At 39.5% G+C, this 128,682-nt stretch overlaps 1 protein-coding gene across 2 annotated transcripts; it reads left to right on the forward strand.

The window, feature by feature from the left end:
* Positions 1–45,154: 45,154 nt before the first annotated feature.
* On the forward strand, positions 45,155–116,363 carry MFAP3L (microfibril associated protein 3 like). 2 transcript variants are annotated; one of them, XM_069097026.1, is made up of 3 exons: positions 45,155–45,475; positions 79,570–80,006; positions 109,274–116,363. In XM_069097026.1, the coding sequence occupies exons 2-3, from the start codon at positions 79,706–79,708 to the stop codon at positions 110,221–110,223; spliced, it is 1,251 nt and encodes a 416-aa protein (XP_068953127.1). In that variant the 5' UTR covers positions 45,155–45,475; positions 79,570–79,705; the 3' UTR covers positions 110,224–116,363. The 2 variants fall into 2 exon arrangements, with proteins under 2 accessions (XP_068953127.1, XP_068953137.1); XM_069097036.1 differs by having other exon boundaries at positions 45,155–45,347.
* The last annotated feature ends 12,319 nt before the right edge of the window (positions 116,364–128,682 follow it).

The raw sequence follows: 128,682 nt of genomic DNA on the forward strand, positions 1-128,682 counted from the left end.
CTCCCCCCCCCCCGGGTGAAACACACGCCACGCTCCAAGCTGCATCCAATCAGAGCTGCAGCAGTGAGCGCGTCATCCTGTTCTTCCCCAGTGATTTGCTTGCTGGCGCCATTGAGAGCAGTGCCGCGGAGGAGAGCTGAGGCAGGACAACATAAAAACCCGGTATGTAAGCAGGAGTGAGGGGGCATGATGGAGGATAAAAAGGGCATGATGGAGGAAAAAAGAAGAACTCAGGGGGCATGATGGAGTGAAAAGAAGGACTGATGGTCATAATTTTATTATTCTGTCTGTTTTGACCCCCAGACATGAGTACAAAAAGGAAGAGCTATACTGTTGAGTATAAGAAAGCAATTGTAGAGGAGTCACATGGCAAGAATCTTGCAGTTTTCTGTAAATAAAAACTTTTGGATCTTTGAATGGTCAGAAAATGGAGGGCAGATTATAATAACCTCGATCAACAGGTGGATGAGGGAAAAGGGAAAAAGCACAGGTCTGGATCAGGTCGGCAGCCCTTATATCCTGATTTGGAGATCCTCATTGGTGAATGGATTGCTGACAGGAGAGCAAAGGCCTTGGTTGTGTGCAGGGCTGATATTCAAGCATTTGCCCTTTCAATGGCACCAGAGTTTGAAATGGTCTCAGAAGGATTCAAAGCATCACAACACTGGTTGGACGGTTTCCTTCAACGGTATGAACTGTCCCTAAGAAGATCAACAACACTGTTTAAGCTGGAAGATGCTGAAGTTAAAATGTGCACGTGTATTCAAGTCCTTTATTGATAGGATCAACATTTCCAAGTACCAAACCTGCAATATGATTGCTATGGATGAATCTGCAGTGTTTATGGGACAAGGATGTCAAACAACAATTCCTCACAGGAGTGCAACGTCAATCTACATTCCCACCACTGGCTATGAAAGTGCACGGGTCACCTGTGTTTTGGCAATTCGTTTAGATGGAAAGAAAGCCACACCTCTAATCATCAGTAAGGGCAAGAAAGATAAGATTGAACGTGTATCTGGCATTTACGTTCTTGAAACCGAAAAAGCCTGGTGTACACAAGCCATTATAAGAAAGTGGGTTGATTTAATGCTGCCATTTGTTATGCGAGGTAACCAAAGAGGTCTGATAGTCTGGGATTCAGCCAGCACTCACCGCGCTAAAGAAATGAAGAACTTCCTTGCAGAGAGAAGAATAGATCAAGTAATGATTACTGCAGGAATGACTGCCTATCTCCAGACCCTTGATATTGCAATAAACAAGCCATTCAAGGACACTTTGCGCATGGAAGTCAATGACTACATTGAAAATAGAATGGAAAGAAATCAGCGTGGAAACTTTGTGAAGCCCTGTCTGCAAGAAGTCGTGACTTGGGTGAAGAAGTCATGGGATAAAATTACTGACAGCTGTGTCGCCAAGGCACTATGAGCAGGTTACCTGGACAAGACATATTCATTTAAAGAGAGCTATATTGCTGGACATGACAGATTGGATCCACTTCTTCTGAAGGAAATGGAGGCGCAAGACATCCAGGATGGAATTCAGGGTATGGACACCTATGACGATGTTGTTGAAGAAGATGACATGATCATTATTGAATAAAGGTACATTTTTTTGTTCACATTTACCTGTTTATTAAAATTGCTGTCAATGTTCATTAAAATAAGCCCTCCCCTGAAAATAAGCCCTCTGGTGTTTTTCTGTCCAAAAAAATAATAAGACAGTGTCTTATTATCGGGGAAACACGGTAGGTAAACGATATATGTTTGACTGATTAAAGTAAGCTTGTTAGCCCATTTTGAGTTGCTTTCCTTTAACAAAGCAGATCCAAGAACCTGTGTTGGCAGACACCCTGGGGACGCTGGGGTGCTTGCTGCTACATGGACCCATTTTGCTAGTACCGGATCATCAGCTGGTGTCAGAGTAGGGAAAATATGTTGAACAGCAATCTTTACTAGTCAATTAGCATGTGCTTTGTACTCAAGTTCTGGCATAGTGAGGGCCATGTGAGCATCTACATGAAAAACTGACAAATCAAGTAACCAAAGACATGTCTCATATATCTTCCCATAATTTTTTTCCCCAGACTTGTTTACCATGAATTTCCCAATTTTTATTTTTCCATATGGGGATCTATGTAGCTAACCCATTACCTACTGCCCATGAATCAGTGAATATATGACACTTTCTACTTTTGTCTGTTTTAGCTCTATTTTGACTATACCATTTCCATTTAATTATGCTGGCCTCTTGAGCCTGTCTAATTCTGTGAGAAGCTGGGGTACTCATTACCCAGGTCATAATCAGGATTCCAGGCCTTAGTGTCACTTCATGACCCACAGTCAGTTGTTCAGTCTCTACCAAAGCCCAATATGCAGCTAACAACTGCTTTTCTAAAGGTGTATATTGAACTCCAGATGAAGGAAGTTTCCTAGACCAAAATACTAAAGGTACATTTCAGCTTTGTTGTTTCTGCCATAAACTCCAGTTTGCAATAATTGTCCTGTGCAATCACTTGTAATTCCACCGGGCTATTTTGCATAGGCAAATCTAGAGCCAATTGTATAGCAACCTTGGCTTCTTCAAAAGCTTTACTCTGCTCAAGTCCCCAGTCAAATTCATATTTCTTCCTAGTAACTTTATATAAGGGTTTCAAAATCTGTCCCAGATGCAAAATATGATGTCTCCAATATCCAAATAATCCTATAAACTTTGGGGCCTCTTTTTTATTGGTAGGGACAGGAAAATCCTGAATCTTTTATTGGGCTTGTGGAAGAATCTCTTGCAGCTTCTTATTCCATTGTATTCCAGAAAATTTTACATTTTTAGCTGGTGCTTGAATCTTTGCAGGGTTAATTTCCCACCCTTTGATTTTCATATGTTCAATCAAAAGTGTCAAACTCTTCTTCACTTCTTTTACATTTTTTCCCTGTATCATAATATTATCAATGTAGTGGGTAAGCTGTACACCAGGTAGCTTTAATTCATCCATATGTTCTGCCATAGTCCTATGACAAACAGTGGGGCTATGCAGATATCCTTGTGGCAAGCAGGTGAAAGTATATTGTCTACCCTGCCAAGTGAAAGCAAACTGGTCCCATTGTTTAGAGTCTATTGGGATGGTGAAGAAAGCACTGGCTAAATCAAAAACTGTGTACCATGTTCCTTCATATTTCTGGATCCTTTCTATTAATGTAACAGTGTCTGGAATAGCAGCATACAAGGGAGGAGTCACCTTATTCAATTATCTCATAATCCACTATCATTCTCCATATCCCATCTGACTTTCATACAGGCCACACAGGATTATTCCATCATGTGATTGTAGGGACTAATACTCCTTCTTCAAGATATTCCTTTATAGTATTGGTAATTTCATCTTGCCCACCTGGTACACGATACTGCTTTAAAGTAATTACTTCAGAAGGTTCAGGTAAAGTGATTGGGTCCATTTTTATTTTTCCCACTAAAACTGTATTAATTCCTATCTTCCTTACTGCAAATTGGTATCTTCCTCCAAGTAAATTCAGGGTCATACCTCTCAATATATCTATTCCAATGATATATTCAGGAATGGGTACAATAACCACAATATATTCTTTCTTAGGTAATTGTCCAATTTTCATTGTTAGTTTGACTTATCTGGCTGATATTTCAGTCCCTCCCAGTCCTGTGATGGTAATAGGAATTACATGCTTGAACTTGTTGGGGTTCCCATGAATGAGGGAGGTCTCCATCCCAGTATTGATCAATGCCCTGGTTACAGTATTTGATCCATTTTCCCAATATATAGATGGATTAATATAAATATGTCTGTGTATTTCTCTAATCTGGGTTGGGGCTTGGTCAATTTCCTATTCTCCCTGAAAGTGTGATGAACTTGGATACAGTGGTTCAGGAGTATCTGTAGGGGCAGCTTTCACTTGCCTACTCCATCTGACATTAAGCCCCTTATCTCAGTACATTTTATATAGTTCATTAGTTGGAATACCATCAATTTTTCTAAAATCAACCCCTGCTCTCAATAGAGCAGTAAACAATTCTTTTCTTGTCAATCTATTACAACTTTGAATACACTGGCTATTTACTCTTCTCTCTCAAGGAAATTTATCATTTTCCCATTCTCCCAAGTCTCTTTGCTGTGAAATCTTATCCAACACTTCTGAAAGAGGGTACCCTATTTCACCATTTAGTAGAGTCAGAAGTAGGTGCTTATAAGCAAAAGGAACTATCTTCATCATGATATTTCTATGAGGAACTACTAAGGGGATATCATGATACATATCTGCATCTGCAACCATGATAGCACTTTTCCTTACTTCTTTCAACTTTCTCATGCAGTCTCTAAGCAAATGCCAGAGTCTGTCTCTACTAAGCCACATAGAATCAGTGGGATGCATTCTATTGCATCCAGTGGTAGCTAAAGCTAACACTGGTCCTATTGTTACCTCCTGCCATATGAAAATCTCTAAAAGTTTGCTGGACAAAAGGATTCTGACAAATACCTATAAATTTCAAGTAGTCCACACTATCTACCAATACTCCTCTGACTCCTTCATCAGAGATTCTCACCATCCAAGGCATTAAGAATTCTCCCATCCTTTGAGTGAATCTACTTAAAATATCAGTAATCTCTTGCTGACTGAAATCCTCAATTATCTCCCTAAACTGTGTTTGACCTCCCTGATTCTCCTGCTTTCTTCTCAATATGGCTTAAGCTTCTGCCCTTGTAAAAGCTGGATCATGAAATATTGTATCACTTAACATTGTATCATTTGCTTCCAATGCACCCTCCTGGAGTCACTGTCATAGCTACTAGGCTCAGCCTCTACCAAAACTGAACTTTCCTCCTGTTATTTTCTGTTTCTTTTTCTGAGCCAAATTCACAACAGCCCTCTCTCCTACCATCTGAGATCCTCCAGGTTGCTCTTCTATTATAGTAGAGAGAAAGAAGGGAGGGAAAGAAGAATTGTTTGAGATTTACTTTCATCAGATTTGGTTCAAGGAGGGAATAACATACTTTGTTAAGTATAAACATCTATTGTGCCCTACAGGTAGTAGGAGGGGAAAGGGGGAAGAAAAGAGCAGGGGATAGAAGGGAGGGAAGAAGTAGTAAGGGGGAAGGAAAAGGGAGGGGACTGATATGGAGGGAATAGTGAGGGAGGCAGTGGTCAAAAGGAAAACTCTTAAGGAGGGGAAAGGAGAAGGGAGAAAAAAAGCATAAACAGGAGAGGGAATAGGATGGAGAGAAAAACACGAATAGAAATCATAACTATGAACGTGAATCAGACTCTCTCATAAAACGGAGGCAGATAGCAGAATGGATTAAAAACCATAATCCTACAATATGTTGTCTACAGGAAACACTTTTGAAACAAGGTGATACACACAGGTAAAAGGCTGGAGTAGAATACATTATGCTTCAGCTAAAGTAAAAAAAAGCAGGGGTAGCAATTCTTAACTCAGAGAAAACAAAAGCAAAAATAGATATAATTAAATGAGATAAGGAAGGAAACTACATCCTCCTAAACAGTACCATGAACAATGAAGTAATATTATTACTAAACATACATGTACCAAGTGGTAGTATAGCATCCAGATTCTTAGAGGAGAAGTTAAGTTAGGAGGAAATAGACAACAAAACTATACTAGTGGGGAACCTCAGCTTCCCCCTCTCAGAATTAGATAAATGTAGCCAAAATAAATAAGAAAGAAGTTAAGGAGGTCAATATAATTTTGGAAAACCTAGATAAGGTTGACCTCTGGAGAAAACTGAATGGGGATAGAAAGGAATAAACCTTTTTCTTGGTGGTACATGGCACCTACACAAATATTTACCAGATATTAGGGCATAACAACCTCACAATCCAGTGCAGAAAGGCAGAAACAGTAACTGCATCCTTTTCAGATCATGATACAATAAAAATTACATGTAAGAAAGGGCCATGGAAAGATAGACTAAAAATTAAATGGAAACTAAATAATCTAATCCTAAAGAATGAGTCAAACAACAGAAATCATAGAAACAATCAATCACTTCATCCAAGAGAATGACAATAATGTGACAACATACCAAAATTTATGGGATGCAACAAAAGTGGGTCTTGGGGAAAGTTTTATATCTCCAAATGCTTACACAAATAAAATAGAGAAAGAAGAAATCAATTAATTGGACATGCAACTAAAAAAGCTAGAAAAAGAATAAATTAAAAATCCCCAATTAAATACCAAATTAAAGATGCTGCAAACCAAATGGAAGATTAATATAATTAAAATTAAGAAAACTATTGAACTAATAAATAAAACTAAGAGCTGGTTTTATGAAAAAAATAAAATAAAATAAATAAATCTTCAGTTAATTTAATTTTTTAAAAAAGAGAAGAAAATCAAATTACCATCAAAAATGAAAAGGATGAATTCACCACCAATGAAAAGGAAATTAAAACAATCATTTGGAGGTATTTTGCCTAACTGTATGTCAATAAATTTGACAATCTTATTGAAATGGATGAATATTTACAAAAACATAAAGAAAATACTTAAGTAACCCTATCTCAGGAAAAGAAATTGGATAAGCCATCAATAGACTCCCTAAGAAAAAATCTCCAGGGTGAGATGAATTCACAAGTGAATTCTATCAAACATTTAAAGAACAATTTATTCCAATACTATATAAACTATTTGGGAAAATAGGTGAAGGGGTTTTCTACCAAATTCTTTTTTTTTTTTTTTTGCCTTTTGGAGGGCAATTGGGGTTAAGTAACTTGCCCAAGGTTACACGGCTAGTATTTCTGTGTGGATGTTAAGTGTCTCAGACTGGAACCAAACTCGGGTCCTCCCATCTCCAGGGCCAGTACTTTTACTCACTGCGCCACCCAGCCGCCCCTACCAAATTCTTTTTATGATATGGTGCTGACACATAAACAAGGAAAAGCCAAAACTGACCAATTTCCCTAATGAATATAGATGCAAAAATTATAAATAAAATATTAACAAATAAATTATAGTTACTTATCTCAAGGATAATATACTATGACCAGGCAGAATTTATACTAGAAATACAGGGTTGTTCAATATTACAAAAACTATCAGCATAACTGACCACATCAACAACAAAACTAACAGAAATCATATGATTTTCTCAATAGATGCAGAAAAAGCATTTGACAAAATACAACATTCATTCCTATTAAAAACACTAGAGAGTAAAGGAATAAATGGAATCTTCCTTAAAACGACAACTAGCATCTATCTAAAACAATCAGCAAGCATTATATGTAATGGTAATAAGCTAAAAGCATTTCCAAGAAGATTGGGGAAGAAGCAAGGATGTCCAGTATCACCACTGTTATTCAATATTGTACTGGAAACGTTAGCTTTAGCAATAAGACAAAGAAACTGAAGTAATTAGAATAGGAAAAGAAGAAAAAAGTTATCACTCCTTGGAGACAATATGATGGTATACTTAGAGAATCCTAGAGTATCTGTAGCAGCAAGCACCCCAGCATCCCCAGGGTCACTACCAACACAGGTTCTTAGATCTGCTTTGCTAAAGGAAAGCAACTCAAAATGGGTTAACAAGCTTACTTTAATCAATCAAACATATATCATTTACCTAGTTCAGGGAGAAAAGGTCAGCACCCCGAACTTCAGAGTACACAGACAGAACTTACAAGACAGAGAAACAGATCTAGCAGACAAGCTTCCAAACTGTCCAACCATTACATCCATACCAAATCACAGTTACCAGAGAGGGAAGCATCAGCATCTGGATTTTCAAAGCTGGGGGGCTCTCAACGGCTGCCCAGAGTCTCATCTGGTCAAATCACACAACACTTCTCAAAGTGAGCCCCAAAACAAAGCCTCAAATCAGGGATTATATAGCCTTCTTCTGGGTCAGAGAACATAACCACCCTCTTGATCCACTGCCCAATCACACAGCATCAAGGTGTGAGCATTCCTGAAAAACAAGCCTCCCACCATGGGCTCCATGTGACCACATTTAGCCTATTAGGGGGCAGAGTATATTTTCAAATCAAGGAAGGTTCTCAGAGTCTCTTAAGCCTATCAAAGGGCCTAGAGGCAGGGAAGATCTTTAAATTTGCGTTTCCATTACAACATCAACTAAAAAACTACTTGAAATAATAAACAACTTTAGCAAAGTTGGAGGATATAAAACAAATCCATAAATTATCGACATTTCTATATATAACTAAGAAAACCCAAAAACGAGATAGAAAGAGAAATTCTATTTAAAGTTACTGTAGACATTATGAAACATTTGGGAGTCTACCTGCCCCCACCTCAAAAAAAAAAAAAACAGGAAATATATGAAGACAATTACAAAACACTTTTTCACACAAATATAGTCAGATCTAAATAATTAGAAAAATATCAATTGTTCATGGGTAGGCCAAGCGAATATAATAAAAATGATAATTCTACCTAAATTAAATTACTTATTCAGTGCCATACCAATCAAACTACCAGAAAAGTATTTTATAGAGCTAGAAGAAAATAACAAAATTCATCTGGATGAAAAAGATAAAGAAGAAAAGGTACAGATTATCAAGGGAATTAATGAAAACAAATTCAAGGGAAGGTGCCTTAGCAGTACCACATTTTAAATTGTATTATAAAACAGCAATTATCAGAGTTATTTGCTACTGGCTAAGAAATACAGTGGTGGATCAGTGGAATAGATTAGGTATATAAGACACAATAGTTAACGACCATAGTATTCTACTATTTGATAAATCCAAAGACTCCAGTTTCTGAGATAAGAACTCACTACTTGGGAGTCAAGATGGAGGAGCAGAAACAGGACCTATGTGGCTCTGGCTCCCACCACCTCCAATTCATGTAAAGAGAGACTCTAAACAAACTTTGGAGCTACAGAACCCACAAAATGACACATAGAAGCTAACCTCCCACTGAGGACAACCTGGCAGGCCAGCAGGAATCGACCAGCACAGCACTCTGGGAACTGAGCCTAGCTCCATGACAAGGTTTTAGTTGCAGGGTGGGCCCGATCAACCACTGGCTGGAGGGACTCCAGATCACCAGCAGCTGTTGCAATCCAGAATTATCAACACATAGATGCTAAGGACAAAGTAAGAGGTCAGTGCAGTGTGGACTTTGGGACCCAGTAGTTGGGAGTGCTTTGGCTTTTGCCCCTGGGGTGAGAAGCTGCTGAGGGCTACCACACAGCCACTGCCACATGGCAGCTTCAGCTCCTGGCCTACAGAGTGTAGGGGGACCAAGCACCAGTCTGAGGGGTAATCACTCTTGCTTTAACCTGCTTGGATTTGGATTGTGGTCTAGGGTGAAGGTCCTAGGGTGTGTGTCCAGCTTGCCAGAGCATGTGGAGTCTTCAGAGAGGGCACCCAACTAATACTTCTGGCAGCTGAGAACACCAGCATTTGGAACAAAGCTCCCCCATCTAGTGGCAAAGTTCTACTATGGCAAAAAGCCCAAAAGTCAAGTAATTGAGTGGCAAAATGACCAGGCAAAGGAAGCAAACCAAGCAAAGCAATCTAACATTAGACTCCTATTTTGGGAACAAAAAAGGATCAAAGCATGGAACAGAAGGAAGACAGGGAAGTCAGAACTCCTGCACCAAAAGCTTCCAAGAAAAATACAAGCTGGTTACAGGCCATAGAGGACCTTAAGAAGATAAGAGAAGTGGAGGAAAAATTGGGAAGAGAAATGAGAAAAATGCAAGAAAATTATGAAATGAGAGTCAACAGCCTGACTGAGGAAAATAACACCTTAAAAAACAGACTAACTCAAATGGCAAAAGAGGCTCAAAAAGGCAATGAGGAGAAGAATGCCTTAAAAAGCCGAATTTGCGAGATAGAAAAAGAATCTCAAAAGCTCACTGAGGAGAATCATTCCTTCAGAATAAGACTGGAGCAAATGGAAGTTAATGACTTTATGAGAAATCAAGATGCTGTTAAACAGATCCAAACAAATTAAAGAATAGAAGGCAATGTGAAATATCTCATGGGAAAAACCACTGACCTGGAAAATAGATCCAGGAGAGATAATTTAAAAGTTATAGGACTACCTGAAAGCCATGATCAAAGGAAGAATCTAGAAATGATCCTCCAAGAAATTCTCAAGGAAAACTGCCCTTATGTTTTGGAACCAGAGGGCAAAACAGAGGTTGAAAGAATCTACAGATCACCCCCTGAAAAAGATCCCAAAAAGAAAAATCCTAGGAATATTATAGCCAGGTTCAGAAATTCCCAGATCAAGGAGAGACTATTACAAGCAGCCAAGAAGAAACAATTTAAATATTGTGGAAACACAATCAGTATAAGTCAGGATCTGGCAGCTTCTACACTGAGGGATCAAAGGGAATATGATATTCCAGAGGTCAAACGAGCTGGGATTAAAACCAAGAATCACCTACACAGCAAAACTGAGTATCATATTTCAGGGGAAAATATTGTCATTCAGTGGAATAGAGGACTTTCAAGCATTCTTGATGAAAAAACCAGAGTTGAATAGAAAATTTGACATTCAGATACAAGAAGCAAGAGGATGAGAAGGTAAACAGGGAAAAGAAATCATACGGAACTTACCAAAGTTGAAGTATTAACATTCCTACATGGAAAAATGATAATTGTAACTGATGAAATCTTTCTCAGTATGAAAATAGTTGAAGGGAATAGAAATATATTATATGTGTGTGTTTGTGTATATATGTCTATATTGGAGGGTATACAGGTGTAAGAACACATATGTGAATTTGTGTATATATGTTTAAAGGTATACATAGATAGAGGGCACAGGACCAATTTAATAGGAAGGGATGATACTTAAAAGGTGAAATTAGGAGGTGAGAGAGGAATATAATGAGAGGAGATGGGGAGAGACAGAATGGGGTAAACTATCTCATATAGAAGAGACAATGGAAAATGACTACAATGGAGGGGAAGAATAGGAAGGCAAAAGGGAATAGGTCAATCTTATTCTCATTGAATTTGGCTCGGGGAGGGAATGACATACACACTAAATAGGGTATCTCACCCTACAAGAGACTAGAGGGGAAGGGGATGAGAGGGGGATTAATGGAAGGGAGGGCAGGCTGGGGGGGAGGGAAGTTGGAAGCACTCACTTTTGAAAAGGGACGGGATCCAAGTAGAGAATAGAACAAGTGGGAGATGGGATAGGAGGGAGGGAAATATAGTCTGTCTTTTACAATATATCTACTATGGTAATGTTTTGCATAGCTACACATGTACAACCTATACTGAATTGCTTATCTTCCCAATAAGGCTGGGTGACAAGGGAGAAGGGGAATGAATCTGGAATTCAAAGTTTTAAAATCAAATGTTTTAAAAAGATATATATATATAGTTAATACTATTTTACATGTAATGGGGAAATAAGTTATGCAGGCACTGGGACATAGAGATCCACCATGCCCTACTGGAAAAGTTGAAGGGGCTATGGCAGAAGATATGGGAAAGAGCAGACTGGAGGAGGGGATATCCTGTGGGACTGCTATTTTGGGGCAATGGTTAGGGGAAAAACAGGGAGAAAATTTGTAACTCAAAATCTGGCAGAAATGAATGATGTAAATCAGAAGTTAATAAAGCATTTGAAAAATGAAAAGAAAGAACTCACTATTTAACAAAGACTGCTGGGAAAACTGGAAAATAGTATGGCAGAAACTAGGCACAGATCAACTTCTTACACTGTATACCAAGACAAAGTCAGAATGAGTACATGATTTAGATATAAACACTGATACTATAAGCAAAGCTATGAGAAAAGGGAAGAATTTGTGACCAAACAAGAGATAGAAAACATTATGAAATGGCAGATGGATAATTTTGGTTACATTAAATTGAAAAGGTTTTGCACAAACAGAGCCAATGCAACCAAGAGTAGGAGGGAACCAGAAAGCTGGGAAACAATTTTTATAGCCAGAATTTCTGATAAAGCCCTCATTTCTAAAATATATAGAGAATTGAGTTGAATTGATAAGAATACAAGTCATTCCTCAGTTGATAAATAGTCAAAGGACAGGCAGTCTTCAGAGGAATAAATTAACACTATCTATAGTCATATGAAAAAAAATACTCTAAATTACTATTGATTAGAGAAATGCAAATCAAAACAACTCTGAGTTACCACATCTCACCTATCAGATTTGCTAACATGTCAAAACAGAAAAATTATAAATGTTAGAGAAGATTTGGGAAAATTGGAACACTAATGCATTGTTCGTGGAGTTGTGAACTGATTCAGTCACTCTGGAGAGCAATTTGGAACCATGCCCAAAGGGCTATAAATTTGTGCATACCCTTTAACCCAGCTATACCACTTCTAGGTCTGTATTCCAAAGAGATTGTCCAAATGGGACAAGGACCCATATTTTAATTGTGGTGGCAATGAGGGGGAAAAAAATAAAACATTTGATTTTAAAACTTTGAATTCCAGATTCATTCCCCTTCTCCCTTGTCACCCAGCCTTACTGGGAAGATAAGCAATTCAGTATAGGTTGTACATGTGTAGCTATGCAAAACATTACCATAGTAGATATATTGTAAAGGACTGACTATATTTCCCTCCCTCCTATCCCATCTCCCACTTGTTCTATTCTCTACTTGGATCCCATCCCTTTTCAAAAGTGGGTGCTTCCAACTTCCCTCCCCCCCAAGCCTGCCCTCCCTTCCATTAATCCCCCTCTCATCCCGTTCCATATTTATTGACCACCTTTTATTGTGGTGGTAAAGAACTGGATTGAGGGGACACCCACCAATTGGGGAATGGCTGTACAAGTTGTGGTACATGAATGTAAGAAGTGATGAGTAGGTACACTTCAGAAAAACCTGGAAAGACTTATATGAACTGATGCTAGGGAAGTGAGCAGAACTAGAAGAATATTGTACATAGTAACAGCCCCATTGTGCGATGACTGACTTTGATAGATTTAGCTATTATCAGCAAAGAAAAGATTTAAGACTCATACTGGAAAATGCTATCCACATCCAGATAAAGAACTTTGGAGTCTGAATGCATATGGGAGCATACTATTTGCTCTCTTTTTCTTTTGTTTTGTTTCTTCTTGCTCATGATTCCTCCCATTAGTTCAAATTCTTTTTTACATCATGACTAATGTGAAAATATGTTTAATATGAATGTATAAGTAGAGCTTATATCAGCTTGCACACCATCTTGGGGAGGGGGGAGGGGAGAGGAGAAAATTTAAAACTCAAAATCTTATGGAAGTCAATGTTGAAAATTAAGAATAATTTAAAAAAAAAGAAAAGGAAAAAAGCTTTATTACAGCTTTATTACCCTATGTGATTCTTTTGTATGTTCTCCCATAAATCCTCTATAGATGGCACAGGTTGCTTTCACTAGATCTTTTTAATATTCTAGTGCAGCTTTGGGGCTTATCTTCTTGTTATCTCTTGCTTTTCCTATATGACCAGCTCACCAACTTTTCATACCATTTGTTTCCTTTGTATCACATCTCATGTGCAACTCATCCTTGGAAACAAACCATGGCTGACTTATATCAAACATTTTGTTCTTTGAACCACCTGCAATCTCTTTAAACAGAACATAGTTCCTTGAGGGCAAGGACTGTTGCATTTTCATCTTTGTATCTCCAGTGCCCAGATCGGTGTCAAGTACATGGTAAGTGCTTAATGAATTATGATTGATTGGCTGATCCTTTAAAGAGTCTCAGTTGAGAAGCATTTATTTAGTATCTCCTCTGTGCCAAGTACTGTACTAAGTGCTGAGGATATATAAAGAAAGGCAGAAGACAGTCCCGGATCTCAAAGAGCTCACAGCCAAATAGGGAAAAGATTATAGGAAAAGATTACACATTATTTTTACCCAGATAGTATTATTTCTACCTATATAACATTACTAGGAGAACATGGATTTTTTTGAAAGTTGAGTTTTTATGTCAGGGATCAAGCTAGGATTGTAAAAAGTACTGAACAGCTTTCCAAATGTAGTTATAATCTGCCCTCTTCCTCCAATTAATTTATGTGTTACTTGGCATTTGTAATTAGAAGACCTTTGATCAAAGTTATCTTAGTTGTTGTATCTAATCAGGGATTCTAGTATGTCTTAATATATGCATAGAACCAGCCTCGTTGGAGGAGAATCTTTAAGGTAAAGATGTTTAACCTGGGTTACATGAACGTGTTTTCTTAAAATATTTCAGTGACTACATTTCCATGTAATTGGTTTCCTTTGTAATGTGATGTGCTTTATTTTATTAATTTTAAAACGTTATTCCAGGGTGGCTAGGTGGTGCAGTGAATAGAGCACTGGCCCTGGAGTCAGAAGGATCTGAGTTCAAATCCAGCCTCAGACACTTAACACTCACTAGCATGTGGCCTTGGGCAAGTCACTTACCCCAATTTCCCTGTCCCTTCCAAAAAGCAAAAAACAGAAAACAAACAAAAAGAAAAAACCCGTTATTCTAAGAAAGGGTCCACAGGCTTCTCCAGACTGTCTAAGGGGTCTAGAACACAAATAGAGGTTAGAAGCCCCTGATTTAAGAGCATATTTTGTGGCACTAAATCAGATTTGTTTAAAATCAACCAAGAGTCACCATGGTAGAATTTTGTATTCCCTATAACTTTCAGTACATTTTGTTAAAAGATGCTGAGTGTACAAACATGGCGGGTTTGGGGGTGGGGAGAGAAAATTCACATTAAGAGAGTAGCATCAAAAAATACTGCTAAGGCTTTTATAGTCAATTGTTTTTAACCATTCTACTATGGGGACAAGAATGAAGGTAAAAAACATTGCCTAGCTATCTTTTATTGATAGAAACAGAGTCATGTAGATTTTATCTCTCCTACAAACCAGAGGGAGTGAAAAATTAGCCTTAGTGACAGGCTGGGTGACAGGCAGCTAAGCTTAGAGCTGCTGCAACAGCTGACATAATTGCCCTACTGTAGCTTTTGCTGAGTGGCCGAGCTTGCAGTTGTTTTTTTTCTCCCTCAACCCTCTGGGCCTGTGAGGTCTGAGTGTAAATGAATTAATATGCTATTTATAGCTTTCTTTGCCATATCTTTGTATATAGCTTTGCAAACATTTGTTTGCCTGTTGTCTCTCCTATTAGACTGTGAGCTCCCTGAAGGCAGGGGCTGTCTTTCGCCTCTTTTTGTATCCACATTGGTTAGCAGTGCCAGGCAATAAGGTGCTTGACAAATGGCTATTGATTGACTGATTAGGTACCAAGGAGTGCCAACGCATGGTAGCTCAGGAGGCTCTGGGGGTAAAAGAGAGGATAAGTATAAGAGGGTGTGTGATTTGGGAGGGGTTGTGCTTGAGAGGAAAATGAATTAGGATAAACTATGTTTTGGTATATATCTCTGACAGAAAATCAAATGAGATAATTATGTAAAGCACTTTGTTGTTCAGTCATATCTGATGGACTTTATCTATGGGGTTTTCTTGGCAAAAATACTGGAGTGGTTTGTGTCCCCATTTTACAGATGAAGCACTGAGGCAAATTGGGATTAAGTGACTTATCCAGGGTCACATCACTAGTAAGTACCTGAAACTAGATTTGAATTCGAAACTTTTTGACTCCAAGACCAGCACTCTTTATCTACTGTTCCACCAAACTTCCCTTATGTTGTTTAGTCATATCTGATTCTTTGTGACCCTGTAGACCTCTGTCCATGGGGTTTTCTTGGTAAAGATACTGGAGTGGTTTGCCATTCCTTCTCTAGTGGTAGAGGTTAAATTACTTGGCCAAGGTCACACAGGTAAGAAGGTTTTGAGGCTGGATTTGAACTCAGATCTTCCTGACTCTAAACCCAGTGCTCTATCTGTTGGGTCATCTAGCTGCCCTCTATGTAAAACACTAGGCAAACTCTAAAGCATTACATAAATGCTAATTGGTGTTATTATTAGCATGTGGGTAGAAGTGGGCAGAATTGTCTCAGAAAGGGCAAGAAGCAAGGATTGGGTGGAAGATATGACTCATAAGAATTTTGTCATAAACTAAATACTGGCAGAAAGAGAGAGAGGCAGGTCAAGGGACACAGCCATCCAGGGGATTGGTAAAACCTCAGATTGGGTTCCCAGAAGACCTAAGTGTTATTGGTATTAAATGATGGCTAAATTGATGTGAATTAGGAAACAGAATCTTACCAGACCTCAAGGAAAAATCTGGGTACAGTCTTGCCTAGGGGCTTTAAAAATGTAAAAATGTGCCTATTGGTATCCCCACCCAAATCGCTGAGTAAAATGAAAGCAGGTTTAAAAGACTCTAGCTCTTTCCATGGCCTGGGGAATACCTAACTGCAGATTTAATCTGAACTCAAATTAAGAGGGGTACAGTGGGAGAAGTGTTAAGGTTAGAAGTAAAATTGGTTGGATAAGAAATAGACACTAACTTGACTGTGATTTCATTGGTACAATGCAGTGGTGTCAAATTCAAATAGAAAGAAGGGTCACTAAGCCATCCCATACATAAGGATCCCTATAGGGGCACACTGACTTAGAAAACTACATATTAACATTATCTACATACTATTGTATTTTTACCTATTTTTGTAAAATATTTCCCAGTTACATTTTAATCTAGGCACACTCAGGAGTGTTACAGTCCACCCATAGGCTGCTGGTTCAACACCATTAGATAGGGAACTCCTAGGTGAGGAAAATCCCTTTACCAATATAAGTAGGCACCTTCTCTGCAACTTAAATGATTAGGGAGTCCTACAGGGTACTGAGAGATGGTAACATGCCTTGATAATTTATAGGTGAGTTTAAAAACTTGGCCCAAGAAAAGTGTGTCAAAAATATACATGCATACATATAAAAATGTATGTGTAAGAGTGTTTTTAAATGTGTTAAATAACTGATTAAAAATTTTTTTCGACTAGCTCTGTGATTTCATTGTCCGTAAGGACCCTTTGTGTTAGAATCCCTGCAGCTGCCTTGGGGTGCACTAAGACCAGCTTACTGTATGAATTCTCAGAAAGATATGAAAGGGAGATGGGAGTCCATATGGGGGAATCATATAGCTCAAGTTTATTCAGAAAGAAGTGTGATCATATATTTTCTCAACCTTTTGGTGTACGTGCAGGCTTTGGAGTATATACGATTGATCATGAACAGGGGAAAACAAAAGAAACCATCGGCTTTCCAGGGAGGGCCGAACCAGAGTATGCACCTGTCATTCAAACAAGCGAGAGGCAAATAGGCGTCCTTGATGGACTGCAGGCAGCTGTGACCTTCGAGACCTTATGATGAAGATCTGTGCATTCAACCTAGTAGAGCACCTTCTTTGACACAGGTCTTCAACCTGGATCATTGTTGAAAAGGTTACCTGGTGGTCACCAGCCATTATAAGTTTTATACGGGGACATCAGTCCCATCACAATTCCCCCTTATTGTTTTAAGACAGGCCAAATTTATGTCTGCACGTATATCCTTCCAAGCTGATCGAATACATTTAAGTATACATAAAGTTATTATGGGAAATAAACAGAACAGGATTACAATAGCACATGCAATGCCTATCCAAGCCTCAAAGGAGGTCCACCAATGGGAACCGGACCAAAACCAGGATGTAATCTGTTTGACACGATCTATTTCTCTGGCCAGATGATGGAGACCAGCAATGTCGTTTTTTAATGAAGTGTTCAGGAAAAGTCCATTTAAACGATTTTTTATGCATTGCCAATCATATGAAGAAACATTAGAGTAAGTGATAGGCATAACACAAACATGTTTAAATCTATAATCACAGCGAAGAGAGGTTTCAAAATGAAGCAAATCAACTTCATCCCCCACTGCCACTACCGCGTCAGCGACTTCTTTTATCATAGACATCAATGTTCTGTCTATATTTGCTTGTTTCATAAATCCAGTGGTTACATTGTGAGCTAAAGACTCCATAAAGTGAGCCTGTACCATTTGATTTCTCACTTCTGAAACTGACATGGCAATAGAAGTAGAAGAAGCAATTAAAGCAATCAGCATAGATATTCCAATAATAATACAGCTAACACAACGCTTTCTCCCAGGTCTGCTATTATACGTGAGAGTTTTAAAAGTATATTCCCCCCAAGATCCATACCAATTTTCTGTATGTACAGGAACCATAGCATAGCGGGTGCAGGTTAAAATAAAAACTGTGACATTTCCAATTGAGGGATCAGTGCAATCTGACACACAACAATTTGTGCATGTTACATTAAAGTGACCTTCAGATGTTAGGGTAATATCAGTTTCTTGTCTCCACAAGGAGGCATATTGTCCTCCCAAGCATGTACATGGCTCAACAGAACATTCAGCAAAGCCTCCTTGGTTCACAGCCCAAGAAACAGGGCCAGGGAATTCCTGCCATAGGGTGACAAAAAAAATAGGCAACACTTTGTTCAATATGGATGGGTTTGAAGGCTGCAAAAGCTTTCCAGAGATCAATGGGGGCGCTGCCTTCCGGGGGAATCCAGACAGGGAGAGGGAAATAATTGTACATATTGTCATCCCTATTGTTACTTTGATGCCAAGAATGAATGTTAGTACCAATTTTATTAACACATAATCTTGCATTTGTACAGCATGGTCTAGTTTGAGGTATGTAGTCATCAATATAAAATGGGGGGCAAACAGTTTTTTGGGGGGGTTTGGTAAGTCTTTTGAGCAGGAGGTGGAAACAGCACCCATCATGAATAATTTCTGATAACCCCTGGGGAAATGATGATAAGAGCGATTATCTATTCTAATACAATAAGGGTTCAGGGACATAGACCAACATATAGGGGTCTTCAAGGATAAACTAGAAAATGAGAAAGCGATAGGAGGGGAGTGTGATCTATTGGGCATATTTTCTATATGTTTCAAATTAGGGACTGACACCTGCAAGGACATAGGTGGCACTGGGTCTCCCCACGCAACAATTCTTGGCCATGGCGGGTCATATATGAAGGCCCAGTGAGTTGAGGCAGATGTCATCTGAAGGGCTGACAGCAGTGCAAGTAGTAGAGATTGCTGTCGAAGTTGTTCAATCACCAAGGTTTTTCCCTTCTTTCTCCTTCGAGATGGGCATCTCTTTGGTCGTCTCTGGTCCTTCTTTTTCAGAGACAATTTGGACAACTTTCTTTGGCACCCATCAATCTCCTTGTCCTGTGGAAATACAAGCATATCCCGGACCCCAGATTATTACTTCGTACGGTCCTTCCCATTTATCCACATTTTTGTACATGACTGTTTTTTTATTTTTGTCAGGCAGCCACGTGGGCTTCTTCAGCTGATGTTTTTTAATCCCCATTCCTGCCATAAACTACACGGCAGGGGAAAGATTGTTTGAATCAAAAGTCAAAAAATTAATGATGTAAAGAGCTAAATCTATATCAGCTTGTGTAAGAGTTCGGGGCACTCCCCCTTTTTGTTTTTGAAGCACCTGCTTCAGGGAGTGATGAGAGCGCTCAATGAAGGCTTGTCCAGTGGGATTGTAAGGGATATCTGTTACACGAGTTATAGAAAAGGAACGTAAAAAGGAAGAAAAAGCAGATGAGGTATAGGAAGGACATTATCTGTTTTAATAACAGACGGTACCCCAAGTACAATGGAGCAAATGGTTGCAGACATGAGATGTCTTTTCTCCACGCTGTACAGTGACCACTAGAAAACCAGAAAAGGTATCAATAGTGGAATGAAGACAAGAACGATGAAAGTGAGTAACATCCATTTGCCAGAGATCATAGGGAGTTTGACCGCAGGGATTAACCCCTGTTGAGTGAAAGCGAGGCTGAAAAGGAACACAGTTAGTACAAGACTTGACAGTCTCCCTTGCAATATTTTTTGGGATACCATGTAAGAGTCTAAGGGACTTCATAGGAAGATGTAAGCGAGCATGAGCCATTGAAGCCCTGCTCTGAGGGTCAATAGTGGAGTATCCTATGAGTAATGAATTGGCTATGGAATTTCCATGGAAAATAGGACCAGGGCCATTGGTGTGGGAACATATGTGAAGAATATAAGAGGGATAAGAACGTGCTCTAATAGCAGTTTGAGCTTCTAAAAACAGAGCACCTACTGAAGGGTTGTTTTGATAGAGGCAGTTTCTAATTGAGACAACACCGAGAGCATAGTGACTTTCAGAAATAATATTGATGGGATGATCAATTTTTAAAGCTTGAATTATGGCATATATCTCATTTTTCTGTGTTGAATTATATGGAGTCTGAAATTTATCCATTCTACCTAATGCAGGACAATATAAGGAAGCTAGATGCACAAATTATGTGTCAGATTGCATTGATCCCTCAATTGGAAATGTCACAGTTTTTATTGTAACCCTCACCCGCTATGCTATGGTTCCTGTACATACCGAAAATTGGTATGGATCTTGGGGGGAATATACTTTTAAAAATCTCACGTATAATAGCAGACCTGGGAGAAAACGTTGTGTTAGCTGTATTATTATTGGAATATCTATGCTGATTGCTTTAATTGCTTCTTCTACTTCTATTGCCATGTCAGTTTCAGAAGTGAGGAATCAAATGGTAAGGCTCACTTTATGGAGTCTTTAGCTCACAATGTAACCACTGGATTTATGAAACAAGCAAATATAGACAGAACATTGATGTCTATGATAAAAGAAGTCGCTGACGTGGTAGTGGCAATAGGGGATGAAGTTGATTTGCTTCACAGGCACAGAGACATAAGGGACTTGTTTAGAGACACACAGCCAGAGAAGTAAGTGGAATCCAATCTTCCTGACTCTGAGGCCCACTATATGCACCACTGCAAGGCTGTCTCTCAGATAGCTGAAGCCTGGGTTCAAATGTAAGGTCTGATGCTCACTACCTATAGGACTTTGTGCTTAACCTCTTTAGGTCTCAGTTTTCTCATCTATAAGTAACTTTGGTTTAGATGATCTCCTTCAATTCTAGAGTTATAACCCTATGATTCCAAAATCTTTGTTGAAACCCTGACAAAGAAAAGGCAAGGGCTATAAAATGAAAAGATGGTAGGGACAAACCTCACCAGGAGGTGGCAGGGTTCCTTTGGGACAAAAACAAAATCCAGTTAATTCAGATTTCCTGAAACAAGCTTCAGAGACAGAAATAATATGACAGTAAATGTTCCAGTATGAATGATATCATCAAGAAATCCAAATATAGTTCACATTTAGGGGAAATGATGGCGGGGGGGGAACCAATGATTAACCTTGTGGCATGGACCAATATTTTATAACAGAAATTTACCAAATCCAATCACTATAATCTGGTGATTCATTTAAGTGAAAGAATGCAACATTAGTATCCACAGGTATCTACAGAAGGCATTGTTGTCAAGAATAATAAAAAGTGATTGAGTATCTCCTGTGGAGGAGGCATCCAATTTGCCTCTGGAATTGGCCCCACCCTCCTTGAATTTCCTCATGCTATTCTATTTGAGCTTTCATCTACATTTACCATATTCTATCTGTAGTTTATTGTCTTATCCCCTTATGAGATTATAAACTCCTTTAAGGTAGAGACTCATTTTTATTTTACCCACAAGGCATAGTTTAGTGTCCTTCTTAGAGGAGACATGCAATTATTTCTGTGAATCATAGATATAAAGACACAGTCCTTGAAATGATCATGGAAAAAGCAAGTTCCTATGTTCTACTACAGTTTTCCATTCTGATACAATATTCCTATCATGGAAGGCAATGGAGTATATTTGAAAGTGTCCAGGCTTGGAAGAAAGGGGGAAAAAACCCCACAAGCATTTATCAAGTAACTATTATGTACCAGGCACTATGCTTAGCACTCCACAAATATTATCTCATCTAACAACCCTTTGAGGTAGGTGCCAACGATAAGCCCCACTTTACAGTTGAGGAAACCGAGACCCAGAGAGAGTAAATAATCTGCCCAATGTCACAAAGCTATCCTAAGTAGCAGGGTTAGGATTCAAATCCACATCTGACTCCAAATCCATTACTCTGCCATGCCTGGGTTTCAACCCTGGCTCTACTACTAACAATATATATCAGGCAAATCACTTCTGTGGGCCTCAGTTTTCTCATTTGCTTAATGAAGAGAGAGTAACAGATGTTCTCTAAGGTGCCTTCCAACTTGAAATCCAACATGAGATTTATTTTACTCTTTGAAGCTGGATCCTGTTTAGAAATTGGTTCTGGTAAATTGATGAAAATGCAAATTTATTTTCACTAAAAATAATATACAGATACTCATTTATAGGTTAAAATGTACATTCTAAGTTATACGTCTTTTCAAAAAATTTTTAATTGATATCTTGTTTTTATATCACTTATGTATCTTTACCCCCTCAGCCATTCCTTATATAACTACAATATTTATAATAATAAATAGCTAGCATTTATATAGCATTTAAGGCCTGCAAAGCACTTTACACATGTGACTTCATTTGATCCTTACAACTTGTAAAACAGGTGCTATTATTGTCCCCAGTTTACAGATAAGGAAACAGAGGGTAGAAGAGGAAGTAGTTTGCCCAAGGTCATACAGATATTAAAGGTCTGAAGTAGGATTTGAGCTCAGCTCTTCCTAAATCCAAGTCCCAAACTCTTTCTACTGAGTCACTTACCTGACTCTAAAAAGAAAACCCCCAAAAGCTGAGCAAAACTAGCCTGCAATAAAAGTGAGGAGGTGCATTATTCTGTCTTTGCGGGGGGCGGGTGGGAGGGAGAAATAAGGTTGTTCATTATCACTTATAGCATTCCATTTCAATTTCTTTGCTTGTTGTTTGTTCCACCTGCATTATTGTAGTCATGGCATATATTGCTTTCTTTTTATTTCTGCTTATTTCATTTTGTACCATATTATTCGAATAAGTCATCTTATGGGTTCTCTGTGTTCTTTATATTCATTATTTCTTTTTTTTTTTTTGAGGGGGCAAGGCAAGGCAATTGGGGTTAAGTGACTCACCCAACATCAGACAACTAGTGTGTGTCAAGTGTCTGAGGTCAAATTTGAACTCAGGTCCTCCTGACTCCAGGACCAATGCTCTATTCACTGTGCCACCTAGCTGCACCTCCCCCACCCCCGCATTGTTTCTTAAAGCACATACATAATGCCACACTTCATTTAACCATTCCCTCAATCAGTAGGCATCTACTTTGTTTCCAATTCTTTGCTACTACAAAAAGTGCTGCTAGAAATATTTTGACATTTATGGGGCCTCTCTTTTTGTCATTGACCTCATATGCCAAGCAATGGGACCTGTTGATCAAAAAATATGGACATTTTCATTGATTTCTTTGTATAATTCCAAATTGCTTTCCAGAGTAGTTGGACCATTTCATAGCTCCAGCAGCATGCTAGTGTGCCTGTCTTTCTACAACTCCTCTATGCATTAGGAAGGCTAGGTTCTATTACTTGACCTGAATTACTTGAGAGAAGTCATTTTCCTATTCAATTTCCTCTTCTTTAAAAGGAGTGAGTTGGACAAAAAAGAGGGGGGGGCTCCCATTTATCAAAGAGATATGGGAAATATTTAGTGAATAACTACATCATCCTATGGAAATAGTTTAGAAACTTTGAATTGATTTCCAATAAATGGAGTTAAAAATGTTGGCTATATCCTTAGAGAAGAAAAATGAATCTATTTTAATTATATGCACATGGTAAACTCTGGACTTTATTTCCTTTCATACTGAATAGAAGTTAGAGGAAAATTTGCCAAAAAGTCAAGGAGTACAGGGACCAAAAAAAGCTGACTTTGAGCTAGGGGCCAAATCTAGCCCCTGTCTATTTTTGTACATCTGGTAAGTTAAGTTTTACACTTTAAAATACAATTTTATTTAAATACAACTTTATTTACAAGTATACAACTTTTTTTTAAAATGTAAAATCATTCTTAACTCTCAGGCCACATGAAAACAAGCAGCACACAATATTTGCCTGCTCTTGGCCTAGACTAGATGATTTACAAAGTCTCATTAAGCCCTAATCTTCTATTACTAAAAATAGAACAAGATGTCTAAGAGAGGAGAAATCACAAGGATAGTAGGACTATTTAGGAAAGATTCAGGAAAGAAGCAGCATTTGAATTGAGTCTTAAAGAGTGCAAAGTATTATAGGTTTAGGTAGAAACAAGAGGGTAGGAAATGAAGCACAGATGAAGGTCAATCTTTCCAATTTCTCATCTTAAAAATTGTTTTTTTCAGTGGGCTCACAACTGTCCCAAACCTTGCTAATCATACACAAATCCATTAACCACATGATCTCTCCTTACCACCATATATTGGATGTGCTGTGCAGTTAAAGAAGAAGGAAAAGTAAATAAACACTTGACTACTCATTCATTCTCCACCTGTATCCAGTTATTTGGAACTTTATAGCAAGAAGCATGATTTCATTCAGGTAGACTGACTGCATTCCAAAACATCACTGGTTTTTTTTGCCATTTAATCACTTTTGCCATTTAATATTAAGCATGGCTCATGACTGGAGCTATTGAAATTGCCCAAGAAGCTTATTAGTGCAACATATCTAGGTTCTACAACCACAAAGGTTAGACATTAACATTTCTCTGTAAATCTTCACATGGGCCTGGAGTTAAATTCACACTTCTTTGAGGGCCAGTTTTCCAAAGAGATATATGGCCCTTTTCAATTCACTTTTCATCTTCCTGAGTCATACAACTACATGTAATGTGTTAGGTAGCAGATTTCAGTGATGCCCTGAAGTATTCCTATGAAAAATCTAGTGAATGGGATTGGTTTCTCTGGTGGAGCAGGGTTATGGCCTCCATCTTTTTCAGACATACCAATCTAGACATACAGATTCTACAAAATGATCCATACAGAACCACAATGAGAGAATCTTAGATATGGGTGGGACATCAGAGGATATCTAGTCCAAACCAACACCCAAATCAAAATCCTGCTGCAGCTCCAAAAAGTGATCACCCAACTTCTATCAGAAGACCTCCAGAGAAAAGAAACTTACTGCCTCCTAACGTGGTCTAGTCCACCTTTGGACAGCATTAGTCATTAGGAAATTTTTCTTATACAACACAGATCTGGTCAAATAGTTGGTATGTTGTCTACAGCATTCTTCTTCTGTAGTGCCTGTCTTTACAACAACTTAGTTATCACAAATTGTGCTTCATCTCTCCTGGGTAGCTCTCCTATTTTGCATCAGGATAATCAGAAATTAATATAATGGATGAGTTCTTTCCTTGTAACTAGTCAAATCAACAGAGCAAAGAAGAACACTGGAAGGTTCTTGTTTCCAGCTCCTTATTCTTCTGGCAGTATTTCATTAAGATATTCTCAGTCACACAATACAACCTTATGTAGAATAAAACAGAATTTTATGAAAAATATTCCCAATAGATGGTTTCCTGTTGTGTCCTCTATCCTGTCCTTTGTACAATTTCTGGAAACATTGGAACTTTACTGGAAATAAAAGGGAACATTTTCAGAGTCCAGTGCATAGTGGGAAAAACAGGAATGAAGGGATACAGAAGCAAAGAGGAATAAAAAATGAATAATGCCAAGTGAATATATATTAGTTTGCTTGTCTTTAGAAAGATAAACAGCTCTGAAGAAAGCCACAACTCTGCAAAGTGGCTCTGCCATATAAGAAACCTCTGTAATGGAGGCTGTAGAAGGAGGAGGAGGAAGGGGAGAATGTGGATGGAATGGAGCACAGAAGAGAAAAACATAAATAAAGGAAGAACAAAATCAAATTTGCCCAAGGGAGGGAAGAATGGTTGTTACCCAACATCCCCTTTTTCATGAGGCAGCTATATAAAGGAACCAGAGCTCTTATTTCATAGAAGACAGTAGCTTCTCTGTGAGAGATTTCCTGAATTTAACCCATGTTAACAAAACTTCAACAAATCTCTCTAAAAGAAATATGATTTATTATATTTTATAAGATTATATTTGTGCAGTAATTCTATATGTACCACTTAAAACTTATAGGGATGTAAACAACAAAAGCACATCCTATACTAGAGTGTGCCTTCACTTAAAAAACAAACAAAATAGGGTGGTCCTTTATCTTCATATATTTCATCAATTCAGTGCTCATGTTAGCCCCTTCATAAATCTTCATTCCCTACTAAAGCGATGGTGAATATACAGGAAGATATAGGAGACAGGTGAAAGATGAACTGTGAAGAATGATGCTGAATGAATGAAGGATGGTTCTGGGGTGATATTTTATGCCAGCAAGCCCAAATTTTGATGTTTCACCTCTCCCACTTAATGTTCTAATAACATCTACAATAGGGATTATCACAAACGTATATGCATATGTGCCTGCACACACACACACACACACACACACACACACACACACCATTCATACCAGACAGTGTCCTCACATTTGCAATGATACTTTGTTCCTCCCTTTATTTCATTGCAGTTGTTCTAATTATCTCTAAGAATTTAGGTTTCTCTCAGAGTCCCAATCCCTTGCAATCATCTACAGCTTCCTCCAGCTCTTTCTACTGGACGCCATTGGCAGTCTAGTAAAACCTATGAAATCCTTCTCAGAAAACTGTTTTTAAATGCATAAAACAAAATGTGTAGGATTGCAAAGCAAACCAATTATATTGAAATAAAGATGTAACTTTTTTTTTCCATCCAAGTGCACAGATGTCCACACTAAGAACTCTAGCCTTTGGATGCTGATTTCAGCAGCAGGTTTTCACATACCATTTCATCTTCTGGACATTTCCTCCAATGAGTACAGCCCCATGCACCCAGAACTAAGCTTAAGTCCTCATTGAACAAACCTTTGGGATACCTAGGGATACTCAATTAAAAGTTTATTCTGTTGTAATGAAAGCCAAGCTTTTGATGCATGACAGAAATCAGCATTTTGTGGTATGGACCCAGAAGTAAAGAGTTTGTCTTTGTCAATTTCTTACCTCTTGCCACACGTCCTTAGTTTCCCCCTCTCTTTTCATCCTTACTTTAATTTGAAATTCCTTATTTTTCAAAGCTCCAAGTATAGTCACTGTCCTAATTTTTTTATGCAATACAACAAACATTTCTTGACCAGTTATAGCCCATAGTCCAGCTCCACCTTCCAACACACAAATGCCTCTCAGCTCACAGACTCAGTTCATACCTAAGGACTGATTCCCAGAAGGGCCATTATCTTACTTTGGCCTTTTGCTTCCATGTGGAGTTTCTCCAGGAAAATCTCTAAATATAACTTAGTTTTGGCACATATCTAGGTTTTCCCAAATGTTGATAACAAGGTCTAAGCTCACAGGCATTCAAGACAGTAATGCACAGGGGTAAGACAGACTATTATCCCATAGAAGATACAGAAAGTGTGAAGGACTCACAAGGGTCCACATTCAGAGAAACATATAAAGCACTGAATAGCCCATTGGCTCCCCTCATCATTTTGACATTTTAAGGGATCTTTAGTCCTCTCGTGGGGTCCTACATATTTTCTGCCACAATTGCACTGTCCCTCTATGGTTTTATTTCACACAGAAGGCAAACACATTTTAGGGTTATTGAATAAGCAGTCCTTTTCCTATCAAATTTATACCATCCAAATAATTCAGTAGCTTTTTCCTCTAAGGAGGATGCTATTCATTTTTTTTAATTTTTATTTATTTATTTATTTTTGTTTTTTGGAGGGCAATTGGGGTTATGACTTGCCCAAGGTCACATGGCTAGTTTTTGTGTTAGGTGTCTGAGGTCACATTTGAACTCAGGTCCTCCTGACTCCAGGGCCAGAGCTCTATTCATTGCTCCACCTAGCTGCCCCCTTGGAGGATACTATTCAAAAACTCTGGAAACCAGCTTTCTTATTTCTCCAAGAAGCATACATACAGAAGCAGGCAATTTCCTTCTCCTTGTAAAAGGAGTGATGCCCAAACTCTCAAACTTGGGAAACTGAAGTCCTCCACAGTCCTCCCAGTGTTGGGACTCTCCTCTCAGGTCAAGGGGGCATACTCATGTCTGATATGGTTATGTACTTCTAGAGGAAACTGTTCAGTGCCCTAGCTGCTACTCTCTTATGTGTCTGAAAAGTCCACTCTTAAGGTCTCTCCTCTCTCAGACCACTTGAAAGCATATCTGTCTCCCATGAACCCTCTGCAAATAGGCAACCATTTCTACTTCCAGGGGAAAGAAAATATTAATGGGCACAAGTCCTTGCCTTCCCAAAACACAGGTCAGTTCTGTTGCATGCTAATCTGTCTCCAGATGAAGGCAAAAAGGAAGTCCAAAAGAAAGAATTAGCTGGTCTGTTAGCTTCCTTTTACAGACCACATTGAGGGATGGCTCCTCAGACAAGGGTCCATTTCCTTGAATCCCAGGTCATCAATCATCTAAGAGACAGCACTGGGAACCAAATAACAATTCTGTGTCCTCTCAGCATGGTGCCACTCCAATCCATCTTCCATTTAGTCACTAAAATGATTTTCCTAAAGTGTAGGTTACACACACACATACACACACACACACACACACCACACCTCTCCACTCATAAAGTCCAGTGGCTTCCTATTGCCTCAAGGAGCAAATACAAAATCCTGTTTGGAATTCAAAGCCTTTCATAACCTAGAGCCCTCCTAAATTTCCAGCCTTCTTACATCTTACTCCCCAAAATGTATTCTTTGTTATAATGACACTGGCCTTATTGCATAAACAAGACACTCCACCTCCTGGTTCCAGGCATTTGCTCTGTCCTATACGTCTGGAACACTCTCCCTCCTTGATTCCAAATACTGACCTCGCTGGCTTCCTTTAAGTTCTAAATAAAATCCCACCTTGGACAGGAAGCCTTCCCCAAACTCCTCAATTCCAGGGCCATCCTGCATATAGCTTGCTTTGTATATATTTGTTTGCCTGATGTCTCCCCCATTAGATTTTAAGATACTTGAGTGCAGGAATTATCTTTTGCTTCTTTTTGTATGCCTAGTGCTCACCACAGTGCCTGGCACATAGTTGTTGTTGTTTAGTCATTTTAGTTGTATCTGACTCTTCTCTAACCCATTTGGGGTTTTCTTTGCAAAGATACTGTAGTGGTCTGACATATCCTTCTCCAGCTCATTTTACAGATGAGGCAACCAAGGTAAACAAGGTTAAGTGACTTGCCTAATGTTGCCCACCTAAAAGTATTTGAGGCCATATTTGAACCTAGAATTTCCTGTTTCCAGGACCAGCACTCTATCCACTGTGCCACCTAAATACTGATTATTAGTCTCATTAAATTGACATGGGGCTCTCTCACACCTACTATATTTAAGGCACTGTGCTAGGCTCTGGGGATATGGATGCAAAGCTAAAAGAAGAATGAGTATGAAGAAGAAAGTAGTCAGAGTAGCAAAAAGAAAGGTCAAGAAGGATGCTAAGGAAAGACTATCAAGACTTATCAATTAAGAGGTCACTGGTGACCTTTCAGAGAGTGATTTCAGGAGAGGGATGGGGTCATCAATCAGACTAAAAGAGGTTGAGGAGGGAATAAGTGGTGAAAAAGTGTTATCAGTGAATATAGATTATTCTTTCTAGAATTTTAGCCAGGGAGGGGAGGAAAATTACAGGAGGACAGAGGAACAGACCTATGACCCAAAGTGAAACAAGGAGAAAGATAGCAGGGTTTAGGTAAGGTAATTTTTTTTTTGTAAAGAATAGGTAAGGGGCAGCCAGATAGCACAGCGAGTAAGAGCACTGGCTCCAGTGTCGGGATGACCTGGGGATCGAATCTGAGCTCAGACACTTAGCACCCACCCAGAAACACCTGGCCATGTAACCTTGAGCAAGTTACTTAACCCCAATTGTTTATCAAAAAAAAAAAAAAGGTAAGACCTGAGAATATTTATAAAGAGTAGAGAAGAAGTCAGTTGATGGGAAGAGATTGAGAATGATGTTGTGTCAAACATTTTTATTATTATTTGATTTTTGAAAAAGTCCAAGATATCATACTTATCCAACTTGCAAATGCCGCAAAGCTAGAAGGGATAGTTAACATCCTGGATAAAGGAGTCTGGTACAGGCTAGAAAGTTACTTGGTTACAAGGACATGAAGTAATATCTCTCAAATCTCAACAGGCAACTTTTGTACCTACCTGCCACTACCTGGGGCCAGAATTTACATGTACAATAGAGACCTGTTGGGGTAAAGTGTTTAATTGTGTAACTTCAATGCCAACTAGCAAGATATAATCTAGCTTTCAATTTAATTTAAATGAGAAAGTACACAAAAATTAATAGGACTAATGCCTCTGTTTTTTTTTCCAAAATAATATGGCAATCAATCAACAAGCATTTATTAAGTACCTACCATATATCAGGCACTATGCTAGGTGTTATAGGTACAAATACAAAGATTTAAACCATTCCTATTCTCAAAGAGCTTGTAGTCTAATGGGTGAAACAAGTTCCTAATTAAGTATATGCAGGATAATTATAAAGAATAAATACAAGGTGGTTAAATGCAAGGTAGTCTGGGAACCAGGGCATTAGTAGTTGAGAGGATCAGGAAATGTTTCATATAGATAGTGATGCTTGAGCTTTCAAAGAAACAGAAACAGAGTAAGAAGTGCTTTCAAGGGGCGGCTAGGTAGCGCAGTGAGTAAGAGTGCCGGCCCCGGAGTCAGAAGGACCTGGGATCGGTTCCAGCCTCAGATACTTAACACCCACACAAAAAAAAAAAAAAACTGGCCGTGTAACATTGAGCAAGTTACTTAACCCCAGTTGATTAAAAAAAAAAAAGAAGTGCTTTCAAGGAATGACAAAGGGCCAAGGCAAAGGTACAGAGACTGTGGATGGATTATTATGAATAAAAAGAACAGAGAGAAGACCAATTTGACTAGATCACAGAGTGTGTGGGGAAAAGTAATGAACACTGAGGCAAGAATGATAGGTGGGACTATGTTGTGAAGGGCTTTAAAAGCTAACAAGAGGAGTCAATATTTTATCCTTGTAGCAACAGAGAGATACTGGATGTGATTGAGTTGGGGAATGACATGGTCAGATCTATGTTTATCAGATTACATGGGCAACTACATGGAGGATGGACTGGAGTACAGATATGCTTGAAATGTGGAAATCAATTGGGAGGCTACTACAATAATCTAGGCAAGAGGTAATGGGCACCTATCTAAGATGGTGGCTATGTCAATGGCAAGAAGAGGTCCAATGCAAGAGATGTTGTAGAGGCATAAAAGGCATGATTTGGCAACCGATTATATATTCTGTGGGAGTGGAGTGAGGAAGCAAATTACAAAGTCCAGAAGAGATCAACTTTCTGGCGTTCTTCTTGGGATCACCGGGAATACACTTGGGTTCGGTTATCATACGGATCTTGTTTTTTGTGACTTGGATATTTAGGCTCAAGTAAAAGTTAGCAAAATTGCATCAAAATCAGGTTGCTGATCAAAAGTAAATCTCAAGGAGATTACTGAAGTTCTGTGAAGATTAAGGAAACATCAAACACTGAAAGAGGTGAAGAGTCCTGGAAAGAAGATTAGAAGAACACACCTTGACAGAGGAGTCACCATTTTGAATTCAGAACATTATGCTGTTCTTCATATACAAAGAAGAGGCAATTTATGGGACATATGTAGGTGGGCATACATTTCTTTTCTAATCATATGTTTGTGTGGTAGGGGCAGAACAGTATAAAGTGCTAGGCTTAGAGACCTGAGTTCAAATCCTGCCTCAGATACTTATTCATACACTTTGGAATTTCATGCAAGTCACAGACACTATAGGTCCTAGGTAGGGTTTGAATGCTTGACAGTTCAGCTCAAGAAAGGACCTCATTGTCTGGTACCTTGTCCTGCCAGGTGATCTTCAGAATCTTCCTAAGACAATTCAAATGGAAATGATCCAATTTCCTGGCATGGGGCTGGTATACTGTAACAGTATATGTTCACAGGCATAGAACAATGAGGTCAGCACAACTGGCTCTACCTTCAATCTGGGTAGGCAGTCTAATACTTCTCTCCCACACTTTCCTTTGGAGCCTCCCAAACACTGAGCTAGCTCTGGCAATGTATGTATCAACCTCATCATCTATGTGTACAACCCTGGAAAGTATATTGCCAATGCAGGTGAATTTATTCACAACATTCAAAATTTCTCCATTTGTCATAAGCAATGGTTACAACTATGTATGGATAGTGCGGTGCTGACTGGTGGAAAATTTTGTTTTCTTGGTGTTCTTAAGCCAAAATTAGCATAAGCAGCACAGAACTGATTCATATTTTCTTGCATCTCTGCTTCAGAGGTTGCACTGAATGCACAATCATTTGTGAACAAAATGCACACACCAAATCTCCCTCCACTTTAATCTTGGCATGTAGCCTTTCCAAGTTAAATAACTTAGCATCAGTGTGGTAGTTGACCTTGATGCCATTTTCATCCTCGTTAAAGACATATGACAACATCATTGAAAACATCATGCTAAAAAGTATGGGAGGAAGAACACAGCCTTTCTTCATTCCATTGATGACTGGGAAAGCATTAGAGCATCTGTCCATTATCCAAAATCGGTTTAAGCATGCTATCGTGAAAGTGGCATACAATACTAATGAACATCTCCAGGCAACCAAATTTTGCCATGATCTTCCAGAAGCCCTCATGACTGACAGTATCAAAGGCCTTGGTCATTTTAACAAACACATATAGACTTCTGTTCTTCACCTGGCATTTCTTCTGGTGCTGCTCCTGCTTGAGCACCAAACACCATATCAACTGTTCCTTGGCCCTTTCTAAAGCCACATGGGCTCTTGGGTAGATAACAATTTTCCAGGTGAAGGATCAGACTATTAAGGAGGACTTTAGCAAGAATCTTGCCAGCAATGATTGAGACTCCCCCTATCTTCCCCCCTGCCCATGATTGTCACAGGAAAAGTTATTTCCTTTTCCTTCATAGAGATGGAACATGGAGGCATCCTTGAACTCTCAGGGATAATCTCCTCTTGCCATATACCCCAGAAGATTTCAGTCAGCTTTTGTATGCACAGTAGACCCCCTGCCTTATAAATCTCAACTGGAATAGGATCAGCACCAGGCACTTTGCCACACAAGAGGAGTCTAGTGGCATTCAAAACCTTTTCTTCAGTTGGAAGTTCAGCTATAGAAGTATATAGTTAATGGCTTCAGCATTGCTTGATAACAATAGGTTGAGAACACTATGGATATGTCTCAAAGATCACGTCCTTATGGATGAGTTTGTGTCTTGGTCTTCCCTGCCATAAAAGAAGCTTTTTATGGTCAAGTTCTTTTTTATTGTTTTTTTTTTCATTTTTCCAGTCTATTTATTAACTTTGAATGTTATGTTAAAGTTGGGCTCTGCTCATCTTAAGAGAGGAAGGCCCTATCCCAAGCTTCGGGCCTTTTCGTAAACTGTTTTCAGACCTAGTTGTGTGGATCTGCAAGTTTTCTGTATTTCCAAGGTGGTGTGATCAGCGGATGATCAGTGGACTGTTCTCCTGGTCTATACTCTGGTCAACCAAAGAAGGGTCCCAGAACCCCTATAGCCACAAATAATACTAGCACTCCTCCTGGCCCTAAAACAGTTACAGACAACAGAGTTGCCAATTAGCACCAACTGTACTCAGTGCCAACAAAAGGTCCCCTATAATCTCTTATGGAGGAATTGCCCAACCCTCCTACTGTCTCTGGACTGAGAGCTCTGAATGCTGCTGTTGTAGCTGCCTCCAAGGCCCACCGCTAGTATTGGGTGCCATGTACACTGTGCTCTGGACCAGCCTCAACCCAAGTGTCACAGACTTCTCCTGCCAGCCTCTTAAGTTTTCTTCCTTTTCAGGAAAAAATTTTCAGCCTGACATTTTCTTGACTCTATCCCTTCAAAATTTGATTTGAGGCATTATTTTAAAGTTGCTTGGAGGGGAATGTTGAGAGTTCTGCTGAATCATTGTTTCTAATTCACCATCTTGCCTCCACCCTATCATATTTCTTTGAAGATAAAATATAGACTCCATTCATAAGACTTGTCATTTTCATTTCAATAATGAATGTGTCAGTCTCACATTGATGAGATTATAGATACTTTTGAGTGTTTGAGAAAATCTTAGGAAGACACTAGCAAACTGGGGATGTTTTCAAGAGATTTTACAGAGTAGAAATGACAAAAATTTCACAAACTGGATATGTAGAACAAACAGGAAAACTTCAGGATGGCATCAAAGTTGTTTTAAATATGGGTGCTTGAAAGAATGGTGGTGCCCTCTGGATAGTAAAGGGAAAGTTCAGAAGAGAAATGAGTTAGGAGGAAAAGATAATGAGTTGTTTTGGATATGTTAAGTTTGAGGTGCCGATGAGACATCTAATTGGAAATGTCCACTAGGATATCAAATTGCTGGCCTTGTCCATTAGGATATAAAATTACTTGCCTTCTCAATGAGGGTGGAGGCAAGGAAGGGAGAAAATATGGAACTCAATTTTTTTAATGTTAAATTTTTTTATCAGTAATTAAGAAAAAAATAAGAAGGTAGGAGGAAGGAAGGAAGGACGAAAGGAAGGACGGAAGGAAGGAAGGAAGGAAGGAAGGAAGGAAGGAAGGAAGGAAGGAAGGAAGGAAGGAAGGAAGGAAGGAAGGAAAGGAGGGAGGGAGGAATCTAACCAATAAGACCCAAGTTAAGTGGGCAGTTTTCAGCCATCAAAATTTACCTTCCTTTGGAGAGGAGGAGAGAGAGAGGGAGAGGGAGAGGACTAGCTGAATTACCAAATTGGCTAGGTCCCCACTCAGGCAGCTCAGACTACTCACAGGTTATGTTTGTCCTTCATTCCTTGAACGAAGGTATCCACTAGACACTACTCTCCTGAACTCACAGTCTCTACTTCTCAACATGGCACCCTGGCCTCACAGTCTCTTCGATGGGTGCCTTCCCACCTGCCTGCTCCCAAAAGAATCCTGGTAAACATGAAATAATACCCATGACAACAGCATCACCAAGGCAAAGAACCCCCAAAGATTCTGATCAGTTCAATGATCAAGCATGTCTCAAGGGATCCTATGATGAAGCATGCTACCCACGTCCTGATAGAGAGGGGATAGCCCAAGACATAGTAAAAAGACATAAATTTTTGGTCATGGCCACTGTGACAGTTTTCTTAAATATACTTATATAGCCCATGTAAGTTCAGAGCTGCCTTATCCAAAATTCTGCTCTCATGGATGAGTCAGGTATCCCAGAGGAAGAGCAAGGCTACAAATGATGAACTTTTAAAACCATTCTAAACATAGTCCACCAAAAAATAATAACAACAACTTACCTTTGTACAAACCTTCAAGGTTTTCAGACTGCTTCCCTCCCAACAATCTAAGGAAGCAGGCAGACACTGCAGAAGCTATTATCCCCATTTACTAATAAAGGAGCTAACGCTCACAAAGATTAAGGTCCCGAAACCAGTCAATGTCAGAGCTGGGATTCAATCTTCTATCACAAAACTAGCACTCTCTTTCTATGACTTAAAAACTATATCAACTGCATCAGTTTATAAGTCAGTGAACCTCTTGAGGTGGGAGCATGGATGAAAAATAATATATTCTTCATTTTTATTGTCACAGATGGGTTTGTTTTTTTTTTTTTTGCAGTAATCACTTGACTGAAAATTCACACATCGTGTTTAATTATTTAAAAAATTCCCACTGTAAATAAGTCATAGAAGAAGAGTCACTGACTAATTTGTTTTCTTGTAAAAACTCAGCATTCAAGTTTTTTCATAAATAAACTATCATGACAAATTATAGGATGTTTCTAAAATTGTATGGCAGATTTGGCACATTTATTCTATAATTAATTAACTATATTTATTAGTCTTGATTTCCCCTCATTCAACATAGGAACTTCATTGGTCCAAGCTCATGCATCTAATTCATCCTTGCATGAATTATTTGGTCAATTTCTGCCGATGACATAAAAAACAAATTGCATTGAAGGTCATGCACCATTCCTGGTTTGCCATTCATTTGCATACACAGGAGTGATTTATTGTGTCTAAGATTTGTTTCTGTGATGACACTGTTTGATTCTTACATAATGCAACCTCCTTATCTAAAGATCACATCAATATTAATTCATTTAATTAAGATGTCAATTTAATGGGGAAAAAAGTTATCTTTTCTCAAAATTCTATCTCCTAATACTCTTCTAACAAGCATGCTGCTGTCCCTGGAACTGAGACCCTGGATGAGGGTTGTATTTTAAAGGTGGGGAAAGGGTTGATCCTATAGGGAAGGAATGCCAGGCAGAGAAAAAAAAGGCTGAATAAGGAATCAGAGGGCATGCATTTGACTTCTGGCTCTGCCACATGTATGACAGAAGGGAAGTCACTTTACTTCTTCTGGTCCTCAATATCATCTATAAAATGGAGGATTAGATAACCTCTGTAATCCTTTCTAGTGCTAAAATCCATGACCTAATGATTCAACGAACTCTAAAATTTCACCTCTACAATCGATTATCTTAGGGGATTCTGGATGAGGGCATTACAGCCAGATAGAAGGCACCCACAGGAATTCGAACCACAGCAAGGCCAAAACAAGCATCTTGGAGCACAGCAGCAACTGGGGTGATTAGAATAGACCCAATATTGTAGGTAAGAATATAAGGCAGGACAATAACAGAGTCATTCTCCATTCCTCTGATTGCCAATCAGCTACATCTTTTCATAACTCCTACTCAGGATAAATCAACATTTTTCTACCTATTGCTTAAATATGATATGCATGCATGGGAGGATATGGACAACCAATCAGTCGCCAAGCATTTGCACAGGATGTTGCAAAAGACAAGGAAACATGGATGGGTTGCAATGTGCATCATTGAATGGAACTCCTGAATCCATGAGCAGATTCATCTGAATTGAGTATCTGAATATACAGAATTGAGTCTTTGAATACAAAAGGTAAACTCAGAGTAAAAGGCACAGGGATTAGAGGTAAAAAGAAAAAGCCCTCCTCTAGTAAGTGGCATTGCAGCTGAGTATTGATGAAAACTTATGGCTTCTAAGAGACAGATATAAGGAAGGAGAATCATATAAGCAAGAAGACATCCAGTGCAATGACTTCAGGGTGACCATGCTCTTTGTTCTAAAGTGATGATAGGCCTTAGTAGCCAAGACTCAGAAGAAATAGGACAGGGAAGTTTTCTGCTGCTACTAGGGAAAAACTTTCTGCCTTTTCTAAAAGAGCTGGGGGGAAAAATCTATGTACATGTTTCAAGCTAAGAAAGCATGACAACACCCCCCTCTTCCCTGAAGAAAAGAGCCAAGGATTTCAGCTTCATTATAAGCTAGAGATGATGGTGACTACAGCAGAGCAGTGACTAGCAAAGGCCATATATATAGCTGGTTGAGCAGCATCCAGCAGAGACTACAAGGCCAATGCTGCCATGTTGAGAAGTAGAGACTTCAGGAGAGTAGTGTCTAGTGAAGAACAGAGCAGAACAATGATATTGATGGAATCCTAATAAAGCTGTCCTCTGCCCCAATATCCTAACTTCATTATAGGCTCCACTGTATCTACACCCCCCATGCCCCACCAATGTCCTAACTTCTTCATACATGCCTCACTGTTCACTGGAACAACAGGTGTGTCCCTGAACTCTTAGTTCCCACAGAAACAGCAGGTGTGTCCATGTGATGAGAACCCAGCTACTGCTTCTACCTAGTCATTGTCCCCAGACCCATTCCCACAGAAACAGGTGTGTTCTTGTATTCAATCACAATCACATCATCGCATCTAGCCCAAGACAGGACCACAATACCCCACTATTTACCTTGACCAGACAGGACCACAATAGCTAGCTAACTGGAGGGCAGCACGACCAGAATGTTTAACCACTGAACCATAGATGGGACCTGTCCTCCATTACCTAATCCCTTAACAAACCCCTCCTGACTTTTTAATATTCATAATTTCTGTTATGTAATTGCATCTTTACCCTATTAAAATCCATCTTGTTTTCTCTGAAGTTGCTTTTAGAATTTAGCCCACTCCATGAGACGTGTCAATCTCAATAAATGCCTATACTTGGATTAGAGGTGGTCTGACGGAATTCTTTGAGATGGTTCCACCACAGAACATCATGAAATCATGACAGTTTTTGGGTGGGCACAGTACCTGCAACAGTATGACTGAAAGACATCCACTGCCCTCAAAAACTTGGACGCATGAAGTACTATTCTACAATATGTGCCATGGCCATATATGGCACATGTGCCACTTCATGTATGTTCCCTATGTGTCCACTCTTTTAAATTATGCTATGTATTTGTAGGCATGTATACCCAGTTTTATAGGGCAAATGTTTTGTTGATATTTTTCTTACTATTTCATTTAATTAAATGTCTATGCTTGAACTACTTTCGATTACTAAAGGTGAACACAATGGTGGGGCCTTGAGTTTATGCAGACTCACAGAGTAACTTGAATCTGCAAGTTGGTGGGTTACCCCCCCCCCAACAACAGCTATACATACACACATATATAGATTCTAACTAATCTTCATAATAATACCATGAAGTAGAAAGTGCAAATATTATTATCCTCAATTTAAAAAATAAGAAAACAGAGACTCAGAGACCAAAGTTGAATGACTTTCCCAATCACAGAAATACTCAGTGTTGAAGGCTAGAGTTCAAACTTGGGTCTTCAGACTTCGTGTTCAATAATCTTTTCATGCCTTCTCAAATAAAATAAAATCTCTGCTTATAAATCCAAATAATTGGGCAAATAGTCTTTAGATGCAGATATTTTCTTAAATATCACTTGTGATACATACATAACTGGCCTGGGCCTATACTTTCAGGCCTTTTAGTATGAATTTTGTTTCTAATTTGTTTCTAATTCCTTCCTCCTTACCCTTCTCCTCAGTGAAAATTAAACCATTATTAAAGGTTACCAGAATATTATCAGAAAAATAATGTTAAATATTGTGATAAAAAACTTTAAGGTGATAATAATCATTTTATATATGCAAACATATATATATATATGTACATACGCATATATATATATCCACACAAACATACAAGTGCTTTGGCTTAAAATGAATTTGTTATTCAACCATTTCCCTCATGGATAATATGCAACAATTGAATTTTAACATAATTAAATGTAATATTCATGAGAGACAGTCAATGGTTCTTGAAAACTACCAACACCCCTGCACTGACAAGATCTGTCCACTTTCTGGAATTAGTATCAAATTCACACATTAAGCCTATAGTATTAGAAAGGAATCAATTAGCCATGTTATCTCTAAGCAGTCACTTTATACTCTTACTCTATTTTCTTCTTGATTGATTTATTCCTTTATTACTTCTTTCCTTCAAAAAGCACCTAGAACAGGGTCTTGTACACAGCAGAAACTTAATAAATAGTTGCTAACTGAATGAATGAAGCACCTACTACATGCAAGACACCATGATACTTACTAGAGCTATGTCATTGCTAATTGTTTATTAGCAATTACTGAGTTCTACCTATCCTTTATTCCAAGAAACATGAATCATTGTCATTTAAATAGTTTAAGAAAGCTGCCATATGTGTTCATAAATATAATCATATTGACATTCATCTTGTTGTATGAATATTAAACTTAGAGAAATTGAATTTGTTCCTATTAAAGTAGCACAGTAGCCTTGTGGAATTTAATAGCAGAGGTGGGAACAAATTACAATAAGCAGATGAAGCACAAGAAAATGTACTTAAATATTGTATTGCTTCTGTGTTACCATATTAATTTATGCATTCATACAACAAGCCTTGATTAAATCTCTTTGGATTTCTTCTGCCTTTTGGTGAATGCCAAAAGTGGGGAAGAAAATTTTACACAAGAGTTGTAACATTTCAACAAATATAAATACAGAATCAATAGCTAAGCAGAATGAACTTTAAACTCTAAGCAGAGTGCCAGACCTCAGAGGGAAGGCAACATCTGCATTTTAAGATGTTTACATCAAGAGCTGTATCTAGGGCCAGGCAACTGGGGCTCCATTCAGGTTCCTGAAATTTGGAAGGAATGAATAGCCCCTGTGCTTCTTCAGCAGTAGAAACAAATCAGTTTAACACTTAGTTAGCAAGAACAATTAGTTAAAATAGAAAGCTATGAAATGGACAGTTTCCCCTACCAATCTACTCCAGTAGACATAGACATATCCTAAATGAATTCCTCCCTAGTCTGAACCTGATCTGTTCCCTCCTCCCACAAAAACTTCCCTAGGAGCAATCTCCCAGTGTCCTAAGGTTTCTATATCCTTCCCTGCAATTTAATTTTTCTTTAAAAATTGGACTAAGGGGATGGGTAGGTGGCACAGTGAATAGAGCACCGGCCCTGGAGTCAGGAGGACCTGAGTTCAAATTCGGCCTAAGACACTTAACATAAAAACTAGCCATGTGATCTTGGGCAAGTAACTTAACCCCAACTGCCCTAGAAAAAGAAAAAAAAAATTAGAGCTTGCCTAGTTGGAACTCTGCTTGCATCTAAAGATTCCTTATTTCATCCCATCAGCACATTCTGTCTGTCTATATAAAATTTAGGTGGAGGCCACAAAACTTATGTGATCCCAGAGGTCAGAACAAACAAGGGCCAAAGTGAGAGCGTGTTTGCACAACAGGATAAGTGCAAACCTGTTGAGAATGATAGACCTCACCATCATAAGGTTGAGGGAGTAGAGTCTCAGAGAGTTATTGGATTGTCAGGTCTCATCATTACAGACTATTAGGTACCTGAAGGCTTATGCCCAATCACAAGAGAGGTACAAAATGTAAACCAGGGGATGAGAAACAGAGATAACACACTTAGCTCTCCTGGCTACCTGCCCAAGCACCAGGTTAGGAGAATAAGCTGATCCTAGGACAACAGTCTATTAGTGGGACTACTCGCAATATTGTTTCAGTTTGGCAAGAACTAGAATTTGGGATCAACTGGTACAACCTTCCAAAGCCCAGGATAATCTCCACATCATATAAGTCATCAGGATAGTATTTGAAAGGAAGACAGTTTTGTTATAATGTGGGTCAAATGAACTTTTGTGGTCTGGTTTGGAAAACTAACCACTCTTTATAACATTGTTTCTATGAGAAAAATTCATGAACTCCAAACAATTAAATGTTTGAACCTTGTTATAAATTAGGGGTTGCTTGTGGGACCAACTCTCAAAATGCCGTTGGGAAGCAAGATTAAGTTCTACCACATCAATTGCCCTACAAGTTGCTGCAAGAAATAAACAGAGAACTTTAACATTCACAAAATATTTTACATATACAAAAACCCTGTAAGGGAGGAGCTATTATTATTTACCATTTTGCAAATTAAAAAACTGAGGTTAAGTGACTTGCTCAGAGTCACACATCCTGTCCAAGTCTAGAACCACCTAGCTTCCTTAATGCATCCTCATCTACCACCACACCTTCCCTCTAACTACCAGCCACATTCAAATTCAGGCATCCTAGGTACTTGATAAGCACCTTTTTATTTCTTTTGGACCACTCCCCACCCTCACCCCAGGGTACAATGTACCCCAGAATCTCATCCTCAGAACAACCTAGGAAACCATAGTTCTCTACCAGAAGCATGTAAATTGACTCTGATAACGAATTAAGTCATCTTTTGCATAAAATTCATTTTGTTATTACTAATCAGTGACAATAAAGGAATTTTAAGTTTATTTTCATCTGAAATACTTAGGTCCCATTGAAATATTATCTCATGGTATCAGGTCTGGATATCGTTACAATGATTAGACACAAAATAACGTCTTTCTCAGATGTTAGTTCATTTCTACTCCCCCCCCCCCCCATGTAATTTGAACTAAGGATACAGATCCAATAGCAATTTCACAAAACAAAGTTTGGCTCCAGGTCATCAGTGCCCTCAAAGCTACAGGAGGGGGTTCAAGGTGTCCTCAGAATAGTCCTAGGTCCAAAATTCAATTCCATTCCCTAAATTGTTCCTTTGCTTTATCATATACACAAATACACATATCACTTGTGGGGGAAGGCTTTGGACCAGAGACATTAGAGGTTTGAGTCTAATTCTGAGTGGAAGCTCATCTAACATCTGGGTTGGTATGAAGGAACTGTGGATCTTTTTTTAGCATAATGGTATCATTCTCCATGACAAGTGAAAGCTGATAAACCAAATAGTAAATGCAACAAAATTAACCAACCAAAATGGGAACTTGAGACTTTTTTTTTAAACATAGTGGTTTTCTCCCAACAAGCCCTGTAAGGTAGTTAGTGCAAATATTCTTATCTCTCTCCCCCACTTTTCCTTTTCTTTACAGAATTGCAGACTGAGGCCTAAAGACGACAAATGGGCTCACTCATGATTACAAAGTTAGAAATAGAAGAAACACATCTTCAATCCAGGGTTCTTTGTATTTTTTGAGAGACTTCTTCGAGCTCATCATTCTATAAATTAATGACATATTTCCTCCTCACCTCTTTAACTTCCCTTTCCTTAAAATGTGGATTAAAAATACCTTTGCCATACATATCCAAGATAATTTGCAGCATTTGTATTAGACTACGAATTCCTCCATTAGACTGTGAGTTCTCTGAGGGGAAAAGACAGACAGCTTTTTGCCTTTCCCTACATCCCCTATTCTTAACATAGCACCCTACATAGTAAGCGATTAATAAATGCTAGTTGACAAATCACTGATCACGTGATAGTTCATCTCCAGGGCCTGTGTTTGATAAGTGGAGAAAGAGGAGGAGAGAGGGGAATGCATCCAAGGGTGCCCAAGAAAAAAATAAAATACATTATTGCATTCAAAGAGTAAAGCTGCAGATTTCATCAAGAAGTTCTCTTTGGGACAGGAGTAGGGCAGCACAGTTTAAAATGTCAGGGTATTTATTAAAATATCCCTTCCCTCAGTGGAACGTAGTTAGCTCCCTGAGGACAGGTACTATTTAATGTTTTTGGTCTCTGCATCCTTAGCTCTTTGCAAATAGCAGGCACTTAATAAATGTTCGTCGAAATGACCTGTGTTTTTAAAAAGGCAATCGAAGACCATCAAAAAAAAGGTCTCGATTTCTTGGGGCTGAAAAAGGAGAAGGCTGCTAAGTTCTCATCGACAAAACTTGCGTTCCAGTTCCAAGGACGTAGCAAAAAAAAAAAAAAAATGAAAACAACGTCGCCCGACTTCAGTCTCGCACCAGGGTGGGCTGGTCTGGGGTACTACTTGGAGTCCTGGGGTTCCTCGCCAGCCTCGCGTGTTCCGCAGGTGCACGAGCGCAGCTCCGGTCTGCACCCCACCTCCCATCTTCCCAAGCCCGGCTGGAGATCCCGCCCTTGACCTTCACCACAGTGATTTGCTAAGAAAGACTTCGGAGCCTGGCCCAGTCACGAGCATGCTCAGTGGAGCACTGACCTACTTCTGCACCTCTGAGTTCGGGGACCAAGGCTACATCGGGCCACTTGTATTTGTGCGGGGACCCACAGAGATGGAGGGGAAAAGAAATCCGCCGTGGAGAAGCATAGCTGCCAGAGAAGCTTCCTCCGTGTTAGCCAAACCTTGACCCAGCGACGGAACATGCCCAGTGCGTCCTGGAGGCTCCGAGGAGGAGGCGCGATGGCCAAGAATCTGCTTCTCCGGGTCTTAGCAACGGCTGATGCAACCCTTAGTAGGCATGGGGCGGGGAAAGAGGAGGGTATAGCGGGATGAGTTAGGAGGAAGGGGTAGGAGGTTGGGATACAGTCCTTAAATACTAACACCATCAACCTCCTTACTCTTAAATCTTGCCTAGGGCACTCTCGGTGCAGTGTTATTCTGGAGGATTGATGCACATACACATACGAACGATTCTCCCAGCAGAATTTAGGAATGTTTTGACTTTTAGAAGTGGCAGCAAACAAACCTGGGAACACATTGAAAAATAAGGTTACATCTCATGGGCTGCTGGTTGGCACAGTGGATGGAGCAGTGGACCTGTAAGTCTGGAAGAGCCGAGTTCAAATTAAGACTCAGACTATATGACTATATTAAGACTATGTGACCCTTAGCAAGTCACTTAACCAGTTTCTTCATCCATAAAATGGGAATAAGAATAGTACTTACCTCTCAGATTTGCTGAGGATAAAATGAGATATTGACGTGCCATTATTATTTTCTGGGAAGCACGGAAGAGCAAGCTGGAAGCTTTTTGAGAGCTTTTCCCTTCTATTATCCTTAAATCTAGCTCAAACGCATTGTTCATGGAAGGGAAAAAAAAGCTGACCTGTTTAAATACTCTCTTCTCCCAGTATCCATCTGATTTTCCACCTACTACCAATGTATGCCCAGCACCACTTTCTCTTTCTTGGAGTTTTCATTAACCCAAGCAATCAGTCACCAGTCCCTAAAGCATATGAAATTGCTTGATTCCCAATCTGTAGCCTGGAGTCCCCCTCCTCTGGCTTCTGAATCTGAGGACAAATTTCATCTGCTGTGGAACCTTTGGGCAAAGGTAATCCTCATCACTGACAAAGTCTGTTTCCTCATCTGGAAAATGGTGCTAATACCTCTCATGCCACCTACCCCACTGAACTGTTGTGAAGAGATAACAGGAGCATAGGTTTGGAGCTGGAAGGGACCTTGGAGGCCATCTCATTCAATCCCCATATTGTATAAATGGGGAAACTGAGACCCAGAGATGTTAAATGGCTTACCCACAAGCTAACGTAATAGAACTTATATTAGAACCAAAGAGTCTTATTTCAAATGCAGCATCCTTTCCAATGGATTATACTGAGTCAATCTAGATCATGCATAGAGTCGGGATGTGAACTCAGGTTCTAGATGCTGTACTTGAGAACATTCTGAACAACCACCACCTATGCTATTGCTGATATTAATCAAGACTTAAAATGAGCTTGGTATAATAAAGCATGCATTTTAAGAGGCTGAAGTCCTACTTTCTAGAAACTTCCAACCTGTTTGGGAAAAACTTTTGACTGCAGATATTTTTCTCCTTGCCCATTGACCGCCACCCTTCTTCCTCCCCAGTCGCTTCCCCCGCCGTTTCCTCTCTCCCTCTCCCCTCACCTTATTCCTCCTCCTCTTCCCTTTCTCTTCGCCCCACCCCCCTGGCAGGTTTCATCTCCTGGGAACTGGGTGGTTCCTTCTCTCCTTTTGACCCCACCCCCGGCTACTCTTCCTCTGGCTGCTGCTAAAATCCGGAAGAGTGGAGTTGCCTCCCTGCAACTCCTCCTTGGCTCTGGCAAGCCAGACTGGGCATGCTCAGCAGTCAGGCAGGTTTTGGGGTTTTTTTTTTTTTTTTTTTTTTGGCTGCCAGTGGGTAGGCGGCTCTTGCTCTCCCGCAGCCTGCGGCATGCAGCCAGTGCATCCCTGAGGAGGCGGCGGCGGCGCACCGAGGAGGCGATCTGGATACTGGCCGCTCGCAGTAAGCACTGCTCTGGGGCTCGGGTGCGCAGGCGAGGGAGCCAGCCAGGGATGGAGGCGCTCAGCCCGGTCTCGCCGGGCTGGTGATGGCGTGTGGCATACGCTGGCTACCTGAGTGGCAACGTTCAGGTTAGCGAGGGCTCCCGTCGAGGAGAGGAAGGAGAGGGGTGGGGAGTGAAAGCCGGCTACGGCAAGCGAGCGCCCAAGGCGCAGGGACCTGGAGACACTGGGGCTGCTAACCGGCAGGGTAGCTAGCGGGCGAGAGTGGGGGGCTGCACCCGGCGTTTTGCGCCAGCTAACTTTGGGCTGACCAGCCCAGCAGATGGGGAGGCTGCGCGCTAGAGCGAATGCCGGGCATGGTGACGAGCGAGCGAGCTTCTCCGAGGGGCGCAGAATGCCGCAGAAGCCAATGGAGGGATGACTGGGGAGAGCGCGGCAGCGGGCAGTCCACCCGGGACCCGGGACCGCGGACCCAGAAGCATCCAGGCGCCGGGACTAGAATACTGGGGCTAGCAGACAGCCTTGGTCCCGCAGTTGGATGGATCGTGATTAACCTTCAGAGAGAAGGGGGGTTGTTCACCTCTGCGCTCCAGGATACAGCTTTTCAGTGGTCAGAAGAGGGCGGTGGGAATTTGGATTTCTTGCAACTCCTGGCATGTGTTGGTTGGCTCCAGTGCCTGGAACCGAGGTGTAATATGTGTTAGGGGTTGATGCCTTATTGAGAAGCTCTGGGAACCGTTGAGGCGTCAGTGTGTGGAAGGCTGCCGAGGGCTGGGGGGGAGGGGGCTTGTCTCTAGATCAGCGATGCTGCAGGAGCACTCGGAGCTGAGCTGTCAGTAAGAAGTGCGGAATGACATTACCGAGGCTGGGCTCAAGTTTCTACTAGAAGATAAAGCTTGGGCAAGTTGGCATCGGATTGTTTCATAGGGTGAAATGTGGAAATATACCTCATCTACTTTTAAAATAGACCTTTCTCTGATTTAAAAACACAGAGGGTACCTGAACCTATTTTTTTTAAAGCTCCTACCCCCAGAAAAGACTATATTGAGAAAACAAGCCAGCAAAAAAAAAAAAAGTTAAGATTTTTCGTTGCCATTATCTGCCCACACTGCAGAATTTAAACTACTATTAGAGCCAAGTTGTCGATGTATTTAAAGGTGCCTGGAGTGAAGTTATGGTTGTTATGACAGACTATACTTTGGGGTTTTCTTTTTCCTTATGTTTAAACTCAATACCTGGAAATCTAGCTCACTTGTAATGTTTAACGTATAATGAAATGACCTAGGCAGCTTGGTAGGGTGGAAACAAGGATTTTGGAGTCTAAAGCCTGCCTTTCCCTCTTGCTTTAAATGTGTGACCTGGGTCTGTCATTTGACCTCTGTGCTCACCAGTTTTCCCATCTTCAGATTGGAGATTATAATAGCACTGATTTTCAGTGACCTCTCTGGGTTGTTTTCAGAAAAACACTCTGGGGGCAGCCAGGTAGCACAGCGAGTAGGATCACCAGCCCCAGAGTCAGGATGACCTGGAATCAAATCTGGGCTCTGATACTTAGCGCCACACCCAGAAATAAATGGCCCTGTAACCTTGAGCAAGTTACTTAACCCCCATTGCTTTAAAAAAAAAAAAAAACACTGCCTACTTTAAAGACATGTAAATGTTCATTTTTATATAGCTATAGGGTCTGGATCTGTGATTTTATTAGTTTTGGAAATTCTTTCTACTAAGACAGAAGTACCTTCTCTTCAAACTATAGTTCTTTGAATGACCTGGAGCCCTAATGGGTTAAATGACTTGCCCAGGGTCTCACTGCTAGCTTGTGTTAGAGGTGAAACTCCAACATAGGTCTTACTGGCTTTGGGGCCAGCTCTCTATTCATTATGACAATCTGCAGCTCACATTATTTTATTATATTACTTATGACATTTTCCAGCTTTTGTCTGTCCATGAAACACAGGGGCATTGTTAAGCAAAGTGGTGTAAGCTGACAAGTAGATGCTTTATCTTAAACAGAGAGTATTGTAGTCTATAATCATCTTACCTTCTTAATTGTTACTCATGCAGTAATTGACCCATTGGAAGGTTTCTCCTTTAGTGGCCCCATTGGTCCTACTCCAAATCAGAATAAATACTTAGGGTTAAAAAAAAGAGACAGAAAGTAGGGTCATTTAAAACCACTGGAATTATAGGCTAAGACTTCATTCAGTTAAGCAAGATAAGCAAGCCCTTGCCCCTGTAGGAACTAATTAGGTAGTCTTTCTGTGATCTCCTAATTCCTAAAATCTAGGTTCCCAATGTCTCAGTAGCATCTTTGACAACAGTTCTTTCATGCCTTCTGTAAACAGCAGGCTTGTGCCTCTAGATGAGTTTGCCAGTTTTACTGCTGTGTTTTTGAGAATTTCAGGGTTCTTGATTTCTCTGCCCTTCACAAATCATTGCTTTTGAGTAGGCTCACAATTGTTCCACATTTCTGTGGGTCTGATCATCCTTTTTGCTAATAAGGATAAGACAAATCTACATGGCCACACATTTTCTATCCTATTGCTTGGCAAATACCATATCCAAGGGAAAAAACCCAGTAACTGAGGAACTAGTTACTTTGCTTCAGGTGTCTTTGGATTTTTTTTTTTTTTGAGGAGCAATTTGGTAATTTCAAACTGAGAAATAGCTTCCGTGCCATTAACAGACCAACATAAAAGCCTAACTTTTCCTTCCAGAGCAGAATTTGGTAAGAGGTTCTTCTAGGAACCCCATTCCAACAGCATCCAGTTGATAAGAGAGTAAATGGACTTTGTGGCAGTCCCTTGGTTGCTCAAGATTCAACTTCCATACAAGCATATTTAGTGTTCTTTAAGGCTTGTGGTTTTTGAAATTCAAAGATTATGCAAAATAACACCAGCTTCTAACTCATTTAGTTCTCTCCAGATTAGTAGGGTCAGTGAATGGGACTTTTGGGTGCATGACTACACACTTTTCAGAAGGAAATAAATAATCTCTTTAACAGAGGGTAGCCCAAGGGAAAATTCAAAATTATTCAGTTTTAGGAATTCTGATAACAGATCCCTAAAGCTGTCAGAAAATTCTCCCTGGCACAGATGGTTGTTAGTTTTTACTAGTTTAATAAGCCCTCAAATTAAAAATAAGAGAAATTGAGTTAATTGTGCTTTAAAAAAAAACATTTCATAATTTAAAACTGACTAATAAACTTAACCAATCCCCCAGGACACTCCAAAAAAGTTTTCCACTGAGGTTGTGTTGTCCTGGCAGCTGCCACTACCTGAAGGATTAAATGGAAGTGTCCTCTTTAGACCTTGTCCTTAGAGATATAGCCCTGTGCCTCAGTTTCTTCACAATCTTCAGAAACATCACACTCAGCCAACCATTTAGAGTTCAGAAATCACTTCCCTACAGTATGAAGAATCTTAGGGTCCAAAGTACATTAAGATCAACAAGTATAAACCATATTTATAGAGGTCAACTTTTAAAAAGAGGACCCTTTTAGGAACGTTCTTCGTTCTGGACTCGATTTGCTTCCCAGAACTAGGGTCTTATTTCAGTTGAGGGAATGATCTGAAAAGGCTGTCTCTTTTTAGCTCTTTCTTGCTTATTTATATTAACAGCCCAAGCCAGAGCTTTAATTTTTATTGCTACCCTCAAACCCTGAGGAAAGAAAATGCTTGTCTGAATTCTTAAGGTACTAGGTCTATCTCTATTCTCAGAAGTCAAAATTAACTTGTTGATCAAGTCAGTCTCTCAGGGATTTAAATCCTCATCTGCAATGTAGCAAAGTGGGCTAGAAATCCCTTTCAACTCTTAATCTATGATCCAAATGGATTATCCACTTAATTCCTCTCTTTTTAATCTCATTTTCCTAGTGGTCCTGTTTCCTGCATTTCCCCTCTCAGAGAACCCTTCTCCCTACCCCAATCTCCTACAAATCTAGACCAGCTTAGATCCTTCTTCCTTTACTGAGTTTTCTTTGTTCAGATCAGCTGGAAGGGGGGATACCTTTGAACTCCCTACTACTTATTATCAATATCATTCATAAACTATTTAACACAGACTGGTTTGTATCTGATATGCCTAAATTTCTTATCATTGGGTAGAGACTTTGACTTAGTATCACAGTATTTTTGTACATTGTCAGCAGGTACTTGGATAAAAGTTTGTTGAATGAACAAGCAAGTGAAGAGGATTCTTTTGTCTTTAATAGATTCTTTCCCCTATTATTCTGAGGCACCAGTATCTGCTCCCCTATTTTCAGTCTCCTGCCAATGGTTATAGCTTCAATGGTTAAAAGTACATATTTCTGCAAAAGCAGACATCCTGCTTTATAGGCGTTTATGTCACACTATACATATCATATGAATGATTCACTTTATATGTTAAATAACCAACCTGCTTATATTTATATGGTACTGAAACTGCTCTCTCAAAGTCTCTCAATAACATTCTTAATTGTCAAATTCGGTGGCCTTTTTCATAGGCTCATATATTTAGAGCTGTAAAGGCTATTGAGTTCAACCCTTTCATCCTTTTTTGAAGAAACTGAGGTCTGAGAAAGTTAAGGGTCAACTTACTGAAGTGAGGTTTGAACTTAGATCCTCCTGACTTCAATCCCAATGTTCCATCCACTCTTTCATACTCCCTCACTCTACAGGAGCTTCCATGTCTCTCCTCCATTTAAACCTGTTGGTTCTCTCCTTCTGGAAACTTTGCACTCTTGGTTTCTAGGACAACTACCTTTCTAAAAGTTCCTTTTCTGCCTAATCTCTAATATTTCCTTCTCTTCTTCCCTAGATATGCTATCATTTCACCAGGGTCTGCACTTATCCCTTATTGTTCAAGAAAGATAGTATGGCATAATGGAAATAACCCTGAATTTAGGATCAAAGAACCTAGGTTTGAATATTGGCTCTGACATTTGCTAGGTCTGTTGGCCTTAGTCCACATTTAACTCTCTCTTTGGATTTCAGATTCTTCATCCATGAAGTATAGAGATTGGGTTAGATGATCTTGAAGATTCCTTCCAGCACTAACTCTTGTAACTATATTCTCCCTTCAAAACCTTTGTCTGTACAGATGACTCTCAAATTTATATCTTAAGTTTTTACCTACCTCTTCCCCAAATTCCACACCCACATTTCTACCTACTTGCTTTGGCATATCCTGTTAGTATTTCAAACTCACTCTGAACAAAATTGATCCTAACATACTTTCCTCATATTAAAAATAAACAAAAAATTAAAACAAACAAAAAACTCCTCTTCTTTCTGACTTTCCTGTTTCTGTTAATGGCACCCCTATTTTCCTAGGTTGAAAATGTCAGCATCTGTTTTAATTATTTTCCATTTTTTGTGGGTTACCTCACCTTCCCTTGTCCCTACACACATATCCAGTCATTTCATCCATAAGACTACCACCTTATCAGTGTCTTTCCCTTCGCCCATTCTCTCCATCTTCACTATTACCACCTTAGTACAGGTCCTCATTACTTCTTGCTAGGTCATTTACAATATCTCTTAGCCCATCTCTTGGAGTCTTTTTTCTCATTCAATCCATCCTACACATGAATTACCAATTAGTTTTCCCAAAGCATAGCTCTGACGACAGATACCACTTAAAAACCTTCAGTGGTTCCCCATCACCAACAGAATAAAGTTTACATTTAGTAGATGTAGTGGCATTCAAGACCCTCCAAAATTTAACTTTAGCTTATTTTTGCAATCTCATCTCTCACTACCTGAATTCACACATCCTCTGCCCCAGCCAAACTGGATTTACTTGTTCCCCAAACACTTCCTGTCCTTCTCCATCTTCATATCTTTACTCTTGCTGCTCAAGGTTTAAAACTTCTTCTCCTCTTCTCCAGTTCCAAAACACTCTGACTAGTTTCTCCCCTTATTGTTATATCCTCCATAAAGCCTTCCTTGACCACTCAAGTGGGAATTTTTTCTTTCTCTCCCAAAATTCCTTATGACTTTGTTCACACCTTTCTGATTTCACTTTCCCATTATACTTTGTGTGTATAGGTGTATACTCTGCTCTCTTCTCACTATCCTGCCCACAATCACCACACATACATTGTGGGTAGTATTAAATATTTGTCAAATTCATCAACAAGCATTTCTTTTTTTAAAAAAATTATTTACTTATTTTTAGTTTGCACCATTTACTTCCATAAGATTTTGAGTCTTTAAATTTTTTTCCCCTCTCTTCCCTCCAACCTCCCCAAGACAGCATGCAATCTGATATAGTCTCTACATATATATTCATATTAAACATGTTTTCACATTAATCATGATGTAAAGAAGAATTAGAAACAGTGGAAGGGACGACCAGAAAAAAAGAAACAAAACAGGGGCAGCTAGGTAGTAGCCAGTGAATAGAGCACTGGCTCTGGAGTCAGGAGGACCTGAGTTCAAATACGGCCTCAGACACTTCACACTTACTATCCATGTGACCTTGGGCAAGTCACTTAACCCCAATTGCCCTGCCTTCCTCCCTCCAAAAAGCAAAAAAAGAAACAAAACAACAGAATAAAAAGAGAGCAAATCGTATCCTTCCATCTGTTCTCAGACTCCAAAGTTCTTTCTCTAGATGTGGATAGCATTTTCCATCATGAGTCTTTTGTAGTTGTCTTAGATCCTTGCATTGATGAGAAGAATTAAGTCTTTCAAAGATAGTCATCACACAATGTGGCTATTACTATGTATGATGTTCTCCTGCTCACTTCACTAAGCATCAGTTCATATAAGTCTTTCCAGGTTTTTCTGAAGTCCACCTGCTCATCATTTTTTATAGCACGATAGTATTCCATTATATTCATATACCACAACTTCTTCAGCCATTCCCCAGTTGATGGGCATCCCCTCAATTTCCAGTTGTTTGCCACCACAAAAAAGAGTTGCTATAAATATTTTTGTACATGTGTGTCCTTTTCCTGTTGGTTTTTTTTATGTCTTTAGGATACAGACCTAGGAGTTGTATTGCTGGGTCAAATGGTACGCACATGTTTATAGCCCTTTTGGCATAGTTCCAAATTACTGACCAGAATGGCTGGCTCAGTTCACAACTCCACCAACTATTCATTAGTGTTCCAATTTTCCCACATCTCCAACATTTAGCATTTTTCTACAACAAACATTTCTTAAGCATCTACTATGTATCAAGCATTGGGAACACAAATACAAAAGACAGCCCCTGCCCCTGAGGACTGTGCTTTCTTACTGTGGGGAATAATCCATGTTCACAGATAAGTAAATACAGGATATATACAAAATAATTTCAGAGAGGGTAAAGTGGACATTTATAATTGATGGAATCAAAAAGTCTTCATATATTGTAGCAGGTGGCATTTGAGCAGAGTCCTTAAGGGAGGTAGAAAGGAGGAAGGAGAATATTCCTACCATGAGGAACAGAACCTTAAGTTACTTACAAGAACAGCAAGCTGTCCAGTTTGGCCAGAACATAGAGTGTGTAAATCGTGATGTAAAATTCACCTGGAGACTTGACTTTTGTTGCTAAACAGAGGAATTTATGTTAGAGGCCATAGGGAGCCGCTGAAACTTCTTGATAAGATGTGTGACTGTCAGACGTGTTTTGAGAATATCAATGTGGCAGCTGTGAGGAGAGGGAAGACAGATATCCCATGGGTGATCCAGAGGGTCTGAAGTAGAGCGGGTTACAGTGTGAGCAGAGAGAAGAGAACAATTGGGAGAGATAGTTCAGATGTAGATTTGACAAGGTTTGGCAAATGATTGAATTTGAGGGGTGGTGTGTGAGGAAAGGTAAATGGGAGAATGTTGGTGCCCTCCAAAAGGCACAGCAAAGTCTTGGAAGGAAGAGAGGGAGGGGAAGGGTAAAGAGAGTGAGCTCTGTTGTAGACAGTGTTTGAGAGGGAAGATGTCCCCCAGGCAGTCATAGATTTAGAACTGGAATGGAAAAATGAATACAGTAATCTCTCTTACATACCACACCGATATCCAAAGAGTGCACTAGAGCTGGCACAGGACGCTTGATCGCCAAGACCCTCCGTAAAACGGCCAATTCTGCAAAATTTGTCTCTGACATTGAACAGTCAGTTACATCCCCACTTCTCTATTTGTCCCTCTCTGCTACCCCCTGGTGCTTCCTCTTTAATTTATAATTCCATGAAAGTAGTTTGTGTCTAAAACAGTTATAAATGTATTGTGAAATAAAGTTATCAAATCATGATCACAAACTCCTGTTGTTCATTTTCCCATAGACTCTGCCTCCCTTTTTTTAGTTATGAACTATTGTTTAGAACTCTATCTGGTGGAAATTTGAAACTATATGCATTGAATATCCTTTACAAATTTATATGTGAAAGCATCTTCTTATATAACAAATATCTTTCTCTTTTTAATAAAAGACGGTATATGTACAGACATGAAGGAAGGGAACTGGACTTGTCATTTCCTTAGTATTAGGAAACTCTCATAAAAGGAAACTCCCTCTGCCAATGTAGACAGCACCGTCTCTACAACTTACACTCTTAGAGAGAACACTAATGGTTAAGTGACTTGCCCTGAGTTACAAATCCAGTATTTCTCAAAGTCAGGACTTCTAGGGGCAACTAGAGAGTGTAATGGACAAAGAGCATCAGTCAGCCCTGGAGTCAGGAGTTAGACCTCAGACAATTACTAGCTGTGTGACCCTAGGCAAGTCACTTAACCCTGATAGCCTAAAAAAAAAAAACAAATCAGGACCTGAACCCAGATCTTCATTCTTCTCACTATCCTCTTTTACACGTGAGATATGTCTAAAATTGGAGGGGATTGGAAAAAACATGATATAGATGTATACAAAGGAATAGTGAAGTATAAAGAGGCAGTGGGGAGGGGCCAGAGCCAAGATGGAGGAGTAGAAGCAGGACCTCCCTGCATCCACCTTCCCCAATCCATGTAAAAAGGGGACTCTGAACAAAATTTGGAGCTGCAGAAACCACAACATGACACAGAGAAGCTAACCTCCCACTGAGGACAGCCAAGAAGGCCAGCAGGAATCAGCCAGCAAGCCCTCTGGGAGCCGAGCCCCACCCCACACCAAGGCTATAGCCCCAGGGCAGGCCTGACCAGTCTCCCCCTGGAGGGACTCCAGATCAGCAGCAGCTGTGGCCTTTTCCAGATTTATCAACATATAGATTCGAAGGACAAAGTGAGAGGTCAGTGCAGTCTGGACTTTGGGACCCAGTAAGTGGGAGTGCCTGGCTTTTGCCCCCAGCGGGAGAAGTCGCTGAATACTCATGCACAGCCAGCCAGTGCCACATGGCGGCTTCAGCTCCTGGCCTTCAGAGTGTAGGGGGACCAAGCACCAGTCTGAGGGGTAATCGCTCTTGCTTTAACCTTCTTGGATCTGGATTGCAGTCTAGGGTGGAGGTCCTGGGGTGTGTGTCCAGCTTGCCAGAGTGTGTGGAGTCCTCAGAGAGGGCACCCATCTAATACCTCTGGCAGCTGAGAAAACCCGATCATTGGGATGAAAGCTCCCCTGCCTGGTGACAGAGTCCTACTGTGGCAAAAAGTCCAGGGGTCCAGTGACTGAGAGGCGACATGACCAGGCAAAGGAAACAAAGCAGACAGAAGATTCCAACATTAGACTTCTATTTGGGGGACAAAAAGGAGCAAAGCATGGAACAGGAGGAAGACAGTGAAGTCAATACTCCTGCACCAAAAGCTTCAAAGTAAAACACTAGCTGGTTACAGGCCATAGAGGACCTTAAGAAGCAGATAAGAGATGTGGAGGAAAAATTGGGAAGAAAAATGAGAACAATGCAATAAATTATGAAATGAGAGTCAACAGCCTTACTGAGGAAAATAATACTTTAAAAAACATATTGACTCAAATGGCAAAAGAGGCTCAAAAAGGCAATGAGGAGAAGAATGCCTTAAAAAGCCAAATCTGTCACATGGAAAAAGAATCTCAAAAGCTCATTGAGGAGAATCATTGCTTCAGAATAAGACTGGAGCAAATGGAAGCTAATGACTTTATGAGAAATCAAGATGCTGTTAAACAGATCCAAACAAATGAAAGAATAGAATGCAATGTGAAATATCTCATGGGAAAAACCACTGACCTGGAAAATAGATCCGGGAGAGATAATTTTAAAATTATTGGTCTACCTGAAAGCCATGATCAAAGTAATAATCTAGAAATCATCCTCCAGGAAGTTCTCAAAGAAAACTGCCCTGATGTTTTAGATTAAATGAACTGTCCAAACTCACACAGATAGTAGCTTGCAGAGCTGGAATTTGAGCCCAGATCCTTGAATTCTCAGTCTGTCCTGCCTTCTATTATATCATACCACCTTTACCCAAGGCCAATTAGGTAGCAAGAAATTAATCTAGATTATAGAATAAAAACCCCAGGCCCTCTTACTTTCAACCAGTTCTCTCTTTATACTCAACCACACACACACACACACACACACACACACACACACACACACACACACACACACACGTCTTTATTTTTTTTTTAAGCAATCGGGGTTAAGTAACTTGCTCAAGGTTACACGGCCAGGTGTTTCTGGGTGGGTGCTAAGTGTCCGAGCCCGGGATTTGATCCCCAGGTCATCCCAACACTGGAGCCGGTGCTCTTACTCGCTGTGCTACCTGGCCGCCCCCACACATATCTTTCTATATATAGATTTAAATATGTGTGCAAAGAGAAAGAAAGCAAGAACAGAGATGGAAAGAAAAGGGTAAAGAAAGAGTTACCTTATCATGGCCAGACACACCAAGGTTGTGGGGAAATAATGGAGGAAAGAGAAACTATAGTGGACAGGCTAACTGCCAAGCTATTCCTCGAAGCAGATGCAGGTTCCATATCCTTGGGGTTTCCACCTTGACTGGGAGAACTTGTTAGAAACTTCTAATTTAGAGCTTATGGTCATTAGGACTGGGGATGGGCTGAAGTACCTCTCTGTAGAAAAGAAATGTTTGTTAAACTTGCTGAATAGTGCAAACAAGATGGCCATGAAAGTGTACTTGAGGTATTTGGTGCTAACAGAAGAGAGACTAGGACTCAAAGCCATCCCTGGCTCTATGACCATGAGCATTTTGTTCATTCTTGTACTACTTAGAGGTTTTTGTGAAGAAAGTATTAAAGACCACCCAGTATCACCCAGACTGATACTTTGATACACTAATTAAAAACATTCTTATCTATACTTTCTTTTTTTAAATTTTTTTCAAATGCTTTATTAACTTCTGATTTACATCATTCACTTCTGCCAGATTTTGAGTAACAAATTTTCTTTCCGTTTTTCCCCTACCCACCGCCTCAAAATAGCAGTCCCACAGGATATCCCCTCCTCCAATCTGCTCTCTCCCATATTTTCTCCCATACCCATTTCGACTTTTCCAGTGGATTTCTATGCCCCAGTGCCTGTATATCTTATTTTCCAATTACATGTAAAATAGTATTAAGAATATATATATATATATATATATATATATATATATATATATATGTATATTTGAGTATTTGATTTTAAAACTTTGAATTCCAGATTCATTCCCTTCCTCCCTTGTCTCCCATCCTTACTGGGAAGATATGCAGTTCAGTATAGGTTGGACATGTGTGGCTAATGCAAAACAATAACATAGTAGATATAATGTAAAAGACTGACTATATTTCCCTCCCTCCTATCCCACCTCCCACTTGTTCTATTCTCTAATTTGATCCCTCTCTTTTCAAAAGTGGGTGCTCCCAACTTCCCTCCCTCCCAGCCTGCCCTCCCTTTCATCTTCCCCCTCTCATCCCCTTCCCCCTTCTCCTGGAGGGTGAGATACCCTATTTAGTGTGTATTTCATTCCCTCTCTGAGCCAAATTCAGTGAGAATAAGGTTGACCCATCCCCTTTTGCCTTCCTATTCTTCCCCTCCATTGTAACCATTTTCTCTTCCTCTTCTATGAGATAGTTTGCCCCATTCTGTCTCTCCCCATCTCCTTTCATTATATTCCTCTCTCACCTCTCAATTTCACCTTTTAAGTATCATCCCTTCCTATGTGACCTCTATCTATGTATACCTGTAAAAGTATATACACACATTAACATATGTATTCATATGCCCATATACCCTCATATATACATATATATGTACTTATATATATATATATTTCTATTCCCTTCAACTACTGAGAAAAGTTTCATAAGTTACAATTATTGTTTTTCCATGTAGGAATGTTAATAGTTCAACTTTGATAAGTTCCTTATGATTTCTTTTCCCTGTTTACCTTCTCATGCTTCTCTTGCTTCTTATATCTGAATGTCAAATTTTCTATTCAACTCTGGTTTTTTTCAGCAAGAATTCTTGAAAGTCCTCTATTCCACTGAATGACCATATTTTCCCCTGAAACAGGATACTCAGTTTTGCTGGTTAGATGACTCCTGGTTTTAATCCCAGCTCCTTTGACCTCCGGAATATCATATTCCAAGCCCTTCGATCCCTCAGTGCAGAAGCTGCCAGATCCTGGGTTATCCTGATTGTGTTTCCACAATATTCAAATTGTGTCTTCCTGGCTGCTTGCAATATTCTCTCCTTAATCTGGGAATTCAGGAACCTGGCTATAATATTCCTAGATGTTTTCTTTTTGGGATATTTTTCAGCAGGTGATCGGTGGATTCTTTCAACCTCTATTTTGCCCTCTGGTTCTAAAACATCAGGGCAGTTTTCTGTGAGAACTTCCTGGAGGATGATTTCTAGGTTCTTTCTTTGATCATGGCTTTCAGCTAGTCCAATAATTTTTAAATTATCTTTCCTGGATCTATTTTCCAGGTCAGTGGTTTTTCCCATGAGATATTTCACATTGCATTCTATTCTTTCATTTGTTTGGATCTGTTTAATAGCATCTTGATTTCTCATAAAGTCATTAGCTTCCATTTGCTCCAGTCTTGTTCTGAAGCAATGATTCTCCTCAGTGAGCTTTTGAGATTCTTTTTCCATGTGACAGAATTGGCTTTTTAAGGCATTCTTCTCCTCATTGCCTTTTTGAGCCTCTTTTGCCATTTGAGTTAGTCTATTTTTCAAGCTGTGATTTTCCTAAGTCAGGCTATTGACTCTCATTTCATAATTTTCTTGCATCATTCTCATTTCTCTCCCCAGTTTTTCCTCCACTTCTCTTATTTGCTTCTTAAGGTCCTGTATAGCCTGTAACCATCTAGTATTTTACTTTGAAGCTTTTGGTGCAGGAGTATTGACTTCACTGTCTTCCTCCTGTTCCATGCTTTGCTCCTTTTTGTCCCCAAAATAGGAGTCTAATGTTGGAATCTTCTGTCTGCTTTGTTTCCTTTGCCTGGCCATGTCACCCCTCAGTCACTTGACCCCTGGGCTTTTTGCCACAGTAGGACTCTGCCACCAGGCAGGGGAGCTTTCATCCCAATGATGAGGTTTTCTCAGCTGCCAGAGGTATTAGATGGGTGCCCTCTCTGAGGACTCCACACACTCTGGCAAGCTGGACACACACCCCAGGACCTCCACCCTAGACTGCAATCCATATCCAAGAAGGTTAAAGCAGGAGCGATTACCCCTCAGACTGGTGCTTGGTCCCCCTAGACTCTGTAGGCCAGGAGCTGAAGCCGCCATGTGGCACTGGCTGGCTGTGCATGAGTATTCAGCGACTTCTCCCGTTGGGGGCAAAAGCCAGGCACTCCCACTTACTGGGTCGCAAAGTCCAGACTGCACTGACCTATCACTTTGTCCTTCGAATCTATGTGTTTATAAATCTGGAAACGGCCACAGCTGCTGCTGATCTGGAGTCCCTCCAGCAGGAGGCTGGTCAGGCCTGCCCTGGGGCTATATCCTTGGTGTGAGGCTGGGCGAGGCTCCCAGGGTGCTGTGCTGGCCAATTCCTGCTGGCCTCCTTGGCTGTCCTCAGTGGGAGGTTAGCTTCTCTGTGTCATTTTGTGGGTTCTGCAGCTCCAAAGTTTGTTTAGAGTCTTCTTTTTCCATGGTTTGGGGAAGGTGGAAGCCGGAGCAGCAGGGAGGTCCTGCTTCTGTGTCGCCATCTTGACTCTGCCCCTTATCTGTACTTTCAAGCTGATATCTAGGTATTTATTTGACTCGGTTCAGATACTTATGGAAGTTGTCTCTGTCAGACAAACTTTCTTCTCTTCTTTCTGCCACCCTGGATCCTAGCAGAGAATCTTTCTTGCCTCCTCTTTACCTTCTCAGAGCACTTTTACATTTGAGATTAAATGAGTCTTTGAGATTTAAAAAAAATACTCAAATTGTTTCTTCCTGACTGCTTGTAATATTTTCTCTTTGACCTGGAAACTCTGGAATTTGGTTATAATATTTCTAGGAGTTTTCTTTTGGGGATCTTTTTCAAGAGGTGATTGGTGAATTCTTACAGTTTCTATTTTACCCTCTGGTTCTAGAATATTTGGGCTGTTTTCCTTGATAATTTCTTGCAAGATTGTGTCTAGGCTCTTTTACTGATCATGGCTTTCAGGTAGTCTCATAATTTTTAGATGATCTCTCCTGGATCTGTTTTCCAGATCAGTGGTTTTTCCAATGAGATATTTCACATTGCCTTCTATTTTTTTCATTCTTTTGGATCTGTTGTATAATATTTTCATTTCTCATAAAGTCATTAGTTTCCATTTGCTCCAATCTAATTTTGAAGGAATTATTTTCTTCAATGAGCTTTTGAACTTCTGTTTCCATCTATCCAATACTGCTTTTTATGGCATTCTTCTCATTGGCTTTTTGGACCTCTTTTGCCATTTGAGTTAACCCCTATTTTTTATGGTGTAATTATCTTCTGTATTTTTGCTGGTTTCCTTTAGCAAAAGCTCTTGACTAGTTTTTCATGATTTTCTTGCATCACTCTCATTTCTCTTCCCAATTTTTCCTCTTCTTCTCTTGATTTTCAAAATCCTTCATGGTCTGCTAACAATTCATATTTTTCTTGGAGGCTTTTGATGCAGGAGTTTTTATTTTATTGTCTTCTTCTGGTTCTATGTTTTAATCTTCTTTGTCACCAAAGAACGATTGTATAGTTTAATTTCTCTTCCTTTGTTTGCTCATTTTCCCAAGCAATTACCTGATTTTTGAGCTCTTTGCCACAATAGAGCTCTGCTTCCAGAGTGGAGAGTGCTGTGTCCCAAATTTCTGGGGTTCTGCCCAGCTGTTGTCAGAGCTTCTTCTAGGCACCTGCCTCAGAACTGTGAGGACTCCAACACCACTGTCACCACAAGCTCTGCCACACCAGCAATCCTCACCCCAGGACCACCACCCAAGACTACATCTCAGATCCAAGCAGGGCAAGGCAAGAGAATCCAACCTCAGCTCCAGCAGAGATTCCAGCAACTGCCCTCTGATCAGTCTCTTGGTTCCCCCCCCCACCATCTGTGGGCCTTGAGCTGTGGAAGCAGCTGCTACCACAGCCACCACTGCCCCCCCCCCACTCCAGGGTCACCCAGGTCCAACAGAGTTTCCCCACTGACCTATTACTTTCTCTTTTGTGTTTATGGGTTGAGAAATCTGGAAACTGCCACAGCTGCCAGTGATTCAGTCCCCTGAGTCTACTACATTTGCTCTGTGCCAGCGCAACCCATGCAGGACTGCACTCCACTCCCAGCCCAGTGCAATAGACCCTTTCTGTCAGTCTTCCAGGCTGCCTTCAGTGGGAGATTTGTTTCACTCTGTCATTTTGTGGGTTCTGTAGCTCTAAAATTTATTTAGAGTCATTTTTACAGGAATTGGAGGTAATTGAAGGATGAGTCCAAGTAAGTTACTGTTTTTACTCCACCATCTTGGCTAGTAGCATCCTATGAAATATTTTTAAATAATTAAGTTGTTTCTGGATTCCCAACCCTGAACTTGATTTATGCAGTGCCCCCAGATTGTAATGTTTCGTAAGACTGGAAACTGGGTCCCAGAGATATTTAAATATTTGCTCCAGGTCCTGCTGGGTATAAGTGGCTAACTACATCTTTTCTGCTTAGCTACACTTGACTAAGTCCTCAAGTCAAGTTCTTCCTCCTCCCAGAACCTATATCTAAGCCATCCTGACCATATAGTATAGATTTATCTCTCAGCTTTCCTACTCCCATAGCACTGACTGTGTATTACCTTCCCTTGAATACTTCCTTCATACTATCCTGACTTGTCTTTATGTGTTCTCAAATTGGAAACCCCTTAAAGACAGGGAATGGACCTTATATTTCTGCATTCTCAAAGCACTTAGCAAAAAGTTGCACATATTTAAGAGAGGCTCAGTATATACCCTTTCAAGTGTAATTGAATTGATATTGAAGCAAGTTCTAACTTCACACAAATAAGCATTTTATTAACCATTTACTGCTAAGAAGGTAAAAATAGATTAGTTCCTAATATGAGATCAAAGAGCTCACTCTCATAGGCATGGATAAATAAAAATAAATATATACAAAGTAAGTTTGGGGGTGGGGAGGTAGGAGGGAATGCTAACAACTGAGATAAAAGCCTCTAAAATGCCTTTGTAAAGTCAGGGAGGCCAAAGATAGAATGTCAGTTACGAAAAATAGAAAGTAGGCCTGTCTGCCTGACATGTATGAATAGGACTCGATTTGGAAAGATAGGTTGGTGGAGAAAGATGATGAAGGTTTTCAAAGCTAAACAAGAGTTTGTATATTATCCTCAAGGCAATAGAGAGAGACCAGAGTTTCTTGAGTGAGGGGAGTATCATAATCAGATTCATGATTTAGGAAAATCTACTTTGGCAGCTATCCAAAGGATGGATTAGAAAGGGAGACAGAGAGATCAGTGAGAAGGCTGTTGTAATAGGCCTGCCAATGAGGGCCTGAGTGTGGTGTGAATAGACATTTATGAGAGACGCTTTGAAGATAAAGTTGGTGACTCATGGAGTCTAGTTGAATATGGAAGATGATAGAGAGGGGGGAATTAAAGATAGTTCCTAAGTTATGAATCTGGCTAACTGGAAAGATTGTGCTGCCCTTTCACATAAGTAGAGAAATCACACCAGCCCCAGAGTCAGGAGGACCTGAGTTCAAATCCAACCTATTCTTACTAGATGTGTGACTCTGGGCTGTCACTTAATCCCGATTACCTCCAAAAAAAAAAAGAAAGAAAAAAAAAGACCAGAAATTAGGAAGATTCTTACAAAATTAAGAGGGATGAGTTTAGGGGGTAAAAGACATTGAGTCGAGGTTTGTATGTGTTAAGTTTGAGATGTATATGGGACAGCCACGTTGATATGTCCAGGAGGTAGTTATTGAGGTGAAACTGGAACTCGGAGGAGAGGAGTGCTGGATTTCTTAGCTTTCAAATGTGCTAAGTACTTAAGGAAAATACAAAGTTTAGACAAAACACAGTTCCTGCATTAGAGAGGCTAACTGACTAGTAGGGGAATAATATTTATTAAGCACCTATTATGTGCCAGGTTTTGTCCTAAGAGCTTGGGATACAAAAAGAGGCAAAAAGCAGTTCCTGATCTCAAGGAGTTCACAATATAATGAGGGAGACAATAAGCAAACAAATATGTATAGACAAGCAATATATAGGAAAGGTAGAAATTTTTTTTAAAGGCACTAGAATTAAGAGGAGTTGGGAAAGATTTCCTATAGAAGATGAGATCTTAGTTGGGACATGAAGGAGACCAGGGAAGCTAGGAGGTAGAGATGAGGGGGGAGACCATTCCAGGCATGGTGGATGGCCAAAGAAAATGCCAGCAGTATCTTGTTCAAGGAATAGCAGGAAGGTTTATGTTACTGGTTCAAAGACAGAATCAGATGTAAGAAGACTGGAAAAGTAGGGGGGAACTAGGTTATGAAGGCCTTTGAATGCTAAATGGAAGATATTTTGTATTTGATTTTGGAGACAATAAGAAGCCATTGAAGTTTATTGAGAAGGGGTAACATGGTTGGACTTCTAGGTTGAACCTGAGGGACTGAGGGGAAGGTGTTGCTCTTAAAAGTAATAGGGAAGATTGGAAAGGCAGAATTTAAGAGGAAAGATCATGAATTCAGTTTTGGATGTGTTGAGCTTAAGATGTCTACTGGACATTGAGTTTGAGATGTCTGAAAGGCGGTTGGGGATTTGAGATTGGAGGTCAATAGAGAGCTTGGGATAGGACAGATAAATGTGATTGTTATCAGCATAAAAATTATAATTAGATTCATGGGAACTGATGAAGTTATCCAGTGAAATCAATAGAGGGCCCATGTCAGAACTGTGAGGGGCTCTTATAGTTAGAGTAGGCCTATACAGCCTGTGGCCTGCCAAAGGATTTCAGGCAACCCAAAATCCTAAGAGACCCATGGGTGGCTTGGCCCACAGCCACAGGTTGTGCAGACCTGGGTGAGTTATGATCTAGATGAGGATCCAGAAGATGAGATTAAGAAGGAGAGGTCTGTGTAATGGCAAGCAAAGTAGTACTTTGCTCTTTATTTCAGTTATTATAATGGCATAGTAGTTAGCTCCTTGTTTCAGCTATTCAAGTGCCTTTGAGGCCCCCCCCCCATGATTATATCAAGTCTTTGTTGGAAATAGGTTATGTTGTGTTGCCTTTAATAGACCTAAGGGAGTTTGGAGACCTTCCCTGCCCTCAATAGGCCTAACATCGTCACATGGAGCCCACAGTGGGCAGAACTTGCTAAAAGAGAAGAACAGGAAGGACACAACAGGAAGGGTGGAACAGAAAGGAGCAGAAAAGATAAAAGCTCAAGCACATGCTGGGACCAAGCAGAACTGAGAGTTTGTGATTTGGGCACTCTGTAGCATTTTGTCTGTTGGTTTGTCAGACAAAAGCATTATCTATTATTTTTAGACAGAAGTCCTGAAAGAGGACTTCATTGCTCATCCAGAAGTCCTGAACTAAGTCTATCAAAGTCAGTCATTGCACACTGTGGCTGTTACTGTGTAGAGTGTTCCCCTGGTTCTGTTTCCTTCACTAGTATCAGTTCGTTCATATAAGTCTCCGTGTTTTTCTGAAGTTCACCTGTTCGTCATTTCTTATTCTATTACATTCATTCAGCACAACTTTTTCAGTCATTCCCCAGTTGGTGGGCATCCCCTCAATTTCCAGTTCTTTGCTACCACATGGGTCCTTTTCCCATTTTTATGATCTCTTCAGAATACAGACCTAGAAGTGGTATTGCTGGGTCAAAGGGTACGCATTTTTATAGCCTTTTGGGTATAGTTCCAAATTGTTCTCCAGAATGACTGGCTCAGTTCACACCTCCACCAACAATGCATTAGTGTTCCAATTTTCCCATATCTTCTCCAACATTTATCATTTTCCTGTTTTGTCATGTTAGCCAATCTGATAGGTGTGATGTGGTACCTCGGAGTTGTTTTGATTTGCATTTCTCTAATTAATAGTGATTTAGAGCATTTTTTCAAATGACTACAGATAGCATTAATTTCTTCCTATCATTTTTGAAAAACATTTAGCTTTGGTTTATCTTAAGTTAAACATCTAGACTAACTGGAAGATACAGGAGTAAGTCATCTACCTTTCTTGAAAGCAGTACTTTTGTTTTAAAGTGGCTGTCATCCAAGTATTTAAATAAAATGATTATGTAAATGTAGCCAGCTTATCCACAAAGGCTCAGTCATTTATCATCTTAATAGAAATGGTAGAAAGGTTACCAAAACTAATATGAACTATTTGTGCCTGACCTGTGTTAGTGATCTGATTAGTTGGACACACTGTACTTTGATCCCAGCATAGTGATATCATTTTGGTTTTCTTCTAGAACAAAGGACAACAACCAGACAACCACCCAAAGAGTTAATGTGACTACACTTTGAATTTTTGAACTTTCCCTCTGCCTTTTTGTTTTTTAATATTTGGAGAAGACCCAATATTTATTGTTTTCCTATGACAAAAAGTCCCTAAAAGTTTTCACTTGAGTTTCAGAGAAATGTTTGTGGTACAGTATTTAGTTGTGGTAATGGCCTTGTAATGGAGGAAGAAAAGAAAAGAAATAGTTTATCCACTCTCTTAAGATATTAGACATATTTTTACAAATACTGAAATATTTCTCAATTGAGTGGTGAAGCCCAGTTCCTATTCAGTGTGTCTGAATGACCTCAATCAAACTCCCACAGTAAAATTCTTCTTACAATGGTTTGGGGTTTTTTGGAGGTGGGATGGGGCTAAGAATAGAGATGTGGGCCGAAATTTTTGTAAATCTTAGGAAAGGGTAAGCTGAAGGCAAACAAAAGAATCAGGCAATTGCTTTTTGTTCTTTAAGATTGGTTAAGAACAAAGCAATTGTTGAAGTTGAATTAGGGACCTAGTGAAGTGGTCATTATAGATGTCTTCATTGCCAAGCAACCAGTCCTCTGGGAAGGCAATTTTCTTACTGTTCAATGTTAGCCTAAGCATCAGCCCAGAAATCATAAAATCATAGACTGCTAAGATATACTCTAATTCAACTTCAGATATACTCTAATTCAACTCCTTCATTTTATGGAAGGGGACACTGAGGCTCAGAGTTGAAGAAACTTTCCCAATGTCAGCTACTTAGTGCTAGAGGGATCTTTAAAAATGTTAAACATTTAGTAACATTTTATTATAGGGTCTGGCATGATTGTGGGAAAACTATGAAGTGGTTCATGAACCACTATGTAGCCACAATAGGGCTAATTTCATGGGAGTCAACTCTATGAATTCATCAAATATTTCTGAAAAGTGGGTGAAAGTTACAGGAAATGCTAGAAAAATGTTCTAGAATTCAACTTATTAAAAGTGTATCATATTGAAAAAAAGAGTATGATATAAATGACAGAAATTTAAGGGATCTTAACTGTTTTATTCAATTGCTCTTAGAGGTACATCAGTATTTCCATAATCTCATATATGTGGGTATTCTAGTTGCAAGTTGATCATAAATTCTCATCCCATAAGATGCTTATTCATATTTCCCCATGAATTTTCTACCCCACATTCTGGGAGCCTTCCTCTAGGTCTCTTCACATTAGATAATTACCAATTATGTGCACAGACTGTCCATCCATTATCCTTCACTCTAACTACTTGATTGGCCCATGTCCTTTGCCAGTCACACATGGCATTCTTTAAGACTTTCTTGGATTGGTGACATATTGTAGCATACTTCTACCCTCCGTGCATCTCTCTTGGGTACCTTATAATTTTCTTTGGTAACTATGTAATCTAGTCAAGTTCAACAAGCTTTTATTAAGCACTTACTAAGTGTTAGGTAGTCTAGAAAGATAAAAACAGTACCTGTCTTCAAGGAGCTCACAGTCTAACAGGGGAAACAAATGTGCCAGCCTTGTACCAATAAGATATATGCAGGATAATTTGGAGGTTGCTGTTTGTCAGTCATTTTTGAAGAAGACAAATGGCATTACGAGGATGATGTCTTAAGACTTATATGTGAATTTGGAGGTAATATGAGGCATGAGGCATTAGTATTAAGGGGGACAGGGAAAGACTTCTTGCAGAAGGTGGGATCTAACCGTGATTCAAACAAGCCAGGAGAGCCTGAGGCAGAGATGAAGAGGAAAAACATGGGAGCAGCTAATAAAAAATGTCCAAAGTTGGGAGATGGAATGTGAGGAACATCAAGGAAACTAGTGTCATTGAATCACAGGATGTGGAGAGAGGAATAAAATTATAAGAAGCTTGGAAAGTGACAGTCTTTAGAAGAGTGTTGTTGTGACCTCTAGCAAGGCTACTTAATTTCTTTGGCTTCCTCACCCATAAAATGAAGGATTGAACTAAATGATCTCTAAGGCCCCTTCAGGGGGTACCAACTATCTATCAAGAAATCTTCACAGGTCTAGAGATAGAAGGGATCACAGAGACCATCTAATCCATTACACTTATTTTACAAATGAGAAATCTGAGGCCAAAAGGCACCTGTCCAAATTCATACATCTAGTGACTAAGTCAGAATTTGAATTCATGGGGCAGCTGGGTGGCACAGTGAATACCCGGCCCTGGAGTCAGGAGGACCTGGGTTCAAACTCGGCCTCAGACATTTAACACAAAACTAGCCATGTGACCTTGGACAAGTCACTTAACCGCAATTGCCCTACCTTCACCCCTCCAAAAAGCAAAAAAAAAAAAGTAGAAGAATTTGAATTCAGTTCCTCTGACTCCCAAGTTTTGCCCTCTTTCCAATGTATATGTTAGATGCACATTTGGACAGATGTAGGATTAAATAGATTCTGTGACATTATGGTTTAACTCTAGACCCCAAGGAGAAAAATCTTTAAAGGGTCTGCTTATGTTTCATTAAGTACTGCAGTACTACATAAACAAACCACTAACCCCCCCCCCCAACGGCCCGCCTCTGCCCCCTACAAATTCTGGAGATGTTCCAGTTGGCTTTTTTTCTGATAGCCATGTCTTCTGGCTAATAGAAGACATCACGTTGAAATAATAAGAAATTCAGAGAGATTCCCAATTAGTTGTTTGTTGGTTGTTGTTTTTTTTAATAATGCTAATGATTGGGGTGGCTAGGTGGCTCATTGAATAGAGCACCGGCCCTGGAGTCAGGAGGACCTGAGTTCAAATATGACCTCAGACATTTAAAACAAAAACTAGCCCTGTGACTTTGGGCAAGTCACTTCACCCCAACTGCCCTTCAAAAAAAAAGGCAAGAAAAAATAATGGTAATGATTTTATCTAAATGACAAACTTCAATATACATTCACTTTTCAGGGGCCACTAGGTGGTGTAGTGAACAGAGCACTGGCCCTGGAGTCAAGACGACCTGAGTTCAAATTTGGCCTCAGACACTTAACACTTACTAGTTGTGCGACCTTGGGCAAGTCACTTAACCCCATCCTCCCTCCAAAAAGCAAAATAAATAAATTCACTTTTCCCTCTAGCAGGAATGGAGAAGGAGGAAGGATAGGAGGGAAGGAATGTAATGTCATTTTCTTCAATGAATTATAGCAACAGTCAACTCATCTAAATAAGTGTCTCCTAATTCTCAAGGTTACCTGGCTCTTATTTTTAGTAACAGATAAACAGCCTTTGTTTGGGGTGATTGCCAATTAAAGTCATCTTTTGGGTCTGTCCCTGATGGATGGGCAAAAAGCTGCTTCTTTGAGCCCCATCTCTTAATAGAATGTTTATATGAAATTAACACTGAAATCTGGGGACCTGACCAGGCAGAAGAATAAGATGAACAACTTAAGGGACAACTAGGTGGCACCGAAGTGCACAGAGGGCTAGACCTGTATTTGAACTTGAATACCTGCCTCTCAGGGTTGTTGTGAAAATCAAATGAAATAATTGTAAAGCTCTTAGTAGAGTCCCTGGCACATAATAAGCACTATGTAAGGATTAGCTATTATTATAATTAACACCTGAGAAATTGTCCTGGCTGTGTTTCACTGGGTAAAAATTAATTTCTGTCTTTTAAGTTGAGACTATTAGGACCCTAACTTTGACAGGTTCTTATTTCAGAGGTAGCTAAATAGTACAGTGGATAGAGCACTGGACTTGAGTTCAAACTCTGCCTTGGATATTTACTAGCTGTATGGCCCTGGACAAGTCACTTAACCTCAGCTTCAGCTCACTTATTAAAATGGGGATAAAGATAGCACTTACCTGATAGGCTTGTTGTGAGGATCAAATGAGATACATAAAATGCTTTGAATACTTTGCAAACCTTAAAATAGATGCTAGTTATAATATGTTTGAAAAACAAAACAGCTTATTTTAAGAAAATGTATTTTTCCTCCTGACACACCCACCATTGCTGGTCCTTGTCCTTCTTTCTCACCAATGAATGCAAATGAGGGCTGCTCATCTTTACAGTAAGAGTAGAAAGGACAGGGTCAATGACTACCAGTAATTCCTTTGGGTCACTGTGAGCCTAGAAATCACAGTCTGTGCCTGGTCAGTAATGAGTAAGTAGGCCAAATTGTTGCATAAGTGAATTATTAACCAAAATGGTTACCTTAGCCTCCATTAATACTCTGTTCCAATGCTTCATTGAGACATGGAGGTGACTCTGGACTCTCAAAAAATAATGCCAATAAAGGACAAACTCTTGGTAGACCATACCAAGACGGAAAGGTGTTGATACAAGCCTGGCAACAGGTTGTGTATCTGTCAGAAAAGCTTATCACCAGAAGCCTGGCTGATGGTTAGATGATAATTTTTTTTTCCATCATGGCAACTCACAGAAGACCATCTAAAAAGAGTAGAGGGATATGATCTCTCAGTTAAAAAAATCATAGTTCCTCCAAGTACTGAAATTTGTGACATATGGGAGAGGGCATAGCAAAGTAGAAAGAACTCTGACTCTAGCCTCAGATGATTTGGGTTAAAATCTCACTTCTGGTTATTCCTACCCATGCAACCTTATGCAAGTCATTTAACACCTCCCTGGGCTTCAGTTTTCTCACCTCTAAAAGTTTCAACCTCTTAGATGGCCTCTTAGGTGCTTCCAGCTCTAAATCTGTAATCTTATGATCTTAACTCTTTTGGAGGGATACAGAGATTACTTTAAACCACTGGCCTATGATGAAGGGAAACCATTAAATCACTTCAATCCCTTCACACAAGCACCAAAATCTGGGTGGTAGGGATATTCCTTTTATCACTCCAGGCATTGAGAAACCTATGTACACAGACACGGTCTTCAGAATCTGAAAAACAGAAGAGTGGAAAAGACCATGTGTGCCATGCCCAGCAATTTGCCCTTGGAAGCTGAGATAGTAGCCTGTCTAATTTGGAGGCAAAGGGTTGGATGACTGTTTCTGGAGGCTAGAGTAATGTCTGTGGAAACATGCTTGTTCTGCAAATTACCCTGGCAAGTGGATTTGGGTTTCCATTGTCCTTGCTCAGAACTGACTATAAGTATTTAAAACTGAGCATGCATGCACGGAAAAAGGAGCAGGAGGGAGAAGACTAAACCCCTGGGGATTAGTTTTATTTGTGGCTCTTAAAAGGGTTATAAACACTAAAATGTTTGCTTACTTGGATCGATCTATGATCTTATGGTTTGGAGGATTCTCTCCACTTGTGTAGTTTACAATCCCCTCCACATCTTACCCTATGCAGTTCTTATTCATGTTTAAACCCATGCCTCTTATCAATGGGGACTTGAGGGTGGGTGGGAATTTACCCGTTTAAAAATTATTTGATAAATTTCCTAATTTTTTCCTATCATTACTAAACAACTAATCAATCAATAATCACTTTATTAAGCATTTAAGCATCTACCAATGCTAGTAGGTATTTAAGACAAAATAACACAAATAGGGATACAAAATCAAAATGATAATAGCTAAATAGAGTGTGGTATTTTTTCAAATTTTATAGGTTGTTTGGCATGTTTTCTCATTTGATTCTTACAAATCTGTGAGGTAGGTACTGTTATTATCATCACTTTACAGATGAGGAAACTGAAACTAAAAGAGATTAAGTGATTGACCCAGGGCCACATAGCTAGTAAGTATTTGGGCAGAATTTGAACTCAGGTCTTCTTGAACCTGAAGTCCAGTGGTTTATCCACTCTGCCTTTCAACTGCCAGAAAATGAAACTGTCCCTGGTGGAACTTTCAGTCCCCGAAACATTCTGGTGGAACTTGGAGTCAAACTGAAATAGGAGGTAACATGGGAGCTGGCCTTAGAGTCAGGAAGAATGGGATTCAGAGCTGCCCTCTGACACTTACTGTGTGGACTAATCCACTTTGAGTCAGGGTGACTGACTAGCAGGCTATTTACACTAGTCTAGGAGAGAAGTAATGAGGACCTACTAGGGTGGCAGCAGAAGTAGAGGCAGGGGAGGGGCACATATACAAGAGATGTTAGGAAGGTAAAATTCACAGACTTTGGCAACACATTTAGCAGGTGAAATGAGTAGGAGAATAAGGAGTTAAGGATGACACCTAGGTCATGATCCTCTGTGACTGGGAGGATGGTGGTGCCCTCCACAGTAAAAGCAAAGAGGAGGAGGAAGAATTCAGTTTTAGAGGTGTTGAATTTAAAATGTCTCTAGTACAATTCTTCCCATAGGCAGTTGGAGATATGAATCTGGAGATCAGGAGAGAGGTTAGGGCTGGATAAGAAAATCTAAGAATCATCATCATAAAGATGATAATTGAATTCAAGGGAAGAGATGAGATCTCCAAGCAAAATGGCATAGAGAAAGAAGAGAAGGGGGCCCAGAATAGAGTCATAGGGGACACCCATGGTTCGTGGATGAAAAATTCATAGTCATAGGAGTATTACTGGGAGCACCAGACTTGCATATGGCAGCTATAACCACCATATAAGTCAAAACATTTTCTTTTCAGTCATGTGAATGCATACTCAAAGGTTTCAGTAATCATTAGAGCAGTCATCCTGGGTATGGAGAAGAGGACAGAACAGAACACACAATTTTAGGTAACTTCTAGAATCACTTAATATTGTGGACAGGGGGAAAATCAAGAGTCAGTGTGACCAAGAAAAACATAGTAATGTATATTCATACAATTATAAACACTCTGGAACAAGAGACTTCCTCCCCCCTCCCACTGTCTTATTCCTTTTCCCTCCCTGAGCTCCAGAGAGCATGTAAGCTGGACAACTGCCATGTTTACTCATAGGTACAGGGAAACAATGTTCAATGAGCCCATCTCCTAATGGAATTTTTATATAAAATTATCCCATTGAAGTGGGCAGGGGCCATGTGATAGAAGGAAGATCAGCTGCTTGCTAAATCTTTTCATTTCAGTATTATTTGTAGAAATAAGCTAACCTCAAGAAGTTTTCCCAGAGACTACCGGCAGTCACATGAAGTTTAACAATTTACTCATTGTACTTTCTGCTAAATCCTTTTTTTTTTTTTTTGGCAGGGTTTAGCTTCCGTGTTCTTTGTTCTTATGCTTTTTTGAGCTTTATTTCAAGCAGCTAGATCATTTGTACTTGTGGTATATTTTATTAAGTCTTGAAACATTATCCACAGTGGCATGGTACAATTCCCTGAACTGGCCATGTGGCCATCTCTAAGGTAATAGATCATGAACTGACATACAAAACAACTTTTATTTCATTTGTATAGTATTTTTTTTACTGTCTGAATGCGCTATGGGGAGATGGTGCTTCCTGGAGGGTGAGAAGTCAGCTTTTAACCCCTAAATGTTTTCCTCCTTTGGGGAAAATACTCTTGCTCTGAGTATCACTAAGACCTTATATGTTTCTGGATAGAAGTGGGGTTCATTGCACAGGGAAGGACATTCATCTAAACTATTTTAAATTTGGGTTTAAGCCCTTTGTGTGTTGCCTTTTCTGTAGGATGAAATAAAGACTTTTGTATATATAGTCATTGGATTGTCAGCTTGAATGCTGACAATGGGAACTGAGGACTCCTTTTACTTTTTCTCTAGGGACCTAAACACAAACTGTATTCTTTTGAATATGATTTTAATATATGACTGTGTGTGTGTGTGTGTTGTGTATGAATGTCTATGAAAACAAACCTAGTTTCCTATAAAACCAGGGCTTGGATTTTCAGACCATAGGAATCATGCTGTGTTTTCCCAAAGCCCTTCAACCTTTGCTTGGTCACTTTGATCTAACTCAGCCTGTTTTTAAAACAATTTTCACTAATTGGTGGTTTCTGTATAGGTGCAGTTCCTTAAATTTAAGTAATCATTGAAATTCCTTGAATTAAAAAACCTTAGAAATCACTTAACCCTTGGAGTAATTTTTAGCAGAAAATGCAAAGGAAAAATGAGTACTTTTTTTTTTTAACTTCACAACTATCCCCTATAGCAATTCCTGAGGTCTAGGACTAGGCTTTCTTAAAACTTGATATTCCTAGAGCCTAACCCATTTGCACACATTAAGCACTTAGTAAAGTTTGATAATTGAATTGGACTTAGTGACTGTTAGTCTATTTTGGAGCTTGAATAGAATATTTCTTTGTTTCATAACAGTAATAATAATAGCTAAAATTTATTTAACTTTGAGGCTTGCAAAGCACTTTAAAATATTATCTCAAAACAACCCTGGAAGCTAGGTGCTGATACCTTGTACAAAGGAAGAAATTGAGGCTGAGAGAGGTTAAGAGACTTGCCCAAGGTCACATAGTTGATGAGTATCTGGAGCCACATTTGAACTCAGGTCTATCTTGACTCCAAGCCCACTGTTTTATCCACTGTGCCACCAACCCCTGCCTTTCTGTTTCATGTGTAAGTCTATTCTTTGCAGATGGAATATAAGTTCCTTAAGAGTCTCTATCATGTACTTCTCTATCACCAGAACACACATCACAGTAGGCACACATCTGTCCAGACTGTCACTAATTTAGTAACATACTCTCTATATTTAGTAACATATTCTCTCTTAGCCATAGTTTCTTTCTCTGTCAAATGAGGAATTTGGACTAAGTACTCACTGCCATTGACTCTATAAAATCAGCAAGACTTCACAGTTGACTGGATATGGGAAAGGTTAAGGGAGTGTGAAGAATTGATAATCCCAAAGTTGCGGAACCTGACTGACAGGGTTGGGGTTCCCTCAACAGAAATAAGGAACCTGGGATGAGAGAAGAGGTTGGAAGGAAATACAGTAAATTCTGTTTAGGTCATGTTGAGTTCAAGGTGTCTATAGGACATTCAGTTCCAAATATCCAAATGTCCAAAGGCAGCTGGTGATACCATTTTGATCCAGGCCCTCATTTCCTCATGGCTGGGCTATTACAGTAGCCTGCTGGTTGGTCTCTCTGCTTTAAGTCTCTCTCAACTCCAATCCATCCTTCACTCATCTATCAGATTGGTCTTCACAAGTCTGACCCCATCATCCCTCTAGTCAGTAAACTCCAATGGTTCCCCATTATTTCCAGGATCAAATATAAAATCATCTGGCTTTTAAAGCCCTTAATAAATGGGTCCCTTCCCAGCTTTCTAGTCTTCTTATACTTAACTTCCCACCATATATGATCAGTGATACTGACCTCCTTGCTGTTCTTCACACTCGACACTTTCCCAACTATGCATTTTCACTGACTGTTCTCCATACCTGAAACTCTCCCCCTCCTCATATCTAGCTCCCAGATTCCCCAGATTCCTATAAGTCTCAACTAAAGTTCTGCCTTCTACAGGAAGTGGAGGAAACAAATGTAGACAGCTTTTTCTAGATTTTTGACAGAGATATAATGTGACAGCTTAAAGGGATATAAGTGGGATCAAGCAAAAGTTTATTATAGATGTGGTAATGGTGGGTATGTAGGCAGCAAGGAAAGAGCCAGTAGAGAAAGAGATTGAAGATATAGAGGGGAGGAGAGGAGCATGATTGCAAATGTAAGTTGTTGGAGGAGAGGGCAGAGTTCAGGAATGAACACCTGAGCATGTGGATTAGTCAGGCTTGATGAAGAGAGTAGTTACCTCTTAGAGACTAAGGGAAGGTGGAGAGAATTGAGGATGATATCAAGGGATCTTGAGATAAAGAATTAGGGAGACATTTCTTAGTAGAGCAGGTCCTTTACTGAGTGGAAGAGAGAGGGATGGTGTGTGAGACTTGAGGAGGAAGAAGAGATTTGGAAAAACCACTGTATGATAGAGAGTAAATTAGGGAAGAATAAAAGGGCCCAAATTTTTAGTGGCCCTAGACAATATTCTAGTGTTGAGTGATTCCAGCATTGGTTAGCAGCACATGAATAAGACCAGAGAAGGTAGATGATAGGAATAATACAGCTTCGGGGTTTGGCAAGGTACAAATAGATAAGCAAGGGGTTTGGGGAATTGATAATACATGCTTAACTTGGTGAGCTGTAGGGTCAAAATTGGGAAGTGAGGAGAATGAAACTAGAGCAAAGTGACTGCCTCAGAGAGCAGTTAGGGTCAGAGATTCAAAGTCATGGTGAGAATAAAGGATACATTTAGGAAGAGTGAGGAACAGTGTGAGATGGAAAGACCAGCTTATGGTCTGATACAAGTTGGTTCTGTGGAAAGAGTGATGAATTTAGAGCTAAAGAGCATGGATTAAAATCCCGCCTCTTACTCCCTATCACCCTAAGCAAATCACTAAACCTCTCTGGGCCAAAATTTCCTCTTCTATAAAATGAAGGGACTTACTAGATGGCCTCTAAGGTTCCTTCAAGTTCTAAAACTATGATCCTGTGGATTGGTCTTCCCGTGTTCATCACTAGACAGAGAAATTTCAGAGTTCTTGATCATGTAAGTAGAACATAATGGGTGATGGTAAGATCAAGGGTATGAACAAGTGTCTGAGTTGGAGTGAAGGTATAAATGGTGGATGTTTAGGAGACTGATGAATTAGGAGGCCAAGATCTTTGATAAGGAGGTGTAGCACCAAGGCAATATTGACAGTGCCAACAGCAACTGTAAATATGCTGACAGAATTCTCAATCGCAAAATATAATAGACTATCCATATAGAAGACAGAAGCAAAACATTTATTCAGACACCAGAAAACCAAATCCCAGCACCAGGAAACCAAATCCATCATAGCAACATAGAAGTTAATATACCATAACATAGCAGAGAGCCATATCATCCTTTAGCCTTCCCACAAACCAACACTTACAAGCCTAACTGTCTCTCCGGGTGCATTCTCTCTCTCCCACATCTAGCTATTCTGACTCCCAGCTTCCTGTGGACTCTGCTCCACCCTTTGGCAAACTCCTTCCACCACAGACTCCATGTGATTACATTCAGCCTATAGAGGCCAGGGAAGATCTTCAAATTCCCTTAGGCTTATTAAGGGACAGGGAAGATCTTCAAATTCATATTACCATTATAGGGGGAGGGGCAAGTGTTCTGAAGTCCACAGGTATAAAGGCAGGAGTTGGGATAGACACAAACTTCAAAGATTTCAAATTCTGAACTGTAACTCTTAGTGAGTTGCAAATGCATTATATTATGCTCTACAAGCTTGCAGTTGGTGGGACATAGAGAGGAGGAAACATTGCTGAATTGGTGGAGGCAGAGAGAGCATCTGGAAGTGGGAGGGCTTCCCATCCTCCTAGTGTGTCAGAGGACCTGAGATAGTGTGGCTAGTCTCAGGTCGGGTACCCAGGTATGGACAACATATATTGTCTCTTAAGTACGACAGGTGCAGCTGTCCCTCTGAGGGTATGTTAACTGATACAAGCATATTAAGACCTGAAGCCTGCAAGTACATTTCCTGTATCAAACTCTGGACTGCCTTATTGATCCAGAACCAGCATCCTTCAGGATCTTTCCTTAATGATCATTGGGCTTACCCAGGCTTTGTTTCTGGCCCACCCTTCCTGACATTGCTTATAGTCTGGTTTGTCTGGTTGGCACCTCCTTAAGAAAGATTTGGTAGCTTAATTCCTATGGGCTTTGGTGCTTAACCAAAAAGTAATGGACTCTGACAATTAAAGTTATTGTAAGCATTCAAGAGACAAGGAAATGTGGCACTTAAGAAGCTTCCCATGTGAATGTGCAAATATAACAAGCAGTTCTTATATGTACCTAAATCATTTTATTTTTCCATATTCCAGCCATTTAGTGACAAATAAATTGACTCCAGTATAAAAGCAACAATAACAATAAAGGTGCTGGTAGAGCATAACAGTGCGTTTGCAACTCACTAAAATCTACAAGCTGGTTTGTTGTTAATCAGTTCAATACTTGATTTGAATTATAAATTAGCACCAGCAGAGTATTCATAGTCAAGGCATTCTTTGTTGCAAACAACCTGTGAATTAAACAATCTGTTTCACGTGTGCCATTTGAAAACCAAAGCCCTTTTTCTTCTTAGGATGGGAGCAATCAGCTTACCCAAAAAACTCGTGGTGTTGAGATGAAAATCACATCATAAGGCCTCTGTAGAAATGGCATGTTGCTGCAGAACAATAACTGTGTTTTCGGCTCAAAGCAATTACAGACATTATTAGAACATAGTAGGAGAATTGTTCCCTTCCCATGGTTTTGTTATTGTTTTTGTTGGTTTTTTTGCTAGTGTATTTTCTTTTTTTTTAGTATATTTTTATTTATTTTATTAAATATTTCCCAATTAAATGTAAAAAAAATTCTCATCATCCATTTTTTCAAAATTCTGAGTTCCAAATTCTCTCCCTCCCTTTCACCCTACTTCTTGAGAAGACAAACAATAAAGCATAAAAAATTAATAATGAAAAATAGATTCAGCTTTTAGTAGCTATATACTCTTAAAATATTTGCCTTCTTCCACTGAATAACCTTCCTCAATTAGTTACACCTGCTCTATCACCCATTTCCTATTTTTGATGTGCATGTTTGTAAGAGAGACAGGATGGTGTAGTATATGTAGTAAATGGAAAACTGGGCTCAGGATCAGAAAAAACAAACAAATCTTAGTTCAGGCTGTGTCTCAGACATACTTAATGAATGCTTATGGATTGACTTCATGAAGACTTTCAGACCTTGCCTTCTCCCCCCACCCTTCCAGCCCCCTTCTCCCACTTGGGAATTCCTCCCAGAACCTCTATTTGGAGGAAAGGTCTAGAGTAGACTTTATGTGTTGTCTTTCACCACTAGCAGGAGGAAACTCCCTTTTGCTTGTATATGTATTTCCAGCACTTAGCACTGAGCTTGGTACATAGTAAGTGCTTATTAAGTGCCTGCTGACTGACAAACTGGTTGTCAGTGCCTTAGGAAACTTTCAAGACCATTAAGAGTAGTTGTTCAGCAAAACTGAACAGGTAGAGAGAAACATTAGTGTTTACCACACTAATGAAATAATATGTGTGGTACACACACACACACACACACACACACACACACACACACACACATTTCCAGGAAGAAGTTCTTCACAGAATATCACAGTTGGAAGGGACTTCAGAGAGCCTTCCCTAATCCAACCCATCTAGACCTGTCCTTTATAATGTAGCCAGTAGTTATCAACATAGGTCACCTAGCCTTTGCTTCTTTGAGACAGTTCATTCCACGCTAGAACATCTGTAATTGTTAGGAAGTTTCCTTACACTGGCTTGAAATTTGCCTCTTTGAAGCTCCTTCCCACCACCACTACCCCCTTCTCCCATGTCCCTGGTTCACCCTGGTTATTTTCTTAGATTTTGTTCTTCCCTGATTAGATGCTCTGACCCTTCCCTGCCTTTGTCATTTTACTTTTAAGGCCACTGAAGGAGGATCATATTTTTTAAAGATATTCAATGTTTCTTTTGCTGATATAATTATTTTAAAATGATTTTATCGATATCTTTTGTTTTCATATCACCTGAATTTCCTCATATCTCTCCCCTTCCACTTCCCAGAGAATCATAGTATATAACAAAGCATAAGAAAGAGAAAACAGAAAAAGAAATTTGTTTGATCTAATTTTACTCATTTCAGGTCTACATGTTAATAAGGATATTTTGAGCAAACAAGGGGGGAAGCACTTATTTAGCAATTTTATGACATTTAAATGAAAAACTGATAGAGAAGCATATCTAGTTTAGTAAACTATTTTGAGGTCAGAAAGCTGTTTTATACTCTTACTATAGGAAAGCCACAATTCAGTGCCAAGTGAGGGAGGGTGGAAAACCCTACAAGGTCATCATAAATAATGAAGCCTTTCCTATCACCCTTAGACACACAACAATAGTGCATTGGGGTTAGCCTCACTAGAGACAGGAATGCCCAAAAGCATAGAACATGGAAGTCTGAAAGTCATCTCATGTTGAGCCTAATATTTTCTTCCCTATTGAGTGAATTGGGAATCTGTGGCCAACATTATCCCTTTGGGGTTTCTCATGCATAACAGTGGAGTAATAGTGATGATGCCCACCTATGTTGGGAGATCTTGTGATTTTCAATGAGACTCTGAGGCTTACTCTCTATTCATTTTGCCACACTGCCTCAGCCCAGCATTAGATGCCTAATAGATGCTTGTTAATCATCTCCTAGAATCTTTGGAACTTACTATATTTTGACTTAGCCTTTGAAAACCCAGTATCAACAGCACACCAAGATGTGGCCTTGTAGTGGGACCTTTTGTGAAATTTTAAAGAATGTTGTCTAAAAAACCAGGCTGCTATTTTAAAAACAAAAACCAATGCCCTGTATCTTTAAAAAGAAATAAAGTGAAAGGACGTTGTATGTCATCAGAACGCTTGTTTGAAGTTTAACTTACAGTCCATGGAATTTGGACTTATAGGTAAGCTCTATATGGTCAGAAGTATAAAGAGTTGTCCCTTAGTGACATATAATATTATATATAAGTATATAAAATATATGTAATAGTATGTTTACAATAATAAAGGGTTTTTTTTTGTTCTATAATCTTTTATAGGCTTGTTTAATCAAGGAGCAGCTCCATGGATCAAGGGTAAGTGTTTCCTGTGGCCTGCCCTGGACAGCATCCAGCCAAATAGAAGTTTCCATCAGCCAATCATCTCTCTGTGGCCTTACGGAGCAAAGAAAGAAAAATGAATCGACTCAACAGCAGCGTGAAAGTGTGCTTCTTGCCTCCTGTGCCCTTCTTACTAAGCCTCTTAGCGACTTTTGCTGCAGCTAAGAATATAACTAACAGCACTTTAAACGGCACAGACATGGTCTTGGGATCCATGCCTGTCATTATTGCCCGAGTGGACCATGTGATCGTCAAGGAAGGGAAAAGTGCCTTGATCAACTGTAACATTCACGGCATCCCTGACCCCCATTTCAAGTGGTATAATTCCAATGGCCACTTACTGAAGGAAGAGGAAGACCAGGAGGGCACAGGAGGAGGTAGGACTGAATGTTATGTTAAATTTCATGCAGCCCAAATGAGGCCTTGGGAGCCAAAATATGCATGAGAGCTGTATTTACACTGTCTTGTTTTATCTTTTCTCATGAGCCAGAAAACAAGTGGGGAGAGGGAGAAACAGCATTGACCATACATACTTGTGAGAGGGACAAGGGCACTCAGTGTGCAGGAGTGCAAGGTTCTAATCTCGCCTTTGCCACTAATTGGCCTGGTGACCTCTCTGGCCTGCAAAATAAGGCAGTTATATCAGATGATCCCTAAGGTTTCTCTCAACTCTATAAAACTATGACCAGCTTGTGATTGAAAGCAGCAATCACTTCACTTTTCATTTGTCATTTAAAATGGCAGAGTGCAGATTACACATCAACCAACCCCCCTTTTCTTCCCCAGTTTCCTTATCTGTAAAATGGGGATAATAATAACACCTACCACACAGGATCAAAAGAGCCCTCTGCAAACAGAAAAGCTCTGTGCAAATTTTAGAGTGCCATATGAATTTGAGCTGCTCCTGCATCCCTAGATGCTATCCTTAGCTATCACATAGGAGTCTTTCCATTCTATGCTATTTGAGAACTGGCTTAAGTTTCCAGACAGCTTCTTGTAGATGAAGGGAAGATGCAACAGCCAGAAAGACAGCAGAGGAAAGAGTGTTTCTTAATGAGCTAGATTTATTTAGAACATTTTGTGGAAGAGTTAATGCAAGTCCCTTAGCACCCAGGTTGCTTCAAGAGTGTGACTGAGGCCCAGGGGAGAATTTAACTCATCAAGCATGGTTCTTCTGCTTTTGTGTGGACAGATCTTGCTTAGGCTGTAAGAGGTAAGTGGCCAATAATAAAAGCTAGCATTTAGATAGCCCTTTCAGATTTACAAAGGGCTTTATATCTATTGCCTCAATTTATTCTTACAACCTGTGAGTTAAGTGCTATTATTCTCCCCATTTTACAGATAGGTTAACTGAGGTTAATTATAATTAAAGATATATTAAGTGGTATATCCAAGGTCACATGGCTAGTAAGTATATAAGATAGAATTTAAACTCAAGTCTTCCTTATATCAGCTGTGCCACCTATCCCTAGTATAGTATGCTAAATGGCAATTTAAAGACCTCCCAAAAAGTATATCATTGTTCATATGTGACTCATTTGCAAAAATGGAGAGATCTAGATCTTGGAAAAAAGAATAGCCCATTCTCTCTTTTAATTATCTCCTATTTATCCTGTATATAGCCTGTTTGTACATATTTGTTTGCATGCTGTCTCCTCATTAGATTGTGAGCTCTTTCAACACAAGGACTGTCTTTTACCTCTTTTTGTATCTCCGCTGTTTAGCATACTGCCTGACACATAATAGGCACTTAATAAGTGATTATTGTCTGAGTGACTGACTGACTCACTAGAGTCACAGACTTATAGCTTGAAAGGATCTTAGAGAACACCTAGCCAGGAATGGGGAACCTGAGTCAACCTCCTTATTTTACAGATGAGTAAACTGAGGCCCAGAGTGGTTAAGTAATTTTTCCAAGACCATACAGTCCATTAGTTAAGTGATAAAGGCAAGATTATTCTAGAGAGAGAGAGAGAGACAGTATAAGGGAAAGAGACAAATGTAGTGGGAAAGACACTGGGCTCCTAGATTGAAGACCTGGGCTCCATCACTAATTAGCTGCCTGACCTGGGGCAAGCCTATTAAACACTTTTGAGCCTTTATCTCCTCATCTGTAAAATAGGGATAATAATACCTGTACTGTCACTTCATAAGACAGCTTCACAGGATTATGCATTGTGATTATACTGTCTCTACCTCTTTTTTACTCATGTGCCCTCCTTCGAATAAATGTAAAGATAAGAAGAGAGTGAAGTTCTCAACTATACCAATTATCAGCTCTCCTTCCTAATATAGCCAAAGGCCATATTAATGCCCACAGGTACCTAGGTGGCACCATAGTGCACAGAGGACTGGTCCTGGAATTAGAAAGACCCTGAGTTCAAATTGAGCCTCAGATACTTACTAGCTGTATGACTTGTGAACAAGTCAGTTAACCTTTGCCTCAATTTCCTCAACTATAAAATGAAAATAATAAAAGCACCTGCTTCCCAGGGATGTTAGGATAAAATGAGATAATATTTGTAAAGTGCTTAGCACAGTGCCTGGAACATAGTAGTTGCTAGTTATCATCATCATCATCATTGTATCACAGCAAAGTTGCAAACATTGACATGAACATCATTACATCCCTTTAACTCCATTTTCTCTACTTTAGATAGATGACAGTTTCACCCTTGCACTTTGATGGAATAAGGGTTTTTGAAAATGAACAAGAAAATTTCAGTCAGCATTTATTAGGCACCTGTTGTGTACCAGGCACTGTGCTGTTTTGGGGATACAAATGAACCACAAATCCCTGCTCTCAAGGAGCTCACTGTCTAATGAGGGAGACGACATGTAAACAATGATGTACAGATGAGCTCTATACAGCAACTGGGGTTCTGACCTTGGTGCTGCTACTTCCTATTGGTAAGACCTTGAGCAAGTCAGTCATCATTTCTAAAATGAGATGTTTGGTCTTTAAGTTTGTCTTCAAGGTTCTCTAACCATTCCTTTCTATAATGAATTTTGCTTTTTTTGTTTGTTTTGGGGTTTTTTTTTATTTTTCTGGGGTGAATTCAGTGGTGTTCTCAAGGGGGTATTGAGGTCTGTATGATATGTAGGATTGTCTGAATAAGTAGTAAGTAGCCTCCCCTTACTTTTCTTCTCTAGTTGATTATTTTTCTGCCTCCTTTCTTGTAATTATTCTTTATAACACCTAATAAATTTCTCTTCCCTTCTACCTACAACCGGCTTGTAAGCTTGTGTGGGTGACAGCATAGTATGGTGGAAAGATAACTGGTTTTGGAATTACAGGGTTTCAAATTCTGACTGTTATCACTTATTCTCTATGGGCCTCTTGGCTTCATTTTCCTTTTCTGCAAAATGAAGGCATTGAAATCAATGACCACTAAGGTCCTTTCTAGTTCTAAGTCTAGGTTGTACAATGGATAGCGCTCAGATAGATCTCTCAGTTAGTTTGATCCATCCTCCCTGGGCAGACACAGTCACAGACATGGACACAGACACACCTCGGCCTGCTGTCAGCCTTTCCAGCTTGGTAGAACCCTTCCAGAGCTCGTGCTTGGCTAGCCTCACCTTTAAAAACCCAAGGTCACCTCCTCTGTAGGGGGAGATATCAGAGACTTTGAATGACATACACAGACAGAATTCTGTAGTGGGGCTTTGTGCAGGGGCCAGGCTCAGCTCCTGTTGCCCTTTAGGGTGGTCTGGTGAGCCTGATTGGTCTCACTCTGGGTCACCTGGATTCTTGCACCGACCTCCACCTTCCAGGATTAGGCCCCCTTGAATCTTTGAGGTTCAGAACAATGGCTCTTTAGGGCCTTTATGTGGTGTCTCAGGGCAGTTTAGAGCTGGAAAGTACTTTCGACATCATCTGGCTCATCCCCCCTGTGTTAGAGAAATAGAGGCTCAGAGATACCAAGGCTTGCTTAAAGTCAGTCAGAAACAGAGAAAAGAACCGTAATGTCCTAAGAGAAGGTTGGGGTTTAAAGCTTTTCCAGCTCCCAACAAATTCATCCCCTTACCTAGTCTTCACAACCCTCCCCCTAAGATCCAGCAGGAAGTGACATGTCACATGGCTAGTTACCATAGTGACTGGGAGCTCTTCCCAGACACATACAACCTCTCACACACTCCAGCCCCAGTTCTTCTCCGGGTCTGCTTCAGGGCTGGGTCACTGCTAGGGCCACTGCCCTCATTGGGGATGGAATTTGGGCCTGGATTCACTGCCCACATGGATCCTACAGCCAAGGTTATCCCTGGGCATTGGGAATTGTGGAGACAATGGGATCCAACACCTCTGTCTAAAGAAGGAAAGATGTATCAGCCACCAGAGCTTTCCTCAGACCAATGAGTCTACCACAAAATTATAAATTTGCCCCAGATGGCTTTGCTCTTCCATTTCATATATATATATGAAGTGGTAAAAGAGCAAGAGACCTAGAGTAGGAAGACCATGTTGGTTTCCTCATCTGTACAGTGTAAACTAGCCCCCCAAAAGCCCTCACTGTTCCGAAATTCCATGATCCAGTGCGTGGGAAGAACAGTAGGATCAAGATTCCCCTGCATAAAAGGAATCCATTTTTGTAGCAATGACATTTAGGTCCAGTAACCTTCCCCTGGCTAGTTTTAATATGTAAATCAATCAGGTAGTTAACCAATGACAGTCTTGTCTCAGGGCTCGAAAGCTATCTGTCTGACTGTCGTGGGTGAAAGAAGACCACCCATATGTGGTCATTCTTTAACTTGCTTATCACAAAAAAAATAGACCCAACAAGAGTAACCTCGCTTTGCCTTCGTGAATCACTAGGTCCTGCTTTGGGCACAAAGTTATTCTTTCAGAATTCTCTGTTATTATGACTTGTGTACCCACTTCTCACACCACTGTGTCAAACAGCTATCACAAGCCCTAGGGGCATCCCAGGAACTCCTGAGGTGGCAAAGTAGGAAAGGCAGTGTCTCTGGATTTGAAGTCAGAGGAGATGGGTTAAAATTCTGGGTCTGCCTTCTATGAGTTCTGTGTGATTTTGGATTAGTCCTTTGAACTCTCTGGGCCTCCATTTTCTCATAAGTAAAAATGGAAGAGATTAGATTAGACAACCTCTCTGAAACTCCTTCTAGCTCTAAATCTGTTTTCCTGTGGTTATGATCATGTACCTGATGCCTTAGTCGTGTAATTGCATGTGATTATGTAAGTAATATGAAAAGGTGAAATATACACATATGTATATATATATATATATAAATAGAGAGAGAGACGCATATATAGATAAATATAAATAGATACTTTCCAGGAGCAGTACAAAAGACTTAGTGTGTGTATATATGTATGTATATGTCTAAATATATACATATATAAAAATATACATACACATGTATCAAAAATACATACATGTATAAAAATACACATATACATGCACACACATATTAGTCCTCCCTTCCCCCCAGGGGCAGCGCAAAAGGTCCTGCATGCATATACGTATGTATTTAAAGAATATTGTCATTGTACACATAGAAATTCAACTAAATCTGGGACCAAGCCATGAATTTATAATTGCTTTGGACAAAAGACAAAAGGAAGAATAGAGTAGGGAAATCAGGCTGGAATCACAAACCATAGCTTCTCTTTCATAGTATTGCTGTAAGGCTCAAGTAAGAGCGTGTGTAAAAAGTACTTCATGATAATAAAGTGCTTATTATGATAGCAGTATTGCAGACTTCTCATTTTCTGAGTGAACAAACTGAGGTCCCCACGGGTTAAGTAATGATGAGTGGATGCAGGTTTCAATTTTAAGGCAAAATGGCAGGCACAAAGTTAGTATTTGGCAGCATTTCCGAAACTGTACCTAAGGTGAGGGAAGCAAGGAATCCAGGGTGCCAGTATCTGGGAGAGGAACCTTGTCTCTGATCTGGTCTGGAAGCTGCTATTCCTGTGTCTCATGCCTCTGAGTCTTTTGTTGACTCACACTTAAGTTATTGGTTTAATTTGATATTTTTATAAATTTATTGATATAATATTGATCTAAATTATTGATATAATTTAAGTATTTAGCTAATGTGATTTTATTTGGGAAATATATATAATAGACACACAAGCACACAGACTAAATCTGTTACTTCTGATACTTCCTGGTAGTGAGAGAGTGACCCCTGGATTGAAAATTGCTGTGTCAGCGAGTCTGGCAGATTGGAACAAACTGGAAAAGCCTTCAGATATCGCCTCAATGAAAGACTGCCTGTCACCTGAGAGCCAGACTAGCTGAGTTTAAAGAGGGCTCTCTTCACACAGAAAGTTGACCACTGGGTGAGCAGTAATTTTGTCACCTCCAAATCATGAAACCATTTGTGAAGTTATGAAGGGTTTATTTTCTTCATGAGTGGAAATGGCACAGCCCCCATGCTAATGAAATCCTGGGTCTTTGAGGAATATGATACTATGGGGAACTATGATATGGGATAAGAATAGCCCCACATTAGCTGTTTTCAGTTGTAATATAATGCCAAGGAAAGGCAACTTCCCAAGGTTCAGAATACCAGCATAGGTGCTCTCCATTTTATTCAGTGACAAACCAAGAACAGAGAAGATCAAAACATGACATCTTTCAAAATACAGCATTTACTAAGTGTGATTAAATAATCTCCAAGTACTACCCCACCCCAGGACCTTCCATTCATTCAATCAATTACAAAGTCCCTGTTCTAAATACTACTCCACCCCTAGGCTGTACCTTCATTTAGTCCACCACAAAGCCCCTCTTCTCAAATGGAGATTAGTTTCCAAACATAAGTAAAGTACATTCATTTGTTCAACCATAGAACACAAAAAGGTCAAAAGTTCCCCACCCCTGGATCACAATTGAATCTACCCCAGAGTTACATCAAGTTTAAGCACAGCACTTAATACCCAAATGGAGGTCTTTTCTTCATCTTGACACTTGAGACAAGTTCTCAGCAATCTTAGTTCCTGGGGAGACAAGGCTTAGCAAGGCCACAAGATACATTGCCAGTCTCTTCATTAATTCATCCTCTGTCTGTAGAACAGTCCTAGAACCCCTTAAAACATTAGCAAAACCCTCTCCCAGGATTTCTGTAAACATACAACAAGAAAATCCTTCTTCAGGGCTTCTGAACCAACAGAGAGGTTCCCAGACCCCTGCAACAACAGCACTGTCCTTCACCAGTGGACAGTATTCACTCTCTGTCTGCAGGACAGTCTCAGGAGCTCTTAGCCAACAGCCAGGTTCCAGGACTTCTTCAACAACAGGACTGTCTTTCACCAGTGGACAAATCTGGCAAAACAACAAAGTACCAGCAAAACAGCCATGTCTCCTCAGTCCTTGGCAGCTCAGGGGGCAGGTCTCAAAAGTCCAGGGTGATTCAAAGTGGCCCCCAGCAATTCTCTCAGTCTCTCTCTCTGCCTCCACGAGGTGCTGCTTCCAAAAAGTTCTTCTGCCTCTCTCTTGTCTCTCCAAATCTACCAGCTCCATCCAATTCAGGACTTTCTTTTCACATCAACAAGTCCATCCTACAGGTGGGATTAACAAGCTCTGGGTTTTAACACAATCAGTTTGAAAACCAAGCCAATACAGGGGAATCTTTATATTCCATTACTATCACATCAGTTCAATTCTTTAATAAATAGAATATAAACTCCTTGAGGGTAGGCATAATTTCATCCTTTGGTATCCCCAGTGTCCAGCCAATGCCTGGCACATAGGAACTGGTGCTTTATAAATGTTGACCTTCAGGTCAACTTCATAGTTCATAATATGAAAGTAATAATAGATGTAAAGACATTGAGTTGGTTGGGAGGTAGGAATTAGTTACTATCATGTCTTCTACATTGAAGAGAAAAAGTGAGGGATGAAGGAAAAAGGAAGGAGGGAAGGTAATAAGAAAGAGAAAAAATGAAAGGATGGAAAAATGGAAGGGAGGGAGGAGGGAAGGAAGGAAGGGGAAAGAGGAAGAAAGGATGGACATATTAGGTGCTTACTACGTACACAGTATGGTGCTAAGTGTTGGAGATACAAACAGAACAGTTCCTGCTCTCCAGGAGCTCTCATTCTATTGGGGGAGCGATAGAGGTTTCACCTGTAAGTCTTAAGGAAGGGTCCCATAGTCCTTAGGGTGCAGCTGCAAAGCAGATGCTAATCCATCTTTAATATCATTTCTACTGATAAAAAGCATATCACTTTCTGATACTGAACCTTTTGACACTGCCAAGGACTTTGTTGGTAAGAATGCTCTTTCTTGGGTCACCAACAGCCATAACTGTTTAGTCCTTGTAAAACCAGTAGCCCATGTCACATCTCCACAAGGGTTGCTTCCCTAGGGATTGAGCTTTGAGGCAGGACCCACATTGGTCTAGTGTGCTGACACTTCTGGGGCTCATTGGTGACAGTTGGTCAGAGTTGTTGGTTTGTGATGATAAGGAAGGTAAACTCCTTGTCCATAAAAATTGCACCTTTCAACGAAAGCTGTAGAGACAAGATGGAAGCAGGGCCAGTGGCAGGAGGGCTAGGGTTAGAGTTAGGTGGGAGGGAGGGAAGCACTGCTCTTTCCAAGGCTTTGGGGTTCAGGGGTCTGGGCTGTCTCCATCAGAGTGTGAGAGAGGGTAGTGGTGGTGAAGTGACACATGTTACATTCTGTTTCCCTCTGGCTAACTTGCTGCTTCAGCTAAGCTTGTTTATGTGCCCTCTAAATTTTAGCATCATGCGTAACATTGCCCAAGTTAGAGCCTTTATTTGGAGTCAGGAGCCTTGAATTTGAGTGCTGGTCGTATCACATTTTCATAATTCTGTGACTTTCTGAACCTCAGTTTGCTTTCTGTAAAATGGGGATAATAAATACTTGCTCAATCTGTCTCAAATGGTTGTTTGGGGGAGTAAAAGAGATCAAGTCAGTTTAACAAACATTTGTTAAGTGTCCTTTACATGCCAAGCACTGAGCTGGGTGACAGGAATACATTGACAAAAAAATGAAACCATCCCTACTCTTTTTTTTTTTTTTGCCTTTTTTGGGGGAGGGCAATTGGGGTTAAGTGACTTGCCCAAAGTCATACAGCTAGTAAGTGTGTCAAGTGTCTGAGGCCAAATTTGACCTGAGGTCCTCCTGACACCAGGGCCAGTGCTCTATTCCCTGTGCCATCTAGCCACCCCCAACCATCCCTACTGTTAAGCTCACATTCTATATGGAGGGAGAGAGAGAGAGAGAGAGAGAGAGAGAGAGAGAGAGAGAGAGAGAGAGAGAGAGAGACAGAGAGAGACAGAGAGAGACAGAGAGAGACAGAGAGAGAATAGATGTAAAGAAAATAACTGCACATAATTACAATGTAATTGAATAAAAGGTACAAAGAGTGGGAGGACTCCAGCAGCAGGGTTGGGAGATGAGGGGGCAGAAATCAGAGAACGTTTCATGTCAATTCTAATATTGCTTGAGCTGTGACTGAAAGGAAAAGAGAAATTGTTTCATGAGGTGGAGGGGAGCAAGGAGAGCTATGGGGGACAGCCAGTCCACAGGCAGTGAGATCATGGATGAGAAGTGCTTTGTACCTAAAAAGTTCAATGTAAATGTGAGTTGTTAAAGGATATTGGCACTCAATAGGAGGAAGGGAAGGGACTAAGCGTTGCTATATTATACTTATTCTGTGCCAGGCATTGTGGTAAGCTCTTTAGAAATACTATCTCATTTGATCTCATTAGCTCCTCTGATTAAAGTAGGGATTCTTAACCCTTTTTTTGTGTCATACACCCCCTCTCTGAATATTTTTAAATGCATGATATAAAATAATTCGGTTTACAAACGAAACCAATTACATTGAAATACAGTTGTCATTACCAAAATATTTTTTTCAAAGTTCACAGACTTAAAAATAAGAACCCCTAGCTTAAAGACTTGCTGAGCAAACTGATGAAAAGGATTATTTTAAAGGATTGCCTTGGAATTGCTAATATAGTTCCATTACCCAACCATAGACCTCACTACCATCATTGATTATGAATAATTAAGAATTGGCTTTCATAGTAAACATGCTAATGGACACATAAAATTACAGCTACTTAAAGAGAATAAAATGGCTGTTACATATGCTACTTTGATGAGTCTGTGATCTTAGTGATGTGAGTATTCCCTTCTCTGATGTAGATTGCAGCACATCTGGGCAATTCCTGCATCCTCTGTAGGAGATTACAGAAATATAGCAGTTTTTCTGTGATTTCTGTGATTTCTTTCTCCTCTCACTGATCCATCCTTTCCATGCTTGAGTCCAGTGGTTATCAAACTTTTTGATCCTGACATCTTTGCATTCTTAAAAAAAATGAGCTTTTGTTTCTGTTCATTATATCTATTGATACTGTATTAAAAATTAACATGTCTTGGTTTTATTATGAAAATAGTTTTGACCTTATGGACCTCCTGAAAGGTCTCAAGGGTTCCCCATGGGTCCCTGGACCATATTTTGAGAACCATTGTCTTAGTGAATTATTGTGGTTGTTGAATCATTTCAGTTGTGTCTGATTCTCCATGACCCAATTTGGGATTTTCTTGGCAAAGATACTGGAGTGGTATGCCAGTTCCTTTTCCACCTCATTTTACAGATGAGGAAACTGAGCCAAAGAAGGTTAAATGATTTTCCCAGGGTCACATAGTAAGTAAATGAGGTCAGATTTGAACTGTGGTCCTCCTGACTCCAGAGCTCTAGATCCACTGGGCCTCTGTATCCATACACTGCCTATCCACTATGCTGACCTCACTGCCCTGCCTTAATGAATGGTCTTTGTTAACTGCTATTATCAAAAAATTGATTGCTCTGAAGCCAACCTGGTGATGAACCTTTGAACTTCAGACATGCAAGTTGTGACTGGCTTCACATTAGAAGTTGTAACCATTTCAGTTAGACTTTCAAGAACTTGCATTCTAAATGCCTGGCATCATATCCATATCATAATTAAGCATCAGGTATGGTAACTCTTTATAATGAATAGTTATGAATTTACTTGACATTCCTACCTTATTCTTCACATTTCTATTTCTGATTTTACTTGGGTTTGAAAAATTCTACCTTTGTAGCTATTAAATTAATTGCTTAAGGAAAATAATAGTTTATGGAAGAGAAGTATTAACATTACCACTTAACAGTTATCTTTTAAGGAGATTAGTCAGGGGGCAAGAAGGGTCCATTTTCACTGATAAGACTAATATCTTATTCACAAAGTTAATTGTTTTGGGGAAAATGTGTTCCATAAGGCAAAGCCAAATGCAAAAACAATCTATGTGTGCATGCTAACATTAAAAATTAGCTGTCCTTTATATCTAATCATCACCATGAAAGCAGACCAAACCCAGGAAAAGTAACAGACATTTCATTTTCTAAGATATTAATTCCTAAAGTGGTTCACATAGAAAGGCACTGAGCAAACTTAATGGCATTATTTAATACATCATGGAAAATTCAACAGGATCTCACCACGTAAAAGATAAAGTAAAATATTTTGGATGATTCTGTAACCCAAAGTGGAACAGCTAGTTGGGTCGATGGATAGAGCACTTGGCCTGGAATCAGGAAGACCTGAGTTCAACTTTGACATCAGACACTTATTAGCTTGTAATCCTGGGCAAGTCACTTCACCCTTTTCCCTCAGTTCCTCAACAGTAAAATGAGCTGCAGAAGTAAATGGCAAACAGCTCCAGTATTTTTGCTTAAGAAAACCCCAAATGGTGTCAGGAAGAGTTGGAGGGGGGAAGATAGGGCAATTGGGGTTAAGTGACTTGCCCAAGTTCACACGGCTAGTTTTGTGTTAAGTGTGTGAGGCCAAATTTGAACTCGGTTCCTCCTGACTGCAGGACTGGTGTCCTATTGAGGACCATGGCATCAGAGAAATGATGACATGATTTGCATTTGACTTTGATTTGAGTGAGGGAGGGCTGTGCAGGGTCACCAGCCTCACTTTCTCCTCCAGAGCCATCTGGATCCAGTGACCTGATAATTCATCAAGATGACTGGAGATGACCCAGGATGCAATGAGAGGTCCTGGCCCCTTTAAGCTAAAGTCCTGCCCAAACTTAGTTCAGTAAACTCATATTAAACACCTACCTACAAGGGCCTGGGGGATACAAACAAAATGAAAAACAGTTCCTGCCCTTTAAAGGAGCTTACATTCTTCTGGGGATGGAGAGGACACAATTCTTTCATACAAGTACACTTTTTTTTAATCACTGAAAAATCCTAGAGGTTCGATTTCTTTAATCCTAATGGGGAAGTGCTCATGATGTTTGGCTTAAGAAGTGTAACAGTTGGGGCGGCCAGGTAGCACAGCGAGTAAGAGCACCGCCTCCAGTGTTGGGACGACCTGGAGATCGAATCCCGGGCTCAGACACTTAGCACCCACCCAGAAACACCTGGCCATGTAACCTTGAGCAAGTTACTTAACCCCAATTGCTTTTAAAAATAAAATTTAAAAAAAAAAAGAAGTGTAACAGTGTTTCGATTCTGAATCTTCTGACTATGGGATATATATACTATTGCTTTTGACTTTGATATGCAAACCAGTAGTTTAGTTTTGAAAGAGAAAAAAAGACTCTTCTCCTACCCTTTCTTTAAAAAATAAAGAGAAAATTACTCTCTCTTTCTTTCTCTGTGTGTCTCTCTCTCTGTGTATCCCCATTTAAGAACAAAACCCATTAGAGGATCTTATACTTTCAGAAAAGGAAATGTCTCCCTTAAATTATTAAAATGTAATTTAATTTATACAAATTTGTATATATATTTTTATATATAATTTAATTTATACAAATTTGTTATACTTAACAGATGTTAGGCAGTAGACAGATAGTCAGCCAACTTATTCTTTTGTTGCAAGACACCATGTCTTGGACCTGTGGGATACAAATGTGATTCCCTGCCCACCAAAGAGATTTTCAGTCTCATTGGGAAGATGACATAAAACACATTAAAAAAAAAGTTCAATAATATGAGGTAACAATACAAGGAATTGTCATAGAAAATGAGTGCTTTGGGTTCTCAGGGACAGACATCAAGGCCACATTTCAAGTGGAAAAGGGGAAAAGAAAATATCTGAATGATAAATGTATTTGGGAACAGTTGTGTCCTTCAGGGGGGAGAACTGCCCAGTCTTTAGAGTGCTATTATATTTCATATGTGTGTGTGTGTATCTATATATATGTATATATCTATATCTATATGAAATTAGCTTACTTAGATTGAGTTTGAGGACCTGGTTGTGAAACTCATTTGCTTAGTATAGTAAGTGGGACCTTAGGCAAGTCATTTAAACCTCCCTGTACCTCAGTTTCCTCATCTGAAAATCATCTATAAGCCCTTTATAACTTTAAATCTATAATCTCTACTGCTTACTTTTACATAAATAAATACAATATAATTGGCAAAGGGAGGGAACATTAAGAACTAGGGGAAATCAAGGAAGCCTTTCTATAGGAAGCGGCAGTTTTGAAACAGAGTTTTGAAGAAGGCCAAGAAAATTTTTCATGAGCAAAGGACTTGTTGACTTCCATTGAAATGCACAACAAGACCACAGAATGAAATGAATTATTGGACTCATAGGGTAGAGCCTCCATGGTTGACTACCTCCACATAATCATTCTATGTGAAGACAGTGATTTTTTTTTTTAGTATTGCTACTTACCCACAGAATACAGCATCCCTGTCCTTAAGGATCTTACAGTATGTGGTTAAGTTCTCAGCTAACATTTTCACTTATGATATAATATATGCCATAATATATGAAATGATATGATATTATAATATAATATAATATATAAAATTTTCAACTAAATTATAGGAGGCACCATGGTAAAATGTAAATAATGTTGCATTTGATGTCAGAGAACATGAGTTCCTGGCTGTGCTACTTAGGGACTAAGCATGACCTCAGGCAAGTCACTGAGCATGTTTCTTCAATTATAAAATAAATGTTTGGGCTAAATGACCTCAAAAAACTCTTCCATCATTAAATCTATGCCGTGGGGATAGTAGGCCTTTGTAAGCTATTCTAGGAAACTCACCATAATTTATAATTTATCACTCATTTGACAGGAATTAGCATCTAGGAAAGGTATTGGACAGGAATTATGGAAAGAAATCAGCACCAGAGCTTTCATGGTCTTTTAACCTGAGATGCCAAACAAATGCCCTAATCGATAGTTCCAAATTGCCTCCTTGCTTATCAATAGCTTAAATGTGTTCCTAGTTCCAACTTGCTACTTGAGCTATACCAGAAATGTTTCTCTTTTCTCCCCATTCCCCTGGCTGCACTGCTTCTCTAGAGATATAAGAAAGGATTCTTCTACCTTCTCCACAGTGAGGGGACAAGGGAATCCCCATCTGATATTCTCAAGTATCTTAGGGATGATTTTGGACCTGTGTGCCAAAAGGACCATGACAATACAAACACTAATTTAACTAGCCAACAAGGTCTTTTCATACAGGCCTGACCCTTTGCAAGAAAACTTACTACCAAGTTGAAATAAATATTAGGCAAGATGATGTTTGTGGGGGGAACATTTTCTTTGCATCTCCAGTGCCTTGCCCAAGCATACTATGGGTATAGTATAAACATTTGTAGAACTGAATGAATGAGTAAATTGAATTGAATTACCCAAAAACCTTTTGTATAACATCTGTAACCAGAGGTCATCCAGCCCTGTCTCGATGACCTTTAGTAATGGGGAATTTACTGCCTTTGTTCATAGAGGTAACTCAATGGCACAGTAGATAGAGTGCTGAACTTCTAGTAGAGAAGACTTGAGTTTGAATACTGCCTCATACCCTTACTAGTCATGTGACCTTGGGCAAGTCACTTAATTGTTAATTGGCTGATTGACTCTCTTGGCCTCAGTTTCCTCATGTGTAAAATGGAGAAAATAAGAGCCTCTACCTCACAGCATTGTCATAAAGATCAAATGTAATAAATGCTTTGTGCTTTATATAAACGATAGAAAATGGTGTGTAAACTACATAAAATGTTACCCATTAATTCTTGAGTAGCCCTATTTATTAGGAAGTTTTTCTTCATATAAAATCCAAGTTTGCCCCTCTCCATTTCCTACCTATCATGGTTCTATCCTATAGAACAATGCCTAATTAAAATAATTCCTTTTCCTCCTGACCAGCCTTCAGTCCTTGAGGATGGTTATCTTGTCATCCCTGTCTTTTCTTCTCCATAAATAATTATCAGCCCCTCGAGTCAGTCCTCTTATAGGAAACCCTCTACTATTCTTTTTTATGGACTCTCTACCTCGTCAATATCAGTCCCTAAAATGTGGCTTCTAGAACTGACCACTCTCTTCCATGTGTGGTCTCTTTCTGGATGCTTTCCCTTTCTTGGTGCAGTCTCAGGCTACATCAACTTTCTTTTTTTTTTCTTTTTGACAGCCACAGTGGGATGAGCACAGGTTTTAGACTCGGAGGACTTGCTTTCAGATCCTGGCTCTGGCAAATTGCCTAACCTCTCTGGGTCAAATGCATTTAATCCAACTCCCGTTCTATTAAATGACCTCAGAGGTTGCCTCCAGCTCCAAATCTGTGATCTCATGACCTCATGCTGGTGGTTCCCATTTAACTCGAAGGCCACTAAAGTCCCTAGATCTCTTTGAGATTAGTTACAAACTACCCAGTGAACATCCCCCATCTTGTACTTGAGAAAATCTTAGACTACTTAACTTGAACACTAAAATATGGGATATTTCTCTCTATCAAACTCCATCTTCTCAGACTCATAGAATCATAGAATCAAAGATAGATGGGACTGAGTGCTCTGGCCGGCCAGGATCATTTTGGAACATGATTGCATCATTCAGATATTATCAGCCACGTTTTGTGCCATCTGGAAATTTGATAAGCATGTGAACTATGCTTTTATCCAAGTCATTTATAAAAATATTAAACAGTTCCCTGGAGCACTCAACTATCTGACTACACTTTGGATCTGGTCATCCAGTTAGTCTTGAGTCCAAGGTATTCTAGCCTACATATCCATATCTTGGCCACAACAATAGTATTGAGAGATTCTGCCAATGGTTTTGCTAAAAATCTGTATAAACTTTACCGGCAACATTCCCCTAATCAGTCTATTAATGTTGCCAGAAGAGGAAAGGGGATTATTCTGGCATTACCAAACTAACTTAAACTTCTTGATACACTTAAAATTTGGCCTAACACATTTTTGTTGTTCAGTCATTTTCAGTTGTGTCCAACTCTTCATGACCCCATTTGGGGTTTTCTTGGCAGAGATACTGGACTGTTTTGCCATTTCCTTCTGTAGCTCATTTTATAGTTGAGGAAATTAAGGCACAGTTAAGTGACGTGCCTAGGGTCACACAGTTAATAAGTGTCTGAGACCAGATTTGAACTCAGGTATTCCTGACTCCAGGGCTAGCACTCTATCCACTGTGCCACTTAATTGCCTAGTACATAGTAGGTGCTTAATAAGTGCTTGGTGACTTGACTTGGGACTGTGTTGACTCTTTGTGATCATTCCTTCCTTTTGTAGATGTTCATAAGCCATCCATTTAATAAGTCTAGCATTTTTCCCAGAATAAAAGTCAAACCCACTGTACTATAGTTTGAGGACTCCAATCAAAAATCACTCACCTTTAAAAGAAAAAAATCAGAACATTCATGCTTTATTCATACAGTACCTTTCCTTTTTCATTATCTTTCAGTTTCATAATCTTTTGAAGTTCTTCAGAATCCTTCAAAGATGACTGTGACCAGCATTTAGCAATCATCTTCACCAACTAGTAGATTTTAGAACTGGAAGGGACTTTAGAGGTCATCTATTTGAACACCTTCATTTTACAGGTGAGGAAACTGAATCCTAGAAAAGCTGATTGCTCAAGATCACATAGATTGTAAATGGAAGATACAGAATTCAAACTCAGGTCCCAAATAGATGTTCCTCTTGTCTCTATACCTCTTGAAGGATGAAATCATTCAGTTATTAAGATAAAAGTATCATCTCTTTGAAAGGAAAAAAATATAGAAAAAATTATTCAAAAATATTGTATTAAAATTACATATTTACTGTGAGTGATTTTTTTCTATTTGAATTAAAAAATGTTTTATTCATTTTTTTATTGTCAACACTCTCTTTGTCTTCATCACTTTCCTCTTTGCTCCCTTGCTAAGAGTATAATTATAGGCTGCAGTTAATTTTTGAACAAGTCAGATTTGAAAAATAAATGCAGCCTGTATTTTTACCAATATTATAATATCATGAAAGAGTCCACCTTCTGCCACCTGCTTCCCTCTTTGGGAAACTTTATGGGAATGCAGAACAACTGTGGATTACACCCAGGAAATTCTGCTGACCCCTCTCCCCCCCACACATCCATACTCCTTTCTGTGTTATTATCTAAACATTATGCTAAACCACTTTTGCTAGTTATGATACAAGAAATAGCTACACTGATATTATTAAAAGGCTTCCTAGGAAGCTTAGGGGAGGGGGTGGCTAGAAAGCATGTGGCACCAGTCACACAGCACGTGGTTTTTATGTCTAGATTCCTATAGAACCTGTCATCATCCATGAAGTCTCCTTAGCAGGTGCAGTTATAAAATTATAGATTTGTTTTTAATTCTTTTTTTTCCTAAGGAGTGCATGCTTTGTTCAGTAACCAACAAGAAGTCTCTAAATATATTATATACAAATATCCTCAGTGTCTGAGACTCCCAGGGTAAGAAGCTCTTTCTCCTCACACATTTCAACCAGTCTGAAATTTAGATGATTTCTAGGGATTTTGGTAAAGTTCTGGTTCTATCTAGAATTTTGGATAAATTCTTTCTGAAATTTAGGTTATTTCAGTTGCCTGAAGTACATAAAGCTTAAATAATTTGCCCACAGCCACATAGCAAGTGTCAAAAACAAAATTTGACCCTGGATCTCCCTAACTATAAGCCTAGCATTTTATTATTATGCTGCTCTACCTCTGTATATTTTTGCGTGTGCAAAAAAGAAGTGTCCCAAGGGCACAGGATATATGTCTATAATTCAGCATTTCCTGAATGAGGACCATTACATATATGTGTGTGAACATCTATGTATGTATATATCTGTGTATTTTGAAAGCACAGTTAGTACCAATAGTATTTATTAAGCCCCTATTACATGTCAGGCACCATGATAAGCACTGAGAATACAAAGAAAGCCAAAAGACTGCCCCTGCCCTCAAGGAACTCACAATGTACAAACAAGATGTACACAGGATAAAACTGGGCTAGTTCTAATATCATGTGTGTACATAGTATAGTATGTTGTAATGGCAAGCAAAGAAGTAGTTAACACCTTGTTTCAGTTCAAGTTTCTTTTGAAACTTGTATCAAGTCTGTTAAGAAACAGAACGTGGGGGTCGGCTAGGTGGTGCAGTGAATGGAGCACTGGCCCTGGAGTCAGGAGGACCTGATTTCAAATCAGACACTTAACACTTACTAGCTGTGTGACCTTGGGCAAGTCACTTAACCCCACTTGGCCTGCTTTCCCCCATCCAAAAAGCAAAAAAAAAAAAAAACAATGTGTGAACCCCACAACTTGTGAACTTCTGGGGACAAGCTGTGCTGTATATAAGAAAGAGCAAAAGCCGGATAGTTGGAATTTATTGGGATAAGCATCATGGAGGCAGGGCAGCTGCAGCAGGACTGAAGACTGAACTGAGAATTGAGAAGAGGAATGAGAATTGAGGACCAGGACAGAATCTCTTGGAGCAAGCCACTTGGAGGCTGAATAAAGTGATTTTGATTTTGAGAACGAAGCTCATGGTGCTGAAGACTTCTGAGAGCCAGCCAGAGCTGCTGAGGAACTTCCAAGAGCTAGCTGGAGCTGCCAAAGACTAAGGAAGTGTGACTGTGGTGCCGATACTTTGTACAAATGTTGTTGTGACTTTGTTAATGTGTATGAATGTTTTTGTGGCTTTGTTAAGCCTTGTCTTCCCAGGAACAGAGGCTGTGAAGGATTTGATATGGACTGGACACTGTGAGCTTTAGTATGGAATGGGAACTAGACAAGGACTGGACAAGGAAGTGGGAGCTGCCTGCCTTTGAACCCAGGTGACAGTTGGAGCTGGGACCATGGAAGCTGAGAGCCAGCTTCAAGTAAAGCTGAAAGGAGAATTTACTTAGATACTGTGTATTGACTGAGAAGATTATGATTTACTGTACTTTGTTTAAAACTATGTGACCATTTTGGTGAAAACTATGTGGCCATTTTAGTGATAAGTTGTTGAGTTGTGACATGGTAAATGCTGTATTTTGATTTTCTGTGATGAGTTGTAACATTGTGAATGCTGTATTTTGATTTTCTATGAATGTTTTGCTCTGATTTGTTATTGAATAGAGAGCTCACTATACTATGTAATCAGAACCTTGAAAGCTCTTCACAGTAGGAGTCCTCTGGAAAGCTGCTCATGCATGTCTTTACATATATATATATATATATATATGTGTGTGTGTGTGTGTATGTGTATACATGCATATATACATGTATTCTATAAGGAGGAATATAATAATATATAGATGCATATAAAATGGGGGAGTTTGATTATATGATCTCTAAGTTCCTTCTAAGTCCTTATGACAGAGGACACAGGCTGTCCCCATGCCCGTTCTTGAATCCTTTCTAATTTGATAGAACCTGCCAATATTTGAACTCCACTAAAGTAGCCATTGGAAGTACAGGATTACCTCCGCATCACTACAAGCCACCAAAGTAGGACTTCTACAGAGGAACATTTGTATAAAACAGTGGTTCTCGATAAAAGTTCTGCAAAACCTTCTATTAAAATCATGAGAAACATTGGTATAGAACACATAAATCCCAGGCTAAGGCTATGGGAGAAGAATTCAGAGACTTATAGTTTGACTAGACAATGATAAGAAAGAAGGTTTGGTTTTGTTTTTACAGAATTTAGGATCATTGGATTACAGACCTGTACCTGGAAGGGACTATTGAATCCATTATGCATTCTTCCAGAATGACTAGTTTTGTGAATCCAGAAAGGCAACCAGGATAGGAAATGATAAGGTGAATTCCCATAGGATCTTATAATAGGGATAGGAACTAAACCTTTAATTACATTGATATAGGGAATTTCTAGGGTATTTCCTCCTGATATATTTTTTTTGATTGGCTAAACTTTGTATATTCTTTGAATATAGATAAGGGTGGGTGAAGAGGAAGGCAGCTCAGGAAGACCTGAATTCACATCCAGCTTCAAACACTTAATAGCTTTGTGACCCTGGACAAGTCACTTAACCCTTTTTGCTTCTGTTTACTCATCTGTAAAATGAACTGGAGAAGGAAATGGCCAACACTCCAGTATCTTTGCCAAGAAAGCCCTAAATGGGGTCACAAAGAGTCAGACGTGACTGAAATGACTAAGCAACAACAACAACATGATGTATGTTTCACAATGCTTGTCCTTGAATCTTTCCTTCAGTTCCAGGGTTTGTTGACATAGCTCCTTTATTCCTTTTGCATGATACAACCAGAGATCCCCTTGTCCTTTTGTTTAAATCTTTCAAGGAGAGCTTGCAGAGGCATGAGTGCTCTTATAATCTTCATGGCCTATTTTTGTTTATAGTTTATATGTAAACTATATTATTTATAGTTAAAGTAGGCTCTTCTGCCCTATAGACTTTCTCATGGTTTTAGCTCGGCCTCTAAGCATCAGTCAGTATAGTGATGATTATCTCTCTTTCTAATTGCTAGATGGCCCAGCTGATAGCATCCGTGTTGACATCAAATTGTGCTTCAACATGTCTTGGGTGTGTTGTTCTCATCCTCGGTTCATTAGTCAGTCTTTAATTTATGCAATGGGGATGACTTTGACAGTGTAGCAAAATAATAGGAATTATAATGAACAACTCCCTAATACCCAACCCATCATCTGTGATGTGATATTAATAATAAAGTCAATAAACATTGATTAAGTATCTACTATGTGACAGCCCTATCCTCAAGGAACTTATAATCTAATGGGGGAGACAACACATGAAGCTAAAAGACCAAGGGAAGGAGAGAAATGGGAAAGGAGAAAGTTCCCCCTTTGGGGTATGAAATGATGAATTATAGAGCCAGGGTTGGGAGAGGAATGAACTGAGGAAGTAAAGAGTATCAGAGTTGATTTCATCTCAAAGAATGATGAAATTCTGGAGCTGATAAAGTCCAGGAAAGTAGCCAGGTGAGAAATTATATGGAGAATTCCCTGGGTGCTCTCCTTAAATGACAGGATTAGGGAGGAGCTCCCAGATGTCTTCTCCTCCATCCTTTCCTACCAGATTGAGGACGAAGTCCTAGAGGGGGAGGAGGTATGAAGAGAAATAAGTTTCAGAGTTGATTTTATCTTCCAGAATGATGATTTTTCTGGAGATGATAGAGTTCAGAAAAGCAGTCCCTTGGGAAATGATGAGGGGAATTCCCCCAGGATTACGTACTAGGGATAGGAACTAGACCTTTGATTTCATTGGTAGAGGAAACTCTCAGCTAAGGGAACTCCTTCTATAATGTAAACCAGCCTAAATTGCCTAGGGTAACAAGAGGTTAAATGACTTGGCCTGGGATCAGAGCTCAGATTTTAAATCAGATCCTTCTAGCTCCAATACAAGCTATTCTTCACTATACCAAACTGCCTTGATAATATAACTAGAAGGCAGAGAAAGCAAGCTATAATACAACAACAAGTAGTAGTAGTAATTATAATACCAGTAGATTTTACTTTTAGATAACATTTTAAGACTTCACAAACATCTTGTTGTTTCTCCTATAGTATCCTGGCAAGCAGGTTACACTCCCTTTTATGGATGAGAAAACTGTCCCTTAGTGACTTGCCCAAGGCCACACAGCTAATAAATGCCATACATGGGATTGAACCCAGGTTTATTTTAATCCAAGTCTATCCCTTAAACCCTGTGTCAGCATTAAGCTTTTCTTGACATTTTAAAAAATAAAAACCTTTAAATTAGACCAGGAATCTCTGGGCCAGTAATAACCAATTCTTCTCATCTATACCTTCCTGTTCCATAATCTCAAACTGGCCTTAATATTATTTTGGATCACCTTTGTTTCATATGGTGTAACAAATAGCTGGCCAGAAACAACCAGTTCTCACTTCTACCTTCCTGTGATATAATTTTAAACTGGACTTATATTATACTCTAACACCTTTGTTTCATGTGGTATAGCAAATACCATGTTAGAGCTGCCCAAAGACTATTTGACTGGCTAGTTTAATAATGTTTTCATTGACAATAGCTTTTGTGATATGTAGTGGTATAGAGTCTCTAGATTTATAAATATACAATACTTTTATGCACCTGCAGCTATGGGGGACCCTCTGCTTTTGCTATATAGAAAGGATAGGTGAGTTCCTTCTTGGTGCCAGACTTCTGTGAGTTTGAGGGAGGAAAGCAAAGTATCCAAAACTCAAAAGGTCAAATTCTCAAAAATACAAATATGATGAATTGGAAAGGAGGTAGGGAGAAGGCAAAGGTCACTATGAGGACAAAACTTCCAAGCTTGAATGTAAAAAAAATAATAAAACATACCTTTTTTCTCTAATACAGATGGTAACTTATTTTTATATAGACATTTAAAAGGAGAAATTTTAAAGTGCTTTACAAAGCACTTTCTCAACAACAACTATATTAGTTGTAAGTATTCTTCTACACATGAGGAAATTGAGACTCAGAGATGGTAACTTGACCGTGAACAGCAGTGACTTCATAAGTGTCAGAGCCAACCCAGTCTTCCTAACTGAAGTACCTTGCTGTTTCCACCACATAATATCAACTGTCATGCTTCTGGTGTTCCGTGCCCTTTCTACTCTGTCCCTGAAAATGCAACTTGCCTAGCTGGAAGAGATAATTACCCTCTCAAAACTTCTAAGATGAGTGGTTTCTTACTCCTGCTTCTTTCTGTTAATCTTTAAAAAAAAATCAACTCTCATACTCTTTACCTCCTCAGTTCATTCCTCTCCCAACCCTGGCTCTATACACAAAGCAACTATTTCTTCAGGCTTGTATCAACACGTAGGAACGTGACTCGTTCAGCCTTTCTGCCCATGAAAAAGATGGCTACAGCTGCTGGGTGACTAGGAGAAGGCTCAGCATGGCCAGCTTTTATCCCAGGTCATGTCACCATGCAGAGGAGGACCAGAGGCCCTCAGAGAAGTCTTGGTCTGGTTGGGCATTCCAGAGATGGCAGGAGTAAATCTCGAGGGACCATCTGAACAACGTTCCATTTGGAATACAAGGCTTACTTGATTCAGTGAACAATGAAATCAAAGAAAAAGAGGCCTGCTGAAATCATCAAAAGTACTGCTTCTGTTAATATTTAATCTGTAGTACTTCTAAGAAGGGTAACACATTAAGGATAGTAACATATTAAATATGTGTGTGTGATCTAGGATCCTGACTGACCACAAACTTGGTCCTGTTCTGTGTCAAAGACAGAAGTTAGAGAAGTTTTAATTAAGGGGAGGGTAAAGAAAGGAGTTCAGAGACCACTTGAAGAAATTAGGTCTGATTGGGTGCCATGGTAACAAAGGGTCTTTGGTCAGCCTATGAAGAGTTAACCTGAAGCCATTAACACACGGTCCTGCAATTGTTTATGCCCTTTCTGTGCATGCTCTGAGATAGCAAGCCAAACTTCCTATCATCAGGCACTTGGAGAAGAAGGCTCACCCAATGCACATGGCCCCCAAGTCTCCATGTGGGAGGCTTGCTCCATCGTATCTTCTAGTAGGCATTTTTCTGAGATTGACAGAAGAACCCAAAATAGCCCTCATGGCTCTAAATGATGGGCACAGTGTAAGAAAGATCTAGGTTCAAATTCCTCCTGTCACACTTGTTAGATGAATAAGCCTAGGTTATACTCAACCTCCATGCTATAGAGGCAGCTAGGTGGTGTAATAGAACATGGGGCCTGAAGTCAGCAGACCTGAATTCAAACCTGGCCTCAGACTTTTTCCTAACTGTGAAACCCTGGGCAAGTCACTTAACTTCTGCCTGCCTCAGTTTCCTCAACTGTAAAATAGAGATTAAAATAGCATCTATCTCTCAGGGTTGTTGTGAGAATCAAATGAGATAATGTTTGTAAAGTCCTAAGCACAGTGTCTAGAACATAGCAGGTGTTTAAAAAATACTTGTTTTCTTCCTTCCTAAATGGTAATGTTACTATAGCAAAGTAGAAGTAATTTTTCACTGTAGGATAATATAGGAATAGTGGCATATTGGTATACTATAGTAATAATACTATAGTATTTATAGTAATTACACTACACTATAGCAATAGTATGACACTATAATATAGTAATTATACAATAGTATGACACTATAATATAGTAATTATACTATAGTATAGTATACTAAATTGTACTGTAGTATAATAATAGTGTGGTAGTATAATATCAGTAATTGCAATATAATTTGTAGTATATTGTAATGTTAATAACACAATAGTAATATTTTATTTTACTATAGTATAATATGGTAGTAGAAATATATTTTATTGTACAGTGACAAAATATAGTATTATAGCATATTATAATATAAAAACAATAATATAGTAATATAGTATATGGTAATCTTAATAACACAATAATAATATATTATTATACTATAGTATAATATGGTAGTAGAAATATATTTTATAGTATAGTGACAAAATATAGTATTATAGTATGTTATAGTATAAAACAATAATATAGTAATTATAATAACAATAGTAATAAATTATTATACTATAGTATAATATGGTAGTAGAAATATATTTTATAGTATAGTGACAAAATATAGTATTATAGTATAAAACCAATAATATCTATCTTAAAAAGTTTTATTGATAAAATTTATACGTGTATCATGGTCATAATCTGGATATTACCTGGCTGGCCAAACACCTACCCAGATTCACCCCCCCAAAAAAAATCTGGCCTTTCTTATGACAGTGAAGAGAAGCTATGTGGTACAGTGGAGAGAATGCTGGGCCTGGAGTCAGGAAAAGTCATCTTCCTGGGTTAAAATCTAGCTTCAGACACCAGCTCTGTAATCCTGGGCAAGTCACTTAGCCCTGTTTGCCTCAGTTTTCTTATCTGTAAAATGAATTGGAGAAGGAAATGGCAAATCACTCCAGTATCTTTGCCAAGAAAACTCCAAATTGGGCTCCCAGGAAAATGACTGAAAAAAGAAAACCAATGAAGCAAAATTTATTGATATGGTAATCTTTCTGGGATATACATACATACATACATATATATGTATATGTATGTATATTTGTACCTGATCTTCTAGGAAAAGGGGAGTGTTTCTTCCTCCTTTCTTTTCCAGGGCCAAGATTGGTTATCACAATTACTCAGTGTCTCATCTTTTCATAATTCATATTCTTAGTAGCTTGCTGTTTTTCCCCTAATATCTTCAGATATCATTTAATTAGTCATTACCTGTTTGGTTTACAATTTGTGCCCCCTATATATAAGGGACATTGTGGGAGCTTACCAAGTAGTTATCCCTGATTAAACTAGTTGGTAAAGGTCATCATTCTTCTAGGAAGAGTTAAGTGTAATCTCTTCCTGCTGGGAGATAACTCCAGCTGTGCATTTCTGTCTTTTAAAAAGGCATTTTTTCCAGTGAAACATTGGAATGTTGTAATTAGGATACATTTCAGGATTACCAATTCTGGAACAGTAGTATAAATGCAACTTATCACTACTAAAACTGTAACTTTTGATAGGACAATTGCTTGGTGCCCTTGGCACCGCTCCCCTCTTGAATTCTTTCCTGCACCACCCTCTTAATGCTCTCATTGCCCTCTATCTTCATCCACATAGATTGTTCCTTGAGAAGAGAGGAATCAAACTTGACAAGCAAATCTATCTTTCCTGAGTCCTAGCAGAGGCACGAGTGATGTGCAATCTATGCCCAGAGAATCTATCCCATACTCTTCCTGGAGGGGAGGGAAGAAAGAAAGGAGAAAAGTATATAGGGCAAAATCTGAGTTGTCAGTGATCTAGAATGAGACTTTTCCTGGGCCTCCTATGCCCTGTGAGAAGATCAAGGACCAGACCACAAACCACTATCAGGGGCAGCAGAGTGCAGAACAGCACCAGCCCTGGGTTCACATCCTACTTTTGATACTTATACTTTGGGCAAGTCACTTAACCCCCTTGGACCTCAGTTTCCTTAGCTGTAGAGGGAGGTGCTTGGACTAGATGGCCTCTGAGGTCTCTCCTGGTTCTCAATCTATAATCTCACAATTTATTCAAATGAACAATGTCTATCTCATTAAAGTCAGTATACATTCAAACAAATGTACTTCTGCTCCGCTGAGTTCTTCTGTGATCATTTATGTCCTGAGAAGGATGAGGATGGACCAGCCATACTGGCCCTTTGAGCAGACTTGCCCAGACTCTCTCTGGCAGATTATTTCATTCATTACTATTTGTGAGTTTATTAGTATGTATTACTATTTATTAATATATTTTAGTAGCATTTAAAGGATTATAGGACTATAGATTTAGAACTGGGAGGTACCTAAGAAATCATCTAGTTCAACCTCTTTATTTTATAGGAGACTGAGGTCAAGACAATTTAAGTGACTTTTCTAAGAGTCAGGTCATGTGACTCCCAAGTTTAGACCTCTTTCCACCAAGTTGGGCCCAATCCCATCATTCAGCCTTATTAGTTACCCATCCAACTTACCTCCCATGTCTTCCCCGAACCTAATACTCATTGCTAGTCCCACTCCCTATCATAGTATAGTATCATAGTGGCATAATAGACAGCCCAACCCCCTATGATTGTGAAACTTGCCAAACCTCACTGACATGGTGGTATCCACTGTCAAAACTGTAGGTCACTGGAAAATGCCTCTCAGGTCTCAAAGAGATCCCTTTGAAAGGGGAACCTAAGAAGAAAGGAAGGATAGAGAGACAAGTCTTACTGAGATGATTATGAGACCAGACCCACAGTCATGATTCCCACCTAACACCACTGCCACCAACATCATTAATATATTACAAATGAATGCCATGTTAGTGTATCTAAACCCAAAAGAAATATGATTCACTTGCCTGGACTATTTTAATGTTATATTTATGGAATTTACTAACATAAGGGGCACAAAGACCATTTCCCATAGTTCCATGTAACCTGTCAGTCCCCTGGGCCACTGAAAAGAAAAAGGGACCCAAAAGAATATAATCAAGGAAAGAATGGTTAGAAATCACAAACAGCAGAGGAAATAGTTGAAGTGGCTTGTATAGAGTACACTATTAAATGTGCTTACCCCTAACTTCCTCCTAAGTGGAAGATAATATTTACTAGGTCTGCCCCAGGGTGACCAGCACATACTCAGAATATACCTGATTTCTGAAGTATCCCTAGGAGGTTCATCTGTATCTCTTTATGGGCCTTCTGGCCAAGTGATGTTTAAGATATACCAGGGTCTTTCTGAGTCTCATCTGGATTCCCTGTTAAGATCCTCTCAAATGAGATTCTTAACTTTTATTGCGTCATGGATGCCCTTGGCAGTCTGCTGAAATCCATGGACCCTTTCTCAGAATAATGTTTTTAAAAACCTAAAATGTGTAAGATTACAAAGCAAACCGAAGTTAGTGAAAATAAAGATGTCATTTTTTTTCCCCATCCAAGTTCATGGTCCCCTTGAAAATTAGAATCTTTGAATCTTAGGTTATGAATCCTTTACTCTACAGAGTAGACAGAGGCAGATGGTTGCACAGTGGATAGAGAGCTGGCCTAGTCAGGAAGATCTGAACTCCAACTCAGCCTCAGACACTTAAGTAGCTGTATGACCCTGGGCAAGTCACTTAACCTCTGTCTGCTTCAGTTCCCTTAACTATAAAATGGACAATAAATACCACCTATCTCGAAGGATTGTTGTGAGGATCAAATGAGATAATATTTGTTACTTAAAAAAAGAAAAAGGCATGTAGCATAGTGCCTGGCACAGAGTGGAAACTAAATAAATGCTTGTTCTCTTCCCTTCTCCCTTCCCAAGTAAGGACTCAGAATCAGACCAAACTCCCAAGTTCAGATTCAGAACCATGGAATCACTTATGGAGCCTGTGTCCTAGAAAGGGCACAAATCTAGCCATGACCCATTCCAGATACAAGAAGATCTTCAGCCTACAGTCCAGTCCAACAAACATCATAATCTTAGGATTATACTGGGACCAAACTGGCTCCTTTGGGAAGAGGGGGAGAGGGAGGGAGGGAAGGAATGAGGGAGAGAGATACAAACAGACAGACACAGAGAGAGAGAGTGTTCAGTAGGGTAGGGAGAGGAAAGCAAGAATATTCCTTTCAGATTTAGTTAAGGCTTTCTGAGTTCTTAATGTATTTGCACAGCTCAATTCAATGGAGGAAAATCAATACCAACTTTCAAATTTCTACATTGGTAGCAACTTACATGAAAGCAACCAAGGAATTTCATGTTATTTCAAATAACAGAGATTTGTGTGATGTAAGTTATATAAGCAGAACCCACAGCAGGATAAATAAGAAATGTGGAGTGTAAGAAATTAAAAAATCAATTCTGGTTCCAGGGTACAGGTAAGGAACTATAATTCCCTTGCGGAGCTGTGTTTGAGTCAGCTCTTAAAGGTTCTCAAGAGATGATTGTTACATTTTCAGTGGGAACATTTACCCCTGAGAAATCAGTAAGCACTACAAATTGGGGCCTGATGTATTGTTTTGTTGAATGTGTAGACTTAAATAAGTGATGGAGAAAATATTAATAATAGCAAATTAAACTTAAAAGTGTGTTCTGTACATTGTTCCCCCAGAGAACTAATTGTTAAACATTATACCTCTGCAACCCTCCTCTCCTCTCAGTAGAAAGGCCAAGTACATTATCAGAGGTTATCAGTGTTTTGGGTAGTTTTGCTTAACTTTCCTTTCTGACAAAGGAGAGTTCAGGTCTGAGTGGGGGAAGGGGGAGGACAAATAATAGAGGAGGAACAGCTTTCCTGAAATGACGGATGAAAAACCAAAATCAATTAAAGTTTTTCTTTCTTTTAAAATGTTTTTGTTATTTTATACTTGACAAACAAAACTTGAAAAAAAAACGCTTAAATAATACATTACAAGTTACTGTATTTTAATGAACTTTCTGGACCTCAGGTTTAAAATCCCTGTGCTATGAAAGTAGTCATATGGGAAATCCATTTTTTTTTTTAATTCTGAATCATTCTAGGTTTTTTAAATTGACCCACACACATCCCTTGGATCCTCTAGATCAGGGGTTCTTAACCGTTTTTGTCATTGGAAAAGTCTAAGTTAAGCCTGTGAATCCTTTTTCAGATGAATATTTCTTAAGTGCATAAAACAAAATTCATGGAATTACAAAAGTAATCAAAGGTTTCCTTTGACAAATTTTAAACTCCTTCAAACCTGAGGAAAAAACTTTGATATCTCCAGTTAAAGATGTATGAAGAACAGAAATTACTTTCCTAAGTGCTTATTTCTGGCATAAACATTTCAATCTTTGACTTGGGAATATCTTTGCAGGAGTATGTTAACTAACCTTGCACAGCAAGTGCTGAAACATAGTCATTGTACATCCTTGACTGAACTTCTTTTCTTCCTTCCCAATAGGAAAATGGTGGATTCAAGACAATGGACTACTGAACATAACCCAGGTGTCATTTTCAGACCGAGGTAAATACACGTGTGTTGCTTCTAACATCTATGGCACTGTGAACAATACAGTGACACTGAGAGTCATCTTCACCTCTGGGGACATGGGCATCTACTACATGATTGTCTGCCTGGTGGCTTTTACCATTGTCATGGTCTTGAACATCACCAGACTCTGCATGATGAGCAGCCACCTAAAGAAGACAGAGAAAGCAATCAATGAATTCTTTAGGACAGAAGGAGCAGAGAAATTGCAAAAGGCCTTTGAGATTGCTAAGCGTATCCCAATCATCACCTCAGCCAAAACCCTCGAGCTTGCCAAAGTCACCCAGTTCAAAACCATGGAATTTGCCCGCTATATTGAGGAGCTGGCCAGGAGCGTCCCTCTGCCTCCCCTCATTATGAATTGTAGAACGATAATGGAAGAAATTATGGAAGTGGTGGGCCTGGAGGAGCAGGGCCAGAACTTTGTGAGGCACACCCCTGAGGGCCAGGAGGCCGCTGATGGGGATGAGGTCTATACAATCCCCAATGCTCTCAAGCGGAGCGACTCACCCACTGGAGACTCAGATGCCTCATCCCTTCATGAGCAGCCTCAGCAGATTGCCATCAAGGTGTCTGTTCACCCACTATCCAAAAAGGACCATATGGAAGACCAAGAGGGGGTACAGGTAGAGATCAAGGATGAGGAGGTGCTAGAAGCAGCTGTAGTATCAGAGGGGCCAGAACCACCCATTGAGCCTTCGGCAGAAACTGAGGTTTCTGGGGACATAGCGCCTTCAGAATTAGCACCCCCTTCAGAGCCTGTGCCCCCTGTAGAGCAGCTGGCACCTGCTTATCTGAAGCCTACTGAGCCAGCCATGACAAATGTAACGAATACCTGTATTATTTATGAAAGCCATGTATAATACTTAACTCTGAAAAAACTATGCATATCGAGAATATCAGGGGCTGCTCCTTGTAACACAGATATAGTATGTACTTGCCGCTAAAGCCTTACCAGTAGACTTATCATAACATACATAGGAGTGATGCTCTTTTAAAAGGGAAAAGATATCAATGCAGTGTGTGTGTCTGTGTGTCTGTGTGTGTGTGTGTGTGACTGGAATTCCTCCCTTCTGACTTCCCCCTACTAGAAAAGTGCACCAGAGATATCAGGGTGTGGAAGAGATGACATTGGATGGACTATGACCCATAAGTTGTGGGCATAGATGATTTGAGCCATGTTCTCTTCTCGGCTGCTTAACCTGGTGGCAGAAGGCACCCCTATGGTATGTCATTCAGATTTTGATAGCTCCTTTTGCTCTCTGCTGCCAGAAAGTCCCCTCCCCTCTCCCAGTAAATTGTACACTGCATTTCTTTTCCCTTTTAAAAAGCTTGTCCATGGATTATTTGGCACTTTCTCCCCCATTTCAATGCTGTTTGGTTATGATGGAGTAATTGTTATTATATTAATATTAATTGCTCTTTCTGGTTTAGTTGTCTTTGCCCTTTTTGTCTCTCTATATACATATGTCATTTTTCCCCTTGAAACATTTACCTCAGAGGCTTTTTGTATCAGCCTTTGTTCCAGGGCTGACATCTAGTAGCCGTTTGTAGTGCTGCAAAGAGCGACCAGACTTCTAAGATAAGAAGTCGTGTTTCTCCTTCTTTCCCTACCCCTTCCCTACTTTCCTCTGTTGAATTTTGTACAATAACATTGCTGTTGTGAACATGAGGCTCCTGCCCAGGAAGCAGCACTTTAAGAGCCAAATAAAAACTTGTTTACCAATTGGATTCTGAGGACCTTTGGCAAGTCACACTCACGTGTGGAGGGGAATTTTCGAAGGTTAAATGTATCCATTCCCTGACACCCCACACTCCGACCCAGTTTTGTTCACAATTAAACGATGTCATCCCCCATAAACTAAGATCCTGGAAAGAGACATGGCTTCAGAATAGAAAAGCATCAGGCATAATCTCTGAGGAGTCATTTTGGAGAAGCTCCCTGGAAATTGCCAGTAGGTGACTCCGACAGAAGAGGAGATTGCATGACATGAAACTCTGTGAAGGGCTAGGTCTAGGTGTGTTGAAGGGAACATCTAGACAACTCCTGCAAGAAATGAGATAGGAGCCTTCTATTCAAGAGAATACCAGATCTCCGACCAAAACTGTTGTTAGAGTCTGTAGGAAGAAAACAGGCACCTGAGGGGGCAGAGTAGTTTAGTGTCCAAAACAAAAAACTAGAGACCTTGTCTCTAGTCCTGCTTCTGCCACTAACCAGCTTAAGTAAGTGACTCTGAGTAAGACACTTAACTTCTTAGCCTCAGTTTCCTTATCTGTAAAATGAGAAGGTTAAGCATAGTCTCTTAAGGTCCTTCTAGCTCTAAATCTGTGATCCCATGAGGATCTCTTTGTGGGAAAATGGGATTAAATCATCTCTAAAGGTACTTTCAGCTCTAAAAAATTCTATGATGGGATTACTAACTAGCAGGAAAAAAAAAGATGCTGTGGGTGGTAGTGGAAGGAAGGAAGGAAATAAGCATGTAGCACTTATTGTATGCCAGACACTATGCTAATCAAGTATTTCTTTGAGTTTCCTCCTTGGAATCCTAACATTTAAAAACCAAAAGAACTAAAATAAAAAGTAACAAGAAGGGAATCAGCCTTTTTCTCATGCTTTGGAATGTTCTTTGAAAAGGAACTAACAAAGGAATTAACATGACCTGTGTTTTGCTTTAAGAATGAGTAAAGCTGTTGCCTTTCCCCTTTCTGAGCAGTAGGTTACCCCCTCCTTCAAAATATTCAGTGTCCAAATTTCACCAAACAATGAGTTGGGTGGGAATAGCAAACTAAAAATCAGTGCATTTCAGTAGCCTAATCTCCAGAATAGAGTATTTCACTATATACAACCTACAGCCACATTGGAGCAAAAACAGAAAACACATAGACGCATGAATATGCACACACACTCCAAAAAAAGACCCACATCTGTGATTTCCAGATGCTTCTTGGTTTTGGTATGTAAATGTGTCATTGCAGAAAGTGACTGATTCCAGTATCCAGTGACCTGAGTTCAAATCCTCCCACTGAGTACATTTAGAAATCATTCAACCTCCATTTCATTTTCTTCACCTGGAAAATGAGGGTGTCCAACTAGATGGCTTCAGATGACCCTGCCTGCTCTTGATCTATGATCCATTTTTAGCCACAGTAATTCAGTATCCTTAGTTTGTGAAGGGCCTTTGATTTAGGAATCACCTAGAAGGCATGACAGGCTTATTGGTATGAGAGTGCTGATGTCATTCCACTGAGTGAGCATTATAGCATCTGCATGAAAAGAAGTTATTTATTTGAACACACAAAAGCATGTCCATTATCAATTTATCCATAATTTCCAGTGCCATGAAATATGCTGCTTACACCGGGTCACTATTTGACTTGATAAAAGTGGAAGGGGGGGAGGGGTCTAACCCCCACTCTGCAGAATTACAAAATGTCTAACAGATGTGTGGATTTCCTGCCATGAGCAGTGAGAAAAGTGGTATTCCTCCCTAGGAGGACAGAACCATGATCCTACCAATGTGTACGCTTACTCTTTGGTGCAGATCACATCCACAGTTTCTCATTTTGTGCTATTCCTTTCCCATGTCATCTGATAATTCCTCCCAAGGAAACATTACCCAGTATCAATTTGCCATACTGGAGGCCTTCCTAGGTCTTTTAACATTTCATGGTGATGTGATATCACTAAGAATTAACATGTGTATATTGAGTAAGAGATAAATTTATTAAGTACACATCTACATATGAACATTGACTCTGGAGTCAGAGAGTCTAGGTTCTAATCCAACCTCTTATGTTTATTACTTGTGTGACCTTAGGCATGTCCATTAGCCTCTCTGTGTCTCAGTTTCCTCATCCATAAAATGAAGGGGCTAGACTAGATGGCATCTGAGGTACCTTCCAGATATAGATCAATGATCTTGTAATCCTATGATTTAGAATGTTCTCTTTCTGATTCTGAGCTTTTCAACCCTTGTCTCTCACAACCATGTGTGGATTTCCTTTCAGAGGCATCTTACTCCACATTGCTTCTTATTTAGCAACAGGTAGCTAACTAGAGATTTCCCATGAATCAGGAATAGAGATAGGTACTTGAAAGAGTGGTTTTCTTCATTTCCAGCTAAAGGAGATAACTTGATTCTCCTAACCCACTAACTCCTTAAAACATCTAAAATGCTCCTTTGTAACATAAGGTAAGAGGAGTTCTCCCTTCATCAATACTACCCACTTATTTCCCATCTTGGTGGCTTGGTCTGAGTCCTGTGGAGCCTCTCCTGCTGGAGTCTGAAATCTGAAAAAAAAAACCCTCCTTTTTCTTGACTGATTTTTCAAAGATGTCAGAAAAAAAGTGGTACAGAAATTTAAAGCAGTTCAACTGAAGTGCACCCAGAGTGTACATGATTTTTAAAGCTTAACAGCAAATTAATTCCAAGCCATGTCCTTTGGATCTTAGGCAGTCGCCCTAAAATCAGGCAGATGCTCAAGTTTCTGAGTGATGCTTGTCTTATCTCTAAAGACTCCTTGTTTGTGTGCTTCTTAAAAGACTGTAGAAGCCTCAGAAATATGTCCATATTTGGTCCATTTAAATGACCTGTTAGCTTGGTTGACCTTTATTGGGTCCTCTAAGTGGAAAATACAGAATTTTTTTATTGAAAATAATGTGTAATTTATAATAATTCTGTTTTATATATTATATTTTCATATGCTTAGGGCACATATGCTACTGTCCACATCCTTTTGTACATCATAATGAACAGAAATAAATACCAATACTTGACTCAACTTTCTAGGAACCAAATGTGGTACAAGGTGTATCAAAATCTCTCAAATATCTGAATGTTCTTCACCATCCTAAGTATTCTTGTCCTCTGACTTTAACATCCCTAGGAATGTGTATGGGATCCTTATGAACATCCTATTCAGGACAAAAGTGGAGGGGCCTGATATCCTGTACAAAGAGGTAGATCCTTAAAGGGGAAAGAGCACTGGCTTAGGAATCAGAGGACCTAGGTTCACATTCCTCCTCTGATGCTTACTACCTGTGACTTTGGGCAAGTCACTTCTCCCTAGGCCTCAGTTTCCTCAAATGTAAAATGAGGTTAGACTATAAAGCCTCTGAAGTCCCTTCTAGCTCTGGATCTTTGATCCCTTCCTCTATTGGAAATAAATTTTGTTTTTTGGTAGAAGTTCAGACTCTTTTTCACTTGGGAAAATGATTACAAGTATACAAATTTATGTCTATTTCAATTGTGTAAATGTTTCGACGGAAAAATAACATGTCTTAAGTGAGTGCTTCAGTTGTTACTTCATGATTGTAAGATCGGCACGGGCTTCCTATTTCTACATCAGGGTGAGGTGCCAAAAATATTTGGGGGTTATTGATTAGACAAGAGAAACAGTGAGGTATAATGGAAAGAACTCTGGTCTAGCAGCCAAGGGACCTGAGTTGTTATAATAATGTCCTTCTATAAATTTGTGTGACTGTGGGCACCTCATTGGGTCTCATTGCCTCATCAGTAAATTGAAGGGAACTGGATTTTTTCAGAAGTAGCTTCTAATTTTAACATGTTATGAATAAAAAATCTAGACCAACATCAACTAACTTACATGTAGAAGCTCCAACCTAAATCACTAAGGGAACCTGATTTTGGAAATGGAATTCAGACACCTTTTTTTTTTTTAACTCTAAACATATGTCAGACTAGAAAACAGGACTGAATCAGTGCTCACACTTTGAAGTTACAGTCTGTGATTGACTAGATACCTATGGAGGTTTCATATTTTTCACCCCAAGCATTTCATTAATGGGAAGGTTATGTTGTTTTGTGGCCTGCTTTCTCAAAATCTACTTTATGAATGCAATTTAGCTATTTGATTCAGTCTTCAGACAGGCTTTTGCTATTGTTTGGAGACTAATTCCCCTATCTCTGGTTCAGCTTCTATGCTCACCGATAAATTGCCTTTTAAAACTTTATCTTATCTCATTGTTCATTCAATAATTATTTACTGAGCACCTATTGGCTTTGGGATACTCATTACTTTTACAATGATATGTTAACTTTAAAATCAACAGAAAACATTTTGTTGTTGCTGTTAATGCTGATGAAAGGCAGGGTAGTTTAATGGATAGAGAACTGCCCTTGGAGTGGGAAAGACTAAGGTTAAAATCCTGCCTCTTCCATATACTGGTTGTGTGACCCAGAGTGAGTTAACTTTTCAGTAAGGGGCAAATCTCTAAGACTAAGTTGTTGCTGAGTTTTAGCTCTGCAAAGGTGAAAGGGGTTTCCACATTAGGAGTCCTCATGTTTTCACAGGGTCTATACATCCCCCACCCTTCACCCCACCCCCTACAAAAAATGTTGATAGAAATAGGTTTGGATTAAACAAAGTATTATGGAGGGATGGGGGAGGGAGATTTGGATTTTTATGAAGCTATTTTTTATCTTATCCGAAGGTATGAGTGTCCTGAATATTATACAAGTAAATGCTATATAAAGACAACAATGAACAATGAGCTTTTAATTGAGACTTTTAAAGTTAGTCCAAGACTTAAATTGTCAAGTCCCAGAGGGTATTACTGTACTCAAAAAATGAATAGAGCGCATAAAAAGCTGTGAAGCAGCATTTCTACTCAAATGCTGTTGTGACTGCCTTCCATCTAAACAAAAAAATCCGAAGCCTTTCAAGGTATCTTTCAGACATCACAGAGTGGTTAAAAGCTCATTAGGCTAAAAGAAAATGACTCTGGGTCTCATTTGTTATATTTTGGTCATTCTGGGAGTCCTTTGTTACCATGTAATGGGTATATAAGTAAAAGAAAAAGGGGTTTCTTTGAGCAGAAATATCATAAAATTGTCTGGTGATTTTGTGAACTGTAAATGTTCATTTTTGAAGTTCGCAGATGTAAACAAATGGCAGCATATAAGAGGATGTAACAACAGCCCAAAAAAGTGTGATCCGTCCTGTAAACTGATTGTTGCTTAAATAAAGAATTTGCACAGGGTTTGTTGAATGTGTGTGTGTCCCTCCTGAAGGGCAGTTTTTCAGAAAACAAGTGCAGGCCTACTATGGATTTTTCCATATTTTCCCCAACTTGTGTCCACAACTAGTTCTATGAACACATTCTACATTTGTGTAGCCTTTTGGAGGGAGTAGTAAATTGGAATAAGTTTTATAAAACTTCTCTCTCTCTGAATTACGAAGTCTTAACTCTCCTTTTGACATGATTTATATACTTTATCTACCTTGGAATTTAATTTTGGTACAGGACTCTACAAGACAGCAGCCTTAATCCTCTACCACCACCATTACCCCTCCTTAATCCACCCCACAAAGTTTGACTCTCTCAAGCCTAATCTTTAAAGTTCCCCTTTATCCAGAAAACTAAAATAACTGGAATATTTCACTCTCAGTGAAAGCTGGCTCTACCAAAAAGCCCTAAAGAGGAAGCAGATTTCAAGGGGATGCTGTGATTGGTCAATTAGTCAACCGAGAGGCGTTAGTAACTGACTGCTAATACACCAAGAATGAAGAAAACAGAGAAATGAGGATGAACCAAGGAACAAGGAAAGCAGTAAGGAGAAGAAATGGAAAACAAATAGAAGAAGAGAAAAATCAAAATTATTTATAGTAGTGCTCAATACACAAGCAACAGAAGAAAAGTAATAGCTATAACTTGAGTTCCATAGTCCGTAAGTAATAGTGATGTGGCATTTTAAGGTCATAGGTTCACATCTTGGCTCTACCATTTAATACCTTTAGGATCTTGGATTAAATTCTCTAGGCATTAGTTTCTTCATGTGTTAAATAAAGAGATTAGACTAAATGCCCTCTAAAGTCGCTTCCAGCTCTTCAATCTATGATCTAAGGTAAAGCTAGGTTCACCTGAAAAAGCAGAATGTTAGTTCAGAATACAAAATATTATTACAGAAGAGATTTCATGAGAAAACTTGTCCATCATATAATCCATTTTGAATATCAATGTAAAAGCTTCAAAAATGTAATTTTTAAAAGTTTCTCATGCCTGTAATTCATGAAAACTGAGACATTAGGTGGAGCCTCAGTTTCCTAAGGCTAACAGTTTGTCTCAGCTCTCCCATCTGTAAAATAAAGGTAACAATATTACCTCCCAAGGTAGTTGTGAGGATAAAATCAGATATTTATAAAACACTTTGCAGAACTTAAAGCGCTAAATTTTTTATTTTTAAAATAGTTTAGTTTTTTTAAGTATTTATTAGTATTAAGTATTTTAGTATTATTTTTTTAAGCATTTATTAGTATTAAGACTGTAGATACTTGGGGAAGCCAAGTAGCACAGCTAGTGGGAGCACCGGCTCCAGTGTTGGGATGACCTGGGGATCAAATCTGGGCTCCGATACTTAGCACCACACCCAGAAACAACTGGCCTGTAACCTTGAGCAAGTTACTTAACCCCAATTGCTTAAAAAAAAAAAAAAGATTGTAGATACTTAAATGTTTGTTGTTTGATTTACCCAGTTTGCTGTGGGCATTCCCATAATCCATCCCACAAAAAAGGGAGTTGAAGAGCACCAAGTATTAGGAAGGATTGGGCTCCCTAAAAGGTGGATTTGGCTGTTTTCCTACGTCTGATGCCCCAGGAGGATAGATAACAGTTAGCCAAGAAGTTAAAAGTTTTTGGCCAGATATTGAGAGGGAGAAAGGACAGAACAGGAATCCCAAGGGGAAATACCAAGGAGTACCCAGGGGGGAGGTGTATCTAGAGCAGACGTTTGTCTGCATTACCACAGGGGTCTATTACAAGTTATGGGCCTCATTCTTAAAGAGATTACAATCTACCCCCAACCCCACCCCCTCACCCCCTTGTGACACCTGGAATTCAGTTGTTCAGAGAATCAAACTTTTAACCTAGAGTTTATCAAACTACTTTAGATTCATGTTTGAAAAAGTTCCAGAGTTTCTCAAAGGCCTTGGATGATGATAGTAAATTGACTTCTCAAGAAGTTTTAAATACTCTTGTAACTGAAAGTGAAGTAAGTAAAATCTCTCTATTTCTCTTCTGGTATTTCCCACTGTTCACTGGTCACAGGCTCATAGATTTAGAGTTGGAAAGAACCTCAAAGCTCATCAGGTCCAACATCCTTATTTTACAGATCAGGAAACAGACCCAGAGAAGTAAAGCAACTTTGACACTACCAGTAAGTGTATGAGGTGGAATTGGAGTCCACATCTTCAGGTCTAACACTTTATCCACTGTAAGCCTTAAACTTCATCCCATTGCTTTCCCCTACTCTAGTCTTTGAAACTTCCTGCTCTGATTCAGAAGAAACCACTCAGTGTAGCTGGGTTAAATAACACTGGAGGTGGCCATACATGGTTAAACTTCAGGATCCAGGAAAAAATGAATGAGTGCCCTGGCATCATCCCTTATCCCTCCATGCTGAATTCTGATATTAAAATCTAAAGGGAAACTGTGTCTCTTTAATGTATTTCTAGATAAGTAAGCAAAATTTGTAGGACGTCTTTTTTTTGGGGTTACATCTTAATTTCTGAGATCAAAACATTAAACCATGTTGGTGTTTGCTTGCTATATACCATTTTAATGTTATATAAATGGAGGGAACTGACTAGCATTGAGAAAATTGCAAACAGTCACAAAGCAAGTAAGAATCAAAGCCAGTATCATAGGCCCCAGGTTTTGTGTTTTAATTTTCTGTTTCATTTTTGAAGGAGGATAAGTTGGGGATGGGGAGGGATTTGAAGAACAAATTAATTCTATGGCTCAGAATATATAGAAAAATGTGTCATGGACCCCTTCTCAGAATAATTTTATATGCCTAAAATAAAATATATAGCATCACAAAGGACATCAATCGTACTGAAACATTTATCAACAACTCATAGGAACATTTTTAAAAGTCAGACTGAGAACCATTTGCTCTAGGAAGTGTCCCTAATAAGTCATCAGTTGATTCTGATCCACTGTTTTAGACATTGTTACTACTGTAAGACCATCAAGACCTAATTTGGTTTTGTGTCAGACTTATTACCCAGGATGTCTTTGGAAGCTAAAAGGCAGAGGTCACAGGACAGAGTGGTGACATTTCTTCCATGCCCTTTATTCTCAAGGAGGCAGGAAACTGCATTGTTTATCACTCAAAGCTTCCAAGTGGTCTCTCTGGTCCTTCTCAGAAAGAAAAGAAGGTATTGGGTAATTCCCACTGGCAGTCATCAAGTGAGACTCTTATATTATCTTTCCATCTCAAAGCAAGGGAGTATTCAATATACAGAGCCCAGCAAAGAATGGAAATCAACTTTGATGCTGTTTTAAAACCATTGTAGAAGGAAAAAGGTGAGAACTACAGGATTAGCATCATTTATCCTGTAGCCTTTTGGAGCAAGAAGGAAGAGGAGAGGGAACGAGCATTTATTAAGTGCCTACTCTGTGCCAGGCACTTTATAAATATTATCTCATTTGATCCTCACAACCCCAGGAGGTAGGTGTAATTATGATCCCCATTTTACAGTTGAGGAAACTGAGGCAGATGAAGGTTAAGTGACTTGCCTAAGGTCACACAGATATTCAGTATCTGAAGCTAGAATTGAACACAACTCTTTCTAACTACAGGACCAGTGAGAACTATACCAACAAATACCTCCAAGCAAGAAGTTAGTATTTGAGCCCAGGTCTTTCTATCTCTTAGGGAAGTATCCTCCCACTGTGCTGAGATGACAGGGTACAATCCACAGCTGAGTTCCTATTGGGAATGGAATATAATATTGGAGACAAGCACTTCTTAGGGAGGGCAAACTTAGGTGGGATGTTCTAGTGGGAGGCTGAAGTGGAGTACTGATGGTCAAGGGGGTGGTAGAAGAAAGGCCCAAGAAGGAATTGGGAGTACAGTAAAGCTAAAATTCTCAACAATTTTGCCCATGCCCAGCAATATTCCTGAGATTAGTGAATTTTTGATGTGTAACTAAAATAGTGCTTGTGTGTATAAGTCAATAATCCAAGCCAAAAGAAATGTATTAAGTGAACTGCACATACTCATGGATCTTTTCAATTAGTAAAAGAGATTCCTGGGCCAGCAGCCATAAGGTCGGGTTTCTCTTTGCTGAGGATCAGCCACTGGATCCTTCTACTCTATTCTGTCATGGGCTAGATGTGAACTCTAGAGGTCAGAGGTATTTTCTACTGAGTTCACCCAGCTCCCAAGTCCACTTTTTTTTACAATTATTTTTTTCCAATTTATTTATTTTTAGTTTTCAACATTCATTTCCACAAGATTTTGAGTTACAATTTTTTCTCCCTGTCTTTTCCCTACCCCAACCCCAAAATAGTTAGCTTACTGAATATCCCTTTCCCTAGTCTGTTCTCTCTTATATCTTCCACTCCCTCCCCCCCCTCCCCCCCCCCCCAAACCCCACAACTTTCTAGTACAGCAAGATAGCTTTTTATATCCCGGTGCCTGTGTGTCTTACTTCCCCGTTGCATGTAAAAAAAAAAAACAAACAATTTTTTATACACATTTGTTTTTAAAACTTTGAGTTACAGATTTTTTCCCTTCTTCCCTTCTCACCCACCCCCACTAGGAAGATAAGCAATTCAATATAGGTTGTACACGTGTAGTCAGGTAAAACATTTCCATAGCAGGTCTATTGTGAAAGACTAACTATATTTCCTTCCATCAACCTTGTCCCTTTTCAAAAATGCTTGCTTCTAACTACCCTCTCCCTCAATCTTTCCTCCCTTTTATCCACCCCCCCCCTTATCCCTTTCCCCCTATTTTACCTTTAGGGTAAGATACCCAATTGAGTGTGTATGTTATTCCCTCCTTAAGCCAAATTCAATGAGAGTAAGGTTGTTCCATTCCTTTTCACCTTCTTGCTGTTCCCCTCCATTGTAACAGTTTTCTCTTGCCTCTTTTATATGACATAATTTACCCTGATCTATCTCTCCCTTTCTCCTCCCAATATATTCCTCTCTCACCTCTAAATTTTATTTTTTTAGATATCATCCCTTCATATTCAACTCATCCTATGCTCTGCCTATGTATACATGTACATACATATGCACACCCTCACATATATATATTTATATAAACCTACACCTTCCTATATATATATATATATATATATATATATATACATATATGTTTTCTTCAACTATTGTCATACTGAGAAAAGCCTCATGAGTTACACTTATTGTTTTTCCATGTAGAAATGTAAATAGTTCAACTTTAATAAATTCCTTATGATTTCTTTTCCCTGTTTGCCTTCTCATGCTTCTCTTGCTTCTTGAATTTGAAAGTCAAATTTTCTGTTCAGCTCTGGTTTTTTCTTCAAGAATGCTTGAAAATCCTCTATTTCATTGAATTACCATAGTTTCCCCTGAGGCATTATACTCAGTTTTGCTGGCTAAGTGATTCTTGGTTTTAATCCTAGCTCCTTTGACCTCTAGAATATCATATTCCAAGCCTTTTTATCCCTTAATGTAGAAGCTGCTAGGTCTTGTGTTATCCTGATTGTGTTTCCACAACACTCAAATTGTTTCTTCCTGACTGCTTGCAGTATTTCCTCCTTGGCCTGGGAACTCTGGAATTTGGCTATAATATTCAGAGGAGTTTTCTTTCAGGGATCTTTTTTAAGAGGTGATTGGTAAATTCTTTCTATTTATCTTTTGCCCTCTGGTTCTATAATATCAGGGAAATTTTGCTTGATAATTTCTTGAAAGATGGTGTCTAGGCTCTTTTTTTTATCTTGGCTTTCAGGTAGCCCAATAATTTTTAAATTATCTCTCCTGGATCTATTTTCTAGGTCAGTGGATTTTCCAGTGAGATATTTCACATTGCCTTCCATTTTTTCATATCTTTAAATCTGTTTTATAGTATTTTGATTTCTTATGAAGTCATTAGCTTCTATTTCCTCCAATCTGATTTTGAAAGAATTATTCTCTTCAGTGATTTTTTGAAGTTCCTTTTCCATCTGGCAAATTTGGCTTTTTAAGGCATTCTTTTCCTCATTGTCTTTTTGGATCTCTTTTGCCATTTGAGTTAGTCTATTTTTTAAGGTGTTATTTTCTTCAGTCAAGCTGTTGACTCACTTTTCTTGATTTTCTTGCATCATTCTCATTTCTCTTCCAAATTTTTCCTCCACTTCTCTTACTTGGTTTTCAAAATCCTTCTTGAGCTCCTCCATGGCCTGTAACCAATTCATATGTTTCTTGGGAGCATTTGATGCAAGAGTTCTGACTTTGCTGTCTTCCATTCCATGCTTTGATTCTTTTTGTCTCTTAAAAAGGAATCTATGATAGGATTGCATTTCCTCTGTTTGCTCATGTTGCCAGTCAATTACTTGACTTTTGAACTCTTTGCCATGGTAGAACTCTGCTTTCAGAATCGAGAGAGCTTTGTCCTAAATTGCTGGGGTTTTTGCAGCTGCCAGAGCTATTAAGAGGGTGCCCCCTGTACAACCCCCAGAAGATCTGGTTCACTGGTCACACACCCCAGGACCACGACCCAAGACTGTGATCCAGATCCAAGCAGGTCAAAGGAAAAGCAATAGACCTCTGCATGGTCGCTTGGCCCACCTACAATGTGCAGGCCAGGAGCTCTGGAGGCAGCAACGTGGCAGTAGCTGGGGCTGCCTCACCTCTGCCACTTCTTTCCCTGGGCATAGGGGCTGGACTGTGCTCTTCCGATCCCCTCTTCCAACAGAGTTCTGGAATGACCTTTTACTTTCTTTTTGGCATTTATGGGTTGAGAAGTCTGGAAACTGCCATAGCTGCTGGTGATTCATTCTCCTGAAATCTGCTCCAGCCCCTGCTGGTTGGGGCTGCCCTGGGGCCAAAACCGAATGGCTCACATGGGGCTGGGCTTGGGTCCCTTTTCTGTGCAATAGACCCTTCCACCAGCCTGCTGGGCTTCCTTCAGTGGGAGATTTGTCTTTCTGTCACTTTGTGGGTTCTGGAGCTCTAAAATTTGTTTAAAATCATTTTTTTAAAGCAATCAGGGTTAAGTAACTTGCTCAAGGTTACATGGCCAGTTATTTCTGGGTGTGGTGCTAAGTATCTAAGCCCAGATTCGATCCCCCAGGTCATCCCGACACTGGAGCCGGTGCTCTTACTCACTGAGCCACCTGGCCACCCCTAAGCAATCAGGGTTAAGTAACTTGCTCAAGTTTACATGGCCAGGTGTTTCTGGGTGGGTGCTAAGTGTCTGAGCCTGGGATTTGATCCCCCAGGTCATCCTCTTACTCGCTGTGCTACCTGGCTGCCCCAGAGTCATTTTTTACATGTATTGGAAGAGGTAGAATCTGGAGCCCCGGGGAAGACCTGTTTCTCTTCCACCATCTCGGCTCCGCCCCTCCCAAGTCCACTTTTTTTGCCATGATTTCTAGGTCCAGAATCACTCCAGAGCTTTGTGTCAGCATCTGAGGAACAGCCTGGAATTGTGAACCCTGCCTCCTACAGAAATTGTGTTACTTGTACTCTCTTCTTATTCACAAGTACCACAGTTACAGGGGAAGTTAACAAACTCGTACTGTGGATTTCCTAGGACAACAAGGTCCAGATCAATCATATGTTTAGAGGGAGCTTTTGTAATCTGGGTTGGTGCCAGTCACTTCAAGTAGATTTTTAAAAATTTTTTTATGTACATTATTGTAGTATGCAGTAGTGTAGTGAAAAGAGCATGGAATTTTGAGTCAGAAGAACTGTATCTGAATCTCATCTCTGCCTCAAGATAGTCACTTCAATTCACTAGGCTTCAATTTCCCCATCTGTAAAATGAGAGGATTGGACTTGATTTCTAAGATCCCCTTCCAACTTTAATTCTAGGAGTCTAGTTTAAAAATGGAGCAGAAATCACCCCCACCTTACTTAGCCCTAATATGTTTGCTAAGTGAGAACACATCTCATTATTTACTGGCTGAAATTTAATTCCGTTAATCTCACCTGATTCCAAGATAATTTTGTCCACTTCAAAACAGTTTCACAAATTTAAAAAGTAAAGGTGATCTGGAGTGAAAGGATGGGAGTGAAAAGATAAATACAAAGGCAGTCAGTGGGAATAGCTACAGCTTACAGAGAACCAAAAATCAAAAACATTATTACAGCTGAACAGAAGAGATGATTGAGGTGGGTTGAAAGAGGCCCCCTTGTACTATCCATTCACTTATTGATTCTCAGTCTAGTAAATACTATATTCAGTATTCAAACTTTTGTGTCTGCTTCTGTGGAAAGACAGCTCCATTAATGGAAGTTATAGGGGCAGCTAGGTGGGGTAGTGAATAGAACACTAACCTTGGAGTCAAAGGACCTGAGTTCAAATCCAACCTCAGACACTTAACACAAAAACTAGCTGTGTGACCTTGGGCAAATCACTTAACCCCAATTGAAGTTTCATCACGAGGGCTCATTTAGAGATAGAAAATTTAGAAATGGCAGAGGATATGGTCAATATGTAGGGGATCAGAATTAACTGCATGTTCCTCTGAATTACTCACTCACCATTTTTTATAGCACAGCAACATTCCATTACTTCTATATACCACTGTTTATTTAGCCATCCCCTTATTGAAAAACATCTATTTTGTTTCCAATTCTTTCCTGCCCCAAGTGTTGGAATGAATATTTTGGTAAATACAGGGGATCTTTCTTTTCTGTTTTTTGCTATTGGTATACATAAGTAATGGGATTTGGGGGAGGAAATTGTTTTGGGGTTTTTTTTTGGTATCCCCTTTGCCTAGCACATAAAACTCCTTGCACATAGCAAGAGCTTAATGAATGCTTGTTGGATTAGATTAGATTGGATCGATCCAACAGTAAATATCCAAGTTAATGTTCTCTGGTATAAAATCTAGGTTGTTAAAAATCAAAAAAATTCAAAGAAAATATACCCTCTCCTTTCAATGAAACCAGATGGCAACCTCTGAAAAATAAATCCCCATTCCTTCTATGAAAGCCCAGACTAAGATTCTAGTTAAACAGAGGTACTAAAACATCTTAAAATGATTCTTTGTTCATTAAGTGTGGCACATTAAAACAACCCATTATGATCAAGTTCTTCTTACTCTCTCAACATGACATTTCATTAGTGTTCCTGATATATATCTTTCCTCTCAGAGCTATGCCAGTTCTAATGCTCATGTTATTTATATATACTCCAGAGTGGATTTTCCACTTAACTGAAAGTTCAACCCAAGCTCTGTAGAATTGCCTTGGAATGAAAATTATCTACTTCTCAGCCTTAGAGAATGGCATTGCTTTGCCAGGAATAGGGTCTTAGCAGGTTTTCTCTGAATTTAATTTCCCTAATCTTGTCTAAAGGCATTTTAATGGGTCTTATTCTTCCATTCATGAAGGATCTGTGATTTCCTCCACTGTTCCTCCCCCTATCAACAGAGCCAAACCCCTCCACTGCTCTTCAGAAAGTGTCTTGGAGTGCTTCCCTAGCTGGAGAACTAAGCACTCTTCAGCCAACCTAGTTGTGAGTCTCTGGACTCAGTTAGGTTGGCCATCAAACAATAGATTTCTACATCGATCTCTGAAGTTTGAAGCCTTCCCCGATTGGCAGGACCTGGGAAAGTTTATGTTCTGATATGTGTACTGTTGTGAGGATCAAAAGAGAGAATATTATAAGGCTTTTAGCACAGTAGCAGGCACAAAATAGTTGTTTTAAGAGATGCTTGTTTCCTTCCTTCCTTTTTGACAACCATAGGCAGACACAAGCATTTTGAGCTTTGGATTTTTATAACTCCCATCTATCTCATCTCCAGGTTATTGTTGTTTCCCTACATAAATGCCTTCTTTAAATAATAGAGTTGAATTGTCTTACAGTTTTCATCTCCTTTTTTTGGCCACTTTCATCCACTAAGAAAGGGCCTTTGTCCACTTTTGGGTTCTCATTGTCAGACAATTTTGAGTATTTACTAATCAGCACAAAATCCAAAGGAAAGAACTTATGATGTTGAAATTACTTTGTTACCATTACACTGTCATGTTCTCTGCAAGTGAATTTGGCCAGGGGAGTAAAAATGCACCCTTGCCTGAACACAATATCTGCAGCCTCAGCAAATGGATTACAGATAGTCATTACTTCAGTGAATTGTTTTGTCCAAAATGCCTTGAGGTTGCTTCAGATTTCTTTTTTCCTTTGGAAAATAAAAATAAAAGTAGTGAAAATACAGAACACAGAAGTCAGCTCCTGTTAAGCCACAATTCCCTCCCTGAACTATAACTTATGCTATATAGCTGGCTTCACTCTGCCTGAGTCTCATGGCCATATGAGAATTGTGTCAGGTTTTGGCAAAGATGGTCCCTGCTAACCCCAACTCCCTCTAAATCAAAGCTTCCTAACCTAAGGTCCAACAACTCCCAAAAGGCCCATATATAGATTTCAGGGGATCCATGAGCACTTATGGAAAAAAAAATTTCATCTTTATTTAAATATGAATTGGTTTTCTTTGTAAATTAATGTATTTTATTTTATGCATTTAGAAACATTACTCTGAGAAGGGTTTCGTAGGCTTTACCCAATTTCCTAAGAGGTCTGGAAGTCCCAAATGAAGCAAAAGATTAAGGAATGAAAGTGATGAAAATGAAGAATCCTCCTATGAGGTTATTTCCTAACAAAGTAGATATTGCTACTATGGAAAGCTAATCCATAGTTTCTTACAAAGTATTCTCTAATTATCCTATCTCTTCCTTTCATTAATTTTACTCTGCAAATCTTCTTTGTTATCCTTTTCAGGGCACAAATGGATGTGGGAATAACTGAAATGCCACTTTTACACAAAAACTTATCGGAGTTTTAGTGAGCTGCGCTATAGATTGGAAAGCTACAAATGAACAATCACCTGGACCTAGATTAGAATAAGAGGAGGAAAGTGAGCTGAACTGCCTTTGGGAAACTGTGAAATTCCTTTAATGACCCTAAATCAAATGCTCAACTTTTTAATAGCACTGTCCTTCCAGTGTTCTTGTATGCCTGGTGTATGAGTAATGAGACTCTGCAGAGTCTAAAGAATTGAAACTAGGGATCATCTAGAGGATAATGTAGGGGTATAAAGTGTGTGTGTGTGTGATGAGGCTACCACCCCTTACAAGCAAGCATACTATCAAATATAAACAATGGAATCAAAGAAATATAAGTGAAAAAAGTATAATCAGTTGATCAAAAAGCATTCAAGAGCTTACCATGTAGCAGGCATTCTGCTGCGTATTAAGGATTCAAAGAAAGGAAAAAAGCAGTCCCTGCCCTCAAGGAACTTGTTCAATTCTAATAGAAGAGGCCACATGGAAGTAACAGCAATGTACAAAATGTTATCAAAGAAAAAAATGAGGAAAAAAAGAGGTAGGCTGTCCATGTGGTGAGAATGAAGGACAATTGTTGGATAACTATTGGCATCCTCTGTTTAGTATCCTAATTTCAAGAATAAATGAGGAAGGGCTCCAGTATGTTGGGTAGATATGCTATAGCTAACATACGGGAGGTCACCGACAAGAGTCATGCATAACAGGCTAGAGTATTCATGGAGGACTAACACTTGTAGTGTGAGGGCTTGCCAAGCCCTTTCCAGGGATGCTCATTCACCTTTCGTGTCCACCTGGCACTCAACTATCACCTGTGATTCCAAGAAGCTGCAGCACATACAAGGGCCACACCGCAGTAAAACCATCTTATCAGACAGATTAAACAAGATTGAGGGTAATCAACAGCCTTGAGTCTGTTGATGAGTTAGAGGGATGTCTACCCTAAGCATGTGAAGACTTTCCCAGAGAAGGATGGGTAGAGGAGAGCAATTTGTTCCAATGGCCATGAAGATAGCTGAAGCAGGCTCTATGGAGCACTTGGAGCCTGGTCAGATATCTAAGATGCCAAGGTCATCCACTACATCCTAGGCTATCTCCTGTCTCCATGACTTTTGTCTTGCCACTGAACTTCACTGACTCTAGGAGAGAGTGAGACTTTTTGTGCAACTTTGCCTCACTAATACCCAAGTCATGCAAGAATGAAGATATCATTCCATGATTTCATTGATCCTCTTTGAAACAAAGAGCAATCAACTTAATTGGCAGGAATAGATCGATTGTGAGCCACAGCATTGGAAAGAATGCCCACATCGCCGGGATTGAAGATTCATTTGAACAATAAATATTCTGGGTTACTTAAGGTTCAATATGAGTTAGGAGTATGACCTAGACAAAAATAGTTACTTTGCCCCAGCCAGACCATATCTGGAATATTGTATTTGTCCTGAGTCAGAAGATTTGAGCTCAAATCTGGCCTTAGACACTTATTATCTGTATACACTGGGAAAGTTGCTGATCATCTGACTGTCTC

This window comes from Petaurus breviceps, unplaced genomic scaffold (genome assembly GCF_028583685.1).
Source record: "Petaurus breviceps papuanus isolate PSGF00001 unplaced genomic scaffold, PetGlider_PUasm1.0 126, whole genome shotgun sequence".
Taxonomy (NCBI): Eukaryota; Metazoa; Chordata; class Mammalia; order Diprotodontia; family Petauridae; genus Petaurus; species Petaurus breviceps.

Excerpts from the sequence above, each read along its gene's own strand:
- MFAP3L (XM_069097026.1), top strand. The coding sequence starts at position 79,706 with ATGAATCGACTCAACAGCAGCGTGAAAGTGTGCTTCTTGCCTCCTGTG. Across the intron at positions 80,007-109,273 it reads CCAGGAGGGCACAGGAGGAG|GAAAATGGTGGATTCAAGAC; the intron begins GTAGGACTGAAT and ends CCTTCCCAATAG.